Source organism: Erpetoichthys calabaricus, chromosome 13 (assembly GCF_900747795.2).
Source record: "Erpetoichthys calabaricus chromosome 13, fErpCal1.3, whole genome shotgun sequence".
Lineage (NCBI taxonomy): Eukaryota > Metazoa > Chordata > Cladistia > Polypteriformes > Polypteridae > Erpetoichthys > Erpetoichthys calabaricus.
The window spans coordinates 22,697,549-22,824,513 of NC_041406.2; the positions used below are offsets into that span (position 1 = coordinate 22,697,549).

A 126,965-nucleotide genomic window follows, 5' to 3' on the forward strand; every position below is an offset into this window, starting at 1 on the left:
ACATCTTTCCATTTTCTTAACTTGCTTTCTCCATTATGCAATTGCAGAATGTACGAGTTTATGCCAGTGCCAGTCCTAAAAGAAAAACAGACCACTGCAGAGCAACATATTTTTATAAGGGGACACATTAGAGTTACCAATGAAGCTCAAATACACAATTTTCAGATGTAAGAGGAATTTGGGTTACCTATACGCAGGGACACGCATACATTGAGCCCTGTAGTGGACTGTGTGACAGTGCCACCAGAGTGGCCCCATATATTTGTAACCTAGCACTGACAAACCCAAACAATCCAATTCAGGGTCACAGAGACAAAGCCAGCACAGAACAGCATTGGACACGAGGCAGGAAACCAGTCTATTTCAGGCATCACTTGCACACAAATTCACAGCAAGCAAGTTTAGAATTAAACCTAACAAGCATATACTTGGGATGTGGTAAAAAAAGACCACACAAACACAGGGAGACCATGCAAACTCCACACAATCAATAACCACATGCAGGATTTGATCCATGAGACAGCAGCATTAACCACTGTGCCACCCTAAATAATATTTTTTTTTGTATGTATGTTTGGATCAGAAACCTGAGCAGTTAAAATGGTGCATAAATGGAAACTGGATGCTACAGAAATGAGAATTCCAGTTGGATGTGTAGAATAACAAACCTTGATAAGATCAGGAATGAGGGAATCAGAGGTACATTTAACATTGGGGAAATCTTTTAAGAAAATACAGAATAGAAGGTTACAGTACTATAGGCATGTCACAAGAAGAGAGGTAAACAATGTAGGAAGAACAACTATGGATATGGAGGTGTCTGGATGGAGGAGAAAGTGGATGGATTGCGTGAAGGGGGGGGGGGGTCTAAGGAAGAAAGGAGTATCAGACAAGAAGTATACAACAGACAAAATTTAGGAAGCTGGTCAACTATAATGACCCCACATAAAAGTGAGGAAGGCTTCAGAAAAAGAATTTTTTTTTAAATACGGATTGTAAAATTTAAATAAAATCTTAATGTTATTTAAATACACTGATCATGCAATATGTTCATTTTTCCTGGATTTTTGAGAGGTTGTAGACATCAAATCAGCCATGGCACATTAGATATCCACCCATTACAACTCCAAAGCAGCCCTGTGTGGCACAAGTGTGCCATGTGATAGATGAGTGTTTTTGCCCTGTGCAAGATTTGGTCAGAATTGGCATCAGCTGTTTGGAAATGTGTAGTGGAATAAGCAGGTTTAAAAAAATGAATGTATGGAGAGATGGACAGGCATGGAAAAGCTGCAATTAATGCCACAAAGGTTTTTATTTACAGACACTGGCAACTGATCAAAAGCTGAGCTGGAAAGTGTGCCGGTAGTTTTCTCTCTGAAAAGAAAAAAAAAAGTGGGCTCATACATTTCCAGGTTAATTCTGAATTGATTATTTACTGTTAATATGGAACCTGTTAAGGATGATAGGACTGAAAGGGTGCCATAGCAGATCATCAATTTCATAGCCATTTACATGACTTTGGAGCCATTGCCAGCTCTCTTGCTTTACTGGACTGTTTTTCAAAGGCGACAGCATTTCAGTCAACAGACCACTAAAGCGCTTTAAAATCTCACTGAACCTTGCCCTGCTGGAATGTTCAGTCTTCTCTTCACTGGACTAACAGCACAGCCAGAGGCATGGCACTACAGTAGAATTACACTGTAATGCACTTAGAGGTCACATATTTTACTTCCTGACTGCTTGCAAAATAATTTGCAAGCTTTTGTTTTAATTTTCTTTTTTTTTATTTTGATTGTGACAGCTCAAGGCGAGGTGAGGAATTTGGGTGAGGATGAGTGCCAGAGGGGAGGGTAGGGGAGGCGAGGATTAGGAAGAAGGCGGAGCCTCCTGATACTTCAGTGCTGCTTCAGCCGAGTTTCCTACCTTGGAGAAGCCTCTGCTCACAACTCTCCACTCCAACTAACAGCACTGATATTAGAGGAACTGGAGGAGCACCTTTTCTCAGCTACAGGCACCGGAAAAGGTAAACTGTGCTTATTAACTTTGTGTTGGCTGCCACTGTTTACGGGAATCTGTGCAGCTGAAAGAGAAAGCAATGTTTTAGAAGTGAAAAAAAAGAGTTTTCATTTGAATGAAAGAGGAATCAGTGCATTTAGTTTATGTCTTTAAAATATCCGGAGGTAAAGTTAGGAATTTCCTTTCATTGTGTTTATCCATGGTAAACAAAATAAAAAAAACAGAATTGCAAGATAATGGAAAAATCACTGGGCCTGAGAGATCCAGGCAACGTAAAGCATGTGCTAGAGCCTATGAACAATTTTAGATTTTATTTCAATATAAATCATACTTTTATTAAAATGACAACTGTTTAACAAAATGAAATATGCGCTGCACTGGATGTCTGTATGGTTAAGAATAGTGCTTTAAGGTTTCTGTCTCACAGTCCTGGGTTAAAATCCTGGCTCAGTTACTGTCTGTGTGAAGCATGTATGATCTCTCAGAGTCCGAGTTTTTCTCTGAGTACTTTCTCTACTTTGTTAAGTTACTCTGAATATGCCTAATATGAGTGAATGTGGGTTGTGTGCGCCCCATGATGACTGCTTTCCCACCCAACTCTCCAGTCACCGCTTTCCATGACACTGAAACTTTTGAGTGGCTTAGAAAACTGATGAATTGGTGGATTTTTGTGGAAGCAGCACAGTAGTGCAGTGGTCAGCTCTGCTATTTCTGTTTTGATTTTCAACTCTTTGTAAACTTTACATGTTATCTTGAAGTTATAATAAGCTTTCTCTCATCCCCGCCCACATCCCAAAGGTTAATTGGTCAGATGTGATTGTACCCTATAATCAAACCTAGGGATGCCTCCTGCCTAATGGGCCTCCCCACTATTAGGTAAAGAACAAAGATGCTATTTTGTTTTTCGTTTGTTTGAACAAATCTCTATCTTTATATGCACTAAATCTGTATTTAGGAATTAGCATAATCAATACTTGCATTTTACCTGACAATTTGTCACAGCACTTTGTTCCTGCACTCGGTGAAGATGTCCACACAAAAGCAAATTGTATTGTATTTTATTTTAGTATAGAAAATGGATGATCAGAGGTATGTGTGTGCGACACAGTAACCACAGGTGAATATTACACATAAAATTACATGGTACTGAATAAAATTAAAGATAATGCTAAAATGCTTTTTATTTAAATCATAAGAGCTACATGTATTATCTGGAATTTATAGTTATTATATTACATAACACTATCAATGTAGAGAAAAGCCAAGCAAAATGACACCTTTTATTGGCTAACTACAAAGATTACAATATGCAAGCTTTCGAGGCAACTCAGGCCCCTTCTTCAGGCAAGATCTTGCCTGAAGAAGGGGCCTGAGTTGCCTCGAAAGCTTGCATATTGTAATCTTTGTAGTTAGCCAATAAAAGGTGTCATTTTGCTTGGCTTTTCTCTACATTCATAATGGCTAACACGGTACAGCACCCTAGTACTATAACACTATCAAATAAGAGAAATGCCTAGCATCTTAAATTATAATGTATAATTTCTTTAAAATGATTCAAACATTCACCTATCAAACATAAATAGATAATGCTGTTATTTTATAGTTTTTGAAGCTGCCAATAAGACACTCTGACTTTGTCCCAGATATTGTTTAAGAGGAGTTGTACTATATAAAATCAACATACTAAACACACTGTAAATTCAAAGCCTGGGCACTGGCTGTGGGGAATTTGTATGTTCTCCTCAAGGTAATATAATATCCCAGTTCTCTTTCCTCACTATCCAAATAGTCCAGTGTTCTAAAAAGTGGGTGTTTAGTGAATTAATGACTCAGGACTGGCTCGGTGTTAATAAATGTAGGTGTGAGTGGTCTCTGTGATGAACTGACATCCAGTTCTTCTTGGGTCCTATCTTGCATGTGTTGCTTTCGGGATAGGCTATTACACCTATGGTCCCACAATGGAAAAAGTTGGTCCAGGAGACAGATGCACCTGTCAGAGTGGCTACCATGAAAACAGTTTACATAATAAATCAGTTTTCACTAAGGTTTTCCAACTGCATTTTGCATCCTGCATATACTGTATACTGTATATAGGCAGGCAGTGTGTTGTGTGGCGTAGTGGTTAAGACTTCAAATGCTGAGGTTGTAGGTTCAAGTCCTGCTACTGACTTTATGTGACCATGAGCAAGTCATTTCACCTGCCTGTGTTCCAGCTGAAAAAGAAAACCAAAAGAAATGCAATTAATTGTGTCTCTCAACTGTTGTAAGTCACCATGGATAAAGACATCAGGCAAATAATAAGTAATAATAATATATACAGTACATGTTTGTGTAAAATGTATGTTGACATAGATAATTCTCGCTCAGGGTCACATTAATTAGTTACATTAATTATGCCCTTATGGATACAGCTTCCTGGGTTTTAATCCCATACTCAGCTGTTGTCTCTGTAGGGTTTGATTTTAGCAGAAACGTGTTTTAAGTTAACCCTTTCTCAGATTGCGACAAATGCTGCTTGGATAGGCTCCCAGTCCATTGCAGGGTGAATACACACACACACTAGTGCCAGTTTAGCATCGCCAATCCACCTAAACTGCATGTTTTTGGACTATGGGAGGAAACTCATGCAGACATGGGAATAATATGCAAACTCTACACAGAGAAGACCTTAGAGATGAACCCTGGATATCCCTTAGTTGCTTGACAGCAGTTCTGCCACTGCACCACTGTGCTACCCCATATAATTATAATTATATCATTCTTGCCTTGTGCCTAGGTGAGTGGGTTTAGAAAATATAAACATACAGTATATATTATATATATATATACACACATACATACATACATACAGTATATATATACATATACATACATATACTATGGAACATGACCCGGACACAGGCAGGCAGACAGGTTTAAATCACCCCACACATGTTTCTTTACATTGTCCATATTTACAGTTAAGTGCTCCACAGTCCCCAAGTTCCCAAAGTCCTGGCCAACACACACAATGCCTTATCTCTCTCTTCAGGCTGCCTCCTTGCCTCCTCCCAGACCTCGTCTCTCTTCCACCCGACTCAAGTCCTGAATGAAGGGAGGCAGCCCCTTTTATAATCACCCGGATGTTCTCCAGGTGCTTCCCGGCAATCTTCCACCGGCACTCCCCAGTGTGGCGGAAGTGCCGGCTGCGTACCCAGAAGCACTCCGGGTGCCCCCGATCCTCTTCCCCCCTAGCACTTCTGGGTGTCCAGGGCCCCCAAGGCATTCGGGCACCCCCTGGCGGTGACCACGGGCCCCTACAGGGATGAGTTTCCTAGCTGTGTACCCATGGTCCCTACAGCCGCCAGGGCGGTCGCCCCCACGTGGTCTGGGGAAGGCGTAAGCCCTCTTCCGGTCCTCCGGGGTGTCCCAGCCGGGTCACACCCCCAGCCACCTGTGACAATACATACATATATACATTCATAGCATCCATTGTCTGAGTCCCAATCTGATTGTATGGGTGGTTACCTACCAGGTTAACGAATGTGGTTGGTCTGCCAGTTGGAAAACATCCGCCACGGGTGCGCTCTCAAATAAACGAACCACACGCCGTGGCGCAGCGTAAAGGGGCTTCGTCTCTGACGCTGACATCCGAGGTTCGATCCCCACGAGGGATGCAGTGGAGTGTGTACGCCTGATGAGCCCAAATAAGGGCGAAACACATGTCGCATACTATTTGCATTATTTGACAGTAAACTATGTAATATACTGTATATATACATACATAAACATATATATATACAGGATAATGCTTAGACTTACAAGAATCTTGGCTATCAAATGAGAATGCCATCAACAGACACTTGGACATAAATCCAGCATATGCAAACTTAAGAAGAACATATTCATAATAAATAAACTGTACACCCAATACCCAGATCACACTGACTTAGCCACCTCCCCCAACCCCCACGTAATTTTTTGCTATATATTGCCTTTGATTCTTGTAAGTTTAAGCATTATCCTCTGATGAAGACCCCTGGCAGGGGTTGAAAGCTCAGGAATAAAAACTATTTTATGATACGTGATTAATTTTTCTCCCTTTGTGGATCTCCAGCTGCAAATATGCAAACCGTATCACAGACCTTCTCTTCCACATATACATATATATACAGCATATCAACAGCAACAATGTTACATGTTTGTATTTGTGTGATATGTTTTATAAGAAGAGGAGACCCTGGAGCAGACCCAGGACATAATCCCTCCAGAAAATCTCTCAGATGGCTTGTGAACACCTGGGAATTCTCCAGGAAGAGCTGAAAACTGTAGCTGGGAACAGGCAATTCTGGGTTGACCTGCTTGGTCTACTGTCACCGCAACCCTCACCAGGAGATGTGGTTAATGAAAAAAGATGAGACTGATATCTCCTATAACAGTTCTCCCCATGTTTTCATGGCTTTTCTTTCCACAATGACTCTGTGTGAGTGTGGGTGTGTTACCTGCAATGACCTTGTGCCCCCTATTTCTAGGACAGACTCCAGCCCCCTGTGGCCCTGAATTGGATTAAGCTGGTTTGAGAATGACATTATGTACCTCGCAGAAAAAAATAAATGTGCAGCCCTGAAGTTCAACCAGATTTTATTTTGGGACCCGAAGGTCAAGTTGTATGTAGTTCATCCCCAAAACACCTGGTATGGATTTTCACTTAATTCAGGGGACATTTCAATTGTCTCCCATACAAATTAGAGTGTTATGGAAAATCAATATTTTGTACATTTCTCACACTAGTTTTGTTTTGCTCTCAAAAACCATATGTTGCCAAGAAGACAAGAAAAATAAAAAAAATCAGATGATATATACAGTATGAATAACTGTGAAAAACTAAAGAGTGTTTGAGCACTTCACTTGAGGAATCTGAATTCTCAGGCCTATGCCATATGTCATACCCGTGAAATCATTTGTTATCGAGAAATGAAAGTGTGATCCCATCCTGGCCTGTCTTAGCAACTTAATGAGAAGAGGATAACAGGTTACTGTGTCAGTCAGCTGTCCTTTTTACTGCTAACAGTGTTAAGTCTTAAATTCTCTAGATGCTTCTGAGGGGGCTTTGTCCATACACTATCATAATCTTCTAGGTTCACTAACCCATTTACTGTAAATTTACTTTCTTTGTGTAAGTATGGCTATAAAAATGTCCCCCTATATAGACTATGATGTGTTGCAAAGGTTCTTAATTTCTGATCAATTATAACACCAATTAACATAGAAATACCAAGACGAAGCTATGTAATTTCACTGTTTATAATATTTATTTATAATATCACTATATTTGGTAATGACTGTGAGACAGTTGTAATTGTAACTACAGCATTTCTGCTTTCATGGTCTTATTGACTTCTTCAAGAAATGTTGTGCTAATAAAAAATTAATTTAAGAATTAATTTGTGCTAATAAATTCAGTTTTTACTTTCTGCTACAATATGAGTCATAAGCGTTAGGCAGTGTTGGCTTAGTGAAGTAGTGGTTATTAATTCTGCCTCACCACTGCAGCAGACTACATCTGAATTCTGGCCACTTGCTGTTTGTCTGGCATTTCCCAGATATCACTGTGATTTCTTCCCAAATTCTAAAGATTTTCAGGTTAGGTTTATTAGTGGCTCTATATTGTCATTATATGATTGAATGTGGCTGTAAGCATAAGTGAGCCCTGAGTTTAAGGTTGAGAGTTTCTTGCCTTGTATTCAGTGCTGCCAGCATGGGCTCCGTCTCCCTAAAATTTGATAATTTGATTCAGTGAATTTATCTCCAGTAAAATTTGGTGTGGTGCACAAAGACTTAAAACTGGTCAAGAGTGTTTAGATTTTTTCTTTAAGATCTGAAGAAAGGAAATGTATACTGCCTTTAGGTCAAATGCAAATAGCCATTGCCACTAAGCCTGTTTTGGTATGTGTCAGTCAGTTTTTCAAAAAATCTACTATTGCTATTATCGCCATTTCATTTTTTACCTATAAAAGCTTCTGTTGTAATTATTTGATTGCTTGCACTAGATCAAACAGCCCTGACCCCATTTGTCTGGAATTTCTGGTATTTGCCTGAATTGTCACACAACCAACCCTGCCAATCCTCAGTGCTTGCATTGTGCTGCACTGGGGAGGAGAATTTAGTTCACTTTTTTTCTAAATGTGTTGAATTTTACTGAATTAATGCTTGCTCGGGCTGCACGGTGGCGCAGTGGGTAGCGCTGCTGCCTCGCAGTTAGGAGACCTGGGTTCACTTCCCGGGTCCACCCTGCGTGGAGTTTGCATGTTCTCCCCGTGTCTGCGTGGGTTTCCTCCGGGTACTCCGGTTTCCTCCCACAGTCCAAAGACATGCAGGTTAGGTGCATTGGTGATTCTAAATTGTCCCTATTGTGTGCTTGGTGTGTGTACCCTGCGGTGGGCTGGCGCCCTGCCCAGGGTTTGTTTCCTGCCTTGTGCCCTGTGTTGGCTGGGATCGGCTCCAGCAGACCCCCGTGACCCTGTAGTTAGGATATAGCAGGTTGGATGATGGAAGGATGGATGGTTAATGCTTGCTCTCCCTATTACACCACAGACAAACTGTTTCCAAATTACGGATAAGGTAGTATAGGACTCAAAGGTTATGTTATAGACCAATTTTAACTTTCATTTTTTTTTTATGCTAATCTAACATGTTTTCATCACATCTTCATGAGTGACAAGGTTATTATTCTGGGCTGGCCCGTGTTTGTGTGGAGTTTGCTTATTCTCACGCCTTCTGCATGGGTTTGGCTGCTCCAGCTTTCCAGTAAGTTAAATTGTAGAACAGTGACATGCATGACAAATCACAATGGGATTATCAGATGAAAATCTGAGAATCTGAGGCACAAAAATTTGAATTAATTAAACAGCAAGAAAAAAAATCGCAAACATTATTCAAAAATGTTAAGTGCTCTGTATAGGCACTGCAAGTACAGCTGAGTAATGGGAACCCTGATTTCGTAGGGATTAGTCTACAATGCCTCCAGTTAAAAAGTATTCAGCTCTTCCTGAAAGTATTCAAAACAAACCCACCCTCTTCTGTTATCAGCCCAGCCAGAAATTTGCAAATTCCCTCAAATAAAATGCCACCCCTATGATTAGCATTTGAATAATGTTTTCAGAAGAGTCCCTGGCATTACTTTATGCAGTATACAACACCACTTGCATGTAAAGCCATTGCGTAAGATGTTACTAGTCAAGCAACCTTAAAAAGGTGGCAAAAATGCTGATCCCTTAGCATGCGCCCAGACTGCATACTGTAGGAAGTCTTTATGCCTTACTGTGGTTTCCAGTTTATATAACATAGATAAGACAAAGTTGGCCACAAACATAATTACGTACATGTACCTGTCTCTGAAGTCACTGTTTGCACTGGCTAAGCTTTTCAATTCCATTTTGGACACCTGTGAACAGTAAAAATGAAAACTCAGGATACTTTACCATGCCTACTTTTTTCCAGCCAAGATGAGAACGGAAACGTTGGTTAGAAAAGATAACAAAATGCTAACAATGCCCATAAAAGATTAACCTTTTTTTTTTTAAAGTGATAAATAGTGTTACACTTTAAGCATTGCAAGGTTAAGTCACCTGCTTAGGGAGTTTTTATGTAAATACAGTGATTATATCTGGCCTGAAGAAGGGGCCTGAGTTTCCCCTAAAGCTTGCATATCTATCTATCTATTGTAATCTTTTTTAGTTAACCAATAAAAGGTGTCATTTTACTTGACTTGTCAATACAGTAGATTCAGAAAGTATTCAGACCAATTTGCTTTTTTCCACATTTTACTATGCTGCAGTCTTGTGTTAAAATTTGTTTAATTTCTTTCCACAACAATCAAACAACAATCATTACCTCCACTGTGACAAAGCAAATCCAGATTTGGATGTGCTTCTGGTCAGTTTTATGAAGATGAAGATTGTGCTGGCCAGTGAAATGTGAAGTAACGCAATAGCAATGCACTGTTTGTAATGAAATAAATTTTATAAGAAGCAACTATATAACATTTTTAATTACTTGTTTTGTAAGTAATAAGTAATGCAACAAAGTTATTTTTAAAAGTATCGATCCCCACCACTGTTTGCCGGGCTGTCAGTCTACATTTTGGCTGCCTCCAGCTCACTAAGATTATATACAGTAAATGAAGGCTTCAAATAACTGGAAAAGTCTTTTAATGTGACGGGGGCTTAAGAGAATGAAACAATCATAAGAGCCCTGACTGAGGATGGAATAAAGTATATAATTAGCTCCACTGTTTTGTGGAAGTTTATTTAGTTTCTAAGGTTAATTATTCTAAATGTTTTACAGAGTTCACATTACAGCCTCTATTCCCCTCATTTAGGGTTAATTTAATAATTTAATGGTGTGTTTAGTGACAGCAAAGCAGTGTAAAATGGGGGTCATGTCTTGGAAACAGAGTTTGATCCTACTTTGCCTTGTTAATTTGTATTTCCTCTGCTGATTTTTGTTCTACAGAATTTATATCTTGAATGTGTCAACATGATTCAAACACGTTATATACATGAATAAATGAAAAGAAAAGCATGACACACTACCATTTTCTTTTTAACAATAAAAAAACCTGCAACATTAGAGGTCTTAAACCTTTTGCACACTTTTTAAGCTTCCTGTTCCTAATCAGGGATGGTCATTCACTAGTATTGTCCATCTGAGAAATTATTCCATCATCCTGACACACATGTGTCCTAGCAAATCTGAGTAAATCCTAGGGGTATTTAGTTGCAGTGACCTTTGATGAGGTTTGATGAGAACCACAGCTGTAGAACTCACAATCATTTGCTCCTTTTAGAAAAGAACTTCGTGCTTAATGATTACAAATTTATTTGTACTCAAATAATTCTTGTAGAATGTTGAACTTACACTGCCAATTTAAATTGACAATACTCAAAATGAGCATTTTTTTTCTAGTAGAACTAAATTACATTTCTTAGGTGTCCCATTTACAAGTATAATTTACGTAGAATCATCTTAAATGGATGTCATTGCTGAAAATACCAGCACCAATCACAGGAATAATTTCTAGGGTATATTGCCATTACTCAATTATCTTATGTTGACTTTACATAAAATTGACATGTTTTATCTGAAAAAAGGAATTTTTGGAAAATGTACAATTATACAGTGACTTTAAGATAATTTAAATGAAAATGAGCGAGTTTGCTGCGGTGGGTTGGCACCCTGCCCAGGATTGGTTCCCTGCCTTGTGCCCTGTGTTGGCTGGGATTGGCTCCAGCAGACCCCCGTGACCCTGTGTTCGGATTCAGCGGGTTGGAAAATGGATGGATGGATGAGCGAGTTTGTCAGCTCAACTTACCTGTTTATAATCCAACTAATTCAGTCTTCTTGGATGTCATAACAGCTCAGTTAATTTAAGTCTAAATAAAGCAAATGAATCACATAGCATAGAATCACCGTTCACAAACCATCATACAGCCATGTGGGTCACCAAGAGCATCACTCCCTCACCAAATCAGATGACTTTTGTAAACATTTCCCAAAGAATGAAAAAAAGTCTGTGCAGAGTTGTAGTTTTTTAAGATATTTTTGAGAATGTTTGTTAAGTTTTTCAGTTACTCCCTTTGGAAAAAAATCTCATTTGCATAAGGTTAGTTAATATGTATTGAGGGACCAGCGTTTCTTGTAAAGATTCTGCAAAGAGATTTTACTGGGGATGAATTTGTGTGGTGCCAGAGGAAGATGAAGCCTTCAGTTGTCAAGGATTTGTGTGGTTAGGAAAGTGGCTTTGGGCTTGTGCGTCTTCAATAATCTACCAAACAAACTGCACACCCTACATCACAACAGCATGTATGTCTTCTCTATGTCAAGACGGGAAACTTTTCAAATACAGTTCAGTAATTATACTCGATGTTATTGAAAATTTAACAATCTGGGCTTTTCAAACCACATTGGCTTGGCTTAACTTGTGTAGTTTAGGGAGTACTACAGTAGAAAAAAGCTAGTAAAAAATATAATGTATGAGATTGTGGGATTTTTTTTTTATTGCAGTTTTGGTTGTGTGATTGTTGCACAATAGATCTACATGTTTGGTATGATCACTACATTTTATTAAGTAGATCCAACAGTTTTTTATATTTAATAAACTAGTAATACCAGGAGTTGTCAGCATTAGACATTCAGTATAAACAAATGTGTAACTACCTAATTCAATTAAATTTAAATTTGTTAAAATATTTTTTAAGTAGATTGAACCAGTTATTTTTTACTGATTGAGGATACAGTCATATGAAAAAGTTTGCATAATAATTTACTCTCCTTTCAACAAAAAAGATAACAGTGGCATGTCTTTCATTTCCTAGGAACATCTGAGTACTGGGGTGTTTTCCGAACAAAGATTTTTAGTGAAGCAGTATTTAGTTGTATGAAATTAAATCAAATGTGAAAAACTGGCTGTGCAAAAATTTGGGTCCCCTTGTAATTTTGCTGATTTGAATGCATGTCACTGCTCAATGCTGATTACCTGCAACACCAAATTGGTTGGATGAGCTCATTAAGCCTTGAACTTCATAGACAGGTGTGTCCTATCATGAGATATAAAGGTATTTAAGGTGGTCAGTTGCAAGTTGTGCTTCCCTTTGACTCTCCTCTGAAGGGTGACAGCATGGGATCCTCAAAGCAACTCTCAAAAGATCTGAAAACAAAGATTGTTCAGTCTCATGGTTTACGAGAAGGCTACAAAAAGCTATCTCAGAGGTTTAAACTGTCAGTTTCAACTGTAAGGAATGTGATCAGGAAATGGAAGGCCACAGGCACAGTTGCTGTTAACCCCAGCAAGTCTGGCAGGCCAAAAAAAATACAGGAGCGGCATATGCGCAGGATTGTGAGAATGGTTACCGACAATCCACAGATCACCTCCAAAGACCTGCAAAAATATCTTACTGCAGATGGTGTATCTGTACATCATTCTACAATTTGCACAAAGAACATCTGTATGGCAGGGTGATGAGAAAGAAGCCCTTTCTGCACTCACACCACAAACAGAGTCGCTTGTTGTATGCAAATGCTCATTTAGACAAGCCAGATTCATTTGGAACAAAGTGCTTTGGACTGATGAGACAAAAATTGAGTTATTAGGTCATAACAAAAAGCGCTTTGCATGGCAGAAGAAGAACACCGCATTCCAAGAAAAACACCTGCTACCTACTGTCAAATTTGGTGGAGGTTCCATCATGCTGTGGGGCTGTGTGGCTAGTTCAGGGACTGGGGCCCTTGATAAAGTTGAGGGTTGGATGAATTCAACCCAATATCAACAAGTTCTTCAGGATAATGTTCAAGTATCAGTCACAAAGTTGAAGTTACTCAGGGGTTGGATATTCCAACAAGTCAATGACCCAAAACACAGTTCAAAATCTACAAAGGTATTCATGCAGAGGGAGAAGTACAATGTTCTGGAATGGCCATCACAGTCCCCTGACTTGAATATTATCGAAAATCTATGGGGATGATTTAAAGCAGGCTATCCATGCTCAGCAGCCATCAAATTGAACTGAACTGGAGAGATTTTGTATGAAGAATGGTCAAAAATACCTCCTTCCAGAATCCAGACACTCATCAAAGGCTATAGGAGGACAGCGTCTAGAGGTTGTTATATTTTCAAAAGGAGGATCAACTAAGTATTGATGTAATATCTCTTTTGGGGTGCCCAAATGTATGCACCTGTCTAATTTTGTTATGATGCATATTGCATATTTTCTGTTAATCCAATAACCTTAATGTCACTGCTGAAATACTACTGTTTCCATAAGGCATGTCATATATTAAAAGGAAGTTGCTACTTTGAAAGCTCAGCCAACGATAAACACAAATCCAAAGAATTAAGAGGGGTTCCCAAACTTTATCATATGACTATATGTCTACTAATAAATCAATTTTAAATTCTAATTTTATTACCTTCTAAGAGTTGGTATAGTCTATCAGGTGTTGCACATAAATCATCAGTAAATGTAAATCTTAAAAAAAAAAAAAACTTGAAAAGCCAAGTCATATAAAGCAGTCACAAAATAGGCCAAAGCAGGTGGAGAGCAGTTCACACTGTTATCTCCCTTGCAGGATGGGCAGGGAAGCCGGCTTCATCAGATAAGATTTTGACTCATAGGTGTGACTTAACAGGTCTGAAGCCTAAAATATGTTCTAAGAGTAAACAGTGTTCTTGATGTAGCTGAAGCTCTGATAACAAATGATCTCTGAACCCTTGGTTGCAGTTTGTGCACGATAATAGCAGTTACAAATACTGTGAAGACGCAACATTCCCAAAGAAAAGATTTTACATTTTTAACAATCAAAAATACATTGCTAATGCATTATAGCCCATAAATCTCATTTATTGAATGAGCTAATAATAAAACTATTTACAATTACTATATGAGAGGCATAAAAGAGACAGACAAGGTGGGAGCAGCTCTGCAGAATGAAGGTCTTTCTTCTCTCCTGTTTGCCACAGTTACAGATTTCTTACTTTTTTGATGTACTCACATTAAACTCAATGACAACCTGATGAGAATACAGACATTGTTCTAAATGCCATAATTAACATTCTGCATTCAAACAGCAGATCCCTGTAGCCGTTCATGCTGAATCCAATAAATCCATGTAATTGTACCTATCAGAACATTCTGTACTGATGAGTGTCACAGTTGCTAGGATTGCCAGATCCAGCATACAGCATTTGAATCCTGAGCCCAGACACTATCAGTGTGAAGTTTGCATGGTTTATCCTGTGTCAGTAATAATAATAATAAAAATTCATTACATTTATATAGTGCTTTTCAAGGTACTCAAAGTGCTTTACACAGTGAGAGGGAAGCCACTTCAAACACCACTAATGTGCAGCATCCACCCAGATTGATGCGATGGCAGCCATTACGCACCAGTATGTTTACCATACAGTAGCTGTTAGGTGGTGAAGGGGTGAGACATAGTTAGCTAGTTTGAGACAGGGGATGATGATTAGGGGGCCAGAACAACCAGGCTGTGGTGGATAACTTAACCTAGACATCGGGAAACACCTTACTCTTTACTAAGGATGCCCAGGGATCTTTAATGACCACAGAGAGTCAGGACCTCGGTTTTATGTCTCATCCGAAGGATGGTACCATTTTAACAGTGCAGTGTCCCCGTCGCTACCCTGGGGCACTGGGATCCACATTCAGAACACAGGGTAAACATCTCCTGCTGGCCTCACCAACACCTTTTCCAGCAGCAACTCAAGTTTTTTCCTGGTTGATTTTCCATCCAAGTACTGGTCACTCCCGAACATGCTTAGCTTCAGGTGGAAGACCTCTTCTGAAGTGCATGTGATATGACTGCTGGCCAGTGTGTGTTCTCCTCTCATATCCCTAAAGACCAGATAGGCTGAGTGTGGGTGAGTGAATGAGTGAGCCCTGTGATTGACTGGTGCTCCAACCAGGGTGGTTTCTTGCCTTGCATGCAGTGCTCTCAGACTACACTCCGGCCCTGCTGCAACTCTGACTTAGATAAACTGGGCTTGAGATTGCTATATTATTTTAACTGTCTTCACTAGGGTAGTGCATCCTTCACATTTTGTTCCCACTGGTCTAATGGGAAGCAAACTCTGGTTCAGTCACCACCATGTTGTGTGCCAAAGGAGAATTCCAGTGTCAGCTTGACTAATTAGACATTTGACTATGAGGGTGTCTCTTTCACATTGCAGACTTATTACAATTGTTAAGATATATTGATTGCAACACAACTGGTTTTGTCCAGTCTGTATGTAAAAAAAAACATACAGAGGATTCAGAATGTATTCAGACTCCAAAGCGGCTTCAACAAAGTACAGATTTAAGACTCTGAATACTTACATGAATGAGAGATTTCAGTTTTTGCAAGCTTTTGTCATTATGGGTCATTGAGTGTAGATTAATAGGCAAAAATGGCAAATGTATCTGTTTAAAATTAAATTTACAACACAACAAGTTGTGTAAAAAGTGAATGGGTGCTTTTTTGAATCCCCTGAATACACCTACTTTGACTTGAGTTTTTTCACATTAAATCATACAGAGGCTAGTTGTGCTACCTGTCTAAGATGGGTTGAAATCAAAGTAATCACGTATACCTCAGCATTAACCTTTGCAACACACCATGCAATGCATATACAGCATCTCTCTTACATGCCATATTGTATGGGACTTGAAAAAGCAGTACAGTAATCCCTCCTCCATCGCGGGGGTTGCGTTCCAGAGCCACCCGCGAAATAAGAAAATCCGCGAAGTAGAAACCATATGTTTATATGGTTATTTTTATATTGTCATGCTTGGGTCACAGATTTGCGCAGAAACACAGGAGGTTGTAGAGAGACAGGAACGTTATTCAAACACTGCAAACAAACATTTGTCTCTTTTTCAAAAGTTTAAACTGTGCTCCATGACAAGACAGAGATGACAGTTCCGTCTCACAATTAAAAGAATGCAAACATATCTTCCTCTTCAAAGGAGTGCGTGTCAGGAGCAGTGACTGTCACAGAGATAGAGAGAAAAGCAAACAAATCAATAGGGCTGTTTGGCTTTTAAGTATGTGAAGCACCGCGGCACAAAGCTGTTGAAGGCGGCAGCTCACACTCCCTCCGTCAGGAGCAGACAAAGAGAGAGAGAGATAGAGACAGAGTTTGTTTTTCAATCAAAAATCAATACGTGCCCTTCGAGCTTTTAAGTATGCGAAGCACCGTGCAGCATGTCGTTTCAGGAAGCAGCTGCACAAAAGATAGCAACGTGAAGATAATCTTTCAGCATTTTTAGACGAGCGTCCGTATCGTCTAGGTGTGCGACCAGCCCCCCTGCTCAATCCCCCTACGTCAGCATCAGAGAAAGTCAGCGCAAGAGAGAGAAAAGTAAGCTGGGTAGCTTCTCAGCCATCTGCCAATAGCGTCCCTTGTATGAAATCAACTGGGCAAACCAACTGAGGAAGCATGTACCAGAAATTAAAAGACCCATTGTCCGCAGAAATCCGCGAACCAGCAAAAAATCTGCGATATATATTTAAATATGCTTACATATAAAATCCGCGATGGAGTGAAGCCGCGAAAGGCGAAGCGCGATATAGCAAGGGATTACTGTATTGCTGTTTGTGATGCACCATCTGTTGGAATGACAACTGTAGTGCATTTTATTACTACAAATGTCTGTGATGCACCATCTGTTGGAATGACAGAGACACAGCAACTGGACGGACACACAGGCACTTGTCCTCTTGTTAAAGTAGATACACAGACTTAAAAGTGAAGATCCATAACACTCTGTGTAGAACTTGGTTCAGATTCTGAAACTGCACACCACCCTTCTCCAAACACATATTGCCATGTTTGTTTGTGAACATAAAATGTTTCATTGCAACTTATGGGACTACACAGCCACAAGGCATAGCTTTGCAAAAGAATATTTAATTAATTGCACTGCAATTAATAGTATAATGTATTGGTTATGTTTTCCTTAGACAATGAATGAAAATTATGTGTGAATAACCACAGTAATTTGTAAAATTAATCATCTAACATGTTAACTCCTGAATGAATTTCTTGGAAGACATTTCCCAGATAAGTAATCTGATGGGTGGGAAGTGCTGAGAGCACAATCTTTGTTAGACGAAGGCAACGATTCAATCAGTGATGTCACCAGTCACTAGAGCACCAAGGCACCCTGTCTTTTGTCTACTATGTTTACTCTTGCCATTTCTTTCTTTTTTAAAAATAAAATAATTTCTAAAAGCATTCAGACCATTGACCAGTTCTCTAATTTAGTATGCTGTTTGCATAGCACCTTGCAAGGAGGATACTGTGATTTGGTTAAAGGGATATGGAGAGCAAGAAAATAGGAAAGCTGCAAATGGTGAGGTTAAGAGAGGGATATCTTCATTATGTTAGGTTCATGAGCAACACAACAGTGCCATAAATACTTTAATATGTATTTAAAAGGAGGCACAACACTGCTTATTTTACGATATCCTGGTCTTCTGACCATATCCTAAAGAGTGGGAGTAACAATGTGCAATTTTTATTCAAATCTCTTCTAACTATGACCTACCTTGTTTATGTGATTCTGCTGTGTTTCTGTCAGGGGTTGGAAAGCTTCTGGTGTGACAGTATTGGAAGTTTAAGTGGCCTTCGCACTAAGGATGTATGTATTCTTTATTTCAATTTTGTTCTGGCATTTTCTGGAATGTTTCACTTTATAGGAAGGAAACATCCAACATTAGAAGTGTTATGAAACAACATGAGAGAAACAGCCAACAAAGCTACAGAGCCACCACAGCCGGGCCTATAAAGTGCTCTTCCTGATTTGCTTTGGTCTCATTCATTCAGTTTTGATATTCACAATTTCTACTTACTAATTCAGCATCTTCTGTAAAGTTTAAATTGCCCTTTGGAGCAAATAAGATCAGTCGGTCAGTCTATCTATCTATTATATAGTGACTTTCACATCTATCTATCTATCTATTATATAGTGACTTTCACATCTATCTATCTATCTATCTATTATATAGTGACTTTCACATCTATCTATCTATCTATTATATAGTGACTTTCACATCTATCTATTATATAGTGACTTTCACATCTACCTATCTATCTATCTATTATATAGTGACTTTCACATCTATCTATCTATCTATTATATAGTGACTTTCACATCTATCTATCTATCTATTATATAGTGACTTTCACATCTATCTATCTAATCATATAGAGTTTTTCACATCTGTCTATATCCATCACAGACCATGGTGGTGGAGAGTGGCAACATGCAGCATGCTGACTATCTTACAGTATGCAAGTAACAATTTCACTGTACTCTGTATATTTGACAAGCTATAATTATTCCATCCCAGTGTTGAGGAAGCTCCAAGTTTCAAGTCAAGTCAAGTCAAGTTGGGGAGCATGCACTGGTACAGCGTGTTGCCGCTCTCACTACACAACAAAACAACTCGGGATCCCGGTTTGCAACCCCCTAGGCAGACATGCGGTCCAGTCCCACCCTCCGGAAATGACCCTCTATCCACCGCAGCCAGGTTTTATGTGGGCAAACCCTTGGCCTGGTCCAGCCACTCAGGTCCCCAGCAATGAGGATCTTACGAGCCAGTGCCATAACTGACACTCCCTCACAATGCAGGTAATGTGCCTCATTCGGGACTCCATGAGCAACTGCTCATTCGACACAAAGTCAAACCAACGGTACCCAAGGATTTTCTGGACAGACACAGTACCAATGGAGTCCAGTCTTCATCCCAGGTCACTGGATAGCGTCCATGTCTCGCATCCAAGTTTCCATAGGTAAAAAAAAACATTTGCTTAAAGGCCATGTCACATTTACATGACTTTTCAAATTTGCCATCTGATGTCATGAAAGAATGGGAAAGCAATGATAGCACCAACACCACCAGGCAAGCATGCTATCGGTTGCCAGAAAAGGGGACAAGAACAACTGTGTAGTAAAGTCAGCATCGGTCACTAAATTTGACATGCCCAGTAATTTTTAGTTATGTGGTCCAGCAGCATTTTCATCAACTGAAGTTGGCAAGTATGACATATTCTATGACTACAAGTTGCCTATAGCTTTTAGAATTAAAGTTCGAACATGCATATGTAACACAGCCCATTGCTTAAGAATCACCAGTGCCCATATTCTTCAAAAATATCAGAATTACTCCTAAGAATTGCACTGAAAATCAGACTAGAATAAGAAATTTATCCCACCCCAGAATAGGACCTGAGAAATAATTATGAAGCACCCTACTCTCGGAACAGGGAGCAGTAGGATTTCATGATTGGGAATGAATGACATCAATGGTTTCATGGTTCACCATGTCACAAAATGGCACTCTTGAAAACACAGTTGTAGTTTTCTTGGAAATCATGTTGTGGGTTTCTGATGCTATCGGTAAGGCTTCACTACAAAGATAATAATAAAAATATTATTACTTAAAGGCACATGACTACATTCAAATGAATGGTTTACAACACTTTCATGAAGTACTCTGGAGTCATGCTTTGAAATGGACTACTTCACAGCAACATCAAGAATTATACTGTAACAAGCACAGAGATGGAAGCACCGAGACACACATCAAACAGAGTGAGAAAAGCTTAGTAATGGGCATGTTTAGTTAACAGTAAATGAACCACAGCTGTATTTCCAGAAGAATCACCTTCCTGCTGTTTAGGGAAACACCTTGTAAAATTAGAGTTACTGAAACTAGCCATGGCTATTCTTGAGCTGTTTGTGAAGTTTTGTTCACTCTTCCAGAGTAGCATGTCATGTCTCTTTCTGCAATCCCAACTTATCTTCTGCAAGGTTGCTTATCTAATGCACCAGAACTCTCTGCCTGCCTTCTTGAGCCTTCTAAGCTTGTAAAGTGTAACATGAATGTTCCAAGGGCTCATGAAATGCAGAGTTCAGAGCATCTGTGTGACATTTCGCTGTCAATCACTCATCCAACCCCGCCTATCTCCAGGGTAATATGCTGGATACTACAATACAGTCTGCATCCATGACCACCCGAATATTGATACAGCCTGAGAGTCACATATGCATGCTAATTCATATTTGGGGCAGTGATCTTTAATTGCATTATGTCAAACACACCAACAACATCTCCAGGAAAACCAGCAATTGGCATGAATGCAACTTGCTTTAATGTGGAGTGGTGGAGAAATGTATAAATCTGTGTATCACCTTATGCATTGTTAGGGCATTCAAAGCTTTATATAGAATTCAAGAAACTGTTGGCTGTGACAAAGCCAAATCATTGCCATTGCAAGCTGCATTTTCCTTCTGGCCAAAAAACGTAACATTACCAACACTTTCATTTTGGCCGACAGTTCATGGCTTCTTTGAGTAAATGGAGCGATCTTGAAACATACAGGATTTATTTACAAATATTATTCAGTCTCCTTTAAATTGATCTCTTTTCACGAGTTTACTGTTGTCCAGCATTTCCAAAACATTCTACCTTTCCTGAAATGTGTGTTCTGATCTCTACCTGAACGCCATCTTCTGGCAGCTCTTTGTGAGTTTGAACAGTTCACAAGGTCTCCTAAATCCTGGTGAAGTTAGAAATAGTTTGATAATTTTGGTAATTTGATAAAATATTATTACTCTTACTCTTAGAAGATGAATCAAATTTGTGTCACTCTATGATTTTGAGCCAATTGGGACAGTTTGCCTACTCTGAAACACTTGATAAATGCAGGCAAAGACCCTCAGTGAAATATGGGGATGGTAGCAATCTGCTGTTCATCAGCAGATACCAGACATCTAAAATGTATGAATAATGGAAAATACAAACAGATACTGCAAGATAACCAGTTACATTATGCTTAAAAAAAAAGCCTTGATGAAAGTTAATATTTCAACAGGTCAATGATCGCACATGTAAGACCAAATTGGCTCAAGGACAAATATGTGGCACTACTGGGAAATTCTGACTCAGCTACATCATCTAACTAACACGAAAAAATTAAACCTGCCCTGGAGAAAAGGCCTGAAATCATTTTGGACAGTGTGCATAGTTGGAACATACCCACGCTAAGTGACTTCAAACTGTTATCGCTGAAAAACATGGCTCTACAAAATATTAAAGTGCGGGGATGTAACACACTTACACTAAAAACATATTTTTCTTCTTAAGATTTCTTTCTAACATTAAACAATATCACTCTGTAAAATTTCAACAAAAGATTCAGTAAATTCAGAGAATGTTTTCAGGCATGGAATACTTTGGCATGGCACTGTAATTTAACACTTTAACTGGATCTGTTTATCCGCTTTTAGCGTCATGGGAGCGACTGAACAGTGGGTGACTTGCCCTGACTGAAAACTGAAAGCACTGCATCACACACATGCAGGGACAATTTGTTCAAGCAACAGACCCAAAAGACTACCGAAAAACACTGATCTAAAGATGAGACAGCTTTACAAAGAATCATTCCCCATCTAGATTTCAGTCTGGGAACTACAGTAGTCATCAAAAATACCTGCTGCACTACGTTTATCCAATGGCGTGACTAACATGGTGATTTCATTTGGCTAACTCCATACAGTCTGTACCATCACCTAATGCTTTTGTCAATATTTGTAAACTCAAGACAATAAAAAGCTGCTTCCTTGTGGTATATGTGATTCTGATACTTGGGTGCAACCAAACCAACAAAGATTGTATCTGATTTTTCTCTTGCTGAAAAGGCTCTCTGTATGTGGATGGTGAATTACAGAGGAGATCTCATCCCTAAACGTTACAAAGGCCTTGTTTCCCTCACCCTAATAATGCCATACAAAATCTGTCATATTAAGGATGCAACAAGCACCACCAGCCCAACATATTTCATTTGCAATAGCTGTCTTATGAGAGTCTTCTTGAGGAGGGGACTACATAAAAGAAGCTAAATAGGACTGCACTCACTGCAATGTCATAATATGTGTACTGTAGATTCAGAAAGTGCTCAGACCCCTTCACCTTCTGCACACTTTATTACATCGTAGATTTCATTTAACTGGATACATTTTCACCTAACAATCTACATTCAATAAGCCATAATGACATTGAAAACATGTTTTCAGAAAGGTTTGCAAATCAAAAACTAAAGCTCTCGTTTACTGTATTCAGGCCCTTTGTTGTGGCACTCCAAATTGTGCTCAGGTGAATCCTGTATGTTTTAGTTCTTCTTGTACTTGCATAGAGTTCACCTTTGGAAAACTGAATTAGCTGGACATCGTTTAGAAAGTCACACACTTTGTATGTAAGGTTTGACAATTCACACTGTATGTCAGGACAAAAACCAAGCCATGAAGACCAAGGAACTCTCTATAGAGCTCCATGATCAAATTATGGTGAGGCATAGATCAGGGCATGGGAATAAAACATTTCTAAAGATTTGAGTGTTCCCAAGAGCACAGTGGCCGCAATAATTGTGAAATGGAAGAAGTTTGGAACCACTAGGACTCTCCCTAGAGAACTGTCTGGGCAAACTAAGTAACCAGGCAAGAAGTACCTTGGTCATGGTGGTGAACAAGAACTCATTGGTCACTCCAACAAAGTTTCAAAAATCCTTTGCCGGGATGGGAGAACCTGTCAGAAGGATGAGAATCTCAGCGGGACTCCATCAATGAGGTGTTTATGATGGAGTGGCTAACTCCTGCTTGGAGTTGGACACATCGCATTTAAAAGACTATGCGAGCATGAGGAAAATATCCTCTAGTCTGATGAGAGGAAAAGTAAATTCCTTGGGAAGAATTCCAAGCACTATGTTTGGTGTAGACCAGACACTGCTCATCACCTGCTTAATGCTATCCCTACAGTGAAGTGTGGTGGTGGCAGCGTCATGCTATGGAGGTGCAGGGCCAGGGAGACTGGTCAGGAATGACAGAATGCAGTCAAATACAGAGAGGTTCTTGAAGAAAACTCATTCCAGAGAGCATATACTTTCAGACTGAGACAACAGTTCATCTTTCAGCATGACAACGACCCAAAAGCATACCGCCAAAACAACGTTGGAGTGGCTTTAGTACAAGACTCTAACTGACCTTGAGTGGTCCAGCCAAAGCGCACACTTAACTCCCATAGTACATTTGTGGACAGACCTGAAGATGGCAGTTTACAGTCACTTCCCGTCCAATCCAACGGAGTTTGAGAGAAGAATGGGATAAACTGCCCAAATCCAGGTGTGCAAAGCTTGTAGAGACGACCCCCAAGAAGATTTGAATCAGAATCCTCTGCCCATAGGGGCCTCTACAAAGTACCACATTAAAGTTCTGAAAACTTCTATGAATGAAACATTTGCAAACCTTTCTGAAAACATGTTGTCACTTTGTTACATTGAGTGTAGATTAATAAGCAAATATGGCAAATCTATCTGCTTAAAATTGAATCTACAACACAATAAAGTGCACACAAAGTGAAGCGGTCTGAATATTTTCTGAGTGTTTTATATTTTTTCAGTGCTTGTGTTTTCGTATCAGAAAGCAGTAAATGAAAGTTTAGGTCATTTACCCTAAGGCTCAAGGTGTGCTGTTTAAAGAGAGTACGTGACACACCTTTTTAATAACCAGAATTACTCAGATTTTCTCCAGAAGGTTTTGTGAAGTAAAAGCTGCCTATGCAATCACTGCAGATGACAAGAAGATCACATCACAGCTTCAGAAGTAAAACTTGCATGAACAAGCAGCATACCATTAATATAAATCATTTCCTCTTTACACCAGAAACAGAATGAAATGATGTTGCTTGTGCTTCATTAAGCCTCTGAGGCAAACCACACTGTACGTTTGCTTCCGATATCTAATTCTATACTGAAAAAAAAAGTTGTTTTTGTTTTATTAATACTTAACACTGATAAAGCACTTAAACATTTATTAAACAGCTTCAATATAATATTAATGCAGCATTACATCCTGTATAGCATAATAACAGAGTATTAGTGAACAATTGCTTAACAATGATGTAACTAACATGAGACTTCTGCATAACATTTGAAAAAATTGTGTATTTTGCAGACAACACACTATTAGCTGGATGACTAGGAAAAAGTAAAAAGAGTATGTTTCTAAACCAGTGCTGAGTACAGGCAAACAAAATGAGGTTCATGAACAGGTCGTTTGCCTCATGAACAGGTCGTTTGCCTCATGAACAGGTCGTTTGCCTCACTCTTTATGATAAAGTAGGCAGTTTAGCAAAATGGGAGGACCTCACAATAGAACTGCTGATTGAAAGGAGTCAGTTGTGGTGGTAGAAGATGCCCCCCAGAGGGTATACATGGCACTGCCTATTTGGAGAAAACCAAAGAAGGTGAAGTGGTTGTACAGTAGACAAAGGTGAGGGTGAGGTCAACTTTTTTTTTTGTAATTATGTGATGTTAAAAATAGTGTCCCTCGGAGATCAGTGCTGGGGCCACTGACCTTTTAAATATAAAACAATCTGAACTCTAATGTAATAAATAAGCTGATTAAGTTTGGAGATGATGCCAAATTAGGTGGAAGGGCAGATAATACAGAATCAGCTAACTGCTGCAGAGCAACATGGACAACATACAGACTTGGGAAGATTTGTGTCAGATGAAATTTATGCACGTAATATATGTAAATATAAGTTATTATACATAGGAAGTAGAAATGTATACATGGGGTGGTTTTAAATATGAAAGTACCCCTTTATGAGAAGGACCTAGGAGTGACAGTAGAAAGGATCTAGGAGTGATAGACTTTTGTCACTATCTACATCAAAATAGTGTACAGAAGATCAATAAGGCTAACAGGATGCAAATTTATATAGCACAATGAACAGAGTACAAGTGAAGGGAGATTATGCTTAAGTACTGTACTGGGTACAGCGTTGGTCTCCATGTTACAAAAAAGATGCAGCAGTGCTAGAGAAAATCCATAGAAGTATAACTAGTCTGACTCCAGGACAAAGGGATATAATTCTGTAAACATAAAACACCACTAAGGGTTGAGGATCGGCTAAGTTCCCCAATTAATAATGAGACTGAAAATAAAAGAGCGAAGAATCCATCCATTATCCAACCCTCTATATCCTAACGACAGGGTCACAGGGGTCTGCTGGAGCCAATCCCAGCCAACACAGGGCGCAAGGCAGGAAACAAACCCCAGGCAGGGCACCAGCTCACCACAGGGCACACACACACGCACACACCAAGCACACACTAGGGACAATTTAGAATCGCCAATGCACCTAACCTGCATGTCTTTGGACTGTGGGAGGAAACCAGAGTACCCAGAGAAAATCCAAGCAGACACGGGGAGAACATGCAAACTCCACACAGGGAGGACCCGGGAAGCGAACCCGAGTCTCCTAACTGCAGGGCAGCAACGCTACCCACTGCACCACCGTGCCGCCTGAGCGAAGAATCAAATAAATAAATAAATAAATAAATAAATACAAATAAGGCATGTCAGGTACTCACAAGCTCCGTGTTCACAGACTTCTCCTTTGTGGAATTCTGGTCTCTACATGAGTGTGGTCCTAAAAAGGTGCTGCGGTTTAACTTGCTGACGGAACAGAAGTGCTGGGTCCTGCAGATGTGTAACAGAAGTGATTTTATGACCCGTCCCAGAACTTCACCTCTTCTCTCTTTCCCGTAGAACAGAGGACATTAGACATTATTTTCACCCTTGCCCTGCAGACAGTGATCTTTCCATGGTTGGTAGCTGACATGTGACAAAGGAATGGGATATAAAGAGAAATGAAAGAGATGAACCATTTTAGTTTAAGCAAACCGAGATTATGAGGTGACATGATAGACGTGTTTAAAGATTATGAAGGGAATTAGTATAGTAGATCCTAGCAGTTACTTTAAAATAAATTCTTCAACAAGAACACAGGAACACGTTTGACATGTTGTTAAGGTCAAATTTTGCAAGAATGTTGGAAAGTGTTTCTTCGAAACAAAGACACCTGGAATAAATTAGAAAGTAGTGTGGTAGGCAGTAGGACTTTAGGGACCTTCAGATCTCAATTAAATGCTTACTAGCTAACCCGTGGCGTAGCATACGCCGCATAATTATGTATTGATGGGTGAACACTTCCTGAACGACACAGTTGTCCAAATGGCGTGGGTTTGTGGATAGCACTGTGAGTGAATGAAAAGATGGACCTCTGGAGAGAGCAACATACAATTGTCCGTGACTGAAAGCGGGATCATCTGTGACGATGGAGGCCACGCTGGTGAAAGTTCGTCGGTAGGGATAAGTTTCAGCACTTGTTCATTAAGGTGTAGCGAGTCTTCGTTGTTGACGCTTAATATAGCTTGCGTACTGAGTTGTTCCGGAGTCACAGTTGAGAAACACTTTTTTAATGTCTTTTAAGCACAGGGAAAAAAATTAACATGTGAAACATCCGTAATGTAATAAGCCACCAAGAAAAGTAACATTGCAATAATGCACGCTACGACCCGATCGCTGTAAACAGAAGTGAAAACAAAATCGAGGCCGGTGCATTCTTTAACTGCCTTGTAGTGCAGTGGTAGTGTTGCTGCTTTGCAGTAAGGAGACTGTGGAAGATTTTGGGTTTGCTTCCCGGTTTCTCTCTGTGTGGATAGCGCTTTGAATACTGAAAACACCGGTATATCAATGTAATGAAGTATTATTATTCTTATGCATCCAGCGCTCGCTCTCTCTCGCGCACCTGTATGCGTGTGTGTGTTGCTCACTCGCTGCACGTGTTCCTGCAGGCATACCAGTAAGTGAATGAAAAGATGGAACTCTGGAGAGAGCAACATACAACTAACTGTCCGTGACTGAAAACTGGTTTTGGCAGATACATGCACATCTTTTTGAAAGTTTGGCCCTGTGCCTTATTAATTGTCATCGCAATGGCAAATCTAACAGGAAATTGTCTTCGTGTTAAAGTAAAAGGCAAATTATCCACGACAAACAAACTGTTTCACACGCTGCATACCAACCCGCGGTGTAATATACGCCGCATAATCACGCCGCTTTTTTAATGTTTTTTAAGCAAAGGGAAAAAATGAACATTTGCAAAATCCGTAACGCTGCTTTCAGTAAGTACAATGCATGCGCGTTTAATTTGTCGGCCACTTTTTGCCAGCCGTCTTTTCTGGTTTGGGCTGCTTTTGCAGTGTTACCGCTTGTGCATATTAAATCTTGAAATCCTTCGAGTAACTAATTAACTAACTAACACCCACCCAGCTTGTGTGAAAAAAATGCGCCTGTTCTTTCATCATTTTGTTTCAGCCTATCAAAGACTTGCTGATCATGTTTTCTAGACTCAATATACATTGGCTTTTCACTCAGCGCGTGGGTGCGCATTCATCTCGGATTATTACATCTTGCTAGACTAATCTGCTACACGGCTGTGTTTGAAAAAACGACTTATCCCTGATGAGTTTCACCGGCATTAATGATTAGGAATCTGGTTGGAACAAAACCCTGCATCCACAGGGGTTCACCAGGACCGAGTTTGGGAAACACTGCTGAACACAGACGAAACCGACTCAGGTGAGGAGTTGGGGCGGGCAAAGTAGTTGCAGCTATTGATTATTCAGTGTTGTTTGCCTGGGTGTCTGATCTGCTTGACGGGATCATAAATAAAAGGAAAACAATGTGAAGGCAATGTCACAGGTGATCCTGTGGTATAGCGGGTCCACAGCTCCCCTTCAAAAGGCCATTTCTATATAAATAATCATCGCACTCACAGCGTAGCGAGGGGCGTAGAAGTGTGGCTGAAACGGTTTCCGGGTGGAGTCGTGCTGCGGGCATTTCTCCCCTGTGCAGTGTGCGAGCGAGTGAGGAGAGAGAGAAAGCGAGTACGTTACAGTGAGCGAGAGCAGGCTCGAAGGCAATGTGTTCCTGTGGTATAGCGGGTCCATAGCTCCCCTTCAAAAGGTCATTTTTAATCAGGCGACTGACAGTAGTGGAGTCAGGCACAGAGAAGGTCAGCTTGTGAGAGAGCGTCTCGACTGTTGCAGGGCCTGCATCGGTGAAGCAGGTGAGACGCTAATGAAAAAGAGGCACAGGGCTTATTGGTTTTTAAAGACTGCTTCCTTCATTGTGTTTTAACCTCAGTTTAAAAGGATTGTTTTAAGGATCCCATGGGATACCCCTCGCAAACTGTTTTACACGCTGCATACAGCCATTCACATCCACGAGAAACATGCCTCTATGAACAGTCAACGTGGCTCAGAGGTACATGCGGACTGTAGCACAGATGAACATAAATGATGGCGTGTTTTCCGAGGCGTCGCGTCCGAGTTGGTGGCCGTGGCTCTGCGAGTTGTCGTCGTATCCAATGGTCTTAGAGTTGGTGGGCATGGATCCTTCCTGCGTGCGCCATGGGTGTCTTACTTGTCGGCGGCTTAGTGAATCCACGCCCCTTCCTGCGTGCTTTCCATGGGTGGCTACTTGTCGGCGGCTTAGTGAATTATATATATAGATTTTGAAGAAACTACATGGATAGGCAAAACTGTTGGGCTGAATTGCATATTTCCATCCCAACTACTGTAATGTTCTATAGAGATATAATGCCTCTAGTGTGTCCCGGGTCTATGTAGCTATTTTCCAGGAAAGTCTGAAGAAATTATTTAAGGACAGCTCTTCCTGCAGAATTCCAAGATACACACAGCCATAGGCCAGCTGAGAGTCATAATTGCTCCAGAATGTCCACAGCCTCCCATTTGGCCGTGCTTGATACATGTCCTGTGGCAGGCTCTTGGGTGCTTTCTAACTACATACATACATAAAACCGTGCCAAGGTGACTCTTCTTGACCAATAAAAGTAGTTTCTCTCTTCTATTCTTGAAATAACTTCATCTTGTTCTGGTCCTTACCCTATCACATAGAATGAATCTAGGAACTCTGCACAGAAACCTCATTTTGTCAGTTTGTACTTGCAATCCCATTCTTCAAGTTACTATTTTACCACTCGTGACCATTAAGTTACGATGGGGATGATTGATCAGCTACTTAAAAGCTTCATCTAAGTACTCAATGCCCATTTCACCACTATGGTCCGATACAATATCTACAAAACTGCTACCTCTGCACCAATTGATGCTCAAAATTTCATGATCATTGGAATATGACAACAATTACTATATATGGTTTGAGGACTTGAAAAAGTTTATGACTGTGTTGGGCATTGCTCCTTGTGGAACAAGCCATAACAGTATGGGTTTCTAATGCTGCAGTTGAATGCACTTGATATCTGGATGTGTGGAGTGAGAATTGTGTTTGACTACTTGCAGTTAAGTTACTATTTTGAAACATAAATATCTTTGGTAACATACTGTATATATCTATACTTTACACTTACCTAGCTCTTTTTGTTTGCTTCATGAGTTGAACCTGAACTCCCAGCTTACACTGAAGCGTGGTATTTGCCTTAGTTGCATACTGCTATGTTACAGGGCACAAGTTCAATTAAACAATGCGATTACCTGCTAAGAAGCATATTCTTTGTTTATTTTGGCATCTTGACAAAATGACAAATGAATAAGGATGACAGGAATACTAACTACACTTTTCATAAAGAACAAGTGGTGAAAAGTAAATAAAAGGAGGGAATTGTGCTTATAGTGTGAAACAAAAAAATCTTACTACTGTAAACTTAAGGTGTGCCACACTGTTTAAAAATGGCATTCAGTCTGATGGCCAAAAAGCTCAATTTAGGTTTCAACAAATTATAGAAGCTTCTTTTAGCCGACATCAGGGTTTCCCATGTGCCTTCTGGCAAACTCTATCTGAGATGTAATGTACGTTATTTTATCTTCACCATTCTCCCATTAAGCTATGACTGGTGAAGCACCTTGTCAGCAGTTGCTGTATGTACAGTCTTACCAATCTTTGAAACTGTAGCTTGTAACTCATTCAGGGTTCTCAGAGGTCTCTTGGGGGGCCTCGCTCACTAGTGGTCTTTTTGCTGATCACTCAGTTTTTGTGGGTGGCCCTGCCCTTGGTGGAATTACAGTTGTTCCAGACTCTTTCCATTTCTTAATGACTGAATTAACTGAACTCCAATCGATATTCAGTGACATGGATATTTTCTTGTCTTCATCCTTTGACTTGTGCTTTTCAATCGTCTTTTCATGACGTTTCTGGGAATGTTCTTTTGTCATTGTGTAAGTTAGGCCAGAAGTTGGACCTTCCAAAAACAGGGGAATTTAAACTATAATAAGTTGAAACCCCTTGAATACAGGCAGATGAACTCATTTTGTTATTTCTTAAACCAAATGGCTGCACCAATGATGATTTAGGTGTGTCATATTAAAGGGCATGAAGACATATGGAATCAAATATTTTGTGTTTAATATTTGTAATAATTTAGACTAATTTGCAGAGATCTTGTTTCACTTTGATATTAAAAATTCTTTTTCTATTGATCAGTGTTAAAAAAGCTAAATTAAATCCACTGTGATTCAATGTTGTACAACAAAAAATGTCAAAACTACCAAGGGATGAAAGCCTTTTATATTCACTGTACTCAAAAACCATGCTTATAAAGGCTATGGCACATTAGGCAGAGTTTCTAACAATTTTCAGTCATTGTAGCTAGTCAGAGGCAGTCAGTGGTGTGCTTCCGTGAAGAGATAGCATAAAGTGACATACCCGATGACTGAGACCAGCTAGTCTGCGACTTGTTAGGATAAAATCAAACAGGTCTGATAGTCTCTTTGGTCGGAGGGGCAGGCTCTTTGTGTGCAAGAGTTGAGAACCAATGAGTGTTCAGCCAGCGGTACAATGCATAATGATGAGAAATAAGGAACACGTGTTTTGAACATCAGAAATAGAAGAAAAGCTTGTCTGTCCTGTCTAGTGTTTTATTTACAAGATTGGAATGGAAAAAATAAATAAAAGGCAAAGTCTGTTGTGAATTCAGTGCAGTTGTTAACACTTTGTACAGTGTTGGCTCTGTCAGGTAGCATGCTACTGGATGTCAGAAAAAGTCGCGAGCACAACTGTGCTGAAAGATTGGCACCTGGTCAGTAAATGTGACATGGCTGTGATTTGTCACCCCTCCCAATAACTCTGTCCTGGATAAAGGTAGAACAGATATAAATGAACGAATACATGAAAAACATCACCTTACTAATTTAATTCTTTATGCATGATGCAGAGCCATTATTCAAAGCATTTTGATAACCTCATTTACTACAAGATTACCGGTTAAGATTATTGCCATCATTATTTTAGTCCTTTGGTTCACCTTATTAGAGTCACATGGCAGCTTCCTACAATTTATTGAATCCTACTGTGATTTTCTGCTATTGACAAAGATCAAAACGTATTAAAATTCTACTAGCCAACCCGCGGCATACACCGCATAATTATGTATTGATGGGTGAACACTTCCTGAACGACATAGTTTTCCAAATGGGGTGGGTTTGTGGATAGCACTGTGAGTGAATGAAAAGATAGACCTCTGGAGAGAGCAACATATAATTGTCCGTGACTGAAAGCAGGATTGTCTGTGACGAAGAAGGCCACGCTGGTGAAAGTTACTTCGTCGGTAGGGATAAGTGTCAGTACTTGTAGATTAAGGTGTAGCGAGTCTTCGTTGTTGATGCTTAATATAGGTTGCGTACTGAGATGTTCCAGAGTCAGAGTTGAGAAACACTTTTTTAATGTCTTTTAAGCACAGGGAAAAAATGAACATGTGAAACATCCGTAATGTAATAAGCCACCAAGAAAAGTAACATTGCAACAATGCTATCTACGACCCGATCTCTGTAAACAGAAGTGATAAGAAAATTGAGCCCGGTGTATTCTTTAACTGCCATGTGGCGCTGTAATAGTGCTGCTGCTTTGCAGTAAGGAGACTGGAAGATTGTGGTTTCGCTTCCCAGTTCCTCCCTGTGTGGACAGTGCTTTGAATACTGAGAACACCGCTATATCAATGTAACGAAGTATTAACAGGAAATTGTCTTCGTGTAATAGTAAAAGGCAAATTATCCGCGACAAACAAACTGTTTTAAACGCTGCAAACCAAGCCGCGGCGTAGTATACGCCGCATAATCACGCCGGTTTTTAAATGTTTTTTAAGGAGAGGGAAAAAAATGAACATTTGCAAAATCCGTAATGCTGCTTTCAGTAAGTACAATGCACACGCGTTTAATTTGTCGGCCACTTTTTGCCGCCAGCAGTCTTTTCTGGTTTGGGCTGGTTTTGCAGTGTTACCGCTTGTGCATATTAAATGTTGAAATCCTTTGAGTAACTAATTAACTAACTAACACCAACCCACCCACACACACAGCTTGTGTGAAAAAATGCGCCCGTACTTTCATAATTTTGTTGCAGCCTATAGTGGAGTCAGGCACAGAAAAGGTCAGCTGCTGAGAGAGTGTCTCGACTGTTGCAGGGCCTGCATTGGTGAAGCAGGTGAGACGCTAATGAAACAGAGGCACAGGGCTTATTGGTTTTTAAAGACTGCTTCCTTCATTGTGTTTTAATCTCAGTTTTAAAGGATTGTGTTAAGGATCCCATGGGCTACCCTTCGCAAACTGTTTTAGACGCTGCGTTCAGCAATTCACATCCGCGACAAACATGCCTCTTCTTACATGGTCCTGCTTTGGTGGGCGGGAAACGTTTTCCGTGTTCGTGCAGGACCATCTAAGAAGACGCATGTTTGTCACGGATGCAAATTGCTGTATGTAGCGTGTAAAACAGTTTGCTATGTTGCACGCGGTCGTGCATCGTAATCGAAAAGTCAATGTAGCTCAGAGCTGCATGCGGACTGTAGCACAGACAAACAGAAATGACGGCGTGTCTTCCGAGACGTTGCGTCCGAGTTGGTGGGCGTAGCTCTGTGAGTTTTCGTCGTATCCAATGGTCTTATAGTTGGTGGGCGTGGCTCCTTCCTGCATGTTTTCATAGGTGTCTTGCTCGCTCTGGCGTCGGCTTAGAGAATCCATATATGGCTCCTTCCTGCGTGCTTTCATGGGTGTCGTGCCGCTCTGGCGGAGGCTTAGAGAATTATATATATAGATAGGTACACATAAACGTCTCACGTGGCAAATTACATAATTTTATTTTATATTGAAAACTGAATATTTTAACATGCACAATATACAGAGTCCAAAGAAAATTGAGGCATTTTTTGCAGACATGCAGACTGATTAGGCACTGGGAAAAATGTAAACATGTAAAAAATTGAAATAACAATCAGCATAAATACACCATGTTGAGAAACTAATCATGTAGCATAGTAACAAGCAAAGCAAGCAATAGTATGTCACTTTTAACTCATTATTTTCAAATACAGTGATCCCTCGCTATATCGTGCTTTGTCTTTCGCGGCTTCACTCCATCGCGGATTTTAAATGTAAGCATATGTGAATATATATCACGGATTTTTCACTGCTTCGCGGATGTCTGCGGTCTACAGTACGTGTGCTTCCTCAGTTGATTTGCCCATTTGAATTCAAACAAGGGACGCATTTGAATTGAAACAAGGGACGCTATTGGTGGAGGGCTGAGAAGCTACCCAATCAGAGCATGCGGTTAAGTTCCTGTGTGCTGCTGATTGGCTCAGCGACGGAGTGCTGCATTAACCAGGAAGTACTAATCTCACTCATTCAGAATTAACGTGCACAAGCGCCAACAGAAGATGCTAATGATTGCAGAAAAGGTAAAAGTTTTGGATATGTTGAAGGAAGGAAACAGCTACACCGCTGCAGGACACCATTACAGCATAAATGAGTCCACGATTCTTTTTATTTAAAAAGGAGGAAAAGCATATAAGATCTACGGCCACAGTGTCTTTTAACCAGGGCGCAAAATGAGTTGCAAGTGGACGTTGTAAGGCAGTAGTCTGGATGGAACCTGCTTTAGGGATTTGGATTGAAGAGTGCTGGACGAAGAACAACGGCGGTGCTAAACAGTTGCCTGAAGAGGCTCCTTTAGAAGAGCTGTAACGCTATCCTTTGTTGTGCAGTAAAATTAAACTCATCGTTATCGGACAAGTCGTCGTGTCTTTGTTGGTGAGTAACCATAATTAATTATTTACGTACAGTACTTATTACATGTACATAGTTTAGTGTCACTGTACACACATTTTATTGTATACAATTTTTCTTGCATTGTACGTATTTATTGATGGTGGCCTGTCTGTCATAATGGCTGTAACATATGTGATATCGGAGACGCTCAATATCTTTAAAATAATATTTAGGTTTTACTGTATGTAAACTGTGTTTACATACATAATTTCAACGAATCTTACCTAATATCTAAGAGAATACAAAGGGTTTATACTGTATAATTGTGCGTGAAATGTTTATAATAGTGTGGGAGAGTTTATAAGGGCTTAAAATATATAAAAATAACCACATGAACATATGGTTTCTACTTCGCGGATTTTCTTATTTCGCAGGTGGCTCTGGAACGCAACCCCCGCGATGGAGGAGGGATTACTGTAATGTCACATATACTTGCTCCAAATGTAAAAACTGTGTTAAGGTTTGTACTGAGATTTGTAAGATACTTTGAATAAAGGTATTGGCTAAAGAAATAAATGTAATGAAAAATGTATCACAATTAATGGTTAGATGGAACCAATCAGGTGAGATGTGTCACCGGTTGGTGAGATTAGGGTAGAGGTCATTACTGGAGTACTTGGAAGGTTATCATTTACAAATGTGAGGGATAATAAAGACTCAGTGACAAGCCAGGCATAAAATGGAGAAAGAGGGGTAGGAAGGAGCCCTGTCTGAGCTAAGAAACAGGTCAGTATATGACCAACAATGGCAAGGTGAGAAAGTCTACGCTGAAGGGTGAAGAGAGCTTTTTTTTACAGAATGATAGACACTGCTACCTAAAAACTCTGTCAGTGCTGGAAGCTGATAGACATGGTTATTTGTTTTGTTAACATAGGAATGTGTAAGAATGTGATGCACCCAGACTGATAGCTGAAGGTGTGGCGTGAAAACAATGGCAGGAATTCAAAATGCAGAACAGAGCATGACTCTCTTCATTTTCAATGGATTTTTCTTAATGACACAAATTACTCTCATTCATCTGTCAGTCCCAACCATCCATTTTATTAAACCACCCTTTTAACCATATGATTGTGGGAAGCCAGAGACTAGCTGTGAATCACTGTCTGCAAGGCAGAAGCTTAGCCTGTATGTGATATCCGTTCATGGCTGGACAAACTCATACTACTGTAGAATGACTTATCATTGTTAAGTAAAACCTAAGCATGTCAAGAAAACTCTTGAGGAGAACAGGAGGGGGATGTATAAATGCCACACACAGAGAAGTCAATGCAGGAATGGAATCCTGTGGCTTTAAGTCCATAGTGCCACCTCTACAAATTGTTTGTACAGTGTGTTCAGCTATTTAAAATGCAACAGAGTGTTTCACAAGCTATGTTGTTTCCACTTTCTAACTTGACAGCTGTAATCTGTTTTTTGTTAAAATGATACATTTCAACTCAAGGCTCTTAAGGAATTTGAAGGAGGGGAAAAATACATTTTTTTTGGTTTCTGGAATTTGTGACTCTCTTGGCCTGTGTCTGTACTGCGAATAACTCAACACTGAGGCATATAAAATGAATTTCAGACAAGTACACTGAGTCTGTATGTAAATGATATTTGAATTTGGTCCTTCTTAAGCTGTTACAGCTTAACTATAATATTATAAGCACTACATAATATACAAGGGGATGAGTGTTACTGACTTCCTGATTACAAGCCTGGCCTGTCCCTCATTTCACGTCTTAGCTCCTTTTTTAAAACTATTGCTGCCTTGCTTGTTCAGAGCAATATAGCTCCCACTTCACCCCCAAATGGTGAAATGTTATAATCAAAACTTCATGGAACAGCACAAGTTAGTAAATGTACACATGGTGTAACATTCAGGAACTTGGTTAACTGATATGAAAATCAATGTATTCTTTTAGTTGCTTCATCAAAGAGTCAGTTATCACATTTTTGTTTTTTAAACATACATCCATCCATCTATTATCCAACCCGCTACATCCTAACTACAGGGTCACGGGGGTCTGCTGGAGCCAATCCCAGCCAACACATGGCGCAAGGCAGGAAACAAACCACTGGCAGAGCGCCAACCCACCGCAGTGTTTTTTAAACATTTCTGTAATAGTAAGTCATTCAAAAATAACAGTGAAAATAAAGTAGAATTACATGTGTTAGTAGACTACATTAAATATGTTAGTAGACTACAATAAATTCTTTTTAACAGCACCTTACAATGTCATGTACTTGAAGCACAAATAGGCATATGGTGACTTAAAAGAAATCATACCCAGAATAGTATTGATTGATGTGCACTGCGGTGGGCTGGCGCCCTGCCTGGGGTTTGTTTCCTGCCTTGCGCCATGTGCTGGCTGGGATTGGCTCCAGCAGACCCCCGTGACCCTGTAGTTAGGATGTAGCGGGTTGGATAATGGATGGATGATGTGCAGTTAATAGTTGTGGAAGGTCTGTAACTAATTGCAGTGTTTTTAATAACAAAAGGGATCCCAAAAAGATTAAAATTCAATAACTACAAGGGCGGCTCAGATGGACAATGATATCAACCATTGCCAATTGGCTGGACATATTGTTGATATAAATAAACATTGCTGATTCGCTCCAAATATTTGAAATTTTTTCAAATTCCAAACCGATCAATACAAAGAAGAATAAACCTTTTAATTGTTTATTATTTCCACAATCTAAATCTCATCTGTCCACATGGAGGTTCACTACAATAGGAACGTACAGTAATTGTACTGTGTACACAAGATAGTCAGTCATCTTCCAACCCACTATATCCTAACTACAGGGTCAAGGGGGTCTGCTGAAGCCAATCCCAGCCAGCACAGGGCACAAGGCAGGAACAAACCCGGGCAGGGCACCAGCCCACTGCAGGGCACACACACACACCAAGCACACACTAGGGACAATTTAGGATCGCCAATGCACCTAACCTGCATGTCTTTGGACTGTGGGAGTAAACCCATGCAGACACGGGGAGCAGATGCAAACTCCATGCAGGGAGAACCCAGGAAGCAAACCCAGGTCTCCTTACTGCAAGGCAGCAGCGCTACCACTGCACCACTGTGCCGCCCGTACATGAGATAACAAATCCGAAATAAACCGATTACACTATATAACAATGCAGTGCCTTACATTTATTTAAAAAACCCAGTGCCATTGTCCTCCTGCATGCAGATCACAAGCTTGCAATACAAATTAATACTCAGATTTATGTGCTATTTCTGGGCCTTGCGGCTTGTCATTTGCACACACAAGCAAAGGCAAAATATGCGCTATAGATAAGCTACGAATGAACACAACGAAGTACAATATTTTTCTATAACGCATGCCAAGTAGTTTTATTGTTTAGAAGATGAAAGAAAGAACAACTGAAGTTGTCATGTTTGAGTGAGTAAAATTAAATTGCGAGGTGCCGTTTGTGACATAATTTATTGTCAACTCTGCATACACTATACCGAAATGCTTACATTGCATATTGCAACATTTACACTATACCGTATGCTGAACCACATACATGGTATGCTGAAATACATGCACTATATACTGAAACAGATACATCCATCCATCCATTTTCCAATCCACTGAATCTGAACACAGGGTCACGAGGGTCTGAAACAGATACATTATACACTGAAACACATACATGGTGTACTAAAACACATACACTATATACTGAAATGCTCTCATGTTTACTGAAAACATACATAAACATACATATCCATTTTATGATGAGGCAGATCTAATTTATCACTAATACAGCATCGTGATTTGTAGCAATTTTAAATTAGCTTTCAATAAATCACCTCTGAACCATTGTAAAAACATTACTGAATACCGCTAAGTGTGCTGAGTTGTTGTAGTCTGTTAGGCAATAAAGCTAACGCCAACCTAGCAGGGTAGATGTAATCCACAAGCATTTCTTTATTACTCTTTATTGCTCAAACCCCGCCCCTTGGTGATGGCATTGTAAATCGTCAATGTTTTGAAATGACGATGTGAACTTTAAGACATTTCACGACCCTAATAACTATCCGTCAATTTACAGTAAATACAATCCCCTCTTTCTTAACCTTATTAATAATACCACAACACGCACTTACCCACTAAATACAAAATCATATTGTCAGGTTGCATGGGGTTGAGAATGAACAGCCACAAATTTGCAGTTGGATTGAGATCTGGACTCTGACTAGGCCACTTTGTGTGTAAGCCATTCCTGTGAAGCTTTGGATTTATGATTGGGATTTTTTGTCCTGTTGAAAAACAAATCTTCTCCCATGGTTCATGGTTTTTTGCAGTTTTCCCACCAGGATTTCACTTTATTTTTCTGCATTTATTTTACCCTTATAAGCCTTTTAGGGCCTGGAGAAGCATCTCCACAGCATGATGTGGCTACCACCATGCTCAACGGTGGGGACGACGTGATTATAACAATGTGCAGGAATTGTCTTATGGCAAACATTGCATTTACTGAAGCATTCGTGCAACAGTTTTTGTCTGCACAATCTCTCCAATCACAGCCCCTGTAGCTTGCAACCCCCTTCAGAGTTCTCAGAGGTCTCTTGGTGGATTCCCTCACTAGTCTTCTTGCTGATCTCTCAGTTGTTGTGGATGGTCTGCTGTGAGAAGATTTACAGTTGTGCCATACTAATTAAGATCCACAGAATATGGAATGGCTTGAGTATTTTCTTATCTTCATCCCCTGACTTCTGTTTTTCAATTACCTTTTCACAAAGTTGCTTGGTATGTTCTTTTGTCTTCACTGTTAGGCCCAGATACTAACTCAAAAGTTGGACCTTCCAGATAAAAGGACATTAAAACTATAATAAGCTAAAAACCCCTTGATTACAAACAGATGAACTAATTATGTGACTTCTACAACCAATTGGCTGCACCAGGGATGATTTAGCTGTGTCATAATAAATATGAATGCTTATGTAAATCCAAGTATTTATGCAATTATTTAGTGTTTTATATTTGTAATTAATTTAGATACCCAGATATCTATTTACACTTTTATGTGACTTTTTCTGTTGATCAAAGATAAAAAAAGCCAAACATTATACCTCTGTGATTTAATGCCATTTAACAATAAATTGTGAAAGCTTTCAAAGGGGTAAAAATTTTATATACACTGTAAACAAAGTGATAGCTATGTCCGGGTTTTAAGTAAAGACTTATATAAACTGCAACTCGTGTAAAAAGAACAATCATTTCAGTTGAATATTAATTTTATGCTGTTGGTTTTCTCAGCTACTGTTCGAAAGAGATCAGACAAACTAGTAAGATTTTGTTTGTCTGTTAAAATTGGTGACTCCCTGTTATGTAAAAGGGTATTGAAGATAAGGCTCACAAAGACTCTTTGCAACATTGAGACTTCTAAATATGTAAAATGGTGAGAAAGTAAAACAAACAAACATTCTCCAAGCTCACTGAATCCAATTCAGAATCATGGGGGATGGAAACTATTATGGAACAAGGCAGAAACAGGTCCTGGTCATGCCATAAAAGGCACACCCATGACAAATCAGGTGGCGCAGTGGTAGTGCTGCTCCTTTGCAGTAAGGAGAATATGGAAGATTGTGGGTTCGCTTCCCAGTTCCTCCCTGTGTGGATAGCACTTTGAGTACTGAGAAAAGCACTATATAAATGTAATGAATTATTATTTATTATTAAATCCATTTTTATACTCTCATTGGCCAATCTGGAATGGACATTCAACATAAAACAAATGGGATTGGGAATTTGGGAGGAAAATCCACTCAGACACAAAGAGAAGGAGTAAGCTCAACATGGACAAGAACTGTAATATAAATTGTTAAAATGAAATGATCAAAGTTGAACTGGCACAATAAGGCATAGATAGATAGATAGATAGATAGATAGATAGATAGATAGATAGATAGATAGATAGATAGATAGATAGATAGATAGATAGATAGATAGATAGATAGATAGATAGATAGATAGATACTTTATTAATCCCAAGGGGAAATTCACATACATTCACATAAATGGGAAATAATATACTCTTGCTCAGTTTCATGTTGATTGTGAAATCATACGGAGTTCACTCAGGATTTAGACTGAATGTTTATGTGTGTGTCTGCAATGCAATTCTTGTGATAAGCTGTAGTAACCTAATGAGGATCTTCCCGAAGTTAGGACTATAAAACCTGATCAAATTGGAAACATCTTCAATAAACCAATCTTCAACCAGTTATGTGGCCTAAAAAGACAAAATGGTTGTATAAAGCCTTGTAGCTGTCCAAGTCCTAGAACTAAATGATTAGTTCATATATATAATTATTATTTAAACTAAAATACAGTGTTTTTCAGACAGACCTTAAAAAATGATTTTCCAGTTGGACACGTTAGAAATAATGTGTTGAAACAACATGAAACAAATCCTAATCAAAACATGTTTCTATATGCTAATGCTGTAAAATTAGTCTAAGAGACACTGTTCAGAATTAAGTGGTTTAGGGAATGGATGGATGGATAGATAGATAACAGAGATTTTTAAAAGATTTGTGTTTCTCAGTGCTTTTCTTTTGTTTCAAACTTATTTGTAATTGTAGTATGTGTTCAGGCCATAATGTATGTGTACATTTATTTATTTATTTATTTACCTGTTCATGTACTTATTTATTTAAAGAGCTTCTGAAAAAGCCAAATTTCCCCCAGGGACAATTTTTTTTCCAACAATCTATCTATCTATAAATATTAAATTAATAATTCTAAGATTATACTTTTGAAACAAATATATTAACAAAACCTTTTTTCTATATTACAGAAATAAAAACTGAAGACGCCGATAGCTATTTTCTGAACATAAATCAAAATTAAAGGAAAATAAGTAATCCAAAAGCCACAATGGAACATAAACAAAAGCAAAATGAAGACAGTGGATTCACTATTCAAGGTATTCGCAAATCAGTATCAGTCAATGTTCTCCTTCAGGCAGGCATTATTGACAATCAGATTTTGGAAAAATTGAACAATGGCAAACTTACAGTGGAGGATCTTTCACAAAATCATGACATCAATAAGTTTTTGGACAGTGCTTGCTGCATTTCTGGTATCATGTTTAAATCAAAGAAGGAGAAGATGAGCATTTACCAAGCAATGAAAAAGAAAGTCCTTACAGAAGACAATGCTTTGAATTTACTTGAAGCCCAAGCAGCTACAGGATTCATGATAGAGCCAATACACAACAAGAGGTATACAGTTCAACAAGCAGTAGACGAGGGGGTCCTGGGTCAAGAGCTACAACAAAAGATGCTGGATGCAGAAAAAGCAGTAACAGGATACACTGACCCTAAAACTGGAAATACAATAACCCTTTTTCAAGCAATGAAACTAGGGTTAGTCAATAAAGACTTTGGTTTACGATTACTAGAAACTCAGCTAGCTACAGGAGGTATAATTGACCCTATGAATAGCATTCGAATTCCTGTAGAGATGGCATGGAAAAAGGGTTATTTTAGCGAAGAACTAAACAAAGATCTGTCCGAAAATGGTAAAGACTGCAATGGATATCATGACCCCCAAACAAAGAAAAAAACATCATACAGACAACTTTTAAAACAATGTGTTAAAGATGAAAAAACAGGACTTCACCTACTCCCCATTGATATCAACTTCAGAGGGCTAAGACGTCAGGTCACAGCAGAAGAGCTACTATCTTCCTCAATAATTACAAAAGATTTATACGAACAACTCCATGAGGGTAAAACAAATGTTGAAGAAGTATCTGGTCTTAAATCGGTACAAAACTATCTTGAAGGAACAAGCCCAATAGCAGGTGTCTACATAGAAAGTTCCAACATGAAAATGAATATTTACCAAGCCAAGCAAAAAGGCTTAATAATGCCAGGAACAAGTTTGGTTTTACTAGAAGCCCAAATGGCAACTGGATTCCTAATTGATGTAGTTCAAAATACAAAGCACACAGTAGAAGAAGCTATAAACAAAGGTCTAGTGGGATTAGAGATGAAAACCAAACTTATAAAAGCTGAGAAAGCAGTCACAGGATACGACGATCCTTACACGGGTGAAAAAATCTCACTTTTTCAAGCACTAAAAAAGGGCCTAATAGTAAAAGAGCATGGCATTCGCTTACTAGAAGCACAGATTGCCACAGGGGGCATTATTGATCCAGTAAATAGTCACCGTGTACCGGTGGAAGTGGCCTATCAAAAAGGCTACTTTGATGAGGAAATGAACAGAATACTCTCAGATCCCACTGATGACACCAAAGGTTTCTTTGATCCAAACACCAAAGAAAACCTGACATACCTGCAACTACTAGAAAGGTGTAGAAAGGATAATAAAACTGGCCTGTATTTGCTAAATCTAACAAAAAAAGGAGAGGAGTATTTTTATTTTGATGAAAAGAGTAAAATTATTCTAAAGTCAATAACAACAAAAGCACCAGGCCGCTACAATGGACAAGAAGTAAACATCTGGGAATTACTACATTCAGAATACATTACAGAGGAGAAGAGAAGAGAGTTAATGAAAAACCTTAAAAGCAACCTGTGCACAATAGAAGACATTCAAAACATTGTGATCACTATCATCCACAACACATCAACAAATGCATCACAACAAGACAAGAAAATCAAGACTAGCAATGGAACAGAGAGAGACAAGCATCTTCAATTTGATGAAAACACAATGAGTCTCCTAAAGTCCACCACCACCGACAAAGCAGGTGGCAAGTACCAAGGAAAGACTGTGAGTGCCTGGGAGCTGCTCCACTCTGAATACATCACTGAGGAGAAAAGGAGAGAGCTGATGCAAAAGCTGAAGCAGAAAACTTTGACCATTGACAATCTCCTGCAGATCCTCATCTCCACCATTCAAGAGAACACTGTGACCACTACCATAACCTCTACCACGGTCACCACTATCGCCAGCACCCCTACCACCACAGAAACCACAGTCAGAGCAGCTTTCCAAGGCTTAAGAGCACAGGTCTCTCCTGCGGAACTGCTAAGCTCAAAAATCATTGACGAAGAAACATTTGATAAGATTGATCAGGGCATAGTCACAGTTGAAGCAGTCAGTCAGCAGGATTCTGTGAAGAGGTACCTGCAGGGGACAGACAGCATTGCAGGAGTTTTCATCCCATCAACTAAAGAAAAGATGAGCATTTATCAAGCAATGAAAAAGGGGATTCTGAGACCCGGAACCGCTCTAGTCCTACTGGAAGCGCAAGCAGCCACGGGCTTCGTCATTGACCCTGTAAAGAACACAAAACTGTCAGTCGAGGAAGCTGTGGCTGCAGGACTGGTTGGAAGAGAGCTGAAAGACAAGCTCCTATCGGCAGAAAGAGCCGTCACTGGATACACTGACCCCTACACTGGAGACACAATCTCCCTTTTCCAGTCTCTGAAGAAGGACCTGATTGTCAAAGACCACGGAATACGCCTGCTTGAAGCACAGATTGCCACTGGGGGCATCATCGATCCAGTGCATAGCCATCGAGTGCCGGTGGAAGTGGCTTACCAGCGAGGTTACTTTGATGAGGAAATGAGCCAGATTCTCTCAGATCCCAGTGATGACACCAAAGGCTTCTTTGACCCTAACACCCATGAAAACCTTACATACCTGCAACTGCTGGAGAGATGCACCAAAGACCCTGACACGGGACTGTGCCTGCTAAACCTTGTCAAGAAAGGTGAAGGATATGTTCAAATTGATGCACAAACAACTAGCCTCCTAAAGTCCACCACCACCGACAAAGCAGGTGGCAAGTACCAAGGAAAGACTGTGAGTGCCTGGGAGCTGCTCCACTCTGAATACATCACTGAGGAGAAAAGGAGAGAGCTGATGCAAAAGCTGAAGCAGAAAACTTTGACCATTGACAATCTCCTGCAGATCCTCATCTCCACCATTCAAGAGAAGACTGTGACCACTACCATAACCTCTACCACGGTCACCACTATCGCCAGCACCCCTACCACCACAGAAACCACAGTCAGAGCAGCTTTCCAAGGCTTAAGAGCACAGGTCTCTCCTGCGGAACTGCTAAGCTCAAAAATCATTGATGAAGAAACATTTGATAAGATTGATCAGGGCATAGTCACAGTTGAAGCAGTCAGTCAGCAGGATTCTGTGAAGAGGTACCTGCAGGGGACAGACAGCATTGCAGGAGTTTTCATCCCATCAACTAAAGAAAAGATGAGCATTTATCAAGCAATGAAAAAGGGGATTCTGAGACCCGGAACCGCTCTAGTCCTACTGGAAGCGCAAGCAGCCACGGGCTTCGTCATTGACCCTGTAAAGAACACAAAACTGTCAGTCGAGGAAGCTGTGGCTGCAGGACTGGTTGGAAGAGAGCTGAAAGACAAGCTCCTATCGGCAGAAAGAGCCGTCACTGGATACACTGACCCCTACACTGGAGACACAATCTCCCTTTTCCAGTCTCTGAAGAAGGACCTGATTGTCAAAGACCACGGAATACGCCTGCTTGAAGCACAGATTGCCACTGGGGGCATCATCGATCCGGTGCATAGCCATCGAGTGCCGGTGGAAGTGGCTTACCAGCGAGGTTACTTTGATGAGGAAATGAGTCAGATTCTCTCAGATCCCAGTGATGACACCAAAGGCTTCTTTGACCCTAACACCCATGAAAACCTTACATACCTGCAACTTCTGGAGAGATGCACCAAAGACCCTGACACGGGACTGTGCCTGCTAAACCTTGTCAAGAAAGGTGAAGGATATGTTCAAATTGATGCACAAACAACTAGCCTCCTAAAGTCCACCACCACCGACAAAGCAGGTGGCAAGTACCAAGGAAAGACTGTGAGTGCCTGGGAGCTGCTCCACTCTGAATACATCACTGAGGAGAAAAGGAGAGAGCTGATGCAAAAGCTGAAGCAGAAAACTTTGACCATTGACAATCTCCTGCAGATCCTCATCTCCACCATTCAAGAGAAGACTGTGACCACTACCATAACCTCTACCACCGTCACCACTATTGCCAGCACCCCTACCACCACAGAAACCACAGTCAGAGCAGCTTTCCAAGGCTTAAGAGCACAGGTCTCTCCTGCGGAACTGCTAAGCTCAAAAATCATTGACGAAGAAACATTTGATAAGATTGATCAGGGCATAGTCACAGTTGAAGCAGTCAGTCAGCAGGATTCTGTGAAGAGGTACCTGCAGGGGACAGACAGCATTGCAGGAGTTTTCATCCCATCAACTAAAGAAAAGATGAGCATTTATCAAGCAATGAAAAAGGGGATTCTGAGACCCGGAACCGCTCTAGTCCTACTGGAAGCGCAAGCAGCCACGGGCTTCGTCATTGACCCTGTAAAGAACACAAAACTGTCAGTCGAGGAAGCTGTGGCTGCAGGACTGGTTGGAAGAGAGCTGAAAGACAAGCTCCTATCGGCAGAAAGAGCCGTCACTGGATACACTGACCCCTACACTGGAGACACAATCTCCCTTTTCCAGTCTCTGAAGAAGGACCTGATTGTCAAAGACCACGGAATACGCCTGCTTGAAGCACAGATTGCCACTGGGGGCATCATCGATCCAGTGCATAGCCATCGAGTGCCGGTGGAAGTGGCTTACCAGCGAGGTTACTTTGATGAGGAAATGAGCCAGATTCTCTCAGATCCCAGTGATGACACCAAAGGCTTCTTTGACCCTAACACCCATGAAAACCTTACATACCTGCAACTGCTGGAGAGATGCACCAAAGACCCTGACACGGGACTGTGCCTGCTAAACCTTGTCAAGAAAGGTGAAGGATATGTTCAAATTGATGCACAAACAACTAGCCTCCTAAAGTCCACCACCACCGACAAAGCAGGTGGCAAGTACCAAGGAAAGACTGTGAGTGCCTGGGAGCTGCTCCACTCTGAATACATCACTGAGGAGAAAAGGAGAGAGCTGATTGAAAAGCTGAAGCAGAAAACTTTGACCATTGACAATCTCCTGCAGATCCTCATCTCCACCATTCAAGAGAAGACTGTGACCACTACCATAACCTCTACCACGGTCACCACTATCGCCAGCACCCCTACCACCACAGAAACCACAGTCAGAGCAGCTTTCCAAGGCTTAAGAGCACAGGTCTCTCCTGCGGAACTGCTAAGCTCAAAAATCATTGACGAAGAAACATTTGATAAGATTGATCAGGGCATAGTCACAGTTGAAGCAGTCAGTCAGCAGGATTCTGTGAAGAGGTACCTGCAGGGGACAGACAGCATTGCAGGAGTTTTCATCCCATCAACTAAAGAAAAGATGAGCATTTATCAAGCAATGAAAAAGGGGATTCTGAGACCCGGAACCGCTCTAGTCCTACTGGAAGCGCAAGCAGCCACGGGCTTCGTCATTGACCCTGTAAAGAACACAAAACTGTCAGTCGAGGAAGCTGTGTCTGCAGGACTGGTTGGAAGAGAGCTGAAAGACAAGCTCCTATCGGCAGAAAGAGCCGTCACTGGATACACTGACCCCTACACTGGAGACACAATCTCCCTTTTCCAGTCTCTGAAGAAGGACCTGATTGTCAAAGACCACGGAATACGCCTGCTTGAAGCACAGATTGCCACTGGGGGCATCATCGATCCGGTGCATAGCCATCGAGTGCCGGTGGAAGTGGCTTACCAGCGAGGGTACTTTGATGAGGAAATGAGTCAGATTCTCTCAGATCCCAGTGATGACACCAAAGGCTTCTTTGACCCTAACACCCATGAAAACCTTACATACCTGCAACTTCTGGAGAGATGCACCAAAGACCCTGACACGGGACTGTGCCTGCTAAACCTTGTCAAGAAAGGTGAAGGATATGTTCAAATTGATGCACAAACAACTAGCCTCCTAAAGTCCACCACCACCGACAAAGCAGGTGGCAAGTACCAAGGAAAGACTGTGAGTGCCTGGGAGCTGCTCCACTCTGAATACATCACTGAGGAGAAAAGGAGAGAGCTGATGCAAAAGCTGAAGCAGAAAACTTTGACCATTGACAATCTCCTGCAGATCCTCATCTCCACCATTCAAGAGAAGACTGTGACCACTACCATAACCTCTACCACCGTCACCACTATTGCCAGCACCCCTACCACCACAGAAACCACAGTCAGAGCAGCTTTCCAAGGCTTAAGAGCACAGGTCTCTCCTGCGGAACTGCTAAGCTCAAAAATCATTGACGAAGAAACATTTGATAAGATTGATCAGGGCATAGTCACAGTTGAAGCAGTCAGTCAGCAGGATTCTGTGAAGAGGTACCTGCAGGGGACAGACAGCATTGCAGGAGTTTTCATCCCATCAACTAAAGAAAAGATGAGCATTTATCAAGCAATGAAAAAGGGGATTCTGAGACCCGGAACCGCTCTAGTCCTACTGGAAGCGCAAGCAGCCACGGGCTTCGTCATTGACCCTGTAAAGAACACAAAACTGTCAGTCGAGGAAGCTGTGGCTGCAGGACTGGTTGGAAGAGAGCTGAAAGACAAGCTCCTATCGGCAGAAAGAGCCGTCACTGGATACACTGACCCCTACACTGGAGACACAATCTCCCTTTTCCAGTCTCTGAAGAAGGACCTGATTGTCAAAGACCACGGAATACGCCTGCTTGAAGCACAGATTGCCACTGGGGGCATCATCGATCCAGTGCATAGCCATCGAGTGCCGGTGGAAGTGGCTTACCAGCGAGGTTACTTTGATGAGGAAATGAGCCAGATTCTCTCAGATCCCAGTGATGACACCAAAGGCTTCTTTGACCCTAACACCCATGAAAACCTTACATACCTGCAACTGCTGGAGAGATGCACCAAAGACCCTGACACGGGACTGTGCCTGCTAAACCTTGTCAAGAAAGGTGAAGGATATGTTCAAATTGATGCACAAACAACTAGCCTCCTAAAGTCCACCACCACCGACAAAGCAGGTGGCAAGTACCAAGGAAAGACTGTGAGTGCCTGGGAGCTGCTCCACTCTGAATACATCACTGAGGAGAAAAGGAGAGAGCTGATTGAAAAGCTGAAGCAGAAAACTTTGACCATTGACAATCTCCTGCAGATCCTCATCTCCACCATTCAAGAGAAGACTGTGACCACTACCATAACCTCTACCACGGTCACCACTATCGCCAGCACCCCTACCACCACAGAAACCACAGTCAGAGCAGCTTTCCAAGGCTTAAGAGCACAGGTCTCTCCTGCGGAACTGCTAAGCTCAAAAATCATTGACGAAGAAACATTTGATAAGATTGATCAGGGCATAGTCACAGTTGAAGCAGTCAGTCAGCAGGATTCTGTGAAGAGGTACCTGCAGGGGACAGACAGCATTGCAGGAGTTTTCATCCCATCAACTAAAGAAAAGATGAGCATTTATCAAGCAATGAAAAAGGGGATTCTGAGACCCGGAACCGCTCTAGTCCTACTGGAAGCGCAAGCAGCCACGGGCTTCGTCATTGACCCTGTAAAGAACACAAAACTGTCAGTCGAGGAAGCTGTGGCTGCAGGACTGGTTGGAAGAGAGCTGAAAGACAAGCTCCTATCGGCAGAAAGAGCCGTCACTGGATACACTGACCCCTACACTGGAGACACAATCTCCCTTTTCCAGTCTCTGAAGAAGGACCTGATTGTCAAAGACCACGGAATACGCCTGCTTGAAGCACAGATTGCCACTGGGGGCATCATCGATCCGGTGCATAGCCATCGAGTGCCGGTGGAAGTGGCTTACCAGCGAGGGTACTTTGATGAGGAAATGAGTCAGATTCTCTCAGATCCCAGTGATGACACCAAAGGCTTCTTTGACCCTAACACCCATGAAAACCTTACATACCTGCAACTTCTGGAGAGATGCACCAAAGACCCTGACACGGGACTGTGCCTGCTAAACCTTGTCAAGAAAGGTGAAGGATATGTTCAAATTGATGCACAAACAACTAGCCTCCTAAAGTCCACCACCACCGACAAAGCAGGTGGCAAGTACCAAGGAAAGACTGTGAGTGCCTGGGAGCTGCTCCACTCTGAATACATCACTGAGGAGAAAAGGAGAGAGCTGATGCAAAAGCTGAAGCAGAAAACTTTGACCATTGACAATCTCCTGCAGATCCTCATCTCCACCATTCAAGAGAAGACTGTGACCACTACCATAACCTCTACCACCGTCACCACTATTGCCAGCACCCCTACCACCACAGAAACCACAGTCAGAGCAGCTTTCCAAGGCTTAAGAGCACAGGTCTCTCCTGCGGAACTGCTAAGCTCAAAAATCATTGACGAAGAAACATTTGATAAGATTGATCAGGGCATAGTCACAGTTGAAGCAGTCAGTCAGCAGGATTCTGTGAAGAGGTACCTGCAGGGGACAGACAGCATTGCAGGAGTTTTCATCCCATCAACTAAAGAAAAGATGAGTATTTATCAAGCAATGAAAAAGGGGATTCTGAGACCCGGAACCGCTCTAGTCCTACTGGAAGCGCAAGCAGCCACGGGCTTCGTCATTGACCCTGTAAAGAACACAAAACTGTCAGTCGAGGAAGCTGTGGCTGCAGGACTGGTTGGAAGAGAGCTGAAAGACAAGCTCCTATCGGCAGAAAGAGCCGTCACTGGATACACTGACCCCTACACTGGAGACACAATCTCCCTTTTCCAGTCTCTGAAGAAGGACCTGATTGTCAAAGACCACGGAATACGCCTGCTTGAAGCACAGATTGCCACTGGGGGCATCATCGATCCAGTGCATAGCCATCGAGTGCCGGTGGAAGTGGCTTACCAGCGAGGTTACTTTGATGAGGAAATGAGCCAGATTCTCTCAGATCCCAGTGATGACACCAAAGGCTTCTTTGACCCTAACACCCATGAAAACCTTACATACCTGCAACTGCTGGAGAGATGCACCAAAGACCCTGACACGGGACTGTGCCTGCTAAACCTTGTCAAGAAAGGTGAAGGATATGTTCAAATTGATGCACAAACAACTAGCCTCCTAAAGTCCACCACCACCGACAAAGCAGGTGGCAAGTACCAAGGAAAGACTGTGAGTGCCTGGGAGCTGCTCCACTCTGAATACATCACTGAGGAGAAAAGGAGAGAGCTGATGCAAAAGCTGAAGCAGAAAACTTTGACCATTGACAATCTCCTGCAGATCCTCATCTCCACCATTCAAGAGAAGACTGTGACCACTACCATAACCTCTACCACGGTCACCACTATCGCCAGCACCCCTACCACCACAGAAACCACAGTCAGAGCAGCTTTCCAAGGCTTAAGAGCACAGGTCTCTCCTGCGGAACTGCTAAGCTCAAAAATCATTGACGAAGAAACATTTGATAAGATTGATCAGGGCATAGTCACAGTTGAAGCAGTCAGTCAGCAGGATTCTGTGAAGAGGTACCTGCAGGGGACAGACAGCATTGCAGGAGTTTTCATCCCATCAACTAAAGAAAAGATGAGCATTTATCAAGCAATGAAAAAGGGGATTCTGAGACCCGGAACCGCTCTAGTCCTACTGGAAGCGCAAGCAGCCACGGGCTTCGTCATTGACCCTGTAAAGAACACAAAACTGTCAGTCGAGGAAGCTGTGGCTGCAGGACTGGTTGGAAGAGAGCTGAAAGACAAGCTCCTATCGGCAGAAAGAGCCGTCACTGGATACACTGACCCCTACACTGGAGACACAATCTCCCTTTTCCAGTCTCTGAAGAAGGACCTGATTGTCAAAGACCACGGAATACGCCTGCTTGAAGCACAGATTGCCACTGGGGGCATCATCGATCCGGTGCATAGCCATCGAGTGCCGGTGGAAGTGGCTTACCAGCGAGGTTACTTTGATGAGGAAATGAGTCAGATTCTCTCAGATCCCAGTGATGACACCAAAGGCTTCTTTGACCCTAACACCCATGAAAACCTTACATACCTGCAACTTCTGGAGAGATGCACCAAAGACCCTGACACGGGACTGTGCCTGCTAAACCTTGTCAAGAAAGGTGAAGGATATGTTCAAATTGATGCACAAACAACTAGCCTCCTAAAGTCCACCACCACCGACAAAGCAGGTGGCAAGTACCAAGGAAAGACTGTGAGTGCCTGGGAGCTGCTCCACTCTGAATACATCACTGAGGAGAAAAGGAGAGAGCTGATGCAAAAGCTGAAGCAGAAAACTTTGACCATTGACAATCTCCTGCAGATCCTCATCTCCACCATTCAAGAGAACACTGTGACCACTACCATAACCTCTACCACGGTCACCACTATCGCCAGCACCCCTACCACCACAGAAACCACAGTCAGAGCAGCTTTCCAAGGCTTAAGAGCACAGGTCTCTCCTGCGGAACTGCTAAGCTCAAAAATCATTGACGAAGAAACATTTGATAAGATTGATCAGGGCATAGTCACAGTTGAAGCAGTCAGTCAGCAGGATTCTGTGAAGAGGTACCTGCAGGGGACAGACAGCATTGCAGGAGTTTTCATCCCATCAACTAAAGAAAAGATGAGCATTTATCAAGCAATGAAAAAGGGGATTCTGAGACCTGGAACCGCTCTAGTCCTACTGGAAGCGCAAGCAGCCACGGGCTTCGTCATTGACCCTGTAAAGACCACAAAACTGTCAGTCGAGGAAGCTGTGGCTGCAGGACTGGTTGGAAGAGAGCTGAAAGACAAGCTCCTATCGGCAGAAAGAGCCGTCACTGGATACACTGACCCCTACACTGGAGACACAATCTCCCTTTTCCAGTCTCTGAAGAAGGACCTGATTGTCAAAGACCACGGAATACGCCTGCTTGAAGCACAGATTGCCACTGGGGGCATCATCGATCCGGTGCATAGCCATCGAGTGCCGGTGGAAGTGGCTTACCAGCGAGGTTACTTTGATGAGGAAATGAGTCAGATTCTCTCAGATCCCAGTGATGACACCAAAGGCTTCTTTGACCCTAACACCCATGAAAACCTTACATACCTGCAACTTCTGGAGAGATGCACCAAAGACCCTGACACGGGACTGTGCCTGCTAAACCTTGTCAAGAAAGGTGAAGGATATGTTCAAATTGATGCACAAACAACTAGCCTCCTAAAGTCCACCACCACCGACAAAGCAGGTGGCAAGTACCAAGGAAAGACTGTGAGTGCCTGGGAGCTGCTCCACTCTGAATACATCACTGAGGAGAAAAGGAGAGAGCTGATGCAAAAGCTGAAGCAGAAAACTTTGACCATTGACAATCTCCTGCAGATCCTCATCTCCACCATTCAAGAGAAGACTGTGACCACTACCATAACCTCTACCACGGTCACCACTATCGCCAGCACCCCTACCACCACAGAAACCACAGTCAGAGCAGCTTTCCAAGGCTTAAGAGCACAGGTCTCTCCTGCGGAACTGCTAAGCTCAAAAATCATTGACGAAGAAACATTTGATAAGATTGATCAGGGCATAGTCACAGTTGAAGCAGTCAGTCAGCAGGATTCTGTGAAGAGGTACCTGCAGGGGACAGACAGCATTGCAGGAGTTTTCATCCCATCAACTAAAGAAAAGATGAGCATTTATCAAGCAATGAAAAAGGGGATTCTGAGACCCGGAACCGCTCTAGTCCTACTGGAAGCGCAAGCAGCCACGGGCTTCGTCATTGACCCTGTAAAGAACACAAAACTGTCAGTCGAGGAAGCTGTGGCTGCAGGACTGGTTGGAAGAGAGCTGAAAGACAAGCTCCTATCGGCAGAAAGAGCCGTCACTGGATACACTGACCCCTACACTGGAGACACAATCTCCCTTTTCCAGTCTCTGAAGAAGGACCTGATTGTCAAAGACCACGGAATACGCCTGCTTGAAGCACAGATTGCCACTGGGGGCATCATCGATCCGGTGCATAGCCATCGAGTGCCGGTGGAAGTGGCTTACCAGCGAGGTTACTTTGATGAGGAAATGAGTCAGATTCTCTCAGATCCCAGTGATGACACCAAAGGCTTCTTTGACCCTAACACCCATGAAAACCTTACATACCTGCAACTTCTGGAGAGATGCACCAAAGACCCTGACACGGGACTGTGCCTGCTAAACCTTGTCAAGAAAGGTGAAGGATATGTTCAAATTGATGCACAAACAACTAGCCTCCTAAAGTCCACCACCACCGACAAAGCAGGTGGCAAGTACCAAGGAAAGACTGTGAGTGCCTGGGAGCTGCTCCACTCTGAATACATCACTGAGGAGAAAAGGAGAGAGCTGATTGAAAAGCTGAAGCAGAAAACTTTGACCATTGACAATCTCCTGCAGATCCTCATCTCCACCATTCAAGAGAAGACTGTGACCACTACCATAACCTCTACCACGGTCACCACTATCGCCAGCACCCCTACCACCACAGAAACCACAGTCAGAGCAGCTTTCCAAGGCTTAAGAGCACAGGTCTCTCCTGCGGAACTGCTAAGCTCAAAAATCATTGATGAAGAAACATTTGATAAGATTGATCAGGGCATAGTCACAGTTGAAGCAGTCAGTCAGCAGGATTCTGTGAAGAGGTACCTGCAGGGGACAGACAGCATTGCAGGAGTTTTCATCCCATCAACTAAAGAAAAGATGAGCATTTATCAAGCAATGAAAAAGGGGATTCTGAGACCCGGAACCGCTCTAGTCCTACTGGAAGCGCAAGCAGCCACGGGCTTCGTCATTGACCCTGTAAAGAACACAAAACTGTCAGTCGAGGAAGCTGTGGCTGCAGGACTTGTTGGCAGACAGCTAAAAGCAAAGCTGCTGTCAGCAGAAAGAGCCGTCACTGGATACACTGACCCCTACACTGGAGACACAATCTCCCTGTTCCAGGCTCTGAAGAAGGACCTGATTGTCAAAGACCACGGAATACGCCTGCTTGAAGCACAGATTGCCACTGGGGGCATCATCGATCCGGTGCATAGCCATCGAGTGCCGGTGGAAGTGGCTTACCAGCGAGGTTACTTTGATGAGGAAATGAGTCAGATTCTCTCAGATCCCAGTGATGACACCAAAGGCTTCTTTGACCCTAACACCCATGAAAACCTTACATACCTGCAACTGCTGGAGAGATGCACCAAAGACCCTGACACTGGATTGTGCCTACTTTCACTAAAGAAATGAAAGAATAAGAAGCATTTCATTGACTTTAGTTGTTAATTGGAATAATCCTTAACCTACAGTTTTATGGTGAATACCTTAAATTTTAGTGCATCTGGTTGAAACTAAAGGCTATAGTGCTGTGAAAAGCTTTTTGAAGCTTAACATTTTCTCTGTTCAATACAAATATTCACATTTTTGATATTTACTTTTGAAATATAAGATTTTATTAGATATTAAATGTTTTGAGTATTTTTCCTCAAGAGAAGGCTAAGTGTGTTGTTAGCTTTTTATGTTATACTAAATTGTTACTTTAAAAAAAAGAAGCAATTTACATTTTTAGTGATAATGTTTTTTCAGAAAGAACTGATTTAACAATACAAAATGCATGTTCACATAAATTTTAGACATACAGCAACATGTAATAAAATTGTAATTTCCTAATACATTTTTAAATTAGCCCTGTGTAATTCTGAAAATTTCACACAGTTTAGGATTTCTTCTTCAAGAATTAAGTAAGAAATTTAAGTTGTAAATATTGTGCTTCAGTAATGATAAAAACAATGTTGTAATTTTTTCTAAATTCATTAAATGTTACTGAAATTGTTTTTTTTAAAAAACATTTTAAGTTTTTTCTCTAATTATAAAAGAAGGACAGGCCACTCATCCCAACACACCTTGCCAATCCTATCTATGCTTCTATCTTCTAAAACGACATTAACTCTCATTTTGAAGGTCCCTAAAGTCCTACTCGCTACTACAGTACTTGGACACTTATTCCAGGTGTCTATGGTTCTCAACGTAAAAAAGAAATCCTAATGTTTGTGTGGGTTTTACCCTTAGCAAGTTTACATCTGTGTCCCCATGTTCTTGTTGAACTCATTTTAAAGTCACAGTCTTGATCCACTGGATTCATTCCCTTCACATTTTAAATATGTCAATCATGTCTCCTCTTAATCTTCTTTTTCTTAAATTGTAAAGGCTCAGCTCTTTTAATCTTCCCTCATAGTTCATCTACTGTAGCCCTGGAATCAGCCTAGTTGCTCTTCTCTGGACTTTTTGAAGCGCTGCTATGTCCTTTTTGTAGCCTGGAGACCAAAACTGCACACAGTACTCTCGATGAGGTCTCACCAGTGTGTTATAAAGCTTGAGCAGAGCCTTCTTGGACTTGTACTAAACACATCAAGGTGCAATATAACCTAACATTCTGTTAGCCTTCTTAATGGCTTCTGAACATTTTCTGGCAGTGGACAGTGACAAGTCCACTACAAGTCCTAAATCCTTCTCATAAGCTGTACTTTCAATTTTCAGATCTCCTATTGTGTATTCAAACCTAAGATTTTTATTTTCTATAAGTACTACTTTACATTTATTGATATTAAATTTCACGTGCCGCAAATCTGCCCAAGCTTGTATGCTGTCCAAGTCCCTCAGTAATGATTCAAAGGATTCTCGATTATCTGCCAATACACCTACTGTAGCTTGGTATCATCTGCAAACTTAACCTGCTTGTTACTTATGTTCTTATCCAAATCATTTATGTTACCAGCAATGTGTGAAAATCATGTATTGTACAGAATGCATGAGATGTCTGTGTTACTTTAATCTGTTGTATACTTTCCCTTGGCATTATATACTGTATAATACGTAGGCATTATACATAACAACAAATAGTATTTGCCTTTTGGCACTGCATTGAATGCCTAGGAAATGTTTGAAATTTTAATCACTTCATACTTTGACGTTTCATTTTTGGCATTCTATATATTTCCTAGGCATTCTACATAATGTCTAATTTCACACATTGACGGTAACATATATTGCTCAAAAAATTAAAGGAACACTTTTTAATCAGAGTATAGAATCAAGTCAATGAAACTTCTGGGCTATTGATCTGGTCAGTAAAGTAGAAGAGGGGGTTGTTCATCAGTTTCAGCTGCTTTGGTGTTCATGAAATGAACAACAGGTGCACTAGAGGGGCAACAATGAGATGACCCCCAAAACAGGAATGGTTTAACATGTGGAGGGAGGCCACTGACATTTTTCCCTCCTTATCTGTTTTGTCACTCGTTTTGCATTTGGCTAGTCAGTGTCACTACTGGTCGCATGAGGCGATACCTGGACTCTACAGAGATTGCACAGGTAGTCCAACTTCTTCAGGATGGCACAGAAATACGTGCCATTGCCAGAAGGTTTGCTGCGTATCCCAGCACAGTCTCAAGAGCATGGAGGAGATTCCAGGAGACAGGCAGTTACTCTGGGAGAGCTGGACAGGGCTATAAAAGGTCTTTAACCCATCAGCAGGACCAGTAACTGCTCCTTTGGGCAAGGAGGAACAGGATGAGTACTGTCAGAGCCCTACAAAATGATTTTCAGCAGGCCAATGGTGTGAATGGCACCATGAAGCTCGATTGGCATTTGCCATTGAATACCAGAATTGGTAAGGCACCACTGGTGCCCTGTGCTTTTCACAGATAAGAGCACATGTGACAGACATGATAGGGTCTGGAGAAGCCATGGAGAATGTTATGCTGCCTGCAACATCATTCAGCATAACCGGTTTGGTGGTGGGTCAGTGATAGTCTGGGGAGGCATATCCATGGACGGACGCACAGACCTCTACAGACTAGAGAACGGCACCTTGACTGCCATTAGGTATTGGAATGAAATCCTTGGACCCATTGTCAGACCGTATGGTGGTGCAGTGGGTCCTGGGTTCCTCCAGGTGTACGACAATGCCTGGACTCATGTGGCGAGAGTATGCAGGCAGCTCCTGGAGGATGAAGGAATTGATAGCATTGAGTGGTCCCCACACTCACTCGCCTGACCTCAATCCAATAGAACACCTCTGGGACATTATGTTTTGGTCCATCCGACACAGCCAGGTTGCACCTCTGACTGTCCAGGAGCTCAGTTATGCCCTGGTCCAGATCTGGGAGGAGATCCCCCAGGACACCATCCGTCATCTCATTAGAAGCATGCACACCCAAGCCGACGCTGTCAGGCATGCATACAAGCACATGGGGGCCACACGAACTACCGAGTACGATTTGGAGTTGCTGCAACAAAATTTCGACAAAATGGACTAGCCTGCCTGGCGCATCATTTTTTCACTTTGATTTTCAGGGTGTCTTTCATTTTCATTTCCATCAAACAATATGGATTCCTTTCATTCCTAACACATTACCTAGTACATATCAGTAGAGATATTCAGCAGGATTTGTTTTCCCATTCAGATCTGATGTGTTTTCAAAGTGCTCCTTTAATTTTTCTGAGCAGTTTATATATTAAAAATAACAGCAGCCTTAGCACTGACCCCTGTGGACACCACTATTAATATCAGCCAATTCTGATGAAGTTCCTTGCACCATCAAACTCTGCTTCCTGTGTCTGAGCCAATTCTGTACCCATCTACAAACATCACCCTGAACTCCCACCTGTTTTAATTTGATACCCAACCTCTCATGTGGCATCTTACCAAATGCTTTCTGAAAGTCAAGATAAATAATATCACTTGCTCCACTTTGATCATATCCTTTGGTTGCTTCCTCACAGAATTCCAGCATATTAGTAAAACAAGACCTCCCTCTTCTGAACCCACTGACTGTTCATTATACCTCCTATTCTTGCCATGTGCTGCTCAATCTCACCCTTGTCAATGTCAATTTATTTATATAGCACATTTAAAACAACATAGGAATGCTGTGGCCAAAGTGCTTTACAATAATAGAAGAAAAAAACGTACAATTAACATAAATAACTTAAATAGAAATAAAATAAATTAACATCAGTAAAATAAATAATAAATAGAAGTAAGATTACATAATCACAATGAGGAAAACATCAGAATTACCGAAGGTCACGGAAAGCAAGTGAATAGAAATGAGTTTTTAATCTTGTTTTAAACAGTTCAATTGTAGACGACTCCTTAATGTGATGAGGTAAAGAGTTCCACAGGCGAGGAGCAGGAGCTGCAAAAGCCCTGTCCCCCTTGGTTTTACACTTGGTACGAGGGACAACAAGAGACAACTGACCAGAAGATCTAAGCACTCTAGATGGCTGGTATAAAGCATACAATTCAGATAAATAGGCAGGAGCAAGCCCATATAAAGATTTAAAAACTAGCAACAAGACTTTAAAATCAATTCGAAAACTGACAGGCAGCCAGTGTGAAGAAGCTAATATTAGAGAAACAGAATCAGACGTTCTTGCCCCAACCAGAAAGCGAGCGTCAGCATTCTGGACCAACTGTAACCTGCGTATCAGGGATTTGCAAATCCCAGAATACAGCGAGTTGCAGTAATCAAGGGGAGAAAAGATAAAAGCATGAGTAGCTTTCTCAAGATCCCTAGAAGATAAAAAAAAGGCTTGATCTTACCTAAAAGATGAAGCTGGAAAAAGCAACTCTTGAATACAGAATTAATCAGTTTCTCAAAAGAAAGGTTACTGTCAAAAATAATACCAAGATTGCGGACTTGAGGTTTGCAAAAGACAGAGAAAGAGCCGAGAAGTCCAAGACCAATTTGGGCTTTAGCTGATGGACCCACTATAAGCACCTCCGTTTTATTTTGATTCAGATCAAGAAAATGATTAGCCATCCAGGATCTTAGTTCAAAAAGACAGATGTGCAGTTGATTCATTGCAGACGAGAATACAAACCTGTGTATCATTAGCATAGCAATGAAAAGAAAAAAATTTCCTAAAAATGGCTCTAATAGGGTGAAGGTATATAGAGAATAAAATAGGACCCAAAATAGATCCCTTAATAATTCTTCCATTAGTTTACCTGTGATGTACATTAAACTTACTGACCTATAGTTGATTTGATCTATTCAATAACCCCTTTCTTATAATGGGATAATATTTGACATTTTCAAGTCCATTGGAATTTCCCCAGCGTGAAGTGCCTTCTTAAAAATGTGTCAAGGGTTTATATATACTCGCTAGCCACCTTAAGAACTCAAAGGTAAATATTATCTGGTCCTGGTGATTTGTTTGATTTCGGCCTATTTAATCTGAGCAGTACAGTACTTCTCCCTGTACAATTTCTAAATCAATCAGCACCTCCTTAGTAGTTCATTTACCACTGGGTGGTTATCCACTTCCTCTCATGTGAAAACTTCTGAAAAATGTGACTTTAGAGTATCTGCTATTTTTTTAAATTCCACTTTACTGTTCCTGGTGCATTTCACCTGATTCTTGATTGTTCTTTTACTACTAAAATACTGAAAGAATCTCATTGGGTCATCTTTCACCTTATCTGCTATATAACTGTCTAAGTGACTTTTAGCCTACCTAATATCCTCATTAATGGATGACCTCATGTTCTCATATGCTCTACAATTCATATTGGTGGTAGTAGTCTTATACACCTTATACATCTGCTTTTTCCTTTGCAGCTTCTTTTTTAATTCTTTATTAACCCACTGCAGAGTTATTTTAACTTTGTTATTAATTCCAAAATTAGGTATGTATCTTTCCTGCACTATATGCTGCAGGTTTCTAAACCTGCTCTACTGCACCTTGACTGTCTCTGCACTTAAAAGCTTATTCCAATCTATCCTCCTTAGATTTTGCCACATCTGCTCAAAATTTGCCCTACCAAAGTTAAACTTAACAGTTTTAGTCTTAACATCCACACTCTTCCAAAACACTAAAACTGCTTCAATCACCTCTACACCCTCAATTCTATCCTGACTATTACAAAATACTAAATCCAGACAGTCTTCCCCCTGCATTGTTGCTTTAACATACTGTGTTAAAAATGGTCACTAACTACATTTAATAACTCCTACTCTTGTTTTCTATTATTTGCAAGGTTACCCAAGTTAATGTTTGGGTAGTTAAAGTCCCTCGTGACTATAACATCCCAGTGTAAACTTGCCTTTTTAATATTACCAAAAAGATGTGCATTGATCTTTTCGGATAGTAAAATGACCACAGACAAAGTTCTCTGGGTATGGTATATTCAGTGCCTGTAAAATGTATTCACTCCATTGGACGTTTTCATATTTTACTGCTATACACCATTGAATATCAGTGGATTTGATTCAGTTCTTTGACACTGATTAACAGAAAAAGACTTTAATTTTAAAGTAAAAATAGATCTCTGCAAAGTGCTCTAAATTAATTAGAAATATAAAACACAAAATAATCGGTCATATTAGTATTAACCTCTTCAAATAAATATTTAGTATAATGTATATACCCGTGAATAAGTCAGGGCTTGATTTTACCATATAATTTCCGGTATTTTATAATGTCTGTCGTTTAAGTCGAATGCGGAAAACTCTACTATTGGTCTATTGGTCAAAGAGATATGCTAACGCCCACCTGAGAGGGTAACCACGGAGCACACTGCCTTTTGGTTTTTTTTTTTCTATGTATTGTACCTATGTGACCACACGGTAATACCCAAACTATTCTGAAGTAACATTTGCACTGGTTTGTGTTTTTTGTATCTCACACCCTCAAACACCTTTATCGTAAGAGCATCCCTTATCTATGATGGAGCGTTTGATCAGAAGAAAATATGTAGCTGGTTTTAAATGAAAAGTCGTTCAAGTGGCGAAAGAAATTGGTAACTGCGGTGCTGCAACAAAATTCGATGTGTCTGAGAAACTGATGCAAGATTGGAGGAGGCAAGAAGATGTAAAAAACAAAAAAAATTAAGTGTCACATTTTTGAACGGATGTATAAGTCGGGGTTTGATTTTTATGATCGATTTTTCGGGTTTCAAGACTTTGTTCAGCTTTGCATATCTGAACACTAACATTTTTCCCCATTTCTCTTTTCAAAACTACTCAAGCTGTCAGGTTGCAGGGAGATTGTAAGTGAACCTGCCTTAGTTAAATCCATCCACAAATTCTTAGTTGGACTGAGATCTGGACTCAAACTCAGCCACTCCAAGACATTCTCATTGTTATTTTTAAGCCATTCCTGTGAAGCTTTGGCTTTAAGCTTCAGGTTGCTGTCTTGCTGGTAAGAAATCTCTCAATGTACTGGTTCTTTTCAGACTGCATCAACTCTTCCACCTTGATTTCCTTGTATTTTGTTGCATTCTTTCTACCCTTACAAGCCTTCACACAACATGATGCTTCTACCACCATGCTTCAAGGCAGGTATGGTGTGCTTTTGATAATGTGCAGTGTAAGAAATCATTTAGCCTGCTGGCCAAAAAGCTCACTTTTGGTCTCATCAGACCATAGAACCTTCTCCCTTCTGATTTCAGAGTCTCCCACGTGCCTTCTTGCAGGCTATAGCCAAGATTTCCTGTATGTGTCTTCTCTTTGTCATTTTACTACACAGCTGCAACTGGTGAAGCACCTGGGTAACAGTTGTTGTCTGCATAGTCTTCTCAATCTTAGCCACTTGAGCATGTAACTCCTTTAAAATTTTCAGAGGTCTCTTGTTGGCCTCCTCTACTGGTTTTCTTCTAGCGCTTTAACTTGTTTTTTTTTATAAATGTCCTGCTTTATGCCAAACTTCTTCCATTTATTAATGACTGAATAAACTGGATATTCAGTGACTTGGATATTTTCTTGTCTCCATCACCAGACTTGTGATTTTCAATGAACTTTTCATGGAGGTATTTGGAGTGTTCTTATGTCTTCATTGTGTAGGTTAGACCACCATATTGACTTGCCACAAGGTGGGCCGCCCAGATAAGGTGCATTTATTCGACAATCAATTGAAACCCCAGACAGGTGATCTAAATTGAACTAATTCTGCTTTTACTTGTAAAAGAAATTGGCTGCCCCACTAATGATTTAGGTGTGTCATACTGAAGGAAGTGAACATGTTTATCAATTATTTTGTGCTTCAGATTTTTAATTAAGCTAGTAGACCACTTTACAGAGGTCTGCTTTCACATTGACATTAAAGGGTCTTTTTCTGTTGATCAGAGTCAAAAAAGCCAAACAAATCCATTCTGATTCAATGTTGTATAACAATAAAATGTGAAAATTACAAAGGGATGAATACTTTTTATAGGCACAGTAATTTGTTTTTGAAAATTTCCATTGTTTAAATAAACAAGTCCAGTATTTAAGTTCTGAAAGGTATCGATAAAGGAGATCCAGCCAAATTCCGTTATCCTCGTCTTGTTTGTCAAATGTGATATGTTCTTATGTATATAGTTATTTCTGATATTTAATTAAGAACTTTCTGGTAATGCCTTTTTTTCCCCTGGCCTTAGACTATAATTTATCACCCACATTTTAGCCCTGGTTATTTGCACCTTTTTGGCATTTGACTACTTTGCTGGTTTTCGATTACGATTCTGGGTTTTGATCACTAAACTTTTGTTTGTACATCTGACTCCAGTTTCTCCATAAACTGCTGTTAGTGCACTGGGTTAAGTTTATTTATTGTTTTTTTGCTGTTTTTGAATATTATTTTAACATGTTTTTGTTATTCTGTATACTTTGTTAACACCATTATGTTTATTTATTATTTATATATTGTGTATGTATTCTATTTGTTTTCATTTCTTGTGTATTGTGGGTGGAACCTCAAAGGGTAGGATCAACCAAACATCACTGCTGAAGGTCTGCCCTCAGCCTTTACATCTCAGAATGGGAAGTAGGTTCTTCAGCGGTTCATTGATTGTAGAAGAGAGCTCATAGTCAGTATAGTATTTATTCTAGGTTGTTTTGGGACTTTTGCTTCTGTCTTCTAGGACTGGTGTTTGGTTCGTCTTGGACTGCCTTTTTAGGCAAATCCTTTCAGCTTATTTTTGCATTTGCCTTCATTTTTTAAAATTTTTTCTTGAATACATTTTGCATTTATAAAGATTCCTTGTTGGTCTTGTCCCTCTAGCAACAGATCTGATGGTTTCATTACCTAGGAAGGCATTTTAGTGTATTTTGAGACATTTAAGATATTTTATAACTTTGCATTTTGAGACTTTACAAGCCAAAGCTTGCCTGTGGAGTTTGGACTCAGGCTGCCTGGGGTAAGGCCTACCTTAAGGTCCTGGCCTCTTAAGGGCCTCACATTCTTTTTGCTATTTTGAGTGTACTGTACGCAACACTGTTACTCTGCATAACCAGTACACACACTAGGGTTGCCCGTCATCCTTAAATAAACATACTTATTATAATTCATAGAGAGAGTATCCTGCAAATATTATCAAGTCAAGTCAAGTTGGGGATCATGCAATGGTACAGTTCGTTGCCGCACCCACCACACGATGAAATAGCTTGGAATCCAGGTTGGCAACCCCCCAGGCAGACACGCAGCCCAGTCCCACCCTCCAGAAATGACCTATCTGCCGTAGCCAGGTGTTACGTGAGCGACCCCTTGGTCTGGTCCAGCCAAATAACATCAACAAAATTTTTTTTGTTGTAAGAGCAATTAGGATCCAGAACATTTTCAAGCCTATTGTAGAATATCTCACTTTTCTTGATCTTTTGCAAACAACCTGCCATTGTTGCCTTGTAAGAATTCAGTGAAACTGTTAAAATAAACACTAATGGAACTTGAACTTATTCTTAGACATTATTCACATTTCCAGCTATGAACAATTACGCTTTAATCTTAGCCTTTGCTTGGTCTAAAAGACGTCTTTCACATCAAAAGTGGCCTTTAATCTGGTCCATCCATTAATTTTCTCTCATCTCTTTGTCTATCTCTCTCTCTCTCTTTCTCTCTCTGTACATCTTACCTGCTCACTTCAGTTCATGCAAGGAGTACTGGTGTGTTTGGAAAATTCGTAGAAAATTTTCTCACTTCAAAACCTGTACATATTTTTTCTTATGAAGATGCAGTCCTTGTCTAACTCTGGTAAAATCCTGTTAAGTATTAAAAAAAAGATTACTTGTCAGGTAATGGAAAAAAAGAAACTTTGCATAAATGGCAAAACTATACTCTTAGCACTTATGACATTGAACGTTGGTCAAAATACTAAATATTATTGAGGTTTTTACTAGATATCCTAACAGTAAGTTATTGCAATCATATTAAATATACAGGAAACTCATGATACTAAGATTTGCAAAATGCAATCATATCCTGTAGTACATAATTATTTGTATGCAGACTGTGTAGCCTAGTGGCTACACAGTATATCACAAGTTAAACAGTTCACTGGAAAATACTCACGGTATTACCCTGGCAAGGTTATCACTTGACTATAACATTACCAAGCTTGCGGAGTTCAGTTTATAACAGTGGGGTGCTGGAGTCTATCCTGGCAGCACTGTGCTTAAGGCAGGAACAAATGTATTTTGTTTGATGTGCTATATTCTGTTGACCCTGTCCCTCTTAGGCAACCTACATGTGCACAAGCTCAGTTCCCTACTCGGTTTAATAGCTCAAAAGACTTTGATGAGAATGATGCTGAGGCATCAGTTTACTTTTGCAACCTGCAATGTACTGATATATTAAACTCTTTTGCACTTTCAAATCAGGTCGTAGTCATGTTGGCAAGTCTTTGCCCTGATCAAATCAATCTATTCGTAGTGCTAGGTGCAACTGTTGAAAGACTGAATTGGAAGTTTATTTAAAAGATTTGCAATGCACTTATAATAACACAGTAAAAGGAAGCTAGGGCTTTGTATTTTGCGCAATTGATATAAAATCGTTCATTTAATTTCAAAGATTTGTTTAACACTACTTCTAACATCGTTTATCCTGTCTCTGTTAATTTTCCTGTTTTTTCAAATACTGATTGTAACAATACACTCAACTACTTTTTTGACCAAGTCACTTCCTTTCAATCAAATATTTCGGCTTTTCCAAACTTTGTGCAGGCTGATCCCCCTTGCTCTTTCAGTCTGAATTCCTTCTCCCCAGTATTTCTTGACAGTTTTCTTACTTTAATTAAGAATTTTAATCCTTTGCTTTGTGTGTTGGATATTCTTCCAACCTCTCTATTTTTATGAGTTCTTCGCTTGATTGGCCCAAATTTGGTGGCCATGATAAATTCTTCTCTCCTCACTGTGTTTGTTCCAATTTATTGCAAGTCTGCTATCATGCAGGCTTTGTTGAAAAATCAATCTTAATCCCTCTGATTTTAATAATCTGAGGCCTACCTCTAAACTCCCATTACAGTGGAACCTCGGTTCACGACCATAATTCGTTCCAAAACTCTGGTCGTAAACCGATTTGGTCGTGAACCGAAGCAATTTCCCCCATAGGCTTGTATGTAAATACAATTAATCCGTTCCAGACCATACGAACTGTATGTAAATATATATTTTTTTTAAGTTTTTAAGCACAAATATAGTTAATTAAACCATAGAATGCACAGCGTAATAGTAAACTAAATGTAAAAACTTTGAATAACACTGAGAAAACCTTGAACAACAGAGAAAACTAACACTGCAATAGTTCGCGCTATAGCGCTACCAACCGCTGGCTAAAAACACTTTTTTTTAATGAGTTTTAAGCACAGGGAAAAAAATGAACATTTGAAAAAATCTGTAATTTAATAAACCACTAAGAAAAGTAACATTGCAACAATGCACGCTATGAACCGATCGCTGTAAACAGAAGTGAAAACAAAATCAAGCCCAGTGCATTCTTTAACTGCCTTCCAATCTTATGCGTCCAGCCCTCTCTCTCTCACACTGCTTGTGTGTGTGCATCTGTCTCTCTCTCTCACGCTGCCTGTGTGTGTGCGCGTCTCTCTTTCTCGTGCACTGCCTGTGTGTGTATGTGTGTGTCTTGCTCTCTCCCTCTCGCTCACTGCACAGGAAATGCACAGGGAGAGACTGAACGTGTACAAACCGAAAGGGAAACTGGCTTGTTCGTATAGCGAGTGTGTGGTCGTGAACCGAGGCAAAAGTTTGGCAAACTTTTTGGTTGTACACCGATTTGTACATGTACCGAGACGTTTGTGAACCGAGGTTCCACTGTACTAGCTAAAAATTTAGAAAAGGTAGTCAAATCACAGCTGAGTGCTTTTCTTATTAAATATCAAATTTTAGGTCCATTTCATTACAACATTCCACAGAAACGGCACTTCTTAGGATGGCTAATGACTTTCTGATGGGTGCTGATGCTGGGGCACGTTCCATCCTTATATTTTTGGATCTTAGTGAAGAATTCGATCCAGTACACCATACACTTCTACTTAACAGGTTAAAGTATCTCTGAGAATGCCTTAGACTGGTTTACTTCTTATTTGGTAGAAAGGAGTCTCTTGGTTAGCATAGGTGAGTACATGTCAGCCCCAGCATCCTTGTCATGTGGAGTGCTTTAGGGATCCGTTTTTGGGCCAGTGCTATTTTCCTTGTACATTCTACCTTCAGCTCAGATTTTAAGTTCTTTTAAAGATATTTCATATCACATTTTTGCTGATGATATTCAGCTTTCATGCTCTTTTAAACCACAAAACCACCATAAGTTATCTGCCCTATTTGAATGCCTGAGTGAAAAAAATAAATGACTAGCTGTTAATTTCTTACATCTCGGTTCCAAAAAAAACTTAACGTTTTAATTATTGCCCAATTAAATTTTCATGCAGAGACCAGTCTCAGGTTATCGGCTGTTTCACCCAACTTTATATCTTGTGTCTGGGTGTTAAGTTTGACCACTCTTTAAATCTTGATGCCTATGTTAAGTCCTTATCTCACTATTGCTTTTTAATCACCTGAGGATTATATCAAAACTAAGAACAATGGTATTGAAGACTCAAAAGGAGACATTAATGTATACTTTTATTTTTTCACACCTTGATTATTATAATTCTTTATTTACATGTTTAAAAAAAAGACATTGCTACTGCGTCTTCAGTCTATTCAGAATGCTGCTGCTAGATTGTTTAACCAGCTCTAGTAAGTGGTCTCACATTACTCTGATTTTATCTTTGCTTTATTGGGTTCCGGTGGAATGTTGAACCCATTTTAAAATTTTACTAAATCACCTGTAGAGCACTGCATGGTCAAACAACACAATATATTTCAGATTTTTTACAACATTATACTACCAGTTGCCGACTTAGAATATCTAACCAGGGCCTTCTTACTGTTCCACATACTCAGCTGAAGTCTTGTGGGAACTGGCTTTTTATAGTCCATTGCATTGAAATCACTTTCTGGTTGGGGCAAGAAAGTCTGACTCTGTTCCTCCTATTTTAGCTTCTTTACATTGGCTGCCTGTCAGTTTTCGAATTGATTTTAAAATCTTGCTGCTAGTTTTTAAATCTTTACATGGGCTTGCTCCTGTCCATTTATCTGAACTGTGTGCTTTACACCAGCCATGTAGAGTGCTTAGATCTTCTGGTCAGTTGTTTCTTGTTGTCCCTCGTACCAAGTGTAAAACCAAGGGGGACATACAGGGCTTTTGCAGCTGCTGCTCCTCGCCTGTGGAACTCTTTACCTCATCACATAAAGGAGTCGTCTACAATTGAACTGTTCAAAACAAGATTAAAGACTCATTTCTATTCACTTGCATTCCGTGACCTTCAGTAATACTGATGTTTTTTTCCTCTTTGTGATTATATAACATTACTTCTATTTATTATGTATCTTATTTTATGTTCATATATTTTATTTCTATTTATGTTTTTTATGTTGTTTTGTTTTTCTTTTATTCTATTATTGTAAAGCACTTTGGCCACAGCATTACTATGTTGTTTTAAATGTGCTATATAAATAAATTGACATTGAAATTGTGGAATAGCCTTCCTTGTGCTTTTTGGGCTACTGAAACAATTGATACATTTAAAAAACAGTTGAAGAGGCACCTTTGTAGGATAGCACACGGGTAGCCATTTTTGGCTCTTCCGTTTTTTGTTCATTTGTTGAAATGTTAGTATAATTTATTTATTTTTTGTTGTAACTGTGTGTAATTGTTTTCTATGGTGTACAGTGCTTTGCGACTTTATAAATAAATAATTAAATAAAATCCTGTATACTAAGGCAGTCCATCACATATCCAAGTCTCACCCACTGAAACCAATTTGGAATTGCTAATTAACTGGCACATCTTTAGGCTTGAGGGGGAAAGGCCACAGAACCTGGGAGAGAATAAAAAACAAAAAAAAAACACCACAAGTAGACACAAGGACAAAGTGCAAACTATAAATGGACTATATCCTTGCGTAGTCTTTTAACCCAATACAGCTACCCACTGCTTCATTCTATCAAATTAACAAACAGTATTTGTTTTCTAAAATATCCTAACTGGTCTAAGCAAGAAACTTGCATTTAATACCTGTTATACACAGTATACTTTATATAATGCAAATAGAAATACTTTTTCATGTTAAAACATAAATATATAGCATACTAGACTATTTTCATTGATCTTGTTGAGGGAATTCCTGAATGTTGTACCCATTTTTTTTTTTTTTTTTAAACAGACACCTCAGTACAAGATGCTTCTGATGCAAGCAGTAAAATTTACAAATACTAACATTGCTAAATTCCCTAGATAAAAAAATAAGAGTATACTTAACTCACCATAAGACCAGAAATATTTATTACATTACAAAAACACAAGCTATGGTTGGTTTCTGATTTTGGAGCTGATACTATTAAGTTGGGACATGGCACTCATCAGGATTTTGAATTAAAATAGAAAGGCACTATATGATAGATAGATAGATAGATAGATAGATAGATAGATAGATAGATAGATAGATAGATAGATAGATAGATAGATAGATAGATAGATAGATATTCTGAACTAGGACGGTTCTTGAATAAGATATTGTACATGGATGGAAGGGTGAACATGGATTTCAAGATTCTGAATTAAGAATCTTCTTGAGATAGTATTTTACTTAAAGAAATAGTTGACTAATGAATGACCAACGAACAAGAAGAATTAAATAATGCATGATACTCATCAGGATAAAGACTGTTGAATCTCAAAACATAAACGTTTAAATAGCATACAATTTGCGTTAACAGCATAAAAGTATGTGTATTACTTAAAGGTTGTACAGAACTGCTGTTAGATTCTATTATGCCATAAACCTGTTTCTCTCCATTAAAATATGAGATTATTATTTTTTCTTGGACACCACTACAAAGTACATATTGTAAGTAACATAAAAGGTATTTACTTTTTGTTGGACTGTTCCTTTAAAGCTTTCAAAAACAAACTGGTTTGGTAATTCTGGATTTGTATATTGTTCTTAACAGTATTTATAGTACTTTTTAACAAGACACATAAATACAAAAAGTTTAAAGTATCACACTACAGAAACAACACAAGTTAGGAAATACTTTGGTTATAGGTATAATTTACAGATCCAAGGTCCATAGGAGTTAACACAAATAGGAAAGAGCAACCAATGAGTGATGGGCAAGCAGTGTCACATCAGCTCTTTGTGTGATTTAGAGAATTTTCTGTAAATTGCCAGAGAAATTAAAATCTGTTGAATCAGTTTGGTGAAGGTACATTGCTTGAATCTAGAATTAACCTCACACAAGGCATTCTAGCAAGGAGGTATTGTGGTCATGTTTTTCTTGATGTTGAACTCTTTTGGAGGTAAGCTTATATGGGATAATTTTCTCTTATTTTCTTTCATATTTTTTATTTAAGTATTAGAATTTAAAGTATTCTACATTTTCCAGTGTCAGAGTTTACATTGTTACACTGTTGAAATTAAGCTAAATTAGATGGATGAAATTATACATTTCTTTCCAAAAAACTAAGAATCAAAATTTCTGTTTTTAATACCTTTATACTCTCCCACTTCATGTGTAATGGCACTGTGCTCTCTATCTACAATGTTTATCACAAGCTGGAAAATATGCTATAAGAGATTCCTCTGCACAGTACCATTCCAACGTCTTTATATCTTTCAGAGCTTACAGTACTGTGCAAAAGTTTTAGGCAGGTGTGAAAAAATGCTGTAAACAAAGAATGCTTTCAGAAATATAAATAATGATTGTCTATTGTTATCAATTTACAAAATGCAAAGTGAGAGAACAAAAGAAAAATCTAAATCAAATTAATATTTGGTGTTACTACCTTTTGCCTTCAAACCAGCATCAATTCTTCTAGGTACACTTGCACAAAGTCAGAGATTTTATAGGATTATAGTCAGGTGTATGATCAACCAATTCTACCAAACAGGTGCTATAATGATCATCAATGTCACACGTAGGCTGAAACCCAGTCATTAACTGAAACAGAAACAGCTGTGTAGGAGGCTTAAAGCTGGGTGAGGAACAGCCAAACTCTGCTACCAAGGAGAGGTTGTGGAAGACAGTTTCATGTCATGGCAAGATTGAGCACAGCAACAAGACACAAGGTAGTTATACTGCATCAACAAGGTCTCTCCCAGACAAAGATTTCAAAGCAGACTGGGGTTTCAGGATGTGCTGTTCAAGCTCTTTTGAAGAAGCACAAAGAAACGGGCAACATTGAGGATTGTATACGCAGTGGTCGGCCAAGGAAACTTAGTGCAGCAGATGAAGGACACGTCAAGCTTATTACCCTTCGAAATCGGAAGATGTCCAGCAGTGCCATCAGCTCAGAACTGGCAGAAACCAGTGGGACCCAGGAACACCCATCTACTGTCCGGAGAAGTCTGGCCAGAAGTGGTCTTCATGGAGAAGTTGCAGCCAAAAAGCCATACTTCCGACATGGAAACAAGGCCAAGCGACTCAAGTATGCACGAAAACATAGGAACTGGGGTACAGAAAAATGGCAGCAGGTGCTCTGGACTGATGAGTCAAAATTTGAAATATTTGGCTGTAGCAGAAGGCAGTTTGTTCATTGAAGGGCTGGAGAGCGGTACAATAATGAGCGTCTGCAGGCAACAGTGAAGCATGGTGGAGGTTCCTTGAACATTTGGGGCTGCATTTCTGCATATGGAGTTGGAGATTTGGTCAGGATTAATGGTGTTCTCAATGCTGAGAAATACAGGCAGATACTTATCCATCATGCAATACCATCAGGGAGGCGTATGATTGGCCCCAAATTTATTCTGCAGCAGGACAACGACCCCAAACATACAGCCAAAGTCATTAAGAACTATCTTCAGCGTAAAGAAGAACAAAGTCCTGGAAGTGATGGTATGCCCCCACAGAGTCCTGATCTCAACATCATCGAGTGTGTCTGGGATTGCATGAAGAGACAGAAGGATGTGAGAAAGCCTACATCCACAGAAGATCTGCGGTTAGTTCTCTAAGATGTTTGGAACAACCTACCAGCCGAGTTCCTTCAAAAACTGTGTGCAAGTGTACCTAGAAGAATTGATGCTGTTTTGAAGGCAAACGGTGGTCACACCAAATATTGATTTGATTTAGATTTCTCTCTTGTTCATTCACTGCATTTTGTTGATTGATGAAAATAAATGATTAACACTTCCATTTTTGAAAGCATTCTTTGTTTACAGCATTTTTTCACACCTGCCTAAAACTTTTGCACAGTACTGTATGAGCGACAGGTTTTTAATGGATTCCACTCTTGAGGTTAAGATGGTCATTGGGAAATACTAATTTTTGTGGTGAACAAAATGTGGTACATGCTTGGAATCATTACCTTACGGAAAGATCCAATTGCTGTCACGTCACAGAGGCAAAAGTAGAAATGTCCTAAAGTTTTTAGTTAACAATGTCTTTGCCCTTAACAAACTCCCCATGACAAATGAAAACATAACCGACAAATATCATCAAACAGCAATGAATATTTTACAGTTACATATAAAGGTACTTCTCTGTGTAAGCAAGCATCTTCATTTGAGCATTTCATCAATGAACACTATCTACTTTCACCTCATCTTGACCACAGTTCTTAGCATCCTTCATTTTGCTGATTCAGCACACAACTTGCAGTGCAACTTGAACCCATTGTCAGTGACTTCATCTGGGGTCATTGGGTGTTTTGATTCATGCAACATCAGACACCCTTGACCAGGTGACCCAGACAGAGGTCATCAGGATTCTGTCTAAGTAGCTTGTGTAGTCCACAGATCCCTCTGCTTGATCCACAGCCCTCTATCCATTCTATGACATCTGTAATTTTTGTGATGGCTCTAATGCTGTTCAGTCCCACGATTCCAAGGAGCTCAAGTGCCCTGTAGAGGGTTTAGCCTATGAAGCATCTACATCCGACTTAAATGGTCTTACACTAGGTCCTCCATCACCTGCTGTGCTATTCCTTTACAAGCTGCTCATACTTGACTCTCTTCATCTCGATGGCTACTTTCATCTAAGGAATAGACAGTGCCAGCAGGACCACTTGTCATGTTGTCTCTGACACCAGGACCATGTCTAGCCCGAGTGTGGTTTCTGCAGTGGTGTCAGGGATTCTGAGCTGTTTCCCCAGGTCAACCATCAGCTGCTAGTCTCATGTTTGCCAGTGGCGTCCCTATGGTGAGTTGTGCAGCTCCTGCAGTCTCTGCTAGTTGTTGCTGTTTGCTGTGCACATCCTCTGTGGTAATGACATCTGCTATGACCCTCAAAACCAGACCATGGTGCCAACAATAGTGCCCTTCTTCAAAGGCTTTTAGGAAATAGCGCAATATATGCTGCATGGGGCTCAGCCATGAATTTAAAAAAAGTAAAAATGCATTTTCTCAGAGAGACTACATTTTAATGAAAAACTATATTTTCCCAATTTTCATTCATAAAACAGAGCTTGATACATATCATTTATTTTGAAAATTCAGCTCAACTTAATAAAAGCTATACTTGAATTCATCAAGACAGACATATCTACAATATGAAAGCTGTATCTTCATCCAGTCACTCATATATTTTTATAATTTGAGTAACCCAACTAGGAGGGCACAGTGGTAAGCACTGACGACTCAATATTGTGCCTAGCCATTGTGTGGAATCTATACTTCTTAGCTGGGCCTGCATTGATTTTCCTTGCATATTCACAAAGATGTGCAGGTTTGCTTATTTGGAGCTTTAGCTGTCAGCATCCAGTACAAGGCTACAGCCATTTATGGACCACATGCCTACACCAATTTAGAGTCACCAATTAACCCAACTTATTTTTATGCGAAAATCCTTGTAGAACAATGCTGCCAGCAGCAAAGTCAGTCTGAACCAAAATGATTACATTCGCAAGCATTTTATAATTTTATTTCTATTATTATTTAACAAATGTCACAAAAAGTACAAAAATGCATTAAAATAAACAAAATTCACTTTTGCAAGGACTTCTATTCTGCTACAGACAATTAAGTACGAGGTTGACCTGAGACAGAGAACTGCATGGTTAAATATTTTTTTTTCTTTGCATAAGTAATCTAGCTCACCCTTGATTTATCTTTAACAGATACTATCATCGCTATTGCTTTCTAGGAGCCTGAGCAGCAACTGGCGAATGTCTTCTTGTCCTCTATATGCCCTTTTCCAACCACGGGGAAGATGTCGGCATGATGCCAGATTTAGGAAAGACAGCTGTGGACACTGAGCGATCACCTGCCTATGAAGGATCAAAAATAAAACAAAAATTAGTTGAAAGGTGAAATAATAAATATAATTTTCCAAACAACCATACGCGACTGCTAGAAATTAACTTTAGTTGCATAAATTCCAAAATTGCACTATTTCTCAAACTGTACCATAGGCAACATAAAGAAAAACATTTTTGAAAAATATTTCTACGATCCTCATTTATTAAAATGAGGGTCTTTATGAAATTATAGCTTTAAGATTTATCCTCATACAGTCATTTCCAGAAAAGCTGGGACACTGTGTAAAATGTAAATAAAACAATGAAATGGTTTGCAAATCATTTAAAAGCTGTATTTAATTGAAAATGGAACAAAGACAACATATCAAAAATTGAAACAGATACTTTTTTCATTTATGAAAAATATCTGCTCATTTTGAACTTGATATGAAAACAAAGCTGAGACAGCTTTTTGTAGCCTTCCCCTAAACCAAGATACTGAACAATCTTTGTTTTCATATCTTTTGAGAGTTGCTTTGAGGATCCCATGCTGTCACTCTTCAGAGGAGAGTCAAAGGGAATACAACTTGCAATTGACCACCTTAAATACCTTTTCTTATGATTGAACACACCTGTCTATGAAGTTCAAGGCTTAATGAGCTCATCCAACCAATTTGGTGTTGCCAGTAATCAGCATTGAGCAGTGACAGGCATTCAAATCAGCAAAATTACAGAGATACCCACATTTTTGCACAGCCAGTTTTTCACATTTGATTTAATTTCATACAACTAAATACTGCTTCACTAAAAATCTTTGTTCAGAAAACACTCCAGTACTCAGATGTTCCTAGGAAATGAGACATACCACTGTTATCTTTTTTTGTTGAAAGTACAGTCAATTATTATACATGCTGATAGGGCTTCCCAAACTTTTTCATATGACTGTACATTTAACCATTAATCTTCAGTTCAGCCTCATAGTGATATTACAAATACTGCCCAGCCTCTGACTAGGTATTTAATATGGTTTGGTGACTGCTGGATTAATTTGGTTATTAGGAAAAGCTGGGTGCAAAATTCATTACAAGTGACCACTCTTCTTTATTACCTACATAATTGAGAAAATGAGTTATAACATTACCAGATTAAGACACCCATACATTTACAGTGAACATCATACATAAAAATAAAATGAGCTGGGGGTGGTCTCCCTCAGAGATTTAAGATAGCTGTCACTAGTACATTAGATCAAGGGGCAGAGATATCATGTAACCGCCTAAGTGTATTCCGTTGAAGATTACAAGGTACTGCTAAAACAGAAATATGCTGGTTCTATTGACAGATGGCGAGATGTTTGAAATTTCATTATTGTAACTGCAACACTGGTACTTTTAGGTAGAAATGAAGTTTTTAGGGCATAAACTACAGGTCAGTTTGTGACAACGGTCTGGAGTAAAATGGGGAGGAGTGTTTATTTCAGCAGTGGTGACTTCAACATCCTAAACTCCTGTTGCAGGTACAGTCAAATAATATTGCCTAATGCTCAATGCAGTAATAAGAAAACTATAAATGAATGTGATTTTATGATCACAATACACTCTCCTAATAGTATGACAGAACTAATGAATACCACTTACACAAGTACCTTAAGATAGATAAGTACTCTTGACTTAGATAACACCCATGCACATGGAGGGGGTGAATTCAATACAAGACCTGTACTACTTTTTTCTCACATATGCCAGGGTGAAGACCCATGTCACCCTGATGATAGAGTCAATTATGTTTCAAATATGATTCTACTAACATTTATCTTTCATCATCATTACTTTCTATATACTTTCTATCACAGCCTTTTCAGACACTTGATGTAAATAACATTTACAATAATGATAGTAACACTTTGATCTGATGTAGCTTAATAAATTTTATCATGTTTACAGGAGGATGTACTTTTTTCCCTGCGCGTGTTCCCTTTGAATTAAGAGGTATGTATAGAAGCAAGTCCTTAATTGACAGAGGGTGACCTGCTAATTGCCTTCTAGTTGCAGTTAACAGGCAATCAGACAGCCAGTTGTGCAAACCAAGGAGAAACACCAAACACCAAGACAAGTACAGTTGAAGTCGGAGGTTTACAATGAATTCTTTAAAACTCGCTATATAACCCCTCCACAGATATTATACTAACAAACTATAAATTTGGCATATCGTTTAAGACATCTACTTTGTGCAGGTCAAAATGATTTTTTTTCTCAATAATGTTCACAGACCTCAGAGTATTTCATTTTTTATAGACTATATCACAACACCAGTGGGTCACAAGTTTACATACACTTTGTTAATATTTGCTAGGATTGCCTTAACTTGAGCCAAACATTTTGGGTAGCCTTCCACAAGCTTCTTACAATAAGTTGTTGTAATTTTAACCCATTACCCCAGGCAGAACTGGTTTAACTGGGACAGGTCTGTAGGCCTCCTTCTTTGCATACACCTTTTCTGCCCACACATTTTTAATCAGATTGCGGTCAGGGCTTTGTGATGGCCACTCCAGTACCTTGACCTTATTGTCCTTAAGCTTTTTTGCCACAACTTTGGAGGCATGCTTGGGGTCATTGTCCATTTGGAAGACCCATTTGCGACTGCAACTTCCTTGCTGAGCTCTTGAGATGTTGTTGCAGTATATCTACACAATTTTCCTTCCTCATGATGCCATCCATTTTGTGAAATGGACCAGTCCCTCCTGCAGCAAAGCACCCCCACAACATGATGCGCCACCCCCATTAACGGTTGAGATGGTGCTCTTTGCTTTGCTTTACCCTTTTTCCTCCAAACATACCAATGGTCATTATTGCCAAACAGTTCCATCATGGATTCATCAGACCAAAGGACATTTCTTCAAAAGATAAGCTCTTTGTCCCCACGTACCATTGCAAACTCCAGTCTGGCTTGTTTATGGCAGCTTTGGAGCAGTGGCTTTTTCCTTGGTGAGCTGCTTTTCAGATTTTACTGCTATAGTACTCATTTTATTGTGGATATGGATAGATGTCTACCTGTTTCCTCCAGCATCTTCTCAAGGTCCTTTGCTGTTGCTCTGGGATCAATATGCACTTTTCATGCCAAAGTACGTTTTTCTCTTGGAGACAGGATACATCTCCTTCCTAAGTGGTATGATGGATGTGTGGTCCTGTGGTGTTTATACTTGCATATTATTTCTTATACAGATGAAGTGGGAGTTTCAGGTATTTGGAAATTGTTCCCAAGGATGAAACAGATTTTTGGAGATCCAGAATTTTTTTCTGAAGTCTTGGCTGATTTCTTTTGATTTTTCCATTATGTTAAGTAAAGAGACAGCAAGTTTGATGGTAGGCCTTAATATAAAATGCACGTTTTTAATGTAATTTAATACCGTATTGCTGAATAGTATGACACAGTCTAGGACCGTCTGAAAATAAACCTGTTTCACTTCTCCAGTGCTCATTTGTCACTGGTCACACTTTCATCCACTGCAGGATTTGCACATGTATCACAATTCATTTCAGTTGCTGAATGTTCTTTGCAGACTAAGTCATTGCAAGAAGAATATTGCATCATTGTCATACATATGTAAGGTCCTGAGCAGTGTACCAAAAAATTCACCTTATGGAACTTGTGACTGTGCATTCACTCATAAAACCGGCTGGGGGCACACTGGAGGGAAACCATTGCAACAATATACTTGTAGTGAATCAAGCTGAGCACCAATGATGGATGCTGCCAGTAAATTCAAGTAAAAGGATGTTGGACAAAAATAACTGAGACTGGTGTACAAAATACACTAGCACGAGTAGTTAAGGGTAAATAAAGTGTATGTAAACTTGTGATTTACTTTTTATTGACTACCAGTAACAGCGCACTGCACGATAACGTACAGTGAATACACTTGACTTGGGCATTCATAGTATTCATCCTCTTTCTCAGTACGTTTAGCATTCGTTTGCTCAGAGTTTGATGTGCTTGCTGCTTCCTGAGCAGCTCTTCTTTACTCCACCCTAGTGGCCCTTCTCTTCTTTCGCCGGTATCTTTTCTCATTAAAACTGATTAAGTTAGTTTTTGTGTTGCAATTACTTAGTACGTTTTCTATAATTTTTGACTTAATCTGGCACTTAAGTCTTCAATCTGCCTCAAGAATGATTAGTGAAGGTGGTAGGGAATGAGAACAGCGCCTGTACGCATGCGCCGCACGGCCGCCCTGCTGTGCGCTGCCGATAGTCGATTCTACAATAAAATAAAAATAGAAAGAGTAATAAAATCATCACCCCGAAAGCAGATAGTATATGTCACGTAGTATATGTGTACCAAATTTCAAGTCAATAGGTGAAACGGTTTGTGAGCTACAGGTGATTTAAAATCCTGGACAGACAAACGAACAGCCACGGTAGCATATTATAGAAGAATATATCACAGTTCCAGTCCAATCTGTCACTGAACCTTATTCAAAAAATACTTTTGCCATGCAAGTAGGTGTCTTAAACAAAATGCCAAATGTATAGTTTGTTAGTATAAAATCTGTGGAGGGGTTATTAAGTGAGTTTTAAAGAATTAACCTAAGTGCATGTAAAGTTCGACTTCAACTGTAGGTGCATATTAGTTAAACCTAGCATTGATTTTGTTCGGCTGTTCACTACAACAGACTGCTCTTAGTACCACACTATGTAGTCTGGTCTTGATCCAGCTAGTACATTACGATCTCAGATACACAGCAACTTACCTGCCCTGTCCTAACTTTTGCGAAACGTGTTGCTTGCATCAAATTCAAAATGAGCATATCTTTTTCAAAAAACAATATTTCTCAGTTTCAACATTTGTCTTTGTACTATTTTCAGTTAAACATTGGGTTTACATGATTTGCAAATCATCCTTCCGTTATCATTTACATTTTACACTTACTCCCAATTTTTTGGAAACAGGGATGTATTTTGATGTGATAAGCTATTTTTAAAAAGTAAAACATTTTTGAAGGTCTGCCTGGCTTATGCATGATGTACCCATACAACCAAGTCATAAATACAGTATAATACATTCTTGAAATTATTATCTAAACTAATCCACACTACAGTTATTTAATCAACACTATAATTATTGGTATTATAAATAAAATATTCTGGTGACACAGTAGGCAATGTCGTGAGCACTGCTGCCTGATAACTCCATTGTTCACTTTTCAAATCCCATAAATTGCACTGCTTGTGTAGATTTTACACATTCCTCATGTATTCGTGAGTTTTAATCCAAGTATTACATGTGTGTTAGGTTCACTACCAGTGTAACACTGAAATAGCATAGTGAGTGTAGGTGGGGTTGGGGGTGTATATACATATGATTTGCAGTGGACTGGTGTTCCCTATCCAGGGTTGGTCCTTGACTTTAGTCTAGTATTGCTGGGATAGCCACCAGATCCTTGTGACCCTGGACTGAAAGAGTGATTTATAAAAAAAAAAAAAAAAAAAGAATGGTTGGATTGATTAAAATATTCTGCAGTATACCATTCAAATTACAAATAAATTCATGTCATCCAGTGAAGAACTGTATACCCACCTTACAGAATTCAAGGAAATTTTGGTACCACCAAGGTTTAGGGATCGGAGTGGACTTCTTCCTTCGTTTATTGCAAGTTTAGCTATAGCAGTTTCAAGGTCATTCTCAGAGAAAACATGACCACTTAGGTCTAATTCCGCAAGACAATGGTGCCATTTTTCAGTAAATAGGTAGCTCCCTTCTTTGGGCAATAGCTGGTTGCTGCTGCTACCGCTGCAGTACAGTCCTAAGTAGAGGCATTCAACATCTGCAAAAATTTCCATTAAATATATAAACATAAATAACAATAAAAGAAAGGTTAACTGTGAACAGAAACTATTCCATCAAATCAAATGTTTAAAAAAAGGGCCAGTTCAACAGTAAACAAAAGTGAACTGATCAATTGACAATTTTCTCCCATATTATACAGTTCATCAATTGCTTCATAAGTGGTTGACTGTCTGCTGATTTTATGTAAAGAATATAAGTTCAGGTTTTGCCATGTCTTTTCTGTATCGTTAAAAAAATTGTTAAATAGATTCACTTTCAGCTTGATTTTTCAACCCAGATTAAGGTGTACTGTTGTTTGGAAAAGCACATTCAAACAGTATGTCCACCGGCCATCTAACTTACGTATGCTCTAATGTTAGAGAACTATCAAAACTTTTGTATGCCTTCAGTTACTAAGAGTACACAAAAAGCAGGCAGTGCACTGTGGCTGCTGACTGTCCCTCACATATTATGTAACAGGAAAAGCAAGTAAAGCAGACAGTTCTGGTAGGCAGCCATTCTAAACTCATGTAGTGGCATAGATGCGTAAATGAAGTGGATGGCTTTCAGAAAAAAATGTAGCCCTACTACATACAGCATAATGATGATGGAATATTTGTTCACCCACTAATATTAATGGCACTAAGCAGTACTGCATGATACTTGTAATATGTGAAATCTAGTATGATGGAATTTCCTTAAAACAAACAGTAGTATTACTTTAACAATATATGTTGCCAACTTGAGCTTAATTTCAGATATATATCTAAACTGTGTTCAAGCAGTTGTAACAGATAACAATTACATGTACAGTCTTCATGACATGCTTGCATTGCTGCCATAGACAGTTAACAATTCCCTAACAAGCTGGGTTGAACAATTCAATTCTGGTAGCTTAACTTTACTCTATGAAGTTTATAAATATATAATCTTACTTAAAAATCTCAGATTTTCCTACCAGTACTGGACCTCAACTGCACATGCCACACTAAAAGATATTTTAGCTTATATACATGTTCATTTTCAGACCTTTGATCAGATAAATAAATTCTAGTCATAAAGTATACTCACTTTTGCAGGGTAATTTAGCAAGGCCAGTAGGAGTAATTCTGTAGCAACCTCGAAGGTCGAGCACTCGAAGGCTGTGTGATTCATGCAGGATTCGATGCAGAATTTGATCCTCTACAAAGGAGAAGAATGACGTAGCTAAGCAGAGCTCTTCCAGGTGAGGAAAACCTGCTGTACAAAACGCAGATGCACGGGAAGACTTTGGAAGCCAAAGAAGATTCAGCAAGCGAAGAACCTTTAAAAAAACACAACCAGTTATGAAAAAAATAAAAACTTAAATATCAGAACCAGTGCAGATAAAATAAGGGCATAACAAACACCAACATTTAACAAATAATATTACTTACATGCTTTATGAATAAGCAGCACTATAAGTTTTGGATTCATATATCAATACATTAGTAGAATGGAAATGCTTAGGTATAATTTAAATTGTTAAAAATTGTTTTGTCAGTTTTAAAAAATTATTTGATAGGCTGCCAAATACGCAATTCTATCTTCATTAACCTCTCAGTTTGAAGATGGTACAAATGCATGGAGAAGACACACTTTACTATTTGTTTTTTCACTTCCTTATAATGTACAGATTGAGAGAGAGTACACTTTTCAGGTTATCACGATCAACAAGCAGCAAAAGTTTGTTTTCCAATTAAATCCGATTCATACTTTAAGGGTCTGTGTCCTTTGTTTGACATTGCCAGACACACTATGTAATGTAATAAATAAGAAGAAAATATGTAACTCAATTTGGAAAAATTAATTTTCACTCCAAATAGGCAAGATGTGTTTTATAAAGGTATGCTTCCACATGTTGTTTACAGATTGAACCCTTATAGGGTCATTCACAGTTCTCACATTTTATCGTGTGATATGAATGGGTACAAAAATTCTGATTAGATTATTGGCTTATCTTAATTTTTCTTTTAAATGTTACAAAATACAAAAACTAAACTATTTTAAATTAGCTACTTAACTGAAAGTCATTGCCAATGAACACAAAACTTTTACCATAATCTTTATTTTTTTGTTTTTAAGTAAAAGAGGGGTTTGTTTATTGGAGAGTTGGTGAACTATATTCCCAAATGCGGACAGCTCAATTAGGTCGAGTGCTAGGCTCACAATCCAGCCAGTATTGTGTCTGTATGGAAACTTCATAATCTTCCGATATCTTTGTGGGTCCCAAACCCCATCTTACTCACACTCACCCACACAAAGGTTGTTGTCTGCTTTGTGCATAGTGATAACAAAATAAGAGTCTGGTGGCCACAACCTAATTAGATTAAACAGGTTCTGAAAACGGATGTATGGATAAACATATTAAGATTATTCTATAATTCTATTTCATCCAACCCCAGAAAGTAAACAGAATTACAAAATATTACCTGTAGTTTAGGACAACCAAGCTGCAAAGCTTCAATGCCAAGCTGGAACTGACGGTAGTCACTGTAGTCTCTTTGCAGAGTATTATTTATTTCTAACAGCTGAAGCTCAGGACAGCAACCTTTCTAAAAAATGCAATACTAAATCAGTGTCTTATGAAACTAACATACTGTAAATTATAGACGAATCTCCTTAAATAAAATAAAAAAAAAAACAAAAAGAAGAAGAAATGTAAATTAGATTGATGGTTGTTAACCACATCATTCTCTCTCAACTTGGAACAGTAGTAGCTTTACTTTGAGGGTCTGAAGACACATTATTTAAACCATTTACATGCACCACCTTGAGTGCAAATAATAGTAGACTGTAGGTAGAAACCAAATAACACTTTTTCCAAAAAATGAGTCATGTGAATATGTAATAAACTACTGAGTTCTGTAACTCAATCAAAGTACATAAAAATGTTTTAAAAATGTCTGAATGAAAGTAAGAAAATATCAAATGATGGGGCACTGTCTATTATATAGTAATATTCTGCCTAATAGTGTAAAAAAAAAAAAACAGACGTATCAAACTTTAATTTTCAGGGAATATATGTACAGTATACTACAGGATACATACTATTAAGTATAACTGAAACCTAAGTCAGTTTCAATTTTTCTGTGCCTATGTGGAATACTGTAAACATTATTGCAGATTTTTTATTTTATAGTAAATTTATATATGTTTTTTTTTTTTTTTTTTTTTACTGAGTCAACAGATGTTGAATACACAAAACAATAAAACAACAAAAACTGTGCTGCAACTAGTACTTCAAGTACAAGTTACAGTTTATATTTTAAGCATTAAAATCAAAAAATATACCTACTGAAATAGCATTAATAACTCCAACTAATCGGCAAGTATATGTGATCCAGAGGCGTTTAAGACGACCACCATATTTTTCCAAAAAGTTTATTAAGCTTGCTGTTTCAACCTGAAAGATTACAAAAGTTTATACATTTTTTAATGAAAGACCAAAATACTAATTTATATCATTTTTTAAGTACTGTAACCAAAAAAAAGGAGTACAAGTTAGTTTACAAGACAGTATTGCATATGAAATATTTTTGAAAACTGCAGTTTGAAATTGTAACTGCAATGGACATTAAAGTTCTATAAATCTCCATTAAAATTTCAACTTTTGTTGATGCAAATTCTGAAATCAAGATAAATACACCATTTTTTAAACTCAATTATTTTGCAAAACAAGATATCATTATGCCCTCAGTCACAAAGACACTTGCACAGTAAAAGCAGCACTAGGACCCATTTTCATTCATAACCTCTGTCAGGAGGCTTACATAGAAACATACAATTTGGCTTACGTCAGTTTTACTATCTGTTAAACAAAGGTGTATTTATTCATCTTTGAATATAGAGAGTTACTTTAAACTTAACATGTCTTTTCAAGCATTTTGTTGTTTGTGTATTGTACTACGTATACCCTTTTTTAATTTTTTTTTTCTACAAACAACATGACTTTAAACCTCCTTTTCATTATAATTTTATATTACTCTATGCACCAGTAGGGCATGTCATTGTGAATATTCAAAAGGATGGTTTGTAGCACTATGGAATTCAACAGATTCCTATTGGGAGCCTGTAGTAGAAAATAGCAAGTAGCCAGGTTTACAATGTTTTTTAAAGTTGTTTCACATTGTAAAAAATTCAGAATAACCTACTGTCCAATGAAAAAATTTGGGAACCCCTCTTAATTCTTTGGATTTTTGTTTATCATTGGCAGAGCTTTCAAAGTAGCAACTTCCTTTTAATATACAGTGCATCCGGAAAGTATTCACAGCGCATCACTTTTTCCACATTTTGTAATGTTACAGCCTTATTCCAAAATGGATTAAATTCATTTTTTTCCTCAGAATTCTACACACAACACCCCATAATGACAACGTGAAAAGTTTACTTGAAGTTTTTGCAAATTTATTAAAAATAAAAAAAAATTGAGAAAGCACATTTACATAAGTATTCACAGCCTTTGCTGTGAAGCTTGGAATTGAGCTCAGGTGCATCCTGTTTCCCCTGATCATCCTTGAGATGTTTCTGCAGCTTAACTGGAGTCCACCTGTGGTAAATTCAGTTGACTGGACATGATTTGGAAAGGCACACACCTGTCTATATAAGGTCCCACAGTTGACAGATCATGTCAGAGCACAAACCAAGCATGAAGTCAAAGGAATTGTCTGTAGACCTCCAAGACAGGATTGTCTCGAGGCACATATCTGGGGAAGGTTACAGAAAAATTTCTGCTGCTTTGAAGGTCCCAATGAGCACAGTGGCCTCCATCATCCGTAAGTGGAAGAAGTTCGAAACCACCAGGACTCTTCCTAGAGCTGGCCGGCCATTTAAACTGAGCGATCGGGGGAGAAGGGCCTTAGTCAGGGAGGTGAACAAGAACCCGATGATCACTCTGTCAGAGCTCCAGAGGTCCTCTGTGGAGATAGAAGAACCTTCCAGAAGGACAACCATCTCTGCATCAATCCACCAATCAGGCCAGTATGGTAGAGTGGCCAGACAGAAGCCACTCCTTAGTAAAAGGCACATGGCAGCCTGCCTGGAGTTTGCCAAAAGGCACCTGAAGGACTCTCAGACCATGAGAAAGAAAATTCTCTGGTCTGATGAGACAAAGATTGAACTCTTTGGTGTGAATGCCAGGCGTCACGTTTGGAGGAAACCTGGCACCATCCCTACAGTGAAGCATGGTGGTGGCAGCATCATGCTGTGGGGATGTTTTTCAGCGACAGGGACTGGGACTGGGAGAATAGTCAGGATAAAGGGAAAGATGACTGCAGCAATGTACAGAGACATCCTGGATGAAAACCTGCTTCAGAGTGCTCTTGACCTCAGACTGGGGCAACGGTTCATCTTTCAGCAGGACAACGACCCTAAGCACACAGCCAAGATATCAAAGGAGTGGTTTCAGGACAACTCTGTGAATGTCCTTGAGTGGCCCAGCCAGAGCCCAGACTTGAATCCGATTGAACATCTCTGGAGAGATCTTAAAATGGCTGTGCACCGACGCTTCCCATCCAACCTGATGGAGCTTGAGAGGTGCTGCAAAGAGGAATGGGAGAAACTGGCCAAGGATAGGTGTGCCAAGCTTGTGGCATCATATTCAACAAGACTTGAGGCTGTAATTGCTGCCAAAGGTGCATCGACAAAGTATTGAGCAAAGGCTGTGAAAACTTATGTACATGTGATTTCTCAGTTTTTTTATTTTTAATAAATTTGCAAAAATCTCAAGTAAACTTTTTTCACGTTGTCATTATGGGGTGTTGTGTGCAGAATTCTGAGGAAAAAAATGAATTTAATCCATTTTGGAATAAGGCTGTAACATAACAAAATGTGGAAAAAGTGATGCGCTGTGAATACTTTCTGGATGCACTGTATGAAGTGCCTTATGGAAACAGTAGTATTTCAGCAGTGACATTAAGTTTATTGGATTAACAGAAAATATGCAATATGCATTATAACAAAATTAGACAGGTGTATAAATTTGGGCACCCCAACAGAGATATTACATCAATACTTAGTTGAGCCTCCTTTTTCAAATATAACAACCTCTAGATGCCTCCAATAGCCTTTGAAGAGTGTCTGGATTCTGGATGGAGGTATTGTTGACCATTCTTCTATACAAAATCTCTCCAGTTCAGTTCAATTTGATGGCTGCCAACCATGGACAGCCTGCTTCAAATCATCCCATAGATTATCGACGATATTCAAGCCAGGGGACTGTGACGGCCATTCCAGAACATTGTTCTTCTCCCTCTGCACGAATGCCTTTGTAGATTTCGAACTGTGTTTTGGGTCATTGTCTTGTTGGAATATCCAACTCCTGTGTAACTTCAACTTTGTGACTGATGCTTGAACATTATCCTGAAGAATTTGTTGATATTGGGATGAATTCATCTGACCCTCGACTTTAACGAGGGCCCCAGTCCCTGAACTAGCCATACAGCATGATGGAACCTCCACCAAATTTGAGAGTAGGTAGCAGGTTTTTTCTTAGAATGTGGTGTTCTTCTTCCGCCATGCAAAGCGCTTTTTCGTCTGACCAAATAATTCAATTTGTGTCTCATCAATCCAAAGCACTTTGTTCCAAAATGAATCTGGCTTGTCTAAATGAGCATTTGCATATAACAAGTGACTCTGTTTGTGGAGTGAGTGTAGAAAAGGCTTCTTTCTCATCACCCTGCCATACAGATGTTCTTTGTGCAAATTGCACTGAATTGTAGAATGATGTACAGATACACCATCTGCAGCAAGATTTTCTTGCAGGTCTTTGGAGGTGATCTGTGGGTTGTCTGTAACCATTCTCACAATCCTACGCATATGCCGCTCCTGTATTTTTCTTGGCCTGCCAGACCCGAGTTTAACAACAACTGTGCCTGTGGCCTTCCATTCCCTGATTACATTCCTTACAGTTGAAACTGACAGTTTAAACCTCTGAGATAGCTTTTTATAGCCTTCCCCTAAACCATGATCATGAACAATCTTTGTTTTCAGATCTTTTGAGACTTGCTTTGAGGATCCCATGCTGTCACTCTTCAGAGGAAAGTCAAAGGGAATACAACTTTCAACTGACCACCTTAAATACCTTTTCTCATGATTGGACACACAAGTCAAGGCTTAACGAGCTACAGTAATCCAACCTATTTGGTGTTGCAAGTAATCAGTATTGAGCAGTTACATGCATTCAAATCAGCAAAATTACAAGGGGACCCACATTTTTGCACAGCCAGTTTTTCACATTTTATTTAATTTCATACAACTAAATACTGCTTGGGGCAGCACGGTGCTGCAGTGGTAGTGCTGCTGCCTCGCAGTTAGGAGACCCGGGTTCGCTTCCCGGGTCCTCCCTGCGTGGAGTTTACATGTTCTCCCCGTGTCTGCGTTGGTTTTCTCCAGGTGCTCCGGTTTCCTCCCACAGTCCAAAGACATGCAGGTTAGGTGGACTGGCGATTCTAAATTGTCCCTAGTGTGTGCTTGGTGTGTGGGTGTGTTTGTGTGTGTCCTGCGGTGGGTTGGCACCCAGCCCGGGATTGGTTCCTGCCTTGTGCCCTGTGTTGGCTGGGATTGGCTCCAGCAGACCCCCGTGACCCTGTGTTCGGATTCAGCGGGTTGGAAAATGGATGGATGGATGGATAAATACTGCTTCACTAAAATTCTTTGTTTGGAAAACACCACAGTACTCAGATGTTCCCAGGAAATGAAAGACATACCACTGTTATCTTTTTTGTTGAAAGTAAATTATTATGCAGGCTGAGAGGGGTTCCCAAACTTTTTCATATGACTGTATCTGCACATTTATATTTATTGAAACTATCTTTTAAATATGAAACAATCTAAAAATGTTGACAGCCCTACCACAAGGATCCACCCACATCTTACTTTACATGATGTACCAGTGTGTAGTATATGCACCATAACAAGAGTATTCTCAGTCATATCATAGATACTGCATAGATACCTGTATAAATTTCCACAATTAAAAAATGATATTAGCTGAAATAGTTGAAGTCCAGTGTGTCAGTCTAACGTTTAATAAAAAAGGTAACCATAGTCCAATATATTGAAGGACATAATCTTAAATTATTAAAAAAAAAATTTAAATTTATATATATATATTCATTCCATAATATTAAATAATAATATTGCTGTTTTGTAAAGTACATGTTTTGTCAAGTTACTACTGTAAACCAATCACCTGAGAATGTTGCAGATTAAGGCTTTCTAACTGTTGGCACCCACTGGCAAGACTCTCAAACGTTTCTGATGTCACTCCACTACAGTGTAGAAGCTTGATGGATTTTAGATGTGGGCACAACTGAGCAACTGTCTGTAAATTAAAAGATAATAGTTGATTTAATATTAAATGGTCATACAATTTGCACAAATTAATCATAAAGCTCCCTGTGAATAAACTGTATTTTTATATTGCTCAAAGTTCAAAACAGATATTTAAAAAATAATAAAAATGTCAGTAAAGATAAAAATAACACAAATAAATGAAACTGAAATAACACTGTCATTGTCTCAAACAATGAAAAGAACAACAATGCCAAACATACTCAACGTGACCTGGCGCTGGCAGGTCACATGGACGGAAGGACAGAAGCACTTCCGGGTCAAGGACTATATAAAGGACTGCCGTGAACCCAGCAAGCGAGCCAGAGTCGGAAGGTAGTAGACAACACTTGCTTGGAGGTGTGGAGGAGATAGAGAAAGATAATTGTGTGATTATTATTGTATTTACTTGCCTGTGTTATTGTGGCTATGGTGCTTAGGGCACTGTTTATAAGAAGAAGAATTAAAATATTTCTTTGTGCTTTTATCCTGTGGCCTGTGCGTCCGTCCTGTGCGTCTGTCTGTCGGGTTAGAAGAGAGACGGTGCCCTCTAGTGTCACAAAAGATATTTAAACAATATTTGCCAAGCCTTGGAATGCAAGACTACAGAAACAAAGCAGCAGGTTCTAGTTCAAACTAGTTTCTTTATAAGAAACCAACTCTTGCTGATGAACTAAAACAAATTTAATTAGAGATGACTTTCATCAGTGTGATTGAAATGTAAGATGCACTTTTAATGAATAGGCATTCATTCTTTTTGCACAAGAATTAATGCATTGAGTTGGTCTCGTCCGTTGTAGGAAATGGACGTCTGAAGCACAGGCAAGTCCAAGTTCAAGTTCAAGGTATGGCCTTTCAGAGACTGACCTGGAACAGACAGGCGAAAGCCCAGACTTCACGGGACCACGGTTCGCTGCATCGTGTCCAGATTAGAGCGAAAATGGGAGCGATATGTGCAAGTGATGCAGATCACGATAGCTCACCAATTCTAGAAGATCACTTGAAACTGGAAAAGGTCTTGCAGTCCGCGCTTTCATCTACTCCTCGCGAGCCAGGAACATTGGCTGTAATAGAGCTTGCTGCTTCATCTATGGTGCATGAAAGCAGAAATGATCTGTCTGAACTGAAGGCAATGATCACTGAGTTCAAGCCAAAGGTAAAGATATAAAGAAATAAATGGTATGCTCAAGACAAGCGTGAAGCTGCAGCAAGATAATGAAGACTCGGAGAAATGCGTATATAATCACTTTGAGGCGGCCTTTAAAGGTATGCTGGAAAAAATTGAGGAGCACATTCAGAAAAATGCATCTAAATTGAGAGCACTTGCCGATCAGCTGGAAGACGTTAAACAGACATTCACAACTCGAACTGAAACAGCCGAAAATTTAGCATCCACCGCTGACGGAAAAGCAACAGCTGTGAATTTCGAATGCAAAAAATTCGGAGACAGACTTGCTGCTCTGGAAGATGGATGCAGAAGGAATAATATTAGATGATATCAGATAGAGCCTCTTGTATCCTGCCAAACTGAAAATGGATATTCAAGGCAAACATTACATCTTTACCTTTACGGAGGAAGCAGATAAAGAGTTAAGAAAGCTGATCCTGACACTTTCCTGAAATACGATTGTGAATCACACCCTGCCACGGCATCGTAAAGAAGATATCACAGGCTGTCTGATCCGCTTGCAATGACACTGGTACTGTAATTATACATCCTTTTTGCTTCTTGGTCACTATCTGTTTATGTTTTAATTACAATTATACACATTTATGTATGTATGTGTGGATGAAATTAAATTAGATTAAATTTTATTTTTCTCTTTTTACTATTCTAAAGGAGACTGTTAAACATCATACCCTTGGTTTATTGTTGTTGTTTTTATTGTAATTGGGTTTACTATGCTTATCCAGGGCCAATTTTTAACACCATTCCCTGGGATTACTATCTTAACCTTTCAAGACTGCTGAAGATTGTTTTTTGTATGCTTATATTATTTAGACTGTATCAGCAATACAGTAGATATCTCAATTTTAATCCTCATATGCTGCTGCTGGGGGGCTTGTTTCATTTTGGACATGCTCTGTCTCTAGGTATGTCAAGAGGACTGGGACTTTGTGAAGTGGGGTCCAGCCTCACGTGGGGAGGCAAGATGGGGGGGACTGGGGGGGGAGAGAAAGAGAGCAAGCTATCTCTAATCTATCCTTTTAATCCTTATAATTATAATTACCAACATAACAACAGATTGCATGGCAATAACCCCAGGGAAAATTGGAAATTAAGGTCAAAGCTGTCTCACTTTCGGTTAAGACTATAAAATGACATCAAAAATTCAGAATCAATGTCTCCAAGACGGAACAGTTAATTTTGTGAGCTGGAATGTTAAAGGCCTGAATCACAAATTAAAAACAAATAAAGTATTCTCTCACCTAACAGGTCTAAACGCTAAAATAGTATTTTTACAGGAGACCCACTTATTAAGCAAGGATCAGTTCCAGCTGCAAAAAGACTGAACTGGCCAAATGTTCCATTCCAGCTTTACAAAAAAAACTAGAGTTGTAGGAATTCTTATCCATAGAACAGTCTCATTTGTAGTATCAGATGTTGTATCGGATCCTGATGGGAGATATATGATTGTCATGGGTAATTTATTTAATTGTAAAGTGATTTTGATAAATGTTTATGCACCCAATGTGGATGATAGGGACTTCATCCAAAATGTATTTGCATCCATTCCCAATGTGAACACTCATAAAATTATAATGGCTGCGGATTTTAATTGTGTTTTAAATCCAGACCTAGATAGGTCTCCTGTCACAGGGGCGATGAAATCTAACACTGCAAAGACAACTACACAGTTTGTAACTGACCACAACTTATCAGACCCCTGGAGATTTTTAAACCCAAACTGAAGAACATATTCCTTCTACACACCAGTGCATCATTGCTACTCAAGAATTGATTATTTCTTTGTAGATAACAATTTCTTGCTTACAATTAAATCCTGCAAGTACGACGCTATTGTTATTTCTGACCATGCCCCTCTGATTTTGGAACTAAAATCATTATGCCCCACATACTCATCTCGCAGATGTGTTATAACCCACTTTAATTAGCCGATGAGAACTTTACAGAATTTATATCAAAACAAATCAGTTTTTTTCTAGAGACCTATATACGTATCCTCTGAGGTCTTTGCAGGAATACTCTGGGAAACCCTGAAGGCCTTCTTAAGAGGACAGATTATTTCATATATTTCCCACAGAAATAAATTGCAAACCAAGCAGGTATCAAAGCTAACCAGCAAAATTACTAGAATAGATCAAGAACATGCCAGGTGTGCAAGTGAGGCTCTTCATAGGAAAAGGCAGGCTCTGCATTCAGAACTCAACCTCTTGACAACTAAAGAAACTGAACAACTTATTTATAAATCATGACATCATTACTATGAACATTGAAAGAAAGCTAGTAAGCTTTTAGCTCAACAAATCCACAAGCAAGAAGTTCGCAATGCAATCACCAACACAAATGGAGACAATCATTGACCATAAAAATATAATGCACACATTTAGAGACTACTATAAATACTTATATTCTACTGAGTTTAAAGAAGACAAGACACAATCAAATGCATTTCTGGATTCATTAGAGATACCACAAATAGATACTCTTAGTGCAGAAGAACTGGATAAAACTATCAGAATTATTAGATGCTATAAAGTCACTTCAGAGTGGGAAAGCAGCAGGCCCGATTGCTACCCTGCCAAATTTTGTAACAAGTTCTCAGCTAGCTCCCCTATTAGCAACATTCACAGAAGCTAGAGACAATAAAATTCTACCTCAAACTTTTCGCCAAGCATTAATCACCACCTTTCCTAAACAAAAGAAGGACGTATTACAATGTGCATCATACAAACCAATTTCACTTCTGAATAATGATGTTAAGCAACTCTCCAAAGTCCTAGAAAGAAGGATGGAGAAAGTGCTGCCTTCGGTAATATCACAAGATAAAACTGGATTTATTAAAGGCCGACACTGAGCGTCCAATCTTCGACGCCTGTTTAATGTAATATATTCACCCACAAAGCCAAACATCCTAGAGATTTTATTATCCTTCGATGCAGTAAAAGCATTTGATATGATTGAATGGAACTACCTTTTCACTACATTGGAGAAATCTGGGTTCGGCCTGTACATTTGTGCATGGATCAAACTACTGTATACCAATCCAGAAACTTCAGTTTGTATTAACAACATTAATTCAGACCACTTTAAACTAGAACGTGGTACCAAACAAGGATGCCCCTTGTCACCACTACTTTTTGCAATCGCCATTGAGCCACTGGCAGTTCACTGTCGAAACGCTTATGAGATAAAGGGGATCATCAGAGAAGAACTTGAACAGAAAATTTCTCTATATGCAGATGATATGGTACTGTATGTACAGTTATGTCCATAAATATTTGGACAGAGACAACTTTTTTCTAATTTTGGTTCTGTACATTACCACAATGAATTTTAAATGAAACAACTCAGATGCAGTTGAAGTGCAGACTTTCAGCTTTAATTCAGTGGGGTGAACAAAACGATTGCATAAAAATGTGAGGCAACTAAAGCATTGTTTTAACACAATCCCCTCATTTCAGGGGCTCAAAAGTAATTGGACAATTGACTCAAAGGCTATTTCATGGGAGGGTGTGTGCAAGTCCGTCATTATGTTATTATCAATTAAGCAGATAAAAGGCCTGGAGTTGATTTGAGGTGTTGTGCTTGCATGTGGAAGATTTTGCTGTGAACAGACAACATGCGGTCAAAGGAGCTCTCCATGCAGGTGCAAAAAACAGAAAAAACCCATCGGAGAAATTGCTACAATATTACGAGTGGCAAAATCGACAGTTTGGTACATCCTAAGAAAGAAAGCAAGCACTGGTGAACTCAGCAACGTAAAACGACCTGGATGTCCACGGAAGACAACAGTGGTGGACGATCGCAGAATCATTTCCATGGTGAAGAGAAACCCCTTCACAACAGCCAACCAAATGAACAACACTCTCCAGGGGGTAGGCGTATCGATATCCAAGTCTACCATAAAGAGAAGACTGCATGAAAGTAAATACAGTGGGTGCACTGCAAGGTGCAAGCCACTCATAAGCCTCAATAATAGAAAGGCTAGATTGGACTTTGCTAAAGAACATCTAAAAAACCAGCACAGTTCTGGAAAAACATTCTTTGGACAGATGAAACCAAGATCAACCTCTACCAGAATGATGGCAAGAAAAAAGTATAGAGAAGGCATGGAACAGCTCATTATCCAAAGCATGCCACATCATCTGTAAAACACAGTGGAGGCAGTGTGATGGCCTGGGCGTGCATGGCTGCCAGTGGCACTGGGACACTAGTGTTTATTGATGATGTGACACAGGACAGAAGCAGCCGAATGAATTCTGAGGTGTTCAGAGACATACTGTCTGCTCAAATCCAGCTAAATGCAGTCAAATTGATTGGGCGGCGTTTCATGATACAGATGGACAATGACCCAAAACATACAGCCAAAGCAACCCAGGACTTTATTAAAGCAAAGAAGTGGAAAACTCTTGAATGGCCAAGTCAGTCACCTGATCCTAACCCAACTGAGCATACATTTCACTTGTTGAAGACTAAACTTCAGACAGAAAGGCCCACAAACAAACAGCAACTGAAAGCCGCTGCAGTAAAGGCCTGGCAGAGCATTAAAAAGGAGGAAACCCAGCATCTGGTGATGTCCATGAGTTCAAGACTTCAGGCTGTCATTGCCAGCAAAGGGTTTTCAACCAAGTATTAGAAATGAACATTTTATTTCCAGTTATTTAATTTGTCCAATTACTTTTGAGCCCCTGCAATTAAGGGATTGTGTTCAAAAAATGCTTTAGTTGCCTCACATTTTTATGCAATCGTTTTGTTCACCCCATTGAATTAAAGCTGAAAGTCTGTACTTCAACTGCATCTGAGTTGTTTCATTTAAAATTCATTGTGGTAATGTACAGAACCAAAATCAGAAAAAAGTTGTCTCTGTCCAAATATTTATGGACCTAACTGTATCAGGCCCACAAAATACTGTGCCTGCAGTCCTAACAGCACTAACAGAATTTCAAAAGATTTATGGTCTCAGAACTAATTTGACTAAAAGTGTGCTATTTCCAGTGAATTCTCAAGCACACAATCTTAGATTGGACACCTTGCCTTTTATCATTGCCTGATATCAGTTTAAATATCTAGGGGTAAACATCACAAGTAAACATAAAGCTCTTTATCAACAAAATTTTGCTGTCTGTATGGAAAAAATTAAGCAAGACTTGCATAGATGGTCAACCCTTCATTTCACTTTAGCTGGAAGAATTAACATTATTAAGATGAATATTCTCCCTAAGCTTCTCTTTTTATTTCAAAACATCCTAATATACATCAATAAATCGTTTTTTAAGAAATTACATTCAACCATAACCACATTTATCTGGAATTCAAAACATTCACGTATCCAAAGAGCGACCCTACAAAGGCCAAAGGCAGAAGGTGGCATGGCTCTACCTAACTTTCAATTCTACTACTGGGCAACAAACATACAAACTATAAAAACCTGGACATGGACACAAATAGATGAACACATACAGGCTTGGCCTGTAATAGAAATAAAATCCTGCAGTACTTCTTTATATTCCTTGCTTTGCGCCCCAATAAATGCAAGTTATTGTCAATATACTAACAACCCAATTGTGCTTCACTCACTCAGAATATGGAACCAATGTAGGAAGCATGTTAAGATCTTCAAATTAGAAAATTTGTTAAACAGAACCTGCCCAATTTTCCTCACCTCCCACCTCCCTCTATGCTGGAAAAAATATTGCTCAGTTTCAAGGACATAGCATTTCTGCAATATATAAAACCATGTTACAGTCCCTCCCTTTCAAAGATCCAAGAGGACAGTGGGAAAAGGATCTCTCACTCAACATCTCAGAAAAGGAATAGAAGGTAGCAATGCAGAGAATTCACTCGAGCTCCATATGCACAAAGCAGGCAATTATTTAACTCAAAATTACATATCGAGCACATCTGTCTTCTTTAAAATTGTCCAAAATGTTTCCAGGGCAAAATCCAACCTGCGAACGCTGCAATCAAATACCAGCCTCACTGGATCACATGTTTTGGGCCTGCACCAATTAACATCATTCTGGACCAAAATTTTTAAATGCCTTTCAGACAGCCTTAGTGTCACAATCCCTCCTAACCCATTAACAGATCTGTTTGGTGTACTTCCAGATGGGCTTAAAGTGGAGAAGGACAAACAAACTGTGATTGCCTTTACTTCACTATTGGCACAGAGACTTATCTTGCTAAACTGGAAGAATCCTAACTTTCCCCTTTTAAGTCAGTGGGTAGCTGATGTTATATATTATTTGAAATTGAAAAAAAATAAATAAAAAAATAAATAATGCATTAATTTATTATATAGAGGAACTGAAACTTTGGACTATGAGATTTGTTAAATGTCCACTCAGGGTGACAGTATACTTTTGAGTATTCAACTACAAGCAAAATATGTCAATTGCTCAATGAATGAGAACAATGTATGGTTTGAAAATTAAAGTAAAATGGTAATGTATGAAGACCTGTAGGTGTCAGGCAAAAAAAAAAAATCTGTTACCAATTGGCTCAAGCAGATTACGAACTCATTTGAACAAATTAGTAATTAATTTTATCTGATTATTTTTATATTTTTTATTTCAGTATTTATTTTTGCTGAAATGCAGTTTAGTGAGGTATAGCTAACCAAAGGTTTCAGTTTATTCTACAATGTTAAGCGCCATTATCAACTAGATTTTAAACTTACCTTTTCTTCTATTAACATTTCCACCACTGACTCCGAAATATCACGTTCTTGGACAAAATTCCATAAATCCATTCTTGTAACTTCTTCTGCGTTTGAAACTCGTCTCATAGCTCCTCAAAAGAACTGTTTCAATCACGGTGGTCTTCCAACTAGTTCCTCTTCCGCTTCACTGATGTAAAGACATACACCCTACAGTTCACTGAACTGTATGCCAGGAAAACCGCATGGGACTCCGTAATAAGAACTGGACTGCAAGGTGGAAAAATAATAATAATCTGTTCTAACTAATTAATACAGAATGGGGCTCTGTACTACTGAAGAAAAAAAAAGAGTCGGGGGGGGGGGATAAAATCCATTCAAAAGAGTTACGCAATTTGTTCGAACAAGATATTAGTACGTTCAAACTGTTTTTTTTGCTTAACACCTACAATGCTCTGTAGTAATGCTGTAAAATAATTAATTTTTTGACATGTGCAAGTTAAATGTATCAGCAATAAGTTTTCGTAACAAATCACAGGCATTCATAATAGCCACAACTGTGTCACAGAGGTGCACAACTACACCTGTAAATTCACATTACCTAAACGATGGCCTTACTATACCCAGCTATAACGCTTCAGGTTCTTGCAACAATAAAATGCAATTATCAAGTTCTGAAAACAGATTACTTTAAACTAGATGTAAAAACTAAAATAACATGAAATACACAAATGTTCTACTGTTTGTACTTCACTTCCTCATGTCTCTACTGCTTCTCTCAACTCTTTATGACCGCGTATGCCAACAAGGATGCTTACTCTGTTTTCTCTCTCTCTCTCTCTCTCACTTATACACATTCTGTAACTGGCAACAAAAAATCTTTTTCTATCAAAATGCTTGTACTGTACTTGCTCTCTGTCTTCTTCACTCTCTCAAACACATGAACATGGTTCAGCAATTTTGTTAACACCCTATGCTGCCTGTTTCTCTCTCTCTCTCTATCACACACACTCTTCTATTTAAGAACAGTACAGCCACTTTTTAAAATCCGCACACGGTTTTCCTCTCTCTCAGTTAAGTACATGTACACAAAAGAATGTCTGCTTAAATAAAGTGTTCCAGAGGAACAGCAAGCATCTCTATCACGGAGTTCAGCTCACTCTCTTCAGGCCCCACTCTTGCATCAAATTTTTTGTGTACATTTAAAATGTTTTATAAGTAAAGATGTAGCACTTCGTAAAAACTGAGATGCTAGACAATTCCAGCAATATTTTATCATATCAAGAGAACTTACTATTCTTTTCATTATGAACTATTTAAAATTATAAGTAATTTAAAATGAAACTAAACTAAAATATTTCAATATCTGCAATACATTAACTACTGTCATTATTTTCCTTGAACAAACACATTCAAGCAGCATACTATTTGGTTTGAGGCACAGTCTACTTCAAAACATGGATATACAGTATGTGTATAAGCCAGCAGCCACACCACCTGTACCTCAGAACAGGTAATCCACCTGATTAAGCATGTTTGGGCCAGGGCAGTACTTGGGTGGGAGACCATCTAGGAAAAGCTTTGGTTGCTGTTGGAAAAAGTGTTGGTGAGGCCTTCAAGGGACACCTACCCTGTGCTGTCCTAGTACAGTAACCGTTTTTTCTTTTTACCAACCAGCTCTTCTTCCTTCCTGTCTTCATCTGTCTCCATCCTGTTGCTGCCTGCAGTACTTACCTTGAAGCGGTGGGGCAGGGGCGAGTTGTGTTCAGAGAAGGAAAGAGATGGGGCAGGGTGAAGTTGTGCAAATGACAAACGGGGAGAAGAGAAAGGCAAACTGGCGGTTGTACGAGAATAATTTTAACGCAACACAGACTCGATAAACACGATATTGTCTCATCCTATATCTCATATGAAAATGTCGATATTTTTTAAAAACTCGATATATCGCCCAGCCTTAGTAGAAACTCAAAAAAGTATAGAGAGTAACCACTGTTAGAATATTAGGCTTAGCAAAGCAGTGATATTCAATAGCGCTTTCAGAGATTAATTAAGAGACAACTACTTAACAAAACCCAAGCCTATCTGGCCCCTTACAAATTTGCATATAGATCAATAAGGAGGGTAGAGGATAATCACAATGACACTTCTGAATTTACTGGCTGAGCATTTGGAATGACCGAAAAACCATGCAAGATTGTGGTTCATAGATTTCCTGCTAGTTTTTAATTTAGTCCAGTCCCACATACTAGTTGGCAAACTGATTGATAAATTCTGTTTGGACTCTAACTTGGTGTGGTGGATTCTGGACTTTTTAACTAACAAAGAGTGAATGTAAATGGCTGTTTTCCTTAACTTATCAATGGGGTCACCTCCAGACTGCTGTCTGTCTCCTCTTCTGTTTATCTTATACACAAATGAAAGAAAAGTTCATGCAAAGACAAACATATCCTGAAATCTGCAGATAACTCTGTCACTAAATCTTCTACAAGATAAGGAGAACAGTCATAGACCTACTGTTAATGAGTTTGTTCAATAGTGGTCCCTTTTTACAAGTAAATATGACCAAGACAAAAGATATGGCTGTAGATTTTAGGTGCTCCTTTCCTCTCACTCTCTCAACAATAATTAAAGGGGAGACTGTGGACATGGTGGAGAACTACATATGTAGAGGGACAATCATTGATAATAGGTTAACTGTTCATTTCAACACAGAACAAATATGTAGGAAAGGGCAGAAATGGCTATTCTAGCAGTAAAATTATTGGTTTGCAGACATCTGTCATTGAGATGTATCACAAACATATTAGAAAGAAGGCAAATTTAATTCTGTCAGACAACTACCATCCTCCTTTACCTAAATTTCAGTTGTTGCCATCAGGCTACAGATTAAGGTTCCCAAGGGTAAAGAGCAAACGATTTAAGAACTCTTCTATTCCTAGAGCTATAAGCACTCTGAATTCTGCTACTTGTGGGGATGATACTGAATTATGAATTATTATTTTGTGGAGTGTTAAAGGTAATTATTCTTCTTTGTTGAGGGAGTGTACTTATAATAAAACAAGCTTTCAGTTGTTGTGTGTTGTCTTTTTGTATCTGTGTAAAACTGCCTTATGTTTTGTACTTTATTGTTGCAAACAAATGTCCCATTGGTATGATAAAGTCTACCTAACCTTACTGGGAGGATCTGCTAAATTTATACATGCCTATTTTATCATTCTTAAAGCAAACAGGTAATGAATGCCAGATGCTGTAAGACTCGAGATGACAGAGTGTATCAAAGAAGAAAAAGGTAAAAAAAGAATTTAAAGATAGTATGTCTGTTTTGCTTTCTACTCTACGTTTGACATAATACAAATGCAAAAAAACACAATGATCTGCAATAACCTACTGTACTGGAGCGCAATCTCTTAACTGAAACAACCATCTGTCTATTCCCTAGATACACACAAAGAAATGCATTCTCTGCCCTACCTTAACAGAATAGTCCACAAGGTTTTTCCAGTGGCAAATAGCAAACTCCCTGAGCTGGGAAAACCTGAAAAAAAATGTTAAATATCAATTAACATAATCTTCATTTGAAATACATAGTTCAACAGCTGCTCTGACATTTGACATTAAAAATATATAAAACAGACAGAACTCCAAGATATACGAGGGGGGGACCCAAAAATAAAGAGAATTTTGTATTAAAAAATTATATATTTCTCTGAACATATTTCCATTGTTCAAAAGTGTTCTGAAACTCTTGCATACTGATAGCCTTCAGTGCCTCCGTCGTTTGCTTCTTAACCTCTTCTACATCCTGAAAGTGCTTTTCTTTAATGGTCCCTCTTCATTCTTGGAAATAAGAAAAAAAAAAATTGCAGGGTGCAAGGTCCGTATTACATTATCCTGTTTTTCGTGAGAGACTGCCACATGCTCACTGCTGTGTGGGTGGGAGCGTTGTGATGCAGAAGCCACTTGCCTGATCACTGCATTTGAAGACATTTTCCCCGCACTGCATCTCGCAATCACATGAGCACTTTAAGGTAAAAACCCTTGCCTGGCTCAAAGCTTATTCTTTGAAAGCCTCTTGAAGCATTGTGACAGCTTTTTCCCAAAAGGAAACGCAACTTGATGCAAACACGTTACTCTTTCAAGTCTGCCATCACAAAATCCACAAAGATGGTAACAGAGTCTCAAAAAAAAAATTAATTACACTCATCTTACAGAACTTTCCCCAAGGACGCCGCTTGGCCAAATGATGCAGAGGGCAGTCTAGTACACGCACCTAGCCAGCAAACGTTGGAACTAACGTCCCTCCAACCTTCAGAAAAAAATTCTTGTTATTGTTGGGTCCCCGCCTCGTATAGTCAATAACCAGAATTTATAACTTCCTTGGGCCTGTAATAAATAATTAAATTAAAAAACTGTACCCCAGTACCCCTTGTATAGAAGGTAGAAGGATCTTGTGCAAAGAGTTGCAGTTTATCATGTGTCAAAACAATTTCAATCCTCAGCTCAAAACAGAGTATTTTAAATCCTGCCAAATATGTTTGTAGCAAAGGGTTTGTCATACTTTGTCCCTGAAGAATGTGTTATTTATTCACATGACTTATTATTTTTCTCATTCTCACATTTCTATTACTAGACACTTTTCCTGTCTGAGAATTTAGGAAAGGTTTTGTGGACAAAGAAAGATTGGCACTTCTTAAAGGTCCACTTCTCTAAATAATTTCTTCCTAATTATTGTATTAAAAAGGATAGTTGATGTTTGACACACATACAGTAGGTGCAAGTCAGACCAATGTAACTGGTTTGTTGTTAAATTACCAGATTTGCAACGGAGGAACTGAGGAATCTCCAAAAAGCAGTTCACAGTTCTAAATATTTCACAAGTGTGTAAACTACTCATGAAATATGACAAATAATATTCCTTTAGCAACAATAACTAGTTACTATAAATACAGCCAATTAATATTTAAAAAAAAACAGAAAGATCATTTTTGACAACCTGTTACATAATATTAACTAATGTTTTTTTCTTGCTTTCACTGAACAGATTTAGAGACAATTACAGAAAATGTTGAAAGGAAAATTGATATAAGTGACTGTATGTACTGGAGAAAAATGTAGACCTTTGTAAAATTTTTTATCACATTGAATTATGTGGGTGTCCAATTAAATATTTAAAAGTAAATAAATTACAAGTAAACATTACATATTAATATAAATATACAAGACCCACATTAAAAGACTTGAACAGTGAAGTTAATATTACAAACTTTTCTTTACAATGAAGTAATTTAAATTTGAGATGAAAGGGGTCACAGTTAAAAAAAGTAAATTTTTCTATGTTTCTTCTATCTCCCCGTTAGGAGAGCAGAAATATTTATAGAAATACACTTGTTAATTTAAAAAGAGACAATGTCTAATTGCCCATTAAGAAAGGGTCTAATGTCAGCAATATTACAACATAAATACACTTCAAAATCTTTTTAGATAAGAAGTATGAGTTCTACATTTCAGCAGGTCATTTCAGTATTTTAGTGGGACAGTAAAACAATGGTGCAGTAATCTGTGAACTTAGATAATGGAAAATGTATCACATTGCAAGTTAATTGATTATGGAAACATTTTTGGAAATTGTCTCCCAATATGTTTTATCCATCTGGCTATCATCTAGTCCAGGGGTCTCCAATCACAGTCCTGAAGGGCCGCAGTGGCTGCAGGTTTTTGTTCTAACCTGGTTGCTTAATTAGAAAGCAATTCTACCAATAATTTAATTTCATGGCTTGTTAGTGCTTTAACTCTGCTATGTCAGGTCATTCTCATATCCTAGACTTTCTTCCCATATCTAAGGATATCATCCAAATGATTAGAAGGCTAAAATGGACGAGCAATTCTCAATCATTCACTTTTTTCTCTTTACTTTCCTTCCAAGTATTTAATTAAACCAAATAATGCAAGATAAATACACACTGGCGTAAATGGTAACAAGCCAAATGGAGAAATGCTGGTCTCTTTTGTCATTCGCATGTTATTGCTAATTAGGATCCATTAAAAACTGAATGAATACAGCTGTTTAAGATGAAAATAAGCAATAAGCATTCAAAATCTTAATGAGCGAGACAACTAAAGTGAAGCAGAAGTGTTACTTGAGCAATTAGTGCTTCTTATTAAGCAATTGGGTTGGAGCAAAAACCTGCAGCCACTGCGGCCCTCCAGGACTGTGATTGGAGACCCCTAATCTAGTCCAACAAATGCAAGCACTTCTCAGATTAACAAGTAGGCAGTTGATTAGTTCTATACTTACCAGAACTTTCCTTAAGGTAGAATATTATACACAAATACTATAGGAAATTTATGTTTCTGTGAAAAATCATGAAACAGATTCATTTACAAATTAATTAATTAATTAATTAGATTAGTTTACAAAATGGAATTTTCATTTGTTTACATTGTTTGTGTTTTTTGTCTTTGCTATACCCATAGCCAGATAAAATATTTGGAATGTGAAAAGAAATAATTTTGTGAGCTATAAACAGCATGGACCTTGGAAAGTATCAACAGTCAGCAGGTCAGACAGGAGGGTTGGGGATGTTTTTTGTGTGGTGCTGATGTGAAAGACAGTGCAGAACATCACCAACAGTAGTATTCAGTATTGTTAGAAAGGCGATTTGAAGTCAATTCATTCAAATCCAAAAACCTACCAAAAATTTGACTCTTAGGATCAACTCCTAAAATTAGTACTGCCACACTATACAGGATAGAGGCTTTGAATAAATGTCTACCGATAAAAAAACAAAAGTTACTAATTATTTTCATTCACTCAAAAGCACTACCCTGTTTTCTTATCATATTCTGAAAGGCAGCACCTATTGTACATCAGCTATAATTTAAAAAAAAAAAATCACATTTCATTCTGTTTAATCGTAGCTTGGCTCAATTGGTTAATGTGCGCCTTTTTCTTTGTGCTAAACAATGGATTGGTATTGTGAACTTAATGAAGTTATACAGGTGCACAACAGTGTTGGCTGTTTCAAAAATGCTATGCACTGATTAAAAAAATGTAGTGTAATCAGTTTATCTCTGATCTATTGTAACATATGGTGTACACTGAAAAATTGCACATGTGGCCAAGCTTATCATGCTGCTGCTGTCCGGCTACTTGAATCTTTGCAAATAAAAATTTCCAATTATGTCAAATATAACATCACAATATGTAAAGATAAGCAAAACAGCAAAGTTTCCTTTTGACAATGTTACAGTTTGATGACATGCCATATTTGTCGATGCTCTAACTTAATCTTTGTAAGCTGTAATGAAATCATCTGGAGCAGCACATTGGCTGATGGGAGTTATAGTCCCTAAGTGAGCATTTGCTGACAGCCACAGTGCCTGGCAAACACTTAAGCTTTATAGTATACTTGCTACAAAATCCTCTTTAAGCTTTGTTGAACTATTCTCCTTTCAGTCTTTCACTTTGCTTCTGCAGATTGCATATCCCATTTCTCCATGAGATCGCAGCCAGCTCTGTGGCAAAAATGGGACAGGATGCATTACAATGTCCCACTTGCTACAGCATTATTAACAACAAATAAAAAAAAGGTCAGCTAATTTTCTTTTTTCTATAATGTCACCAAATTTCAATCAATTCAAAGCATTTTTGAGATTTTGGAGTATTTCGTTTTTCTATTTTGGGGTGGGGTTACCCCTAAATATTGATATATCAAAAGATCCTCTCTTAGTGGATACCAAAAAACCCAAACATACCATCCTGCCAAATTTCAGCTTTTTAGCCAAATGGGAAATAGCATTTTTGTTAATATGAGTTAATATGTGTGAGTTTTATATACACACTGCTCAAAACAAATTAAGGGAACACTTAACCATCACCGTCTAACACCAAGTCAATTAAGCTTCAGGGATATCAATCTGTCTAGTTAGGAAGCTTAAGCCATCGTGAATTACCATCACCTTTTTTGGTGCAAATGAAAGTGACAACAGGTGCACTGGAGAGGCAACAGCAAGATGACCCCGAAGAAAGGGAATGGTTTTGCAGGTGGTGGCCACAGACAACTGCTCTCTCCTGATCCTTCCTGACTGATTCTCTCTAGTTTTGCGTTTTGCTAGTGTTCTTGTCACTACTGGTAGCATGAGGCAGTACCTGCAGCCGGTTCAGGATGCACAAGCAGTCCAGCTCCTCCAGGAAGGCACATCCACATGTGTCGTCACAAGGAGGTCTCAAGATCATGGAGGAGATACCAGGAGACAGGCTGTTATACGAGGGGTTTGTTTATTAAAACATTCTGACCAAGATTTGAGCAAATTTGAGCTAGCTAAGTGGTTCAAGAGTTATTAAGGATAAAAAGGCCAAAGTCGAATATTAATGCAAGCCAAAATTCATATTCATATACTGTGACAGCAAATTTGTTTTCTCTCAATCTAAAGCACTACAAAGTATACGGATAATGTTAAAAATGAAAATATAAATAAGAATAAAACATACTTTTTCACATATAAAAAAATTGTTTTTGGAAAAACTGAAGACATGTTATATAAATGTATATGATTTATAAAAATGTTGAGCAATATCATTGTACTTGCCTGTTTTGACTCAGCCAGGTGACGGTGTCCTTGATCTTTTGTTCAGTTTTTGGTGTTTGTGCTGCTCCAGGAGCAACCCAGCAGAAACTCAACGTAACATTTCTCCAGAGAACTGGACTAGAAGCTGCGCAACACCATAGACGGCAGACTCGTGAGACTCTGAAATATACATGTGAAACCAGCACACTGAGTAAAGTTCATCCACAACATTAAAAAAAAAAATCTCTGTAGGAAGAATTCTAACAAAGTCATCAACAATTTCTTTAAAGACCATTCAGAATTAGTTAAGCAATGTTTATAGATTCTGAACTGCACATCAGAAAATGTTCCTTTCTTGCATTTGTAATTAGAGGTTGCAGCCAAGTGCTGCTTAAAATAATGTCAGTACAGTGGAACCTCGGATCACAAACGTCTCGGAATACGTACAAATCAGGTTACGACCAAAAAGTTCACCAAACGTTTGCATCTGTTCACGACCACACACTCAGTTGACGAACAAGCCAGTTTCCCTTCCGGTTCGTACGCGCCGATGATTTCCGCATATGTTCAGTTTCTCCCTGTGCATTCGCTGTGAACTCTTTGTGCTCCATTTCGTTTCCCTTCCGGATCATACGCGCCGGTGATTTACGTACGTGTTCAGTCTCTCCCTGTACAGTACATTGTTCTCGGTCAGACGTGCATTGTGCAGAGGGACTTTACCTCAAAACTGTAATCTCCTCTCCACCCAGTTCCTCCTCACTTCCTTCATGCCAGAACTCGACTCATGCAAGGTTAGTGTTCTTGGTTGTTTATGGTTAGTTTTGGTATAAATTACAGATTTTTCAAATGAACATTTTTTTCCCTGTGCTTAAAACTCATTAAAAAAAAGTGTTTACAGCGATCGGTTCATAAGGCTATTAGCGTGAACTCCTGCAATGTTACTTTCTTGGTTGTTTATGGTTGGTTTTTAAATAAAGTTTGATTTGTTCAAATGTTCCTCTTTTTTCCCCTGTGCTTAAAACTCATAAAAAAAAGTGTTTACAGCGATCAGTTTGTAAGGCTATAGCATGAACTCTTGCAATGTTAGTTTTTTCTGTTCAAGGTTTTCTCAGTGTTATTCAATGTTTTTACATTTATTTTAGTATTACACTGTGCATTCTATGGTATGATTAACTATTTTTGTGCTTAAAAATCTTTAAAAAAATATATATATTTACATTCAGCTCCTACGGTCCGGAATGGATTAACTGTATTTACATACAATCTTATGGGGGGAAATTGCTTTGGGTCACAACCAAATCAGGTCGCGACCAGAGTTTTGGAACGAATTGCGGTCATGACCTGAGGTTCCATTGTAGTTACTGCTTCACTTGGTTACATATGGCCATTTGGAGAGGTGAACTGTTAAAAGATACTCATCCTCTAAATATTATGTGTTTGCAATATTAAACAACGCCCTTGTGAATGAGAACTTTAATAAGATTTACTTCCCACTAGCCCACAGGTGTCGAACTCCGGTCCTCGAGGGCCACAGTGGCTGCATGTTTTCATTCTAACCATCTTCTTCATTAGTGAGCCGTTTTTACTGCTGATTAACTTCACTCAGGCCCCATAATTGCCTCTTTTTCCTTAATTAGTAGCCAAACAAAAAAAATGAGACATCAAACAAGCCACCATATGACAGAAAAAACAGAAAAATCAACAGATTTGGAAATGTCTGCTGTGGCAGAATGAGAGCAGCAACAAGCCATTGAATTAAATAACAGGCTTAATTAACAGCAAGAATCAGCTTTTCATTAAGAGACTGTGTGGAGTGAAATTGGTTGGAGTTTGAAATCCCAGGTTAGCTGGTCATCTGTTGGCTTGTTTCATGTCTCATTTCTGTTTGGCTGCCATTTAATGAAGAAACAAATCAATTCAGAGGCCTGAATCCTTAAAAACAGGGCTATTGAAATGAAGGGAAAAGGAGTTAATTAGCAGTGAAAACTGCTCGCTGATTAGGAAAAGGGTTAGAATGAAAACCTGTAGCCACTGCAGCCCTCCAGGCTCGGAGTTCGACACCCCTGCCTCTGTTTAATCGACACACAATGTAAATATTAAACACATGGTAAGCAGAATGTTTTTTCAAAGCAACACTAAAAAAAAGTATATTGCTGATAAAATGAAAATAGGACTGTCCTAACTAATTTGCAAACCTACACAGATTACTACAAATAATTCTTACTCACCTACATAAAAAGGGTACTGCACCATCCTGATTGACCACATCTTGAAAAATTTGTACTAAAATCTCAACTGGAAGATGCAGTCCCCAATTGCTTTCTCCTGTGTCTACTGCCACTGCTGTAGAATTGAAAATATCATGAGCATCATTTTCGTTTTGTCCAGATTTTGTCTTTCCTGCTGGATTTTTTTCTTCCTTGCACTTTAATTTAGAACGTCTTTTATTAGGAGGTAACTGCTTGGCACCTCTCTTAGTGGATTTTTTCTTTTTCTCCCACGTCTTCCTTCGATCCTCGTGATCTCCCAGGTTGGAGATAATCAACAACATATCACTGTCAGTTTCCTGAATGGTGTAACTGGGTGTGATCACTCTGGGTCTTTTGCGCAGTGGCTTCTTTTTTGCCTTTTTTGGCAGGGATTGTTTCGATTTTCCTTTTACCCTTACAGTCTTCTCTGGTTCTTTAGAGCGAGACTTCCTTTTACAAGACACCTCCATATGGGCAGAACTTCCCGATGCCTCTTCATCTTCTTGCACAACTGAAGAGCCCAAGTCTGCATTTGGTTTTGACTCAGTTAGATCTTCCATTTGATTATAAAAAAGGGTCAAGAGATAAAATACAGTGGCGAGAAACTGGAAACAAAGCAAAAACAGATAGTAACAATGTTTAAGAGATTTGGAAGCTGTAACACATTTCGGTCACTGAGTTTAAAATGTTCCGTGTTCTGCATGTAAAAACCCACAATGGACAAAACATTTTAAGTTCTATGTAAGAAGCACAATACACTGGCTTTGGATCAAATAGTGCTGAACTATACCAAATTAGTAAAGTAGAATTTACAGTATAAGCAATCTTGCTGGCCTTACACAGGCCCTGTTTTTTACATCATTTGATACGCTTGAGATTACCAAAATAGGGTGCTTAAAGTTCCAAGATATTAAACCTAATACACCTTTGCTCATATAAAATATTATTAGAAGCAACCAAGAACTGATAAAAGTTATTAATAAACAATATTAACTTGAAATCCCAATTGGTTTTTAAAGATAAATTTAAACAATGTTCAAGTGTTTGGCTTTCTACTACTCCACAATGTGGTTTCCTATATATGTAACCGTGTGTAATGGTACTAGCTTTTGTACAGTGTCGTTAGTGCTGAATGAAAGTTAGTACCAAATTCAAGTGTGATTGCAAGCACCTGAAATACTCCAGAAGGCAAAATAATATGTGAGAAAAACATGAGTAAAAACTACATATAAAAATGTCAGCACCGCATTAACACGACTCAAAAAGAACAGCAGCAGAGGTCATGTCTGGAAATGCTTTGTGTTTGAGACAAGAGAATGTCAGTGTACAATTGCAATAATTGTGTTTATTTAAAAAAAAATCAAAAATAACATACACAGGCTTTTGATAATGACACTTTTATCCCATTATAGTTAGTTCAGATATAGATTTCTGCATGCTTTAAGAGCACAATTATGTGACTAATCCGATCTGAGTTGCAAATGTTTAACTTGTAGTGTCACTAAATTGTAAGAGAAGAAACCTTACACACACCCAGTGCTATGCGTATAGGACTGAGCAATGTGGCCGGAAGCTGCAGTGTTAAGAACACCTGTAGCAAGTAAAAATCAAGGAAGGTTTCAGAAGAAGTGACTGTTTAGCTTGTCTATACAGTAATCCCTCGCTATATCGCGCTTCGACTTTCGCGGCTTCACTCTATCGCGGATTTTATATGTAAGCATATTTAAATATATATCACGGATTTTTTGCTGGTTCGCGGATTTCTGCGGACAATGGGTCTTTTAATTTCTGGTACACGCTTCCTCAGTTGGTTTGTCCAGTTGATTTCATACAAGGGACGCTATTGGCAGATGGCTGAGAAGCTACCCAACCACAGTGCGTATTATTTATTAAATAAAACTCCTCAAATATATTGTGAGCACGGGGGCTGTTCGCACCCCTAGAGAACACGGCCACTCCTCAAAAAACGCTGAAAGATTACCTTCACAGTGCTCCTTTCTTTGCTGGGCTTACATGTGGCTGTTTTGCAAGCGATATGCTTCCCGCATGGTGCTTCGCACACTTAAAAGATCAAACAGCACGTATTGATTTTTGATTGTTTGCTTTCCTCTCTCTCTCGCTCTGAAGGAGGGGGTGTGAGCAGAGGGGCTGTTCGCATACTGGCCTAGAGGATACGGAGGCTCCTCTAAAAAATGCTGAAAAATGCTTGCTCCCTTCCTCGCAGCTACTTTGTCCGGAGGTGCTTCGCATACTTAAAAGCCAAACAGCCCTATTGATTTTTGACTCTTTGCTTTTTTTTCTCTCCCTCTGATGCGCACTCCTTTGAAGAGGAAGATATGTTTGCATTCTTTTAATTGTGAGACGGAACTGTCATCTCTGTCTTGTCATGGAGCACAGTTTAAACTTTTGAAAAAGAGACAAATGTTTGTTTGCAGTGTTTGAATAACGTTCCTGTCTCTCTACAACCTCCTGTGTTTCTGTGCAAATCTGTGACCCAAGCATGACAATATAAAAATAACCATATAAACATATGGTTTGTACTTCTCGGATTTTCACCTTTCGCGGGGAGTCTGGAACGCAACCCCCGCGATGGAGGAGGGATTACTGTACTTGCAAAGAAATGGGCTGCTCCATTTGTTACTATCAAAATAAAATTTATTTAGTGTTTTGAAGCACCAACCACTGTGACTATGCCAGTCGACAAGACGGGCAAAGCGGCATATTTCATTGTTAAATATGAATATGTAAACTCTAAACTGGTGTCATTTGTTTGGTGTTATGAAGCCAAACTAATGCTATTTAGTATAACCCCTAAACCATGATGAACATAGTGAAGGCTTACATGTCATATATTTGAAAAGTACACCAGGAAATGTAATGCAGTCTACCAGTTACACTGCAGGTCCATTTAATATTGTAATACTGGATTAGTATGCAGACTAAACAATAGCAATATCAGGCATATAAGATAATTTGAAAACAGGTCAACAAAAGGGTATTTTACAGGAGTTCTTAAAAGTACAGGATTCTGTGAGGTTTCAAAACTGAATCACTTTAACTCTTCTGTAAATCATACGTTTCAGTATGTTTTTTAAGGTGCTAATGATGCAAATATAAACCTTAAAATGCTTACAATAGCAAATGTTACAAACATAGCATGGGGACTACCTAATAAACTAGATTTTAAAAGCATACATCTCATAAAAAAATCCTGGGACGAGACGAGACTTTTTAGCCTGGGATAAGACGTGACTTTTTTAGAGAGATACTTTCATGTCCCATGAGACAAGACTTTGTGCCAACAGATTTAACCACACCCAGGGCTGGAAATAAAAGACAAAGAGTAGATTACAAAGCAGAATGTCATAAAGAATTCAAAAATGTTGGCGCGATACACATGCAGAGCAGGTTAGAGATAATGGAATACTAAAATTCGAAAGTCTCAAAAAAAGGACAGTAAAGATCGCATTAGCGTAAACAAATGGAAATTATTAATTGGTGAAATAACAGAACAGTGAAAAGAGATTGACTTAAAGTTTAAATATGAGCAATATATTCAGAGACTTGTAGATCGTCTAATTTGTGTTGCCATTAGGGAAAAGTAGTGTTTCTTCCCAATGAAGAGGCGTATCCGCAAGAATTAAAAGATTTGTTGTTTGGTGAAAGTGAAATCCACCTACGCAAGCGGCAGAGGCACGAAGTGGCTGATGCATAGCGCAGGCCATGGGGGTTGGCAAGCGAAGCGAGCAGGGGGCAAAGCCCCCAAGTTCTTACAAAAGAAACATTAAAAAAAGAGTATTCTTAAAATAAAATATCCTGAATTACTGTGGACTTCACTAATTCAACAGTACAATATAATAATATATGAATTTTTAATTTTAGTACTAATTTTAAGCAATATTTGTAGTTAGTGTGTCAAAAATGTCAAAGAATAAATTTGGAATGTGCACATAACAAGATAGGGAGACCATGTTAATATCATCCATTATAAACCTTATGCTGAAATCCCCTAAGGGTATAAAATGTATTACAGTCATCCCTCACCTATCGCGGGGGTTACATTCCAGAGCCCCCCGCGATAGGTGAAAATCCGCGAAATAGCGACCTATATTTATTTTATTATTTATACATATTTTAAGGCTTTATAAACCCTTCCCACACTCTTATAAACCTTTCTCACTCTCTTGTTAACCTTTCCCACACTTTTATAAACACTTCCTATGCTCTTAAACACTTTCTACATTCTTAAACACCGCAGACCAACACTGCACACTGCATGCAGCGATCAGACGTCGATGTGTCTGCACTCGCTTTGTGAAGGGGGGCAGCTGAACTCACGCTGAGCAGAAATGGACTTTGTGCTGCTTCTGCCAAAATGCCTGCTTGTCGCTCTGCACGTTGGGAAGGATGAGGAGGAGTGGGGGTGTGTGAGGGCTGAACGCACGTTCGCTCAAACCCCCCTCCCCGGAGGCGCAGTACGCTCCTGCCACTTCGCATTGTCAAGGGGGTGGAGAGCTGAATGAACGCTAAGGAGAAGTGGACTTTGTGCTGGCTTTGTGCTGCTTGTCGCTCTGCGTGTCAATAATTTAAAAGCCTGTACAGCACCTATTTTCCTGTCTCACTGTCTTGTCTTGCGTGAAGTTAAAAAGTTTTATAATAGTGAGATGTTACTCATATCCTTAGCCCGACATCCACATATCATATGTGTTAACAAATTGTGTTTTATAAGTTTACATGTTTTAAAGCATGTGGGATAGGTATTTTAAGGCTTAAACTATAAAAATGTTTATTTATATGGTGTTTCTATATCGCAGATTTTCTCCTGTTGCTGATGGGTCTGGAACATAACTTCCGCAATAGGCGGGCAATCACTTGTATTTAAAAACCCGCGAAGTCATGAATCCGCGAAAAGTGAACCACGAAGTAGCGAGGGATTACTGTATTACACTGGGACAGTCTGCATGTCTATCAATCATTGTATTTTGATATTTATGAATACCACTACTAGTTTACTTGAATCATAGTTGGGTATCTATTTTACGGATATACCATTTCTTTCAGGCTGCTGTTACTATTGTTTCCAAATCTGGGGACAAATAAAGTTCTATCTATTAGAGTTCCATCTATTATTAGTTATAGTTTGCATATTCTGTTACTGAATAAGATGCAATGTTGTTCATATAAATAACGTAGATGCCATTTATATAAAGATTCTGATTGAAATAGGTATTGAGTACTGTGAAATTTCACTTTTATTGGTATGGAATACAAACATTGTGAAACTGTGGGAGCCCTAACTGGCAATATATTTAATATTTAAAGAGTATGTATCTAACATATCTTACAACACTAAGGCGTGTGTGTGTGTGTGCCCAGTCCTGGAGAGCAATCTGATTGGTCAGTTCAGCTTTGATGGCGTAATCAAAAGATGAAGTGCAAGTGCAAGACACACAGGGAGGACTAAAGCTGTAGGAGTCACACTGACACAGCCTTTAAAGATAAAAGAGCGGAGACGAGGTGAATAAGGTGCTTTCAGAATAACTACAGAGACTGAGAAGCAGGCTTTATGGGAATGCACTCGACAGAGGGAACTCCGGTCATGAGAGGTTCAGACATGCGAGGATACAGAGGAAAGGTGCCAAAGGGTCATGTAGGGCAAGAGATATCTAGTATTTTTAAATTTATTTTGTTACCTGTCACAGCTAGAAAATAAATAAATAGGGTACTCTTCTACCATTTTTGCAAGAACAACATCCCATGTTTAATACACTTCAGTCTCTTTGCTGAATGACAACATATTCTATTCATCTCTGGTATTTTCAAAATCTTGAAGTCTGTAATATGTATTGCATTTAATGTTCACCTGTGATAGCTGCTCATTGCCCGCACAGTGTTTTATCAAATATCTTTTATGCTGATGATACCAGGTCTGACTCGTGTCTTACACTTCCTGCTTCTGATGTTGTTAATGTTGGAATGAACTCCACCTCCTCACAACCCTGCAAAAAACAAAAAGACTTATTGGTAAAAAAAATTAAAAGGATAACTGGCCGGCATTAAAGAGTCCTCAAAACATAACACATTTAAACAATTGTATTTTAAAGTTGCTATCATAAATGATTATACTCATCTGTGTTAATTTGCAAACCTATGCTAAAAACTACTGTACTATATTGCAGACATGGCCAACTCCAATTTCTGGAGGGCCACAATGTATATAGGTTTTCATTGTAACCATTTTCTTAATTACCAGTTTTTGGTAATAATTAACATTTTTCCTTAATTTTAATTGACTTACTGTTTAAGTCTCTGACCATTTGTTTTTTTCCATAATTAGCAATAAAACAATAATGAGATACAAAATGAGTACCACATGACCAGCTAACCTGTGTCAATCATACAACATCCGAAAGTGAAGAAAGGTCTTAGTATTGTTGATCTGCTTGGGCCCCCAAAATATTCTGATGGTGCTCTTAGAAAACAAAATCAACAGTTTTGGAAATGTCTGGTGTGACAGTATGCAAGCAGGAACAGGTCATGGTTTTAATTAAGATAAATAATTTACTTCTAATCAAGGAACTTGAGGTTTGAGGTCCCAACTTAACTGGTCATCTGCTGACTCACTTCACAACTCATTTTTGTATGGCTGTTATTTAAGGAAAAAAGAAGCAATTCAGAGGACTGAGTCATAAAAAATACAAGGCAATTAAAATAAAGGGAAAACAAGTCAATTAACAGTCAGAAATGGTCACGGATTAAGAAAGTGACAGGAAGGCAAGCATGAATCTGTGGCCCTGTAGGATCAGTGTTGGCCACCTGAAATACAGGGTGGTACAATGCACGAATTAACACATTATAAAATACATTTAATGATGAAATGTATTGTAGAGGATATGTAATTAACGCTGGTACTCAATATTCAATCAATATTCATTGTATGTTTCCGACAGCCTGTTGTGGAAATTCTGCATTGCTTGACATAACATGTCAAGAGGAATCCCAGCGATTTCCTGTTCAATCCTCCTTTTCAGTTCAGCAATGGCTGCAGGACATGTGTGGTACACTTTACTTTTAAGATGTCCCCACAGAAAAAAAAAACATTACAGTGAAATCTAGGCACCTTGGAGGCCACGGAATGTCACCATTGCGTGAAATGACACACCTTCTAAACAATTATCGAATAGCTGCCATTGATTGTTGGGCAGTATGTGAAGTGGCCAGCTGGGGATTTCTTTTTTAAAGCTGAACCTGTTTGTTCGAAATTACGCACCCATGTTGTAATCGCATGAGCAGACGGGACACAACCATGACGTCCTAAATGATAATGATGCCAAAAATTCCCTTTGAGCTGCAGTCACACTATCATCATTCTTATAAAAGGCTTTCACAGCGAAAGCTCATTGCACACCACTCCGCTGCTCCATTATAACTAATGGCAAGGGGTTCTAAACAAGGTTGCACTGGTCCCAAACAACTGCCAACGCCCCAGGGTCATGAACACCTAGTTCCAAAATTTCCCATTTCCCTGTGCCACCCTGTATATTTTAATTAGAAATTAAATCTATTGTAACAGCATTATTTGTAGACTTCCACATTCACATGCAATAACACAAATGCAAAATGCCATCTCTTTGTGGCATCTGTATGTTCTCCACGTGTGTGTTGTTTTTTCTCTGGATCCTGCGTTTTCCATATCAAAAATATGTACTTATTAGGTTAACTGGCTACTACAAAATAATTTAACTTCCAGTCTGTTTGTGTATTAGTGTTGATAAACAAAATTCATACAAGCAACTTGTAGCTAATTTGCTGGGTTTGAGGGTGAACTTGTTTTATACATACACATTATATATATATATATATATATATATATATATATGGTTGAAATAGTTTACTGTCAAATAAATGCAAAGAGTACACGACACGTGTTTCGCCCTCATTCTGGGCTCATCAGGTGTACACACTCCACTGCACTCCCTCTCGGGAATCGAACCTCGGATGTCAGCGCCAGAGGCGATGCCCCTAACGTTGCGCCACGGCGTGTGGTTCGTTTATTTGACAGCATGTAGATCGGGGTAATTACATTCACGGCATTCGAAGTCTGTGTCACCTGATGAGCCCAGAATGAGGGCGAAACACGTGTCGTGTACTCTTTGCATTTATTTGACAGTAAACTATTTCAACCATTCTATGATCTGCTCCTCACAAACTGAGGGCACCGTGGCAGATGTTAGCAGATTGCTGGCCAACCACAAGCGTTACCTGGTAGGTAACCACCCATACAATCAGATTGTGACACAGACTTCGAATGCCGGGAATATATTATATATATATATATATATATATATATATATATATGCACACTTTTTTTTTTTTTTTAAAAGAAAATTCATCATACAGCTGGCTTTTTCCAGCACCCCAAAATACTTTCCAAGGTCAGCATGATAGCACATTGTTTTAGCCACCATGGTTGTGGGACATGTCACTATCCTATCTGTGTTACTTGCCCAATTTGGGTTGCTTATGCACAAGTGTACTCCACCTTACACTTTGCAGTGCTGCCCGGTCTACTTTGCACATTTGTGAATAATTTACAGTGTACACATGCAAGTCCAATGTCATTACTTGATTGGTACTCCAAATGGATTTGAACCCCACATGCATTTAAAAAAAAAACAAAAAAAAAAAAACCTTGTAGTATTTTATTTGGATGGGTACAAGGGCAGACCATAACAAGAATATTAGGAAAATGCTGTGTTGTTCTGCACAGATTCACTGTATGTTGGGTCTTCCCTGCTAGATTAAGGACGTTATGCTACTGGCTATGTAGCACATATTAGACAGTGACAGGGTTGGCCCCCTAAGTTATAACGCTGATCCCTTGCTCCACAGGCTCTGTAGATATTAGTCAGTTATACTGATAGGAGCTTGGGAGGTGCAGAGAGAGATAAAGGAATCAAAGTATATTTTATTTCAAGGAAGCATAGTGGTGCAGTGGTTACAACTGCTGCATCACAGCTCAGGTCACATTTTTGTAAACAATAATCTGTCTGGCATAATTGGAGATGCTTCCCTAGCCATCAAGAACACTTAAAAGACCACCATATCATTAACATCCACTCAAAAAAGGGCCCAGTTTCTGCTTCCCCACTGACTCTCATGCATTTTGCAGTTTCCCAAAATTCCTCAACATTTACACATTTTCCTCAAATTCAAGGTGAAGTGAATTCAGCAGGATTCACCTATTACTAGTATGTACCTGTACACCATTCAGGGATGGTTCATTGCTTGTGTCTTATGTTGCAGGAATAGTTTCTAGAACCTACCAACAGTAAAACTTGACCAAGCAGATTAAAATGAAGAATTAATAAACAGTCTATCAACTCACCAATAGAGTTCAGAAGTCTACTTAGAAATACAATATCACATTTTCACACACAGTTACTCCAGTTAAGAGTTGCCGGAGGATACAGACAACTCTAGCAGCATCAGCCAGTCTTTAGGGCAGTGAGTGGCGCACACAAGCAGTCCCAGAAAAACTCACATACAACACGGGGAGAAAGAACATGCAAACGCAATACCAACACGAGACTCACCCCGAGGACTCTACAACTAACCAGTACGCCACCTAAAATACACTTAATACGTTTGGTACAGGATTGGCTAGGTCACTCAGTTATTACCGACTGTATGCGTTTGTTAAAAAACAATTGCACTTACATCGTCTGCGATTTCTCAAAGAGATTTAATAAAGTAACGTTATCAAACAAGTGAAGACCAATTATATTAAATAAATCTTGTAATATATATATATATATATATATATATATATATATATATATACACATACATCGATAAATTACAAGCCAGCGTCAGTTTTTTTTCCCTTACCTGGCGGTTAAGGACACAGGATTAACGAGACTAATTCGATATAAGTATTTAATAGTTGCCAAGAAAATAACTCTGAACCTAAAACTACTATGCATTATTTACAAAATTCGACAACACAATATAGTATAAATGAATACTCGCCCAATAAGTCATTGATTTGGTAAAAACACAAATAGACAGATTTCGCTTTGTTATGTTCTCATTTTCCTGCCTTCTTCCTCAAATGGTGCTCGCGCGGCATTGTACGCAAAGCTCTATCCAATAACAGGACGAAGACTATACAATCGCGAATCTGATTGGATAACGTGTTAATCAATCATAATCGGTCACGCACAGGAAAAAAGATGTAGCACTTTTTGACCCAAACGGCGTTCCGTACATATTCTTTTTAATTTTACGTTTTTTTCGCTTACTGGTCACGTTAAGTGTGCACTATATGTTCACGGTAGCAGGAACATGTGTTTTCTTTTGCGCTTGAAGGCTTCCATGTACGATCAAAACGTTCGTTTCAGTCGAAGCCACGGTATCAACGTGTTGTGCTTAGTCGAATTTTATCTGCGTTCGTAGGGTTTCTGTCTACAGCATAGCATTACCTGGAGAAACGAAGAGTTAGTGTGATCTGAAGGAAGATTAGGGAACGTTTCCCGAAGGAAAACAAAAACCTGCAATAGAAAGTATCCAAACGTAGTTCGTTTACAAACTCAAAGCGCTGCATGTCTTTAAATAATTTCAACTCTAATACTGGCGCATAGAATCCTAGTAGACCTCTGCCTCCTTGGTATTTTACAGTAATAACGTTTCAGGTGCAAGGTGCCTAATCCTTTTTCATGCAGTATTATGTAAAAGGCAGAATCCAGTCCATGTAAAACGTCATTTCCTTAATCTAATTCGGGATGAAACATCTCTCGACATTTAGTTAACCGAATGGCAGGAGTCAACCCTGAATGCTACGGTGATCCATAAAATAACATTTTCAAGTGTATTCAGTCCAGTTAATGTTTTGAGGAGAGCTAGAATCTCTCCCAGCAGTACAGGACACTAGGCGAATTCAGCCATGGATAGGATGTCAGTCCATGAAATAAACCATCATTCCATCTCTCTGTTTTCTAAACTCGCTATGCCAGTGAGTTCAGGTCTAAGGTCCTCACTACGTGGAGTTTGCATGTTTTCTTGTGTCTACATGGGTTTCCCTGGGACCTCCAGTTTCCTCCCATGACTCTGAAGTCAGAGTTTCAAAGGAAAAACCCATATCTGAAACTGGAAAATAAAAGAAGGAAAAGATAAATTGGGCAAAAGAACACAGATATTGGACAGAAGATGACTGGAAAAGCATCACAATAGTCAGCATCCCGAAATCGTGTTTTCTCAGTTTCAGACTATGCTGGTATTTGCTGTCTATTTTTAAGAAAGAAGCCATGAGGGCCTGTAAGGTGTTGTTTTCTCAAACTACACTCTCTGACCTCCTTATGTTGCACAATGCATCTGGGATTTCCCCTTCTTTTTCTACTCTGGTTTGATCCATCTTTGTCCTCTTTTCTCAATAGGGTAGAAGACATACAGTGCATCTGGAAAGTATTCCCAGCGCATCACTTTTTCCACATTTTGTTATGTTACAGCCTTATTCCAAAATGGATTAAATTCATTTTTTTCCTCAGAATTCTACACACAACACCCCATAATGACAACGTGAAAAAAGTTTACTTGAGATTTTTGCAAATTTATTAAAAATAAAAAAACTGAGACATCACATGTACGTAAGTATTCACAGCCTTTGCTCAATACTTTGTCGATGCACCTTTGGCAGCAATTACAGCCTCAAGTCTTTTTGAATATGATGCCACAAGCTTGGCACACCTATCTTTGGCCAGTTTCTTCCATTCCTCTTTGCAGCACCTCTCAAGCTCCATCAGGTTGGATGGGAAGCGTTGGTGCACAGCCATTTTAAGATCTCTCCAGAGATGTTCAATCAGATTCAAATCTGGGCTCTGGCTGGGCCACTCAAGGACATTCACAGAGTTGTCCTGAAGCCACTCCTTTGATATCTTGGCTGTTTGCTTAGGGTCGTTGTCCTGCTGAAAGATGAACCGTCACCCCAGTCTGAGGTCAAGAGCACACTGGAGCAGGTTTTCATCCAGGATGTCTCTGTACGTTGCTGCAGTCATCTTTCCCTTTATCCTGACTAGTCTCCCAGTCCCTTCCGCTGAAAAACATCCCCACAGCATGATGCTGCCACCACCATGCTTCACTGTAGGGATGGTATTGGCCTGGTGATGAGCGGTGCCTGGTTTCCTCCAAACGTGACGCCTGGCATTCACACCAAAGAGTTCAGTCTTTGTCTCATCAGACCAGAAAATTTTCTTTCTCATGGTCTGAGAGTCTTTCAGGTGCCTTTTGGCAAACTCCAGGCGGGCTGCCATGGGCCTTTTACTAAGGAGTGATTTCTGTCTGGCCACTCTACCATACAGGCCTGATTGGTGGATTGCTGCAGCGATGGTTGTCCTTCTGGAAGGTTCTCCTCTCTCCACAGAGGATCTCTGGAGCTCTGACAGAGTGATCATTGGGTTCTTGTTCACCTCCCTGACTAAGGCCCTTCTCCCCCGATCGCTCAGTTTAGATGGCTGGCTAGCTCTAGGAAGAGTCCTGGTGGTTTTGAACTTCTTCCACTTACGGATGATGGAGGCCACTGTGCTCATTGGGACCTTCAAAGCAGCAGAAATTTTTCTGTAACCTTCCCCAGATTTGATCCTCGAGACAATCCTGTCTTGGACGTCTACAGACAATTCCTTTGACTTCATGCTTGGTTTGTGCTCTGACATGAACTGTCAACTGTGGGACCTTATATAGACAGATGTGTGCCTTTCCAAATCATGTCCAATCAACTGAATTTACCACAGGTGGACTCCAATGAAGCTGCAGAAACATCTCAAGGATGATCAGGGGAAACAGGATGCACCTGAGCTCAATTTCGAGCTTCACGGCAAAGGCTGTGAATACTTATGTACATGTGCTTTCTCAGTTTTTTTATTTTTAATAAATTTGCAAAAATCTCAAGTAAACTTTTTTCATGTTGTCATTATGGGGTGTTGTGTGTAGAATTCTGAGGAAAAAAATTAATTTAATCCATTTTGGAATAAGGCTGTAACATAACAAAATGTGGAAAAAGTGATGCGCTGTGAATACTTTCCAGATGCACTGTATTTGTATGAAATCTTTGGTTTCTTCCCAGTCTGTCACATGGAATGCCCTCCATTCTAAACAGAAAAAAATAGTCATTTTCCAACCCACTTAATCCACACTCTGTCCACAGATGGGATTTCGGGGGATTTGTTGGGTGCTGGAACCTAGGGTGTCAGGTGAACACACAAACACACACCAAACACAATAGAGACAGTTTAGTGTTGCTAAATTCACCTAACCTGTATGTCTTTGGATAGTGGGAGGAAACCAAACCCTCGCAAACATGGGGAGAACATGCAAACTCCATGCAAGGAAGACCTGGGACGTGAACCCCAAAAATAGACTGACATGTTTCCCGAGAAAATTGTTGCATTTTGCAATTTTTTAAATCAGAACTGAACTTTAGGAATGCCAGTACCTTGCAACCTAAATGAACATGATAACAGGCTTCTATAGTAGTAATGCAACTACAAAGGTTTCTCTAACAACAAATTAGGATTTAAAATGACTATTTACGGCTAAGCTAAGACAGTTGACCATTTGGATACTGAAGGAACTGCTGCTGAAAATCAGACTTTGCAGTCACATGTGAATGATGAATTTGAAAAGTAATTTCAAGCATTCATAGCCATTAGCAACTCCAGTAATGTGCTGGCCGTATTTCTAAATCAATTTAGTGATATCTTAATTTAAACAGATGTCAATTTATATCAAAAATATGACAATTTCTGGGTGTGTCCAGACTTTTGACTGGTACTGTATTTTTAAAGTAATAGTTTGCTCTGTATGCCATTCTTTCTGGTCGATGTTCCAAAGATCCCCCGATATTGGCACACTCTCAGCTCATAATAATCATCTGCTGCCTAGTGCCTGCTGGCTTGTCATCGGTGTCCCAACATTGCGATGGCTGTCAACATCCTAGCTGTTTAAAGACCTGAGCCATCACCTATGTGGAACCCAGGTACACCTCACTCAAGAATTTAACTAATGGGAATGTTTATTTTATGTATCCTGCATTGTCCCTAGTGTGTGCTTGGTGTGTGGGTGTGTATGTGTGTGTGCCCTGAGGTGGGTTGGCGCCCTGCCCGGGATTTGTTCCTGCCTTGTGCCCTGTGCTGGCTGGGATTGACTCCAGCAGACCCCCATGACCCTGTGTTAGGATATAGCGGGTTGGAAAATGACTGACTGACTGACTAGTTATGATAACATAATTCTCTATAATTCTCTTAGATGTCAAATTAAAAAGTTGAAACAAAAGCAATTTACTTTCCTTTAGCAGTGGTATAATCCGCCTCAAGGACTGTTCTAGTTGCGCACCTATTTTATGCTATCCTTACTCAAATTTAACGCTCTTGTGTTCATAAGAATTACTACTAAACAATACTAAACAATGACCAAACACTGAAAAATGTATTTCCTGAACCTCCCCTCCTGGCATACAGACAACCACCAAACCTTCAACAATTAATTGTCCGAGGCTCCCTAAGTGAACCAACAGAAAATGGCACATCTCCATGCCTACAGAAAAGATGCAAAACATGTGCCCACATCTATGATACAGACCGTATAGTTATACCACACTGCCGACTTGAACATCACATCAAGGGATCATTTTCCTGCAGATCATCTAATTTAGTCTACCTAATTTTCTGCATGAAATGTCCTGACACTGCACTCTATGTGGGAGAAACTGGACAAACACTCCGCCAGAGAATGAACTTACACAGGTTCCACATTAAACATGGCAACACAGATGTTCCTGTGGCGGCCCACTTCAACAGCCATGGACACTGTGAGAAGGACTTTAAGGTCACAGTGCTTATGGGCAACTTCAAAACACAGCAAGAGAGAAAAGAATGGGAAGTTAAACTCATGCTAAAATTTAATACTTTACAACATGGATTGAATAAAGACAAGAGTTTTATGGCCAGATATGAGGATTGTTTACATCTCTCAGAATGACAGACAGCCTGTCTACGGACCCACATTGTTTTGAAAAAACTCATTACAAACTTCAAAAGACTTTGTTGGACAGTTATCTTATCCAGAGATCTTGACAATACATTGTTCTTTTCTCTCTTGCTAAATTAACCCTAGCCTGAATGAATCTATTAATTTTTTACATACAAAATTTCTCATTTAAATATTTACCAATGTTGTTTCTTGTCCTAGAGTGTGTATATAAACATAGGAAACTTCAGTTTCTGTATTACATCTTGCCTGAAGAAGGGGCCTGAGTTGCCTCGAAAGCTTGCATATTGTAATCTTTCTAGTTAGCCAATAAAAGGTGTCATTTTGCTTGGCTTTTCTCTACATTCATAATGGCTAACACGGTACAACACCCTAGTACTAAGAATTACTTAAACTTTTAAATCACTTAAGTTTTTTTTGTTTTTTGTTTTGGTCTGGTGCCCCCTGACTTACCATTACGAAATATCGATATACACATATCGATATACCCTTCGACTCATCTTTTATACATGACGTTGAGCTTTTTCGGTTACCCCCAAGCCCTCTAGACCCAAAAATTCCTCATTGTCAGGCCATTTTGTATCGGTTTTTGTGCAGGAAATTACACCCTTGTGACAAAGAGTAAACCAATAGTTGTTTTCAGTAAAAATAGTCATATGAACTTAGTTCTGCATGACACATCAACCGACTCAGAGGGTTTGCCCTTTGTTGGGATTTGAAGGGACAAATTACTCATTTTCACAAAACTTTCAAAAAATGGGGTTTGGCAGTATAGGGATGTGGAGTGTTTTATAATTTTTTTCGAGGTTGCTGATTATAAACATGATAATATTTTGATATTTGATTCTTTGCCACTGGTAATAGTCTTCTAAGTGCCACTCCCTGAAGGTTAAAAAAGTCAAATTTCAAACATAAGTACATGGTGTATTGTAGACTGTTTCAAAGTTAGTAATTACAAAAATATTATTGATTTTTGAATCCTTTAGAAGAGACTAGTCCTGCAGTCATCTGTCAGAGTGAAAAACGACACATTTCTATTGCAACTGAGAATATTTATACTTTAAGCATTTAAGTTTATACACACATTTTTAATACTTCAAATATCTGACACAACCATTGTCATTTATGATTTACTTCCATTTTATGGAATAAATCATTACATTTCTTATGAACACATCGAATTAGAGCGGCTTATGTCAATTTTGACTTTTTAAATCCTTAATTTCTATAGTCCTTATACACAGTTGAATTAAATTGATTTAACTTAAACAAGTTTTATGTACTTAACTGTCCTGTACTTGCCTAAAATTTACATAAAGAACTGCCTTTTTGACAGCATTACAGTTGGAAAGAAGTTGAAGACTTTTAGTAAATTGGGTTTTTTTCCGAATGCCGGATATGTGAAGTTTTGGAAGCTGATTTAGAATACTTTTTGATAGAAGGAAAAACACCTTTTCTGTAATTCCTATCAGGGGTGGAGTCGCCATCAGAAAACTCCCAAAGATTCCCTGGTGTGCCGGAGGCATCTTTAGGTTAATCGAGGTACATTGTACAAGATTTCAAATAAATATAAATAATTGCTGAGACTTTTTTTAAATCTATAAAAAGACCCAAATGGTATAACCCCACTTCAATTGCAGGTATCCACATAAACGAGGAAGCCCCTCCCTAAATGATAAAACCCTACGCACATGAAATTGAAACGACCCATCCATCAATTTTCCTCACCCACTCACTAGATTTAACCATTTTAAAATGGACACAAAAAGTAAAAGAAAGGAACGAAGTGCTGATGTGAAAGCAAAGGTTATGAAAAGAAACCAACGGCGCTGGGCGAGGATGCGGCGTGATGTACAAAAATAACTCCTTTATTTATAACAGATGAGAAAGGTCCGTTATCCGTTAAGTTTACAACACTGCATTGGTTCCCGACTTGAGTAGTCAGCGTCAGCGTACTTAAAAACTTAGCAGCCAACAAGAAGTTGTAACTTAGCACCACTACTTTGTTTTCATAGGTGGCTCTAAGGTTTAGAATGTAGATCATTTGTAGCCTATTATGAAAGGATTAAATGTGTAGTGAATTTACTATGCAATATTACGTAACCAAAACGTTACCAGCTCTTAATACCCAGGGTGAACAAAATACTGCCAGTGTTTTACAGTTCTGCTCCGTCCAGCAGCCACAGAGAGTCAAATCCACTAATGCCGATGAGGCAGGGTCAGAAGGTTGTACAGAAAAGCCGGGCCATTTTAAACAGCATCATAGGCCCCAGGGCAAAGTAGTGCACTGAGCCCCTGTTTTGATAGCAAAACAGAAACAGCTCACTCCGGCTGATACACCCAGGACACTAGATGGCGACTTCCCTGCAGCATAGCAGTGCCCTGGATTCCCGCAGGGCACTATGGGATATAGAGTTTGGCTGGACAGCCCTGCTGGGTACCATGGGTGCCGCCAGGTGACGCTGCAGGGAGACACAGGGATTTCTGTTTCCCATATAGCCCAGAAGTACTCCTAAGTCATGGGGACAGAAGGACAGAAGCACTTCCAGGTCAAGGACTATAAAAAGGACTGGTGGAGACCCAGAAAGCGAGCCGGAGTTGGGAGGGAGTGTAACAGAGCTTGCTGGGAGGAGAGAAGGAAAATTATTGTATTGATTTGGTGTTTATTGTGTGCTTGGTGGATGTGGTGCTTTGGAGGCACTATTTTGGAAAAGAGAAGATTAAAAATCTGCTTAGTGCTTTTAATCTTGTGTCCAGAGCATCTGTCTGTTGGGTTTCACGGGGCAACAGCGTCCTATAACGTCCACAACAGGCATCAGAAACATTGTGTGTACCTGTGCTCCTGGGGCCCCCGGCCAGTGCCCATTGTGCCTATAACATTAAAACGGCCCTCAAACTAAACAACTAATGAAACTATATCCAGGCCAATCATAGTTCAATTTTACAAAGCCATAATTGAAAGTCTAATCATATAGTCCACTGTGGTCTGGTTTGGTTCAGCAATGGCTCACTCCAAATCTAAATTTCAGTGTGTGGTGAGGTCTGCTAAGAAAACAGCTGGCTGTGCCCTTCCATCCGTGTCAGACCTGTGTACATGTCATGTCACTAACCATGTCAAAAGGATGACCATGGACATCTCACCCAGCTCATCACTTATTCCAAAAACTCCACTGTGGTAAATGCTTAAAGTGAATTAAAACTAATACAGACACCTCAATAGTTTCTTTCCCAGAGCCATAACCTTCTCAAACCAGTAACTTAGCCTGTCTTCTTTGTATATTCATGTGTTCTGTTGTATACTGTATGAAGTTGTGTTTACAGTATGTGTACATGTATGTGTGTGCACATGCATACACACTACACACTCACATTTGCACATCTCATTTATAATTGTACTGTTCTGAAGTTTGAAGTTTTTCTTTATAACGTAAGCTATTTATGTTATTTGTATGTGATGTTATGTTATGTTATAAGCAGCTCCAAATTTTCCAAGTCAAATTCCTTTACATTAAGTACTGGCAAATAAAGTCATTCTGATTCTGAAAGAAAGGCCAGTAACAGGTATGTGCAACATTGTGGTGCTGTGGTGTGATGATAGGTTGGAGGTCTGTGAGTATTTTTCAGTATTACAGAAAATTTCATGACCAGCATGAAATATTATTATGCCTGCACCATATGAAGAAATTATCTATGGAAGGATTTGCAATAATATAGCTATACTTGTACAGGCATCAGGTACAGAATAATGTATTGCAAAGTTAGAATTAGCCATGGTACACAGTAGCACACATTACATAGTAGTCCTGTTAATTAATTCATTTCTTTGTTATTAAAGACCAGCAAGCCCGCGATTCTCGAAAGAATCGCAAATCCAAGAATGGCAATCACTTTCTGTTCCCTCCGATACTTGGAGGGATGAAATATCATGGAGAGTGCATGCATCCTGGGAAAGTTAATTTAATTAAATAAACATATCTGTACTAAAGCGGTTGTTTTTTGGAGCTGTGACTCATCTGCGCCTTCGTTTATTGTTTTTATCCATGCAGTCTCTTTTTTGTTTTTCTATGGCTGTGTCGTCAGCGAGAAGTCGTTTGATGACGGCGGCGGATTCGCGTGCTGAAGTGACCATGGCGGCGGATCCGGGGCGGTGGTGTGGGTGGTCGCGTTCGGGCGGCTGTACAACCTGGCGTGCACGCTTTACCTCAGGTTTAGTTCACAGGTCGTAGCCATGGTAAAGTTTTCATTTAATTAAATAAACATATTTGTACTAAAGCGGTTTCTTTGTGTGGGCGCCTTCGTTCATTGTTTTTATCCATACGGGCTCGTTTACAAGTCATAGCCATACGGGCTCGTGTTTGTATTACTAATCGTTGAGCTCCTTCCATTTGGAGCCGTGACTCCTTTGCCTCTGCTGTGTCAGAAGCGCGTTGTGGGCGCGTTCGTTCAGTGTGTTTATCCATACGGGCTCGTTTTGCATTTCCGTTAGTTGAGCTCTTTCATTGTGGAGCTGTGACGTCTTTGCTTCTGATGTGTCTGAAGCGCGTCGTAGGAGCCTCTGTGTATTGTTTTTATCCATGCGGTCTCGTCTTTGTTGTTCTGTGGCTGTGTCGTTAGGTAGAAGTCGTTTACTGTTAGGAAGCATACTCAACTTACACACACTGACTGCTGGCACAGTGGATTAGAGCAGGTGTAGTTTACAGGTCGTGGTGTCTGGGCGCCATGCACTGACTCTGGGAACCAAGGGCTCAGTTTTGTATTACAAATCGTTGAGCTCTTTCCATTTAGAGCCGTGACTCCTTTGCCTCTGCTGACACCGACTGCTGGCACAGTGGATTAGAGCAAGTTTAGTTTACAGGTTGTGTTGTTTGGGCGCCACCTACTGACTCTAGGAAGCCGCTGGGTTTGACTCTGGGGCGCTGCGGTGCAGTGCGCATGCGCTTCGATGCGTCCGCCGTCCGTGCATAAATTAAACTGTGGTTTAGTAATACAGTACAGTATAGATGAGGCTGGCCCTGTGGGAAGAAAGGAAGTTCCATGTCAGACACAAAAGAAGGTTGTACTTCTGGGTACATGACAAAGGCAAAAACAACTGAGGCGGATAAAGAAAGTGATACTCAGACAAATGAAGGGAACATAGGGAAGGCAGTTACAAACTTTAAATGCTTTGCATGTCCACTGTCC

At 39.4% G+C, this 126,965-nt stretch overlaps 2 protein-coding genes and 2 long non-coding RNA genes across 5 annotated transcripts; 2 read left to right on the plus strand and 2 right to left on the minus strand.

Annotated features, from left to right (window-relative positions):
• Window positions 1-1,910: 1,910 nt before the first annotated feature.
• Window positions 1,911-55,212, plus strand: eppk1 (epiplakin 1). Of its 2 annotated transcripts, none has more exons than XM_051935614.1 (4): window positions 1,911-2,023; window positions 41,346-44,569; window positions 45,608-49,674; window positions 51,751-55,212. In XM_051935614.1, the coding sequence occupies exons 2-4, from the start codon at window positions 41,426-41,428 to the stop codon at window positions 54,614-54,616; spliced, it is 10,077 nt and encodes a 3,358-aa protein (XP_051791574.1). In that variant the 5' UTR covers window positions 1,911-2,023; window positions 41,346-41,425; the 3' UTR covers window positions 54,617-55,212. The 2 variants fall into 2 exon arrangements, with proteins under 2 accessions (XP_051791574.1, XP_051791575.1); XM_051935615.1 differs by having other exon boundaries at window positions 1,913-2,023; window positions 45,608-51,503; window positions 51,810-55,212.
• LOC127530036 (uncharacterized) lies at window positions 45,234-51,899 on the minus strand. The gene is made up of 2 exons (XR_007936569.1): window positions 51,751-51,899; window positions 45,234-45,522 (listed from the first exon to the last, which is right to left on the minus strand). It is a non-coding gene; the product is annotated as an uncharacterized LOC127530036 (long non-coding RNA).
• An 18,362-nt stretch (window positions 55,213-73,574) lies between the features above and the next one.
• Window positions 73,575-112,740, minus strand: fbxl6 (F-box and leucine-rich repeat protein 6). The gene is made up of 10 exons (XM_028818016.2): window positions 112,609-112,740; window positions 106,725-107,350; window positions 104,518-104,676; window positions 99,400-99,463; window positions 87,945-88,076; window positions 83,052-83,159; window positions 82,186-82,308; window positions 80,807-81,038; window positions 79,487-79,733; window positions 73,575-73,942 (listed from the first exon to the last, which is right to left on the minus strand). The coding sequence occupies exons 2-10, from the start codon at window positions 107,303-107,305 to the stop codon at window positions 73,786-73,788; spliced, it is 1,803 nt and encodes a 600-aa protein (XP_028673849.1). The 5' UTR covers window positions 107,306-107,350; window positions 112,609-112,740; the 3' UTR covers window positions 73,575-73,785.
• On the plus strand, window positions 74,885-76,157 carry LOC127530052 (uncharacterized). Its single transcript, XR_007936586.1, has 3 exons — window positions 74,885-74,999; window positions 75,129-75,397; window positions 75,429-76,157. It is a non-coding gene; the product is annotated as an uncharacterized LOC127530052 (long non-coding RNA).
• Window positions 112,741-126,965: the final 14,225 nt, after the last annotated feature.

Coding starts and splice junctions, on each gene's coding strand:
- eppk1 (XM_051935615.1), top strand. CDS start 41,426: ATGGAACATAAACAAAAGCAAAATGAAGACAGTGGATTCACTATTCAA. Junction 44,570..45,607: donor TCCAAGGCTTAAGAGCACAG/GTCTCTCCTGCG, acceptor TTAAGAGCACAG/GTCTCTCCTGCGGAACTGCT. Junction 51,504..51,809: donor GCTAAACCTTGTCAAGAAAG/GTGAAGGATATG, acceptor CCACAGTCAGAG/CAGCTTTCCAAGGCTTAAGA.
- fbxl6 (XM_028818016.2), bottom strand. CDS start 107,305: ATGGAAGATCTAACTGAGTCAAAACCAAATGCAGACTTGGGCTCTTCA. Junction 82,309..83,051: donor GAGTTATTAATGCTATTTCA/GTAGGTATATTT, acceptor TGCATTTTTTAG/AAAGGTTGCTGTCCTGAGCT. Junction 73,943..79,486: donor ATTTCCTTGAATTCTGTAAG/GTGGGTATACAG, acceptor GATCCTTCATAG/GCAGGTGATCGCTCAGTGTC.